The 144179-nt window shown below is 40.0% G+C and overlaps 5 protein-coding genes across 16 annotated transcripts in view; 2 read left to right on the top strand and 3 right to left on the bottom strand.

Moving 5' to 3' along the window:
• Positions 1-2265, bottom strand: part of CMBL (carboxymethylenebutenolidase homolog) — a 6899-nt gene extending 4634 nt beyond the window's left edge. Inside the window, exons 1-2 of the mRNA XM_064661412.1 lie at positions 2129-2265; positions 181-403 (exon numbers count right to left, since the gene is read on the bottom strand). Coding sequence (XP_064517482.1) covers positions 181-395 — 215 coding nt within the window. The 5' untranslated portion in view covers positions 396-403; positions 2129-2265. The remainder of the gene's footprint in view (positions 1-180; positions 404-2128) is intronic.
• A 15935-nt stretch (positions 2266-18200) lies between these two features.
• Positions 18201-23252, bottom strand: LOC135417286 (carboxymethylenebutenolidase homolog). Its single transcript, XM_064661181.1, has 5 exons — positions 22953-23252; positions 22202-22309; positions 20186-20328; positions 19693-19784; positions 18201-18536 (listed from the first exon to the last, which is right to left on the bottom strand). The coding sequence occupies exons 1-5, from the start codon at positions 23156-23158 to the stop codon at positions 18357-18359; spliced, it is 729 nt and encodes a 242-aa protein (XP_064517251.1). The 5' UTR covers positions 23159-23252; the 3' UTR covers positions 18201-18356.
• A 20306-nt stretch (positions 23253-43558) lies between these two features.
• MARCHF6 (membrane associated ring-CH-type finger 6) lies at positions 43559-86606 on the top strand. 4 transcript variants are annotated; one of them, XM_064661282.1, is made up of 26 exons: positions 43559-43703; positions 48456-48552; positions 49389-49462; positions 56871-57014; positions 58421-58493; positions 60468-60636; positions 61978-62170; positions 62444-62505; positions 64463-64495; positions 65540-65591; positions 68736-68794; positions 69321-69401; positions 69973-70041; positions 70159-70233; positions 71059-71193; positions 71683-71802; positions 73928-74028; positions 74744-74881; positions 76621-76822; positions 78193-78262; positions 79463-79659; positions 81038-81172; positions 83209-83298; positions 83736-83868; positions 84801-84936; positions 86489-86606. In XM_064661282.1, exons 1-26 carry the CDS (start codon positions 43685-43687, stop codon positions 86577-86579), a joined length of 2748 nt encoding a protein of 915 aa, XP_064517352.1. In that variant the 5' UTR covers positions 43559-43684; the 3' UTR covers positions 86580-86606. The 4 variants fall into 4 exon arrangements, with proteins under 4 accessions (XP_064517352.1, XP_064517369.1, XP_064517343.1 ...); XM_064661299.1 differs by having other exon boundaries at positions 79478-79659; XM_064661273.1 differs by having other exon boundaries at positions 43598-43703; positions 48453-48552.
• Positions 86607-87604: 998 nt separating this feature from the next.
• On the top strand, positions 87605-106671 carry ROPN1L (rhophilin associated tail protein 1 like). Of its 8 annotated transcripts, none has more exons than XM_064661399.1 (7): positions 87605-89376; positions 96598-96755; positions 98694-98817; positions 98989-99150; positions 101534-101709; positions 103588-103674; positions 105614-106671. In XM_064661399.1, exons 1-6 carry the CDS (start codon positions 89362-89364, stop codon positions 103649-103651), a joined length of 699 nt encoding a protein of 232 aa, XP_064517469.1. In that variant the 5' UTR covers positions 87605-89361; the 3' UTR covers positions 103652-103674; positions 105614-106671. The 8 variants fall into 8 exon arrangements, with proteins under 8 accessions (XP_064517469.1, XP_064517462.1, XP_064517404.1 ...); XM_064661340.1 differs by lacking the exons at positions 87605-89376; positions 103588-103674; positions 105614-106671 and adding exons at positions 94492-94560; positions 95628-95665; positions 102296-102470; XM_064661350.1 differs by lacking the exons at positions 87605-89376; positions 103588-103674; positions 105614-106671 and adding exons at positions 94749-94821; positions 95628-95665; positions 102296-102470.
• On the bottom strand, positions 105303-113453 carry SNRNP48 (small nuclear ribonucleoprotein U11/U12 subunit 48). Of its 2 annotated transcripts, none has more exons than XM_064661321.1 (9): positions 113365-113453; positions 113174-113287; positions 113015-113075; positions 112421-112495; positions 109575-109763; positions 108558-108679; positions 107996-108111; positions 106515-106676; positions 105303-105580 (listed from the first exon to the last, which is right to left on the bottom strand). In XM_064661321.1, exons 1-9 carry the CDS (start codon positions 113401-113403, stop codon positions 105541-105543), a joined length of 918 nt encoding a protein of 305 aa, XP_064517391.1. In that variant the 5' UTR covers positions 113404-113453; the 3' UTR covers positions 105303-105540. The 2 variants fall into 2 exon arrangements, with proteins under 2 accessions (XP_064517391.1, XP_064517384.1); XM_064661314.1 differs by having other exon boundaries at positions 106515-106679; positions 113365-113452.
• Between the last annotated feature and the right edge of the window lie 30726 nt (positions 113454-144179).

Raw genomic sequence — 144179 nt, forward strand, 5'->3', positions numbered from 1 at the left:
GTAGGACTACTGAACTCCTTTAGACGTTTTTCCACTGTTTTAATGGGAAAGTTGCTAGAGAAAGGTGTAGGGAAAGTCTATGAAATTATTAGTGTTTGTGGGTTTATATGAGAACAGAAAATAGTAGCTCAACAAACTTTCTTATTAAAAAGACACTTTGAAAACAGTAATATTTCTTACATGTATCCATTAGTTGTTAGCATATCAGCTATGTATCTGGTGTTCGGGAGTTCCCATCCAAATATATCATGAATCACAATCACGGCTTTGTCTGTGCTGGCAGATGGTTTGCAAACGTATGCCTTGATGTGCTCAACTTGTACCTCCTGCCCACGGCCTCCATAGTCAAACCTGTCTCCAATATCACATGGACAGGGCCTTGATTCATTAGCCATGTGTGATACTGAGGAACAAAAAATATTCAGTTATGAATACCAAAGCATACCACATCGAAAAAGTTCAAAAGACAGTGGTATCATAAACTGTTCAATTTTTTAATCATTACAGTAATATACTGAACATGCTCAATACTGTTTGATCTAAAATGCAGTATTAGTCAATAAACCCACTGGAGTGTTTTTTACAAATAAGAATCTTGTTAGAGTTACTTATGAACTCTTCAGGAGGGACCAGGTACATAACTAGGAGTTCCATGCCCTACAGTAAGTAATGTGATAAAAATAAAGTTATGAGCAAGCAGTCAGGCAACCATCACGAATTATTTACTTAGTGATAAAAGTCCTTTTTACAGTTCTTTCACTCTTCACCATGTGTATTTCCTGTCAGGAATGTATAACTTTCTTTAGTATACTCTGCGAAGGCTTAATACAAGACTTAGCATTTTGAAGGAAAAAAAAACCCAGCTACTGTGTAGGAAGATATAATTACACTCAGACTAAATATTTTCCTCCAGAGAGTTAAAATATTCCATAGCTGACTTTTTCAATGTCAATAAATCCTTTTTCTAAATAGCTTTAGCCTCAGATGTTGCAGACTTCTGAAAAAGGATACATAGGAGAGGTGCCAAGAAAAATATACCAGCAAAAGTCAGAGTATAATATTATATTTATTTAATATTAAATAAAGAACACATTCAAACTCCAAGATAGGGGAAAAAATCCTTAAGTGGAGCCAAAGTTTTTATCAAACAGGTAATAGAGTGGTATGGTTAATTTTTTTCAAACTATTGCTTAAATGAAAATAAACAATTCACAAAGGTCAAAAAGTGCCAGCTGAATCTAACACGGATGTATGTAGCTCCTTGGACTCAAGTTAATGATTTCTTGCCATCAACCTTAGGTTAACAAAGTGAGTGAACTTACCTGAATAACTTCATTGAATATGCACAGAGCATCTCCAAATGATTAAAGAACATGGAAAGAATTTAGGTAAAGCTTTATGTAAACTCTCTACAGATAAATTGTTTGTACTACCAAAGAAAACTTTGTTAGTACAGAAACAGGGATGTTCAAACTTGACTGTGCCAAACGTACTCACAGAGAGAAACAGGAAAAGGAAGTTACTGAACCATTCCTGGATGAGTGGGACTTAAATAATTGTGGCATTGAAGGGACAGTTTTAGGAAAACAAACAAACAAACAGTCTGGCAGTCAGAAGAATTGCACAGATTTCCAGAGACCAAGGTCTTCTGAATTTGCAGACTTTAAAATTCAGAATATCTCAAACAATATTACCAGAGCTAGAGTGCAGATCCTGTGAGATTTCACTTAAGCATTTATTTGAAGATCAAACAATAACTAGTTTTCAGAGACTTGAATCTACAACCACAAAAATATAAATATATTGCTGTGTGGCACTTTCATTTTCAATACACTCTCCTGAGTCTTCCTGCTGAGAGGTCTTCCCCGCCTCTTCAGAGAAAATAAAAGATTTCTGAATCATCATCTAAAAAAAAAAAAAAAACAAACAAAACAAACAAAACAAAAACCAGGAAAAAAGTAGCCTCCAGTTGCATTTAAATGAGCTCGCACTCCTTAAAAAAGCACGCAGATAAAATGAAAATCCCCCAAACATGCTGAGTCAGATCTCAGTACGCACTTGTTCTACATTTCTCAGAAGAAAAAGCAGTGAGAGCTTAAAGAAAACCAACAACAAACTCCACACATACCTGCAGCACAGCAAGCGTGCGAGACAGTAGACGCAAGATGCCGGAGCTCAGCGTGGATGAATGGGATTCCAAAAGAAAGCGCTAACGCACAAAATCAAAGGGTGAGTGCAAAGATCCTGTTTCTTTAAGTCAGGGTTACATAAGCCTTTATCTTGGTGTCTCCCGCAGTGACGAAGTCCACTCTTTTTAACGCCGTTTTCGCCGCGAGTGTAGGCGGGCTGTGCTGCCGCGGGGAGCGCTGCTGTAGCTGCGTACCAAGCCTTCTTTTTCACTTACACAAAATGGTATTAAGCATGACTTAGCTGAGCAATCCATCTAGAAAAAACCGTGTTTACGTTATTTTTTGGGTTGGTTCGATTTGCTTTTTGGTTATTTGTTTGTTTGTTTTTTTAAGGCTGTTTCTTTGCTTTTAAAGGTTGGGGAATTATTAGTTTTGACCATTACATTGGCATTATCAGTTCTTTAGACTATTCATACTTGGGTAAAAAACATATTTAAAGTCATCAGCAAGGTGAGCAAAGTAGAGACACCATTTCAAAGCTTATATAGCACAGAAAAAATATTTACTATTTTCAGAGTGAATTAAGCAGCATGTAAGAAAGTAACAGCTTTGTAGACTGCTGTACAATGTGTTTAAAATATTGGTCCTATCACACACTTATCCTATCACAGAACATTTTATACATTTTTTTCTTTTTGAATTAAAGTCTCTAACTGTATCCCCCACATTCTTCTGATTTTCTTTTTATGGGATTATTAGAATTATTCTTTAAAGAGCTTTAACTAAATATATTAGCAATCCAAAACTCACTGTTTCCTCAGAGACACGTCTAAAAAGTAGACTAAATGCATATTACTCCACTACACTTCTGTCTTACAATTTAGTCTTCATATAGAAGCTGTTTTCTCGTATTCTAAATAACTTTGCTAGTGCTGTTTGTTTGCAATCCCTAAAATGAAGTCAAACAAATGAAAAAAGCCTACCCAAGAATTGCAGAGCAAAGTCATAAGGCTCAAAACCAAATGTTTTTGGTTTGGGTTTTTGGCTTTTCCCACTTGTGTACTACAGATTATAGGACACAAGTTGCTTAGATACTCCATAGCAACTTTAAAGAACAGTAGCCAAATAAATGAGACAAAAATTGGGAATTTGCATCATTCCTAGAAAAGACAAATTACAGCAATGCTTGCAGAACCTTCTCTCTGCTAGAGCTGTTTAAGCTCATTTCCACTTTCTTAGTCATGTGGCTCTAGAAATAATTCTTTATACATAAGATTATTACCCTTCAATATTAACATTAAACTTTAGAAATTAAACTTCTTTTAATTTGGTTTCCTGTTGTTTCATGTTCCTTTATAGGCAATCCATGCTGTTTTTTCAATTGAAAGTCAAATCTTAATTCAACACATCCATGATCTCTGGACATGCAGTTGGCTGCACTTCATATTGTAAACACATGCCTCTTTTGGATCTCATATGTCCAGCTCTTACTTAGTGACTTACGGTTTTATCAAGAAGATTTGGTTGTACTTGTAGTAGCTCACAGCTGCCCTTTCACTTCAAACAAATGCTGCATCTCAGTTTGGTTTGGTTTTGTTTTTTTTTTTGCTTAGTCACGGTGTTAGTATTACAGCACACATGCCATTCCAGCATTTATGAATGACTGCTCTTCTCTAAATAGATGTCCTGATTGTCCTCTAGCACATTAGCTTACCTTCTAATGCTCATGGAACATCAATAATGTGGAGTTATAAAGGTTAGACACTGGGATAATTAAGGTACCATAAACTTCTAGACCTCTACATTCTTCTCCTGGAAAAGATGTGTTATGACAGCTGTATCACCCAGATAACAGCTGTATTAATATATTACATTAGATGATATCATATGAAAAACAACAGTTAATCAGCAGCTGCAGACCAGAATTCTCTGAAGACCTCCCCATGGGAAAGATGGTGGGGAGGGGGGAGGATATTAGCAGCATGTAAAGGAGGAAAACACACATGGGAAAAAGCACACAAAATTAAAATCCAATGAAGAGAGATAAGGTTCATTAATACTGTTGAGACACACCACAACATATATTTCTCTGACAGTATATTTAATTTGAAAGACTGTCACTAGCAAAATTAAGACTTCCCTAAATTACATTTTCTCCCCATTAAATTCTATACAGTCTTCATCAGTAGCACTGATAAGGTGAAAAGAGATGTACAATCATTTTTGGTTTTCTTATAACTTTAGAGGTACCAGCACCTGGTGAAGACAGGAGACACCTGGTTTCAAACTAACAATCAGAAACCTTTCATCCCATGAGGCAAAATTAAGCAGTGTAAGTCACCGTCACAAGATACGCTAGATAGCAGCAGATCAAGAAAGTTTAAAGAGGGACTGGCAAATCCTCAGAGGTTTGGTCCACCAGTGGCCATTGGACACAATGCTCCAGTGGGAATATCCAGCTCAGGAATCCCCTGAAGGGCAGGTTGCCAGGATGTTTCACAAGAGAGGATATTTCCTACACAGTCACTGCTGGCCACAGATGGAGGCTGGGTGCTGAGGTGGATGCAATCTTGAGCTGATGCAACACAGAGAATTTTGTTTCATATCATTGCTGGGAAAAGTAGGTAACAAGATATAATTATACAGAACTATGCAACATTTCTCCTTTAGGCAATAGCCATGGTTGGAAGCCCCACATTAAATGCCTTGTCTGCAGATTGCATTGTACATTTCAATTCCTAACCTGACCAGGAAAGCATCTATAGAGTTTCACAGAGCCACAGGTAATCTGAGAAAGTAGTATACCATCTGAATAACCTTAGCTACAAATTTTGAAACAAGATATGACCCCTTACATCACCTGTTAAATACACATCTGCCACCAGGGTATGAGTCAAAAAATCCTCATTTCTCAAAATGAGCTTTGCCAAACAATCTATTTGTGTCCCTAAATTTTCAACGTGTGATTTATGTGGAACTTAGACAAACAGTGGCCATAATACACAAACAGATTAATTTACCATTAGTCTAACTTATTTCAAACATTAAGGTAAATCTCAAGGAACTGGAGGATATTTCAAAGCATATTAAAACATGTCACCAACTTTTGCGGTAAGGTTCTAGACAATTTGTTACAATATAAGGGCAGGTCTTGCAATCTGCAAAGATATGGACAGAACAGCAGTATTTCCTATATGTAAAATCTATGACAATGCTAGATACACTATAACTGAAAAAAAAAGCCTCTTAAAAACACCTACGGATGTGGTTTGTTGTATCCTACATGGTTTATATGTTCCTAGGACCAATAGAAAGCTGTCATACAACAAAACTCCCCAAGCAGATTACTGTAAATCAGCAGTGGGGTTTTGATAAAAGTTTTTAACTTGTGTTTAGTAGCCATACTTTTACAAAAGAAAGAGACTTAAGAAAAAAAATAATCTAGATTTCATTCTTAGCCCTTCTATGTCTAGCTCCGTTTTCCTGCTTGTTTTTTTGATCTTCAAACATTATTATGAGGCCGAATTTTTACTCACAATTCAGAATGGAAATTTAAACATGCAGAAATCAAAAATTATGGTTATTAGCATACTCAGTGAAGGGGAATGAAGTCATATCTTTCAGCAAAAATGAAAAATGTAGGGTTCAGGAGACTGGATAGATCATCAGAATCTTTGATTACACTCTGTTCCTGGGTGAAGTTCTAGCTCTGCAGCACGCAGAGGAGTAGTAAACAGGAAAAAGGAAGCTAAATCGGGAAGGTAACCAAAGAACAACATGTATGTCTGTCCAGACCTAAAATAAAGACATGGCTGCTATGACCCATTCTGAAAATAGGAACGAATATCCTCACCGCTATTTTCTTCGATTAATACCCTTCCAGTTCTGATGAAAATATCTCTCTTCATCAGCTAACAGCCTCATTTGAAGAAATAATGCTAGATCAAGTACTTAAGCTACACAACATGCATATGCACAATGTTTACCTCCTTTTATTTACCTACCATAGAGAGATACACCAGCCTTTAATTCCCAGTGTGGCATCATCAGGTGATGTACAGAAACACCACCCCAGCAAAAACCAATGATCCCTAATTTCTTTGCACCACACTGTTCCTTTAGATATTTCAGGACAGCATCTGCTTCTCTAGAACATATAATTAAATGCAAATCAAGCAATCATAGTAAAACCAGTATTTGAAATATGAAAAGAAAATATAGAGATGCATATAAGTGTCCCCACATCATGCTGCAACTATATTTTCTTTCACAAACTTCATATAAATTATTATTTCAGGTAAACCTTAGGGGTTACTAATCTGAAATCATCAGAGAGAGAAAAAAAATAGAAACCAATAGAATTCAATAAAAAAGGAATACAAATAATATATAACAAAGGAAACATAAGGGGATAGAAAGTAGATGATTGATTACACACTATATAAGAGTTAAAAAAAGCTTAACGTTCTCTGAGAAGCTGGATAAATTTTTGCTTAATAAATGTTGATTAAAAAGTAATAAAAACCTCTCTGGGGAATACTATTTATTAGCTAGTCAAAATGCTGACAATAACTGAAGTTAGTATTTCTTGCAGGGAAGTCAATGTAAAAAACATGATAGATGTTTTCAGATTTTACAGTGTAGCCTGAAATACTTTTTGGCTAGATGCTGAGTTCTGAAAATACTCATTTACCCCTGAAGCATCTGTCACCATGCAGAGACAGTAAAAAGAAAGTTGAGGTGGGAGAGAGGTAGCATTTAAGGCTTTTGTATCACCTCAAGGCTGTGTTTTCAGACCTGTTTCCTCCCCCCTTGGTCATGCAAGCTATATATGCCATCAGTAAACCAGCTTCACAAATAGCACATTATCTGCCAATGCACAAATGCATACAGAAGCAAAGTAACTGCCAAAAAATTCTTTCCTCACTGCAGCTGACACTTGAAACGTGTGAATTGCCTGTAAGAAATGCTAGACAGTGCCCAACCCTGCCTTCCCATTGCAGCAGAGAGGGGACAGATTCCAAACTAGAAGGGTTTCTACAACAACTGAGCCCTCTGAGACAGGAACTCTCTGGAAATGATTCAGTTATGTCTCCCATAATCTTCTCACCAAATACCTAAGCCCAGCAACCTTCGACATAGCTAGTCCCAACAGCCCAAGACATTTGCTATCCCAGGAAGTTTAGTTTTGTCTCTAGTTAGTCTGACTCCTTCTCCATGTTTTCTTGTCAATAGCTTTCCTCTGTGTTATTAAGGCAGCAAAGCCTGCTAGTGACAGGTCTTTGCTGATAAATGCTGGGGCAGTGTTGCACATGGGAGGGGAAGATGTGATACTCCTCTTGGCTCCTATCATCGCATTCCCTAGGGAGCCACTGGCTCTCATTGCTCTGGGATGCTGCAGCCATCAGTTGCATGATGGGCAACTACTCTGACACAATCAAAAACTCTTTTCTTCTTTCCATACAACATCTTAAAGGATCGGTCTGTTACACTTGGCAAGACACCAGATGAGAATTGTGCTTTCTCATGGCTTGTGTTACCGGGCACTTTTAAACAAAGCTTTTTGAAGCAAAGGAAGCAACTTGCAGTCTATGTTTCCAACACTGGATGACAAAACTCATCACTAAGCCACTACTAAGAGACTTGTCCTTGAAGGAGGGCAATGAAGATAGTGAAGGGCTTTGACAGGAAGCCATATGAGGAGCGGCTGAGGTCACTTGGTCCGTTCAGTTTGGAGAAGAGGAGACTGAAGAGAGACGTCATTGCAATCTACAACTTCCTTGTGAGGGGAAGAGGAGGGAAAGGCACTGATCTCTTCTCTGTGGTGACCAGTGACAGGACCTGAGGGAATGGCCTGAAGTTGTGTCAGGGGTGGTTTAAGCTGGATATTAGAAAAAGATTCTTCACACTGTAGCACTAAGTCTGATGAGAAACTTGTTTGAACATGTTTTAGGATGGCTCTTTGTGGTCCCTTTGTAAACACATGTTTCTTCTTCCCAACACCCCCCACAGCAACTGTTATCTCCCATGCAGGAATGTCCTGGGAAAGGTGTCCTGAGGTGTCCCATTGGTCCTTGTTAACCCCTTCCTGTGATTGGGTGTTCCTGTAAGCCCCTTGAGACTTCTAATTGGTTAACCTGTGATTCTCCCTAACCCTATAAATGTGACATCCCCAACAATAAACACTCTCTTGCCTCCTCTCCACGCCCGGTGTGCTGTCTCTGTGCCTGCCATGGGGCCACGTGGGTGGTGGGGGGAGGGGGGAGCACCTCTCCCCTCCAGGCTCGGGGCCTGAAAAACCCTGTCGCTGGAGTTCCCTTTCCCTATCCCTCAAGACGTCGGAATGGTTCTTCAGATGGAGAAGGAACCACAACTGGGCTCCCCCACGTTGAGGGTGGGGAAAGGGATCCAGAACTGGTGCCCCGTGTGAGGAAACGAATTTACTGAACTCTTCTATGAAGATAGGTGATTCCTAAGGCGCAGATGCGACATCTGTGTTCCCCGACGCCCCGAAGTCTTCCCCAATATGGCCTGAAGTTGTGTCAGGGGTGGTTTAAGCTGGATATTAGAAAAAGATTCTTCACACAGAGGGTGATTGAGCACTGGAACAGGCTCCTCAGGGACATGATCACAGCACCAAGCCTGTCTGAGTTCAAGAAGCATTTGGACAATACTCTCAGGCATATGCTGTGACTCTAGAGATGGTCCTGTGCAGAGAAGGGGGTTGGACTCGATGATCCTTGTGGGTCCCTTCCAACTCAACATATTCTGTGAATCTGTGATTCTATTCAAAGCAAAATAAAAGGTCGCTAATTCAATCTCACTTCTAAGGAGTCATTAAAAAAGGCCACCTTTGCTGGTAGATTAGCTGCGTCCAACCTCAAAAAAAACAAAACCAAAAAACAACAAACAAACACAAAAAAGAATTTAAAAAAAAAAAAAAACACGGAAAAAAAGGCAGTCTCTAACAGCAGCAGGCAATGTGATATCCAGCTCCCTGACATGTTTTTTTTTTTTTCATGGCATCTCAAGCTTTCAGCCAGTCACCAAACATAGACCACTCATCAGAAGACTTCTAAACTTCTCTTCCTGAAAAAAGTCACACACACGCAGACACACACATACACACAAAACATAACATTGAATGAATTAATCAAACACTGAGATTTTTTTTTGGCCCTTCCTAGCATGGAAGGTTTCTATCCAGTCATAATTTTGATTTCTTTTTCCTAAGTAATGTTTTTAAATACCATTGTTACCTCTTCTACAGATACCTATGAGTGTCAGAAAGCATTGATAGATATCTATATATTCTTTTTTTTCAATGCCTAAACCACAAAATACATTTTGTGATACAAATCTGGAAAATATTAATACTTTTATCCCTACTATTTACCGGTTTTGAGAACATAATTTGAAACTGTACACAGTAAAACAATAGACTGTCTTATAAAAGATGAAGTAACTAGGTCCTGATTACAAAAATTTTAATTTTGCATACAACATATACCATTTAACATAAATGCATCATTAAAGGGTTCCATGTAAATAAAGACAATTACATAAAATAGATGTTTACTACAGAGCACTCACTTATGAGCTAGAAAAAAAACTCAGAAAGACATCTGATAGACTGAGATCAGCAAAAAACAAGCAAAGGGAAACTCTGTGGGAAGAAAGGGAGGAGTGTTTTACTGATTTGGTGACTGGAAAAAGGGAAGTACAGGAAGAGTCCACTCAGTACTGCAGAGTTCCTGCATCACGAGGGTGCCCAAACCCTGGCTCAAGATGACCTCAGCTGAAATGTGTTGTGTGACCAGCAGCACAGTTGTGGTGGCTGATTCAGTAATGAATAGTAGAGTTTTTTCATGCAGAAGGAAAAAAGTAGGGACTCCATCACATGATGGCAGAGGCTGCCATCACTAGGTCACCACCAGATGTTGCTGTGTGTTCTCCCAAGACCGACCCATAGGGAAGCAATGGGATCCCTGGGAAATAACAATCATCTTTCACTTATTAAACGTCTTTGGCTCTCTCCCTCCTCAGACACACCTTGTATATGATAATGATCATGGTGAAATGACTGGATTGGTTTGGCCTAAATCAGACCAAAACATGTTGCAAGCATTTATTATTTTTTTAACTTGTTTGATCATTTCTATCATTTCTGTGGGGAAACAAAAACAATAAGCCCAAACCAAAAACCAACAGTGACATCCACAGTGTAGTGTGTTTGGAAATGTATGGGCAAAACTGTGCTGCCTTTGGATAACTACCTGTCAGAAACACACACACTGCTTTGAAAATGAACCTTCTCGAGCCCACAAAGAACAGGTTCTTTCCCATTCAAACTGATCTAATAAGAAACTACAAGCCATCAGTCTTCACATGGTCTCTGAAATACATCTATCTCCTCACCTCATACTGCACTAGGAAAAAATCCAGCTATTTTCCTCTCAGTAGACATCAGTGCACCAGTTCAGAAGTGTCGTGAAGCAATCAGGCAAGACATATATGACTTCATTCAGACACTACTACCTGAAAACTCTCAGTTCTCCTCCTGTCTAGAGCAATGGATACACCAGTCTTCTCCCTTGACCACTGCAGTACTGGCAGTATAGGCGGAGGGAAAGAAAGTATTACAAAAAGAAGTGTGACACGGCATGAATCACTGAGAAAAATTACAAGTAAGGTAATGTGGATAAAGACCAATTCATCAGACACTGAGTACTTTTGACAGAGCAGACTGTCAATGTAACAAAGCAGCATAGTGTTGTACCAGTGATTTGCAAGTATCCTGCACAGCATGAAAAGTGTGTGTCCATTCTCATGTTGAGAATGTTTGCATTTGGTCACAAGACAAACATACTTCCAAACATGGAGCAGAATAGGGGATATCAAGTCCTCAGAAAGACAGTAGCAAGCAGCATGCTATAGACCAATTAATTGTTCCAGTGTATCAGAAAATCCAAATGTTCACAAAGGTAGCATTCTTATCTTCAGAGACACAGAGCTCCTTTCAGTTCCACAGATAGATCTCAGCCACATGGCAACTGTTTGCTGACATTTGATTTCCTTCATTCTCCATAGACTTGAGGGAATTAAAGGCACTATCTCTCCAAACTAGACCGCTACAGAATCACATGGAGGTTTGCTTTTTGAAACTGCAGGCCAGCTCAAACCCTATATTAAGGTTTATAAAGTATAAAGCAAATGGAGTACCTTGCAGCATATCCAGTTTTTGCAAGATGTTGCTGCATTTTGGAATTTAACTGTTGCAGGGTATCAAAAATGAATGTGAAACATTTGCACGGGGGGGGAAAAGGAGATTGTATTTAATACCCCATGTGTATTTCTGCAGATGACAATTTTTTTAAATCCCATAATATAATTCAGCTTGAATAACTGTTTATTTTAAAAAGACTAAAATAGAATAAACACTTATGTTTCAGAACATACTATTTTTAAAAGCTGTCTCACATTGCTAGGAAAATTATCAGAATCACTTTTTACTGCATCATGTATTCTACACATACTACATGTGCGGTCACTTCTTCTGTAAACAAAAGAGAGTGAGAGAAGCATGCTGTACTCTGCAACATTCCACAGCAATGTTCCTTTTTGGTTTAGTATTATGGAAATATATTGTTCAAACTGCCCTTGTAATAGTTTCCTCTCGTGTATGAGAATAACAGTTAGGCTAGAAACCATAAAGAGGGAGATTTCTTGGAGAAGAAAAGATTTCTTTCATGTATCCATTAGTTGTTATCATATCAGCCATGTATCTGGCATTTGGGTGTTGCCGTCCAAGCATATCATGAATCACAGTCAGGGCTTTGCCAGTGCTGGCAGGTGGTTTGCAAACATATGCCTTGATGTGCTCAACTTGTACTTCCTGCCCACAACCCTCATAGTCAAACCTGTCTCCAATACCGTGTGGGCCATCATTAGCCATCTAGGAATATGCAGGAAAGCAAAAATGAAAACCAGTTGTTATTTGAAGTAACAACTGTGATTATGAATCATTATCTTCATGCAATCCCCCCAGTCCCCTCCAGACACCTAACACCCACTTGGTAGTGCAAGGTTGGAAGAGAAACTGCAGGTGTTTATTGTAAATAGGCTGTTGACACATTCATTCCAAAAGTATTCATGAATTTCTGGTTAGTCAGCGCAACCCATGAGCGTGGAAAGGCCAGAAGAAGGGGTTATGTCAGTCTACCATTCCTAGCTTTGTGCCTGGAGCAATCCAGCATGTGATAACTACATTTCCATGAGAGTCCTCTCACACTGTGTTACATAACTATTCCTCTCATGTGGTCTTACAGTTCCTCCTCATAGGCAGACACCTTGTAACCTCTTGCTGTTTCTCCTGGGAGACAACACTGTCAGCATGGTGCTTTTCTGACCACTGTTCCCCTAAAGTTTTCTTTCTGTATGTCCCCTTTCCCTTCATCCTTAGGGAATCCAAAGCCGTGCTGCCTACATGCACTTTGCTGGTCCCTTGTATCCACTGTTACGTACAATACTTTTCCAGGGAGCCCATCATTAATTGGTATCTCTAAAGGTTCTAATAAACCAACTCAAAGAAGGTAAATCAGCAGGTTTCCCTGCAAGTTACCTACTATGTAATCTGAACTGAGAGTGGTTAGAAGAACAGAGAGATATACCACTGTCGTGCATGTAACACACCCTCATACATCACAGATACGTAACTTCTCTAGAGGTGTATATTTTAAATGACAAACTGGAAACTATTCCATTTCTTCTCAAGTGAAGGAGGTTTTCTGAAGAGTATGCGACCTAAGAGGTCTTCTCACAAGAGTCCCTCAAGTTCAGTATAATTTCTTGTTCCTTTCAACAGGAGACAGGACACTGTACCACCTTTTTAAACCAAACTAATATTTGGTGTCCCCTTCTCTTTCCTCTCCACAGGTAGTAGATGGTCATATACAGAGCATTTTTTCTATCCTAGTCTGAGAAGCCATTTAACCTCACTCTGCTCCCACTCTTAACTGATCAAAATGAAACTGTTTGCTTATTAACATGAACTGGTCTCTTTTCCCATGTAAGTGTATGCACTGGAACAATATTCCTTGGTCTGGCTGGTCCCCTCACTAAAGTGAAATGCAGAACGATGGCAATAAAAATCGAATGCACTCTTCGATGCTTAACTGGTTTTTGTTAGGAATATATTTTAACCATTTATCCCTTTCTAGATATTCTAACTAATTCAAATAGATGTCAAATAAAACCTTTAATACACTTCCAGCACTCTCTCCCCTCTTCAATTTCTCTGCTACATTGTAACACAGTAAATGGTATTAAAAACAGTTTCAAGACGTCATCTATCACACAAACCCTCTCTATAAAATAAAACCAAATGGCAAAACAATTTGGGTAAGACCCAGTTTAGGCAGAGTCTGATCTGTGGACTTCTAACACTGCCAACCACAGCACAAAAGCATGTGTGCTGCTCTCTCACCCAGAGTGGTGAGCCTGGGGCAACAGGATCAACACAGAAATAGGTCGCAAGATCCAAAACAGCTCTAGTTTGGAACACTTCTGTGCCTTCTCCTTCATCCATTTATTTATTTTTCCTGCTGCTCATCAGCCCTTGTCCAGTTTCTTCTGTAGCACGTCTTCAAGGTGGCAACTCCCCATTTTCTCTTCCAGAAAGCTCTGATCCTCAATCATAGAAGTGCCAGACACAAAAATGGAAAAAACGGTCTCCACAATACTCCATACTGTAGTAGAGGCTTCTCCTACCTCTAGTGAGCACTGGCGATGCTTGGATGGCAGGAGTTCAGATTTACTAGTTACTATTTACTAGCTATTGAATACTACTTGTTCAGTGATAAATATTTGGACTTCCCCTCTCAACTGAGTTTTAGTTTGCTGAGTCATTTTAAAGTGATTTTGCACTATTTGGTCAATCAATTTTAACAGAGAATTGCAAGGAAATTAACTCAGCGTTTTGGAACTAATACTATTTGCCATGATTAAAATTCATTTAAACAGCTTAATATAACTCTATTTATACTTGCTTATATAAGAAAAAAAGATCTTACAATGAGTAAGCACAAACAGAATACCTCTGGGGTAAAATTTACGTCATCCTTCTTTCAACTCACTGGCTTGTCAAGTTCTAATGATATCTTAAGGCAATTCGATTTTGCTGTGTACAGGAGATAAATTGATAAATATTCAGTAGAGCCAAATAAAATGCAGGGTGTGGCAGTGTTTTATGACAACAAGTGTTTTCTCTGAATAACTCCTAGGGAGGAGGTGACATTCCACCTTTTATCACAACCCGGCGAGCAACCTTGTTGCTCGCAGAGACAGCATTGAAGAGCTTTGCTTGCTACAGCTTCTCACTTACTAGGAAGCCAGGTTTCCTTTGACACTGGTGTACCTTTACTGCAGGATTTGACAGGGACCATTCAGAGTGTTGATTACTGTAATTAGAGCCAAAATACCCAGAAGTCTTCATGCGAATCAAGGAGAGGGGCCCCATCTTGTGGACATTTCCTGGAGTGAGTATGGTCTGGCTGTGAAGCTGTTGACCACAGTGCTGTTTATGCAGTGCTGGAAGAGTAGCTGTGATAGCCAGCTGCACCAGCATCTCATCTAAACTAGTTATGTCTGGGCTGAGAAGTCAGGGGTTATGTTAAAAATCTGCCTCATTCCCTCTCTCAAGGCAAACAATCCTCCCATTTCTGCAGGTGTGAAGAATCCTGCCTCAATGCAGGTTTAGAAACCTGAAGGGAAGTTTTACCTACTTCCTGCAAACCCCTTGCCTGCACACTGAAGAGAGGGAACGAATGCTGAGTGCAAGGGGAGGTGATCTGAGATGAGGTCAGGGCATCCACCACGGTCAAACAACCAAGCCCAGGAACAATTTATCGGGGGCTCCGGAAGCAATGGCACACATGGCCACATGCTGTGAGCAGCAGGAGAGCCTGGATGCCCAGAAAGGCTAGAGACACCCTGTGCCAACTCTAATGACCAAGGGCTGAGTACATTTGGAGAAGAATACAGGCAGGCTTTCACATCTCTTCTATAAAAGTTGTTTACACAACCTGCAGCTGCATCCCACACATACTATCCCACACCTACAACCTGGCTCCTTAGCTTCACCTAAGGAGGCTCCCAACTGAACACTTATTTTTAAGAACCTGTGTAGTGTTTGAGAAAACAGATAGGAAAAAGCTGTTGTACATGCAGTGTGTGTTTCTAGCCCACTTCAAACAACTGGCATTTTTCACTGCAGGACAAGCTACAGCAGACACTTGCTTTCAAAGTTCCCTTGAATTCCTATTTTCATGATTACATGCTTGCCCCTTGTCTCATGTATGACATGATGTATGGTGCTGCTTTCACAAACCCATGATACTTGGATAATTTTTCTGAGGTCATGCAGGCAGAGGAGTGGTGCCAAGGGCCTGAAGCTCTCCTTGGACTATGTGGGATTGGGACCTGGATGTCTGGCTGCACAAGATACAGCTAATGACCTGGTACAGCCATCTGGGGACATGGGCTAACAGAGACTTGTACAGAAAACACCTGGTCAGATTGGCATGGGGATTTTGGAGATTAGAGGATGTTTGAGGTCGAAGGCACACCTGGAAGTCACCTTGTCCAATCTCCTACCATGGATCAGGACAAGATCACAACACTCAAAGCTTCACTCACCCTAAAGGGTTTTTAAACTCCCCGAAGAGGGAGATTCTGCCACTTCTATTGGCAGGTTACTCCAGAGCATGGTAGTGTGTCGCTGATAATGTCGGAACGGCCAAAGCGACACAGATATCAGACGTAGTCCAGGTGTAAGATGATCAGAAAGCTGTTTATTGCTCTCAAGTGTTTCTTTTATACTCTTTGTACACTATCGTGCCACAACACAATTGGTCAAAAGTCTCAAGCATAAAAAACTGTAGACACTGCACACACTCTTATTGGTGACACTGAAGACACTGTCCATGCTGTGACATGCTATTGGTGACACTATACACATTTTGATTGGTGACCTTTGGTCTGGGCTGCATTATGTTTGTTCCATCCAGCATTACAGTAAATATTTCCTAAAAGTTGTTTACATTCTTCGTCACTAATTGCCAGGCTGCTGACAGGTTCTCTGTCAACCCCGACAGTAGTGAAACATCTTCCCCTCCTCGGAGCTCCACGTTTCTCCAAACTCCTGCTGCTTCCTCGCCTTTCCCTATGCCCTTCCGCCCTTCCAACACGAGACCGCCTTCACCACCACCGTTGAGGGAGAAGGCGGGGGCAGCACCCCAGCCCAGCCTCGCCCCACTCCCGCTTCCCAGTGGCTTTCTCGTCAAGTCAGGCCCCGCGGCTGCCGGGATCTGGGGCGGGAAGAGCTCTCTGCAGCAGTCGGTGCCTGCCCGCAGGTAACTCTCTCCCACTGGACACAAAGCGCCCTGTGCTCCCGGTACACGCGGGTGCTGGGGGTGCGGCCCCGGCCTCCTGCGGGACAGGTGAGGGCTGCAGGTGAGAATGATGGTGGTCCTGGATCGGTAGCACTTCTGCATTTCCCCCCCCGGTGCCGCCTGAAACCTGGTCTAGAGTTGTAAAGCACATCCAGGGAAGTATTAAAAAAAAGTATCTAAACCAAAACCAAAACACACATACTTTTCATTTATTCTTCTTGGTGTCAGAGGAAACTCATTTCAGCAGGTCACTGCGTGGAGCAGGACGCTGAGTTGCAGAGCATGGGGCTGCTGCTGACGGCTTTGCAGATGCACATCACCCCAGCAAGAAGGCCAGGCACCAAGATACCCGTGTGCTCCCAAATGGCATCTCCCTTGGCTCTGACACAACACTTGTGTTTTCCATTTCAAGTTTCACTCTCTCTGGCTATGGAACATCCTCTGTCACCATGTCCATAGCCATGCCTCCATCAACACGGCTGCCCAGAAGATGAAGACAGACATGCTGACTGGGCACACAGACACTGCCTGGCACAGCTGAGAGCTGAGCAACAAGCAGTGTGTACAGTGCCTCATGGCTTCTCTCCTCACAGCAGTACTGTTTACATACTCAGTCTGTTGAGGGATGTAGACAACCACCATGCCGAGACCATACAGTTACACTGATAGGATAGCAGTGTGTGAAACTGCCAGACATGCCTGATACCAAAGGGAAAATTGTATTAATGTAGATGGCTAGCCTTAATTTATGGGAACATGAACAAGGCAACAGGATGAGAAGCTGTTGTAGACAATAAAAAGGGACATGGGTTCCTTAGAGAATCTCTGAGTAAACACTAGTTGCCAAGTCATTACTAAGGCAATTTAAAAAAAAAAAAAAAAAAGCACAGCAGGTCAACAAAACTGAAGCCAGTGTGGTAAGAGTTAATGGGCATGCTTATTTTTGTTTATGCATTATGTAGCTGGAAGGATGTAAAGGTGATAAAGAACAAGGGATATAATGTGAAGCAAACAATATAACCAGGACTGAGTGGGGGTACCTGTTTGTCAGCCCTGATCACCACAGTTTGAACCAGGACAACAAATCCACTGTTTCCACAGGTTCATAGAATAGCATACAGAATAGAACATGCTGAGTTGAAAGGGACCCATCAGGATTAGGGACTAGTTATATTTTTCCTTGACATTCATGAAGAAATACTAGAAGTACCCTTCTTAATATTGCCAAGGTAATACTTGGAGAGCGCCACCTAACAACATCATTCCTTCCTAACTCTTTAATATAGCCAAGTGTTTGTTTCACACATGGGAAATTCTGCCCAGGATAGCAGTGTAACTGAGACAAATGCTTTGTAGATAATAAAAGAAAATGTCTGTATGCAAAACCAGGGTGCTTGCGTGTTAACACCTATGGCCACCAATCATCATACCAAAACAAAGCCTGAAATTACTCAAGTACATTGAAATTACTCAAGTCATGCTCACTGTCAAAGACAAGTGGATAAACAGTATCATTACTATCAAGGTCATAATGCAAAATAATTAAGCAAATAGGAAGCAAGGTAAATTCAAACAATTTTTAATGCCTAATCATTCATTAGTCCAACTTTGATTTCAAAATCTTCTGTAAATATTGTAAAAAATAATTTAAAACTATAAATTAAAATGTACCTATTTTAGTTTGTGACAACTTTCAACATACTTTTTCTTTGACTGTTTTCTTCTCTCAATTAAATCACTCACTGATCTTGAAGCCTATCAATCCCTTCTGCTATTGTCAAACAAACATTTTGATCCAATCAATCATATCCTTTCTAGCTTCTTCAATATAAGGTTTATCATCAGGTTTCATATCTTCCGGCTTCAGTTGTGCAAAACCATGAACTTGTCCAGGATAAACTTTAATTTTATATGGAACTTTACAATACTGTTTCAACTTCTCCTCCAATAAGAAGACCTGTAAAAGAAAGTGGTTTTCCATTACATTGTCGTTTCTCGTAGAAAAAAACCTCTTTGGGATGTAAGACTGAAAGTATTGGTGAGTCTAAGAACCTCAACAGTTACAGCAAAGATGGTCTGGTAAATCTCATTGTCACAAATGAACTGGTGCATTTCTATTCAGATTCTTAGGCCTGTCATCTATACATCTAAGCTCTGATCTTAAGAGAACATATTCCATAAACCTCAGTGACCATCAGTCCAAAACATTTTGATAGGCTTAGTAACAGAGTTTAAGAAAACACAGAGGGTTGTTTTTTTTTAGTTTGCTTTACAAAAAGACACTGTTCCTGCACAATCTTTTGGTAATAAGTACATGCAAAGTACTAATCACATGTTTATGTACACATATACATCTGCAGACACGTTCTTGTGCTTATTTGTATTAAAAAGTTAGAAAATAGGAGAATGAACACTTATTTTGCCTCAAAAACTTAATTCTGCCCATTGTGTAGACTAGAGAGATTTCTGTAATTTATTTCATGTTCTTTCTTTTTTTTTTTTATCCTTGTCACTGAAGAAAAAGAATTTATTCACAGAAGAGGGCACCAGTTTCCTACACATGTATTTATCCAGCCTCTTAGATATGCTTATGGTAGGGGTTATATCAGAACATAGATGGCGGCCAAGAGTCAAAAGAGAGTCCACAAATTGTTATCATCTCAGTTAAAATCCACACCCGGTCTTCCCATACAGTTCATTTTTTTCTTCTTATGCCAAAAGCAATTGGTCATTGGCCCCCATCATCAGAAAGTTTAGTTACTAAGCTGAAATTACTTTTTTTTTTCTCCTAGTACCTTAACTACCTGATTTCTCATCCACAGCAGTAGTATCTCAAGGTTTTGAGATGCTCGGCTCATACCAGTTGGATCTCCCTGTCCAGTTTCACACTTTGCTTATCTAGCCATTTGGAGATTGATGATTTGTCTTTACTGCACTTCTCACCTCAAAAAAGAAGCTTTGAATAACCTAAGCAAGATATATGGGAAGCTGAAATACAAACAAAACAATCTAGACTGTCTAATTTTTTGTATCTGAAAATGGTTTCTAAAAAGGATTTTTGTGTGGGATAAATGAATTATCAGAAAAGTAGTATTTCCAGTACAAAAGTTTACCTGATCCAAAGAAATGGTGTGGTCTTTCTCACCAAAAATGAAAAATGTCGGATTTAGTAAATTGTATCTTTCTTCAGAGTCTCTAATTATTCCTATAATGTTTTGAGAAACAGTCTGTTAGTGAGGTTAACAGTCTTGCAAGATAAATGGCAAATTAAAAAACAAAGTTGCTATTAAGGTTTACTCATTAGGTACACTACTTAGATCAATACAGTTTATATTTGGATGAACAAAAAGCATTTGGAAAATATATTTTGTTGCTCTCCAAGCACTAAAATAAGATTAGAAAATTTTTGTGCAAAAGAAAACAATTTTTTTCTTGTCTACAGTATTAAAATTTTTATACAAATATAGCATATTGCTGAAATAACCATAATTAAAATCTGCAACTCACCTGTGAGTTTTTACAGAAATTGCTACAAAGCAATAACTACAGTTACAAGCTATGCATAGTCATGAGAACCCAAGTAAGTTTTCATGTGTTCTACACTACCATAGAGGGACACCCCAGCGGTTAATTGAGGATTTTTCAGCATCAAGTGGTGTACTGCCATTCCACCCCAGGAAAACCCAACGATACCAATCTTCTTTGCACCGCATTGTTCCTTTAGATACTTCAAGACAACATCAGCTTCCCTAAGACATATAAACAAAAGTAAACTAAGGACTCTATTGCAGAAGCAATATTTGACAATTTAAGAAGAAAATCACAAGAGTTACATGATATTGTTTTCTGTGCTGCACCTCCAATCATTTAATACAGGGATTACTTTAAAAAATCACATTTCAGCCTAGAACAGCATCTTCTATTATTAAATGAGAGTTAACATCTCTGGTCCTAGTTTAGGGAAGTACAGGTGTAGGTACTTAAATACTTACCTGAATTGTCACCTGCTCCTGTGTTTTCAAAATTAGCAAATTTTTAATTGAACCACTTTGTCTAGGAGAGGACAACTAAAGACAAGACATATCTGGAAGCAGAACAACATCTTGCATTATGGACTGTAGGAATAGATAAGCTTCACTGTACTATCTCTACAGAATCCACCTATTTAGATAAAGATTTATCCTGACTATGTCATTCCTGTTGCATGAGTTAATACTAAAATATCCTACCAAGCCCACATGCAACAATGTTACACTAAAGTAGCAATTACTCAAAAGTACACTGTCAGTATCTATAATGTTTAAAAAAACAAGTTTTACATGAAGTATAATGAAAAAAAAATGAAAATTATTTTCAACGCAGACAAAAGCAAGTCAATTTTTTTTAAAAATTCCTGACTTCTTAAGCCTCAATAGTTTAATCTTCTTCGTTATCTACAGAGTTTGAAATAAAGTTTAAATGCAGATTGCATAAACTAATAACTATATTTTCAAATAGTAGGTATATCATCACAGGTTTGGTTAGGCTGACCAAAAAAAAAAACATTATGAGAGTGACATGAAGAGGAGATTGTGCCCTAGGCCTGTGGCCAGGCTTTTTCAGATTTGGCTTGTATGGAAGGGTACTAAGAAAGTCATGGGTGTGTTGGATTCCAAGTTTTCTGGCAGAGCAATGGATCCAAACCGGAGGGGACCCTCAAAAGTGAATACTGAAAAGACAGCACAGGCATGACCTGAGATCTCCATTTTTTATGGCAGTGCCCACATATCTGCTCACTCTTTGGAGTAGAATTTTTTTATAGTAGTTAGTCATTTGCCTTTTCAAAAACATCTGACACAGCTTCTGCAACTATATTGTCAAAAACATAAGTGAGAGATATTGAAGTCAGGCTGTCACTGCTGGGATGTCTGGAATGGGTCAGAAGAATACTTGTGCCTTACAAGGTGGTAGGTGAGTAAAAGGATGTCACTGCCTACTGTCATCTTCTGAAGTTTTGAGCTGTGGTGATAGATGTTGAAGAAAGCAATGTCTCCCCGTAACTCAGAGAAGCCTTGTTACAGGCACTGCTAGGCTGTACAGACAGTGGTCCCTCTATTTCACACAGAGAAAAACAGTATAGTTGATCAGATGCATCTTGGGTTTTGGGCAATCTTGCAAAATTTTGTGTAGTGCTGCTCAGGAGAATATCATCTGTACCTATCATAATCTACAAGCCAGAAAGCAAGATGGGCAAGTGACAGCCAGCAGATAACATCAGCAATTATAGAAGTGTTTTTCTTGTTATCTTGAGGAACTGGGGGCAGAATCAGCACTTGTGGATGAGAGTGCTGGGTATTTCATAGCTTGTGAAACACTGGGAGGCTGTGTGGCCAGTATAACATAGTTAGAAAAGGGCCCAGGAAAACAAGATGGGGACAACAAGCAGAGTGATGGGCAGAGCAGATGATTCTTTTCAAATCCCAGCCAAGACAGTGCCTGGACTCACAGAAGAATCACCCAGAATTAGCAATTGTGTTTGTGCAGCCAGCTTGCCCTTCTGTGAGTTGCCATTCTAACATTTCATACAAATTCCCCTTGTTTGCTGGATGCTTTTTAAAGTTCTAGTATAAATACGTATCTTACTTGTCTACTTTCATAGGATCGTGATGTTTCATCCAGTCAGCAAAGTCAGCCCAGTGATCAGTAGATTTCCAGGGTTCTGTTCCCTTGAAGAAGTCTGGGCAGATGGCTCTGTGTGAGACACAGAATGAATTCAATTTTCATATCCAGTTGGGGAGAATCTGTGAATGTCTAAATGTCTCCTAATGTCTTCCACTCCAGAGTGCACTTCTACATGGCTACTATCTGAATTATGTTTTACTCATACTTTTCTGACAATCAGCAGAGCTAAAAGTATATGTCTTTGTATGGAAAAAACCCACCAAACCACGAATAAATGCTCATTGTTTCCTTAGACACACTTAATGCAAAAGTAAAGGAAGTAAGCTACCCTCTTCATTCTATATAAACACATATATACCTCTTTACTATTAAAAGATAAAGCAAATGTTCAAAAGGTTTGGTTCTGAAAAGCTTATACAACTGAAAATAGATACCAGCATTTATCTTTTGATCACCTACACTGCTACATAAGCACAAACACTGGCATTTCATGACGCCTTGTGGCTTTGTGCTCAGGTAGCCACTTAATGGGTCAGTTTTAGTAGCTTTGGTGGCTTTGTGGAAATGTTTTGTCCCTCTCCTTTTTTATTCACTCAGCCTGAAAAGGCATGGTTGCCCTATGCCTATGCAAAACATCACATGCCATGCCTAGCTTTGGGCCTGGTGATCTATTAATGCATTTAAGAGGAAGACAGGAAAGAAAGTTGCTTACAAATATCCATGACCGGCAATCAAATCGACTATGTATCTAATATCTGGGAACTGCCATCCAAATACATCATGAACCACAATCACAGCTTTGTCCGTGAAAAAAGACGGTCTACAAACATATGCCTTAAGGTACTCAATTTGTACTTCATGTCCAAGGCACCCATAGTGAGATCTGTCTCCAGTATTATATAGAAAAGGATCAGCCATTTGAAAACCTGGAAAAAAAAAAAGACAGCAAGAAAGTAAAACAAATTTGTTAAAACAAATAATTAAGGGCAAATAAAGGCAAACACGATCTGCAGAAAGTAGTTTAGTAGCTTCTGTAAATAACATTGACATCCTTGTCTGAAAGGAGAAAGTAAAAAAAAGCAAAAGTAATGTTCCAGTGCAGAATGGCTCCTAGTCCATTGTGTGTTATTAAGCTGAGAATGAAGAGAAATACCAAAATCAGAGTTATAAAATAACTTACAAATAAACTCTGCATGTTGGTCTTGATAATCATGTCATGTTTGTTCTGCTCCCATGTGGCTCTGTCAGCACTGGTGGGATGCTGTACAGCTTCAGATGTCACTCTCTCCCCAGGCATGGGGCCATTGTGGGGACTCCATGTGTGTTTCTCTGAATTTTTTGTAAGGACCACAGCACTCAACTGCTACATTAAAGTATAGTGCTCAGTGCTTCTCTCAGTGCTGGTGCCTGCTAGCTAACCTGTGCTTCTGTAGCAGCATCACAGCTGGTCCGGGAGCAGATGTATTGGATGCAGTTATGGAAGAACTGCAGTATGGATTTGATATGAACTAGATTCCCATGTGTTGGGCCTCTATGCCCTTGAAAGGGATTGCGAGAAAACAAGCATATATGCAAAGCTCATTCAGAATATGTGAGAGCATTTGGTTTTTTCCCTTCTCCAAAAGTAGCAATTACGGACAATGAACCAGTAGATGTGCTAGACAGATTAAAGTCAAAAGCTGTTCTGACTCTCTGTGTCAGGACCTTGGAATGGACTCTGTGCAAAAAGTAGATTGTGATCCTGTAATTAAAACTGGTGTTACAATGCCTCTATACAAGGTATCCAATTAAGTCTGCAGGGCCAATGTTAATAGTAGCATTTCCTAGTCATGTACTGACTTTGAAACTGTCCTTGGGGATGCAGTACACATGCTTATACATTATGGCTATCTCTGCTTCATCATTTCTACATCAGCCTATTATATGGTTTTGGGTTGTAACATGTACTTCATAAAACTATCTAGTCTTCATGGAAGTACAGCAAATTCTGTTAAAAATGTATGCCTTCCTCAGCTCTCCATTAACTACAATAGCAGAGGGCTAGATTTCACAGTCTAATGGGAAATTTTGCCAAGGCATTACAGACACATTTGGAACCATGGTGCAGACAGACTGAAGAACAGAGAACTGATGCCAAAGAGACTTACTGCTTTCTTATGCCTTACACAGCACTTCCCAGTTTGCGTGATTCACACAGGCTCAATAACAGCATCCAGATTTTATGTTCATTTAGACTGCTTTATACCCAAGACAATCAGCCTTCCCAATGTATAGTCCAGAGACACTGGTCTTCCCCATCCTCTCCCAACCCTGGGGCTGCTGTCACCAGATCTGGCAGGGCCAGCACTGAGTCTGAGCAAATACACTTGGCTGCAACCATAACCCCTGGCTGATAGCGTGGTGTAGAGATACAGGAACTGGGCAGACGTGGCTTTCCTGCTAGAATTAAGCTGCTTCAGGTATAGCCATTAGGTGGATCATCTCTCATCATGAGTAATCCCCTGCGCTGATATCTGACAACCGATTACATGTGTTAATTTTCTCCCACCTTTCTCAACGTCTGAATGTCAAGGCTGGTGCTAAAAAGCATGAAGCAGCCTGATCTTCAGGACTAATACCTCCACTGTTTTGGCATCATCTGAAAGAGGAAGTTGTAACACACATGGGGGAGTATCTCCCAGTTTAAGGCAGCTATAATGCTTGAAATGCCTGAAAATGCTTGAGAGAGAGGTCTGATCATGCAAAAATACTTCCTACCTCTCTTTTTATAACCTAAGATGAATGAGCTTGTTGAAGTGCAAGAGGCTGCCTGGAGAAACCACAGGCACACCCAAAGATAGCTAACACTACTGGCTTCTGAGATGGCAGCCACAGGCTTACTCCACTGAGGTCTTTTGTTCAGAAGGGCACAACCCGTGATATCCCCTTCAAGGAAGTAGTGTTTAGGAGGCATTAAGCATATAAGGTACTTGTGAAACAGCCTATTCCCTATCTATTGGTTGCTTCTCAGAAACCATTTCTTTGGCCTGTATTGACTGAGGCCCAGCCAGCTGGCTCTCCTCCAGACACCAGGCTGCAGAGAACGTTAGTAAATAGTCAACCACACCTGAACTGCTTAGAAGTTTGATGGGATCCTGTTCAGTCAGAAGCTTTATTTGCTCCCGCCTGCTTTGTCCCACGCAATGTGGCGTGGCAAAGCAAAAAGCCAGGATATTTCCTACCTATCCTGTCTCACCTCATTCCCTCTTCCCATCAATTCCAGCTACTACACTTTTCCTTTTCCTGCTTTCCCCATGGCACCGTTCCAAGCAGGCAGCATCCTGACTTTATGCCCCGCGCCTCATCACTGAACTCCAGCACAGAGGAGATGCAGGGCCTGGTGGGAACAGGGGGAAAACTGACTGCTGGTAACAGAGAAAAAAAGACAGATTGATGAATCTGATGTCATCCTACTGCTCCTTAAGGGTCTTTTTGTAGCTTCTCCTTCTCAACAATGGTCCTGCTCTTCCTCAGGTGTCTTGATACCATTCAGCTTTTGTGCAAATAACATAAAAAACAAAGGAAATTATTTACACAAGGCAAAGGTGGGCTCCTTTGGGTAGTAGAACAGACACAAACTACTATATTTCTAGGGAGCAACTAATTACATGGTTAAATTCTGCTGAGTCTTAATTTTCAATATGAAAAAACAAATCCCTATTTGGAAAATGAGGTTAAAAATCTTTTTAAAAACAATCAGGTTAAACAGAGGCAAAGATATTTCTCAGGATAATCTCCACTTCTCAGAAGGTGAGTATGAGCACATGATCTCATGGCACTGTGCTGTTTGGCAGAACTTTGGACAATGATGCCAAGATGTGACATCTCTGCCCTTTTCCTGAGTCGAGTGATAACATTCTAATCTACAGCAGTATTTTATTTCAATGCTAAGTGCTCAATGGACCAAAAAAAGAAAAGAATGGAAATTCATTACCATAAGGGCAAAAAAAATTATTATAGTCCTTTGATGTGAACTTGCTACTGATGAACATAAATTACCTGTGTCCTCAGAACTATCACTGTGCCACAGCTTGTAGCAAGGACTCAAAGTTAAATCCAGTCTTTCCCAAAGTTGACAGCCTTTATCTTTACCTTATCCACCCCTTGCTACTAGTCTTTGTGCAATTTTTTTACTAAAACCAAAGTAATAGTATCTCCAAAGGAGTGGGTTTTGCTGAATTTTTCATGCCTTTTCAAAGAGCTATATCTTATTGCTTAACAATTTCAGATTTTCCCATTCAGCACAGGTAAAAGTAATTATCCTTTTCTTCTTCCAACTCAGTCTGTATGGACTGGTTTGCCATCACATACCTGGAGTACAGGATCCTGTTTTAGCCCAGCTTGCTTCTTCCGCTCAGTGAGACACCACCTAGATTTCTCTAAACACAAAAAGAAGAAAACCAGCTCTGCTGACAGTTTTGCTCCTAGTGCTGCCCATCCAGTTTCCAGGTGCACTTCAACTCTTCTGCAGACTTTGGGATTGGGAAGTGAGGAGGAGAGACTTAGCACAAGAGTCATCCTGAACGGAAGGGGTGGAGACAGATCATGCAGAGAGGCAGGGTGCAACAGGCTTCACATCAGTTGCCTTTACTATCTTTTATTTATTTATTATTTAAGGAGTTTAGGCAGAAAGATGAACCCAAACACTGCACTACAGTATTATGTGTGTGGTGCAGCCTTTTCAGACACTGCAGACATTTTAGACCTCAGCATTTATAACTGAGGTACTCAGCACCACTGATACATTTGCTGATGCATTTTCTTGAAGAATATTCATGTAATTTTATTGTCAATAATAAATGCCCTTAATGGGATTTGAGCTGAATTAAGATGAATCTGTTCCAGCAAACTTGCATCATAAAAAACTTAAGTCTCCCTAGCACACAGATTAAACATATTACAACCACACCCACAAGTATTCCCAACAAGTTGAAAAGTGTTCCAAGTTATTTTTGATTAGACTTGCTTTCAACAAGTGAAAAAGATTTGAGTCTGTAGTGGCTCGTTGAAATTTTCCATTCCTATTTCCATAATGACATTGTATGCAAGGAACATCAGCTTAGCCCTCAGGCTGAAGTATACTATAGCTTTCATTTTCTCTGTGTGTGTACGTGGTTTGACTGTGTGTGCATGTTGGGGGTTGGGAATGAGAAAGACAAAAGAACTCAAAGAAAATGACAATATAATTTCAAGTCAAAGATCAATAAGGAAATTTTGATTCTTACTGTATACGACAAACAAGTCCCACAGTCGTCTGCTAGACGTGACTCAGCAGTACCTGGTGTGGTAGTGACCACTGTAATCTATGACCATCTGTTAAAGAGGTGAAGGATGGATTCAGTTCACCAAACTTCAGGTATTTACACTGATGATGTCTACATGTCAGCAAGGTGTCTACACTCCCACAGTCATCATCAGGATTTAGGGTATGATTCACACTCCATGAGTGCCTTCTTTCAAATGAAATAGTCTCCTAGATGCCACCAGCTGTGTTGATCATGGAGTTTAATGGCAGTCGACCCACCTAGAGCAGGTGGAGATTCCTGTGCTGAGCACATAATCACCCAGGCACAATAAGTCCCACCTCTGTGTGCTGTGGAAGCTGCACACAACATAAAATTTAAATTTCTCATGACCAGGAAGAGGGTGTTTGTCCTGTCATACCTGTCAGTAGCTTTGCAGATCAGGATTGTACAAGAAACTATTAAAAAGATTGCTTATGTTGCAAGGGAGGGAGGGGGAAACTTCACAGAAAAGATCAAGTTTATACTTTGATATTAATGGCATCTTGCTTGAGTTTGTCTAACCCCATCTGGGTGGCTATGCTATACTCAGTTCCACGAGACTAAACTATTGTTTTCCTACCTCGTCCCCACAGAACTTTGGTCTGTCCAAGATGCATTTCCCATGGAACAGATTGGGCCAGCAGAAACATACATCTGATCCCACATGCATCTTACAACTGTAAACTCTGTCTTGGTGCCCAGCCTTGGGGGTGGTTAGAGTGAAAGGAGAGCAAAGGACTCACTCTGCTGTAATGCAAGCCTTTGCCTGCACACTGTGATTATGTTTGACTGTAAACCCTCTATCATTTGCATCTCCCATACATGAAGAGATGGTTTTTGTCCCTGAAAGATACAATCACCTCTGTAATAGACTCGGGATTATGGTGGTCATTGCATCCATACATTTCCTACAGTCTCAAGGAATTTATACATTTAATTTTTTATGCTTGCTTTGAACACCTCTATCTTTAGGATTAAAAAAAAAAAAAAAAGGAGACAAAAAAGGATTAGAATGAGCACAATATATTCATTTGTTCAAACACACAGTGGTGAAATTTCTACTTGACCTGAAATACACAGCTGGTTTTTGGTTGGTTTTGTTTCTTTTTTTTCTTGAAGTTTTGCACCCACACTTCTCTTTTGCACCCACACTGCTCTTCCTGGTTTTATGAAAAGTGTGTGGAATAAAACCCCAAAGTAAATCCTCACAGCTTTGGCTGCAATTTTAGCTTTATGCTAATACAAGAAACAAGACCCTAGGACACGCAAGCCTGCTGTCCCAAGGCAAAATAGAAAGGTATTCCCTCCTAGACAACTACTGACAGATAAAAACCCAGAAAGGCAAGTCCTCTGGTGGCATTTAGTGCAGAAGCAAGAGAGTCGGACGGAGAAACTAATGAACAGGCTTAAACATGCTTACGGTACAGTATTTAGAGTGCTGCTGGTAATAATAGACTCATCAGAAAGTTGAAATCATTACAAAACTTACGTTGTGAAAAACCTGTTCAAAGCATCTAGAATGAGTGATGCTCTGCTTGCAGCCTAGAAGCTGCAGATGAGGCAAGAGGGACAGCAGGGCTCCCCTCTCCTCCTGTGCAGTACCTGCCAGCAATAGCAGCCTTGTTAAGGGGCTACCTCTGCTGAAGATACCTTGTGAGGAACTGGTGGAGAGGCTCTCAGGAAGGGCCAGAGGACAGTCGTGGTGGGATGGGGTCAGTACAGTGCAGCTCTACAAGGCCAGCTGTAATGCCATAGGGGGCTCTGAACCATCCTCTGCTTTGATAGCCAGAAGATTCCTTTGGGATTTGGGCCTCTTCAAGAGGGGAGCATAGCTGTTTCCTCTCACACAACTTCACCGAAAAGAGAGCCGCCTTAGTGGGCTTGTAATTTGGAGCTTGGTTTGGTGCTTTTTTTTTTCCTGTATGTTATCCCGATTCCTTTTCCTGCATCCAGTAAAAGGCTGCATACCTGAAGTTATCTACTGAGTCATCACTTGGGAGGGAAGAAATATATTATAACAAATCTGACTTAATATTTCATGTTTCTGGCTTGGGTCCCTAGTCAGTGTTGAATGAAGACCCTTGGAAATCAGGCCAGCTCTTCTTATTGCAAGTCAAGGCTTGGCAGGAGGTTTACATGTACAGATACTTTCCCTGTCATCAGTGAAAACTACTCTCACACTTATGATTTTGTTCTTTACCATCTACCTAGCATGGTACTCTAGAGTTTGTGGCTCCCTTTGCCTGGAGCATTACAAAAATTCTCCAAGGAATCCTCTGATCTGATTAGTTGTGAACTGTATCCCCGCTCTTTCCCATGCTTTCATGTGTCTAAGCAGAAAGGCTCCGAAGTCTGTCCTCTGTGGGAGTAACCTTATCTGCTTCATCTGATGCCTCACCGGCAGGCATGGCCATGTTCCCCGCACTGATCAGAGCACCCGCTGCTCCTCACAGGGCACCAGGACCCAGGCCAGGGCGATTGCTGCTTCTTCACTATAAAATTTTTGCATCTCTCACCATGCTTCCACTCCCTTGTGATTTTATTAGCTGCTGAAAAACAAGAGACTCAGTTTGTCATCATCCCTCCCATTTTGGCCATCTCCCCCTTGCATCCTCCCCTTCTCCTGGCTTTCCACTTCACTCCATTTCTGGAAGTTATTTGAAGCCACTGGCATCAACTGGTTTCTGGTTATCCCTTCTAATATCCCTCTGAATGTTCTGGGGTTTTCTGGAGGGGATCAGGTCTTAGAGCATACAAGTACTTATCTGCCTAAAATCCAAAGTATGGCTTTGACCACAGGGGCAGGAGGATGATCTGCAAATTATAGTTTTCAATAGGTATGTTTGCTTGTTGGCAACATAGAACTGGTTGACCCAATAGCTTCTGGGTTTCTCATGTCTGGATTGGATTAATTTTTATCTAAAAATAAATTGCATTATTCTCAAATTTCCTATTTCTGCTGAAAGAGCCTGTGGGATTTCAGAGGGTGTGCTTTGTGAACTTTATTGAAAAAGGGTGGAGTATAACTTTAATTATGCCAAAGCAATAACAGGAAAACTATTCTAATATTGTGGGTGACATGCAAAGAGGCATATTAAAATTACCTAACACTGCCTAGGTGTTTCTAGGTTATTCAGTAGCTCGTCACCTTAGTAACAAACACTTTTAATGGAATTTCAGTAAAAGCAAATGATTCCAAATAATAATGAATATTAATAGCTATATATAGGGAAATAACAATGGCTCCAAAATAGGCATCCCAGATTAAAGGCATCCCAGCATCAGTTTTTCCCTGAACACTATATATGCAGACACGAGAAAGACAACAGAATCAAGAGTATTTTTGCATGGACTAAGAGCTGATTTCCTTCACTAAAAAACTGAACACCTATTTTGTGTATGATTTAAGAATATGTCTATTGGTTTTTCTTACCAAATATTTTGTCTTCTTCTCTAAAAAAAAAAATCCAGAAATTACTAAAACATACCTCTTTTTTTCTTTCAGTTATCCACCATTCATATTATTACTTTCAAGGATGAATTCATTCCATAGATTCAGTCATTGAAACTGAATCTTGTATGCAGAATTTTCCCCATAAAATATTGATTTAAAAATATATATATATTTGGTCTGTTTTCTCCAGGGCATAATTCTTTTTTAATTCTTCTTTTTTTTTTCTCTGTTTCTTTGTTTGGTATATGCTGTCTCATACAAAACTCATCTAATGCTTATTTTATATTTCAGGAACTTTCTGGGATGAATCAACTAGAAGGAGGTAATTTTGTTTGCTTGTAATTTGGGCCATGTTTGCACTGAGATGTAAGCACTATTTCAGTCTTCAGTACATATAGGTTGCCCTGGGCAAAAGGCTGCACCCTGTGTCCATAGAATTTATCCCACTTTTCAGAAGAGGCAGCTTCCATGAGTAGAAATCTGACTTCTCCTCTGTAAACTCCCAGTGTGCGCTTGAACACTTTGATTTGGCTGAGATTTTCCAAAATATCCTTTTTAAAGCCAAGAGGACCCCAAATTTTCCACTTACATATGATTCCCCAACAGGTTATACATCTTCTAGATGAACATTTAGGAGTTTTTTTCCCTAACTGGAAAAAGGGGAACTGTTTACTACTATCAGTGATTACTGAATAAATCTGGCAAAAATTACTATACTAAATCAGTGTTTTAAACTCCAAAACTTTATACAGAGTGTCAGGAAGAAAAACTTTTACCCATGTTTGCTCAACTTTAAAAGTCCTATTTTGCAAATATGCCTATGCATTAGTAATCTTGGACTGTACCCAGGCAGCTTTGGACTGTATCCCACAAAGTAATACAGACGCCCAAGTGCAACATCAAAGCAATAAGTTTAAGGAAAGTATATATAAGAGCTTCTAATTATATAACAAGACAATTACCATACATAAATCAATTTGGAGCAATCAAGGGACTTTATTAAATATGTTTGCAGAGAGCACCTGTCTTACTCTTTTTCTAAAACTAAATAATGAGCTTTGGCATAGCAGAAAAAAAATTTACATTTTACAGTAATCCTGCAGTTGAGTCTGTGCTGGGAGTAAGTGCATGTATCCTACAGTCCGTGCCAGTTGAAAAGAAATGAGTTTCCAAGAGTCATTGAGCTGGAGTAAACACATAATAGAGCATGTCAGAAGACCAAAGGGGTCCAGACAGAGAAGAGGCCAGTCGCCCGAGTGAATCCTGCCCACCACTGCCCAGGGCAGGCACAGGCAGACCCACAGGCAACGTGCATTTCGTGTGGAAGGGAATGCTTGGGCCAGGCAGGCCAACAAGACTGCAGTCACTGCCCACTCTGTCAGGTTCAGAGAGGATGTCTGCTTCATGTGGCATCAAACATCATGGTGTGGAAGAGATTATCTCCCCTTGCCCTCCCAGTTCAAACTTTTGCAAGTGCTGTTTATGCTGAAGCAGCTGTGCCAAGAGTGAACTCCAAAGCTCGCTCTTCCACAGCTCATTTGTGAACTAGCAAGTTTCAGACTGGAAGTTTCACCAAGGAAAAAGCATGAGCTTAAGCAGGAAACTGCAAGGCCTGGCCAGATTTACTCTAAAGGGCTGACATTAGCACTTCCAGAGATGACAATTTCCAGCATTGCTGCTTCCTTCTGGTCTGAAACAAATGGACCTCAGTTTCCTAATAGACTGACAATGGGATCTCAGAGAGCTGAGAAGTTGTAGGCCATGAGATTAAATGCTTAGGACCATCTTATTCAGTCCTTCACATGGTTGGTCTCTAAGGAGCTCTGATTTCCCTTTATTTCCCAGGAAGCTGCAGAGATGATAGCCCATCTGTACTAGACACAGCAGCTACCATAAGGCAGGTCCCTTCCAGAGATCCATCTTGAGCTGGAGCTCAGGCCTCAAGACAAGCTCATCCGTTCATTACAGCCTGTTCTCCCGGTTTAGGAGGAAAAAACTGCCCAAACCTGAAACCCCATGCTAGAATCAAATTCCCAGTCACCCACCTCTTCAGAGACCAGCAGTCTGGACCACAGATTATAAGCTTCCCCAGATCTCCTGACTTGATCTCAGCCTGGGGTGCTGAGATCCTTTTTTTGTTGAGTGAAATCACCACTTGCTTCTACCAAGCCAGACCTCAGTGAGTTTCTTTTCTTCATGTATAAATCTTTTCATAAGCCCAGATATAAATGATGAAAAAGTTCTCCAGGGTGTGTATCATCTTCTGGCTTATTTTCTGGATAGAGAGGGAGAGAAAAAAGAGAAATTAGCAATCTTCTCTGCAGAAGGAATTCACAGTGTGTGTCTACCATCACATACTCTTTCTCATGAGAAAATAATAGACTGACATTAATGGGAAGCATTTGTCTGAATGCCCATACAAAAGACAAAATTCAGATATAAAGGAGACAGGAATAATGTTGTGGAGGGAAGTTTTGGATAGGCTGGTTCTCAAAGAAGGACCTTGGAGTTTCTATCCAAGACATATGTCCTCAGTGTGGCCTTGAAGATTTGACATAAATATGCTGGGAGAGAGATCCATGCTCAAGCTACTGCTCCACCATGCTCATTCGTGCAGAAACTGCCACTCCCACATGGCTACTGCTTACCCTCTATCTTCTCTGGGAGACCCTGCCTTTGTGCAGCCACTTCTGTTTTCATGTGAGCCACAACCAGAAACCTGATTCCTCTTATTCCAAGACTGTTAGCTACTCCAACACTTCCTCTCTGGTTTTAAGTAGAAATTGGTGCCTGCTGCAGATCTCTTCCCCTGAAATTTCTTCAAAAGTGTCATGAAAACTGAATTGTAATTATGTGGATTTTTCTGATGATATGCATTTATTCTAAAAAAACCCCCACATCTAGCTAATCTCAGTTCCTCAGAATTAAAATCCATAGTTTAGCAGAGCAAAACCATTTCTGTATATTACGCAGAAATTGTGATAAGTTCTTTCCTGTGAGAAAAGATATAAATGCCAATATTTTCAAACTTAAATCTCTGAGTGCTAAACAAATTCCCAGGGACAACTACATAGCATGAATTGAGAGCAAACAGTTAAGCATGAAGCAGAAGAACAGCAATGAAACTGCACATTCCTCAGTGAACTTGTGAATTATGCAAACAGAAAGTCAGAAATTAAGCAGGCTCCTGCCCTGGTATAGTAATTAAGGCTCTTGTTTACCTCTCAAAATGCTGTTAAAACCTAGGTTTGTTAAGAGGCCTGTTTTATGTTTCCCGCTTTGATGGGATAAAAAGATTTTGTGAAGTTGGGGAAGCAACTGGCTTCCCTAAATTCAAACTAGATCCTGTGTGTTTCACCTGAGTACGCTTCAGAGTAATTTTTTGTGTGTTTATGTTCATCTTTCAGGCAGCTGAACTACTGGCAGTCCTGGAAACCTCCCAGAGAATCTGCAAATTTCTTTAAAAGGCTTTTAGGAATTCTTCATATTCTTGAGGTATGGTATCTTCTGAAGAAACTCTTCTTTCTGTGTTCTCCCAATAGCAGTTGAAAATCAATGATTATAAACCCCTCGTCACACTTGTAACTTTCTTTTCTCTTGTACTAAATGTCTCTCGATTAAATGGCTTTCTCTTTATCTTAAATGCAAATTTTATGCAGAAGAAAATATATTTTTTCTGATTTTTGCTATGAAACTAAGAAATATAGAGAGTTTTGCAGTTTGTTATCTCCATCTCAAACATGATTGAGAGGCTGAAGAAGAAGCCAAGTTCAAGCCAAGCTGAGAAGAGCCAAGTCAGTACAGGTATGAGTCCTACAATAGACAATATTTTCCCAAAGCCCCACTCACTTTATTCCCTGGATTCCAGAAGGAACTTTCATTAGTCCATGAGCACACCACTAAATACGTATGGCAATTTTCTAAGTACAATGGATCCAGGTGGGTGAGCATTTATAACTTTTGGTTTCCAACTTTCATTAAAATATGGTCATATTAAATAACTGAAAATGAGTAGGCAAAGAATCTCATTGTCCATGATTATATGTGATACTAAAGTGCAGAACATTAGCAAATACCTCTGAGAAACTGACAGACAGCAACTGGAATATAGCAGGTAGGGAAACTGCAAGGAAAAAATAAATGAAAAAGTCACTGAACCGTAATTACATTTTAGCAAATGGTTTGTTCCTCTGCATATTATAAATATGGGTTTTCAAAACCAGAAAGAGGTCTTTATTGCTTTTCTTCTCTGTGTCTTTTGGAGAAAATTTAAATTCAACATTTTTTTTTGGTTGTGACAGCTTATCCGAAATTGATCCAATATCCAAGCAGAAAACTAAGCACAAGTTCTTTCTGTACAGATTGTCAATTCACCTACATTCACAAATCCCCATTGATCAGATGAACTAGAGAGCTCTGGTCACCTCTCTTGGCCTCTTGGAATTCCCCCTGCTATTGCAAGGTAAAGGCTGCTGGTGAGAACACATCAATTCACACATGCACACTGCTCAGTAGAGCTGTGCTGACATGCTGCCAAGCCATCTCCCATCCTTTATGGCCAGGCTCACACAACAGGCTCCTCATGTGAGACCATTTGGTGTGTCAGTGCTGAAACACTCCCACACCCATCCCTACCCCCTACCTCCTTCCTGGTGGGGAGCTAAAGCCAGTCTCTTTCCTCTTGGCTTCAGACTGCTTGATACTGTCAACAGGACATTTTAGCTGTTAGCATTTTGCCCAGAATTTCCCAGATTTAGAGCTCAGAATGTCATTGGGGTGACAGTGACCTCTTCCTGGATCCTCTTCAATAAGGCAAGGGGCATATTCTTCCCCACATCACTCTGAACAGAGGGACAAGGGCCAGTCCCTTGTGCAGAAGCTGGGACTGGTCCCCGGTGGGGCTCAAGGAGTGCAGCACTTCCTGCAGCTGACTGGGGACAGAAACCATCAGCCACTGGCACATCGCCCCAGTGCTTGTGGTGGAAGCCCAAAGTTCCCACATTTTTCTGCCCAACCACCTCCAGTCCCAGCTGAGCATAGTGGATGACTGACCCCAGCACAAGGGATTCTGGTAGTCATGGGATATGATCTGGGGATTATTCTAGTGAAGATATGGCAGCCTGAGGCAAGACAGAAGATTGGCAGCCCCTTGTGACTCAGTCATTCAGCTGCCACCAGTACTGGCAAGGTGCAGGGCAGCTGTGCAGGATGCTGCTTCAAATGTTGAAGGCTTCAGACACCTGGAAATGTACTGGGGCTCCTCAGATAAAAGTCTTTCTTCATAAGGTAGCAGCATTCAAGGCAAACAGTATCCCAACATCAGCAGCTGCTCATTTCATGGTCCATCAAACTGGCTGATGACCCCAAATGGGTGCAAACCACCATGATCCCTGCCTGGCTGGCCACTGCAGACCACAGAGATGCTCCATCTCCTCTGCCACCTTCTCAGTGCCGCCTCCTGGGCCTGGAGCAGAGGTGCCCTCTGGTGGCACACATGGAGCTCTGACACCTCTCTGGATCAGTCCATGCTCCTGCTCCTGGTCTCCGGGTCTCTGTTGCCATGAGGCTCTTTCACTGCACGTTCCATAATCTTCCTGTAGGCTGAGATTAGGCTGGCTGATGTGTAGTTCCCTGGATTCTCTTCTTTTGTCTTGAAGATAATTGTGACACATCCCTTTCCCCTGTTTTCAAGGATCTCTCCCTATTATAATTTTTTTTTTACTTCATAGACTCCTAGAATGGTTTGGGTTAGAAGACCATCTAGTTCCAGCCCCCCTGCCATGGGCAAGGACACATACCACTAGAACAGATTGTTCAGAGCCCCATCCAGCCTGGCCCTGAACAATTCCAGGGATGGAGCATCTGCAACTTCTCTGGGCAACTTCTTCTAGTCTCTCTCCTAGCCCCTCTCAGTCACCTGTATGCACACCCCTCCTGACTTGCCATACTCATCTTGACCATGCTATTGGCCACAATCCTTTCCACCATGCATCTGTCCAGCTCCTAGCTGTTCTTCCTGAACTCTTGCATGGTAGTATCCATGTCAAGAGAAGAAACTCTATTTGTCAGGCTTCAGTTTACCCCCATTAGGAGTGAATTTGAGGGAGAAAGAGAATTGTACGTGAGCCTTTGCTTTCCTTGAAGCTACTGTGAGATTCAGGCCTCCTGGAAAACTCCCTGCCTTTTACTGTATAAAATTCTTCTCTGCTCTTCTATAGAAGCAGGATCAGGAACTTGGCTCAGGGGGACCAGGATTGTGTAAGGAAAGCAGAGACAATGCAACCCCTCAAGAACCTATAAATAATTTGAAGACTGCTTATTTCCTTCCTGTAGAAGAGCAGTAGGATAAAAGGGAAAAGGAGGAGTGAAAATAAACTTGGGGATCCACAGAAAAGCAAAAGACGACAACCAAATTTGCCAATCCTGAATATGAAAGTCCTGACTGGAAAATTTAGTCCAAGCCATCTCTGCTCTCAGGGTTCAGATGGTAGTGAACCAGCAAATACAGGCTCTCAGAAGACTCTTCCATCTTAAACAGGGATAAACTAGATACTAACTTTTAAAATAGGAACTTTCCCAGATTTCTCCATTGAAAAGGACAGATTCCAAACAAGCTTGTTCTCAGAATCTCATGAACGGGCATGCTGAGCTGAGCTGCTTAAATAGTCTTCAGACACTCTGAAGACAAGGCCATGAAAAAGAAATACCATGTACTGCCAATTCTGTGTGTATCATCATGTTTGTGACATAGGTCTTTAGGACCTTTAAACAGGCTGAAGCCCTGGCAGAGGCCCATCTTACATCATGACTGCATTAAAAAATTAGTGTAATGAAATTTTTAATTGATCCACAAAGAACAGTGAAGAAAATATAGCTTTTGAGTAATAAATGAGTGACATTCCATGTCAGTCATCCAACTGAAAATCTACTTTAGTGAGCCAAGCATTTTGCTTAGACATCAAAAGCATTTAAGTGGTTTCTTCACTGTATTCTCTGACCCTGCATTGAAGGCAGTACACCCAGCAAATAATTATTGCCACAGCGAAACAAGCAAAAGCTGCGGGTTATGCCCAGATTCACATTGTGCAAGCTACAGTGAAATAGAAGTTAGTAGAGAAATCAGACAACCTCATAAAACAGAGGTCATTGACTCTGAACAACCTGTAATAACTCTGACCTTTAGATCATAGCTCACTTTCCCCTATTTCCTGTTGCTGCAAACATTTGACAAAAAGTAATGACAAATCATTAGAACTCTAAGGCCTTCTGTACTTCTTTCCTAGTCAGTGCAGCAGAAGCAGAGGTAGTAACACAGATGTTGTTACATAAAGTACCTGTATAGTGGCTATGTGGATCACTCTCCCCAACAAACACATTCTGGTTTTTGGCAACACTCATGGTTTTAAATGAAGTAGAAATGAACCCTGCCCCGAGAAGCTCAATTTAATTTGATTGGCAGTCATAACCTTCAATAACATCTGGAAGGTCAAGATAAAGGTTTCTGGCAAAAAAAGATTGTTCCTGTTAATACTGAGGATAATCCCTAATTGCTGTCATGTGTAAGGATGTTTTCATGGATTTTTAAAGACACAAGAGCCAACATGTCCTCAGAAGCACTTACAAGCAGTCACTTGACAATAGTAACGTTTCACATCACACCCTCTATTACCAAGGAGAACAAGGTTCTAGAAGTATGAAAAAAACATATCATTCTAATCTAATGATACAAATATCTAACTGTCCAAAAGGTTCACTTGGAGATGATGAAAGTCTTCTAGGTAAAGAACCATACGCTTCAAAGGATATTACAGTTTTAGGAATGAGATATTCCAGAAGACAAATACACCCTGTTGTTGTTGTTCTGAATGCAGAAGTCCTCCATCAAGTAACTGCAGCCACAAAGCTCTAAATCCTCAGTAGATTAATAACAGCCACTGGCTCCATTCTCAGCATGACAGCGGGATCCAAGCCAAGTTGGTAGGGTCTATGTTTTAAACAGAAAATCCACTGTAACTAATACATATGAAAAGATCCCTGCTGCATTTAAGAAATGTATTTTGGTGATGCGCATTCTGCAGATCTTGAGAAAAGCCATGAAGTTCTGCAAATACTTCTTTACTGCATTGAAATTATATGTGTCAATCATCCAAGTATCACCAAGCTTCTTGAAATCTAGATATGTACAAACAGCCTTGATTGTCTTCTCAGTCAGACTTATAAACCAGTAAGTTCTCTGATAGTATTAGACCTCACCTCTCACTTAAAATACTAGTGGGTACAGTTTCTTTTTTGGTTGAAATATTAATAATCCTTAGAACAAACCCCAGTGTATAGTCAAGCATCTCCTCAGAAACAGTTTTTAAAATAAGCAGGTCTGGAGCTTATATCATGTTTGTGTCTGATGGTGCTGAGCCATTACATGCATCCCTAAATTTATATTCAGTGCAGTAATGCTACACATTTTATAGCACACAGTAGGTGCACAGAACATGAGTCACAAGTCACATTTTCATTCAGGAGGTTTGATTCCTCTGGTAGCTGTTATTCATAGCCCAGGTTTGGTAAGAAGCGAACACCATCTGAAAGGAAACACGCTGGTCAGTACTTCGTGTTCTGAGGCTTCAGAGTCAGTATTTAGAGCCAGTACAGCAGCCTGGGCCATCCTCCTGGTGCAGGGGTAAATGTTATTGCACACACAGTACATGCGAGACTACTTCTCTCCATCTTCATGCCAAGAACCTGCTGCCACAGCAGCTGCCTGCTGGTTAAGGATGGTTCATGAGCTGTCATGGCAAAGCAGCCAGTGGTCAGGAAGCATGTCCTCTAAAGGCCCTGCAGTGCATAGGGAAAACCCAGGCTAACAGTGGCTTTCGCCATGTTTTTGTAGTCTGCAGACCTCTGTGCTTTCTAATTGTGTCAGGCTAATTTTCTGCGGGATGTACTTTGTGCTACATGAGTGCCTGCTCTAACAGTTTTTCTCCTGCCATGGAAGCTCTAGGCCTCCCTGGCAGTGGTGCATCATTTAGCAACCAGACAAATGTTCACTCCAAATACTGCCTGATTATTCAAGATAAGCTGACATCCATTTGGTTTTCCTTAAGATAACCCATTATGTTTTCCACATTTCTCTGCAAGTTGCTATTCATAACCAGCTGAACCCATTTTGCAGTGAGAGCAAGGTGAACAGCTGAGGGAAAAAACTAGGACAACACTGAAAAAAACCCCAAACAACCAATTAAGAAACTAAATGTGTTTTGAAATGTTCATCTAAATAAAAACTGAAAAGCAGCATCTTTTGTTGTTTGGCTTTTTCAATACTTCGAACTTTCAAAATAATACTAAAAATATAAGGGAATCACTTTTATGAAGCCATTTTAAAATGTGAAGAAAGATTGAAATGTCATAGTACAAAAGGTGGGTAGCTTTAATTTTGCAATATTTATTTTGTATTCTTTTAAGAGAACTTTTGAATTAAAATGCATTATGTAAGCATATAAATGTTACAAAACCAAAACATTTTATCAAAATAAAACCACATTCAAAAGAATCTTGTCTTTTTTCCACTCTTCCTATCCACGGTAAATATGCCTTTCCTTTTGCCATAACTTTCTGTGATTTGGGTTTACATCTATAACTGTCTTCGGTTTCCACCTGTAAAATTACCATATTTCCTCCATTATCCATATAATAACTTAAAAGGAGCAGAGATTTTTTTTCCCCAGTATATTTGTTCAGTGCCTTTTGTCATGAATTCCTGACCTTGTTGAGAGTCTGAAGCTGATAACAACCTTCCAACATATTTCTCTGTACCAAAAATAAGGGCCAATTAAGCCATGGGTATTTCTTATGCAAATAACACCTAACATATTACTAAATAGATGAGGATTAATAATATGTTCACCAAAACTACCAAGAAGGTTGAGACAGATTTCATTTAATTTAACTTACAGTAAAATACTATATTTTTTTGTGTGTTTAAATTATAATGGCCTGCCTTCAACTCACATTTACTGGTAAGCTATTTTGTAGCCCATATGAAACACTGAGTAAGAACAAAATGTTGGGATTAATTCTGAATGCTGAGAAGATGGTAGATATGTAATGATTTTTAGGTAATTTAAATGGCTGAATAGACAGATACAGACAGGAATGAAATCATTGACTGGCAACATACAGCGGCTCCTTTCAAAAGCTTTCACCTAATTTAAAGAGGCTTAACATGAGAGACCAAAACTGGAGAATTACATACATTAATCTTGTCATGGCCTTTTGAATGTGAATTACAATTTAGAGTCTTCTATATGACATTTAATTTATATTTATTGCAGCAGAGTAACAATAAAGTAACTAATAATGGTTACATTTCTAGGAAATAAAGAGTGGGAATTACAAATGTACATGGAAACTAAAGTGTCCCATTTCTTTGCTTTTTCATCTGTTTTTTCCATCAATTTTTCCTTGTTCAGACAAAATTAATATTACAGCATTTCTCATATCCTCAGTACTATGCTGGCACTTTTTTAATAGGCCAAGATAATTTGTTGACATAAAAATGATCCTATTTTTAAAATAAAAGGATTTTTTTTTTTAAGTTATAGGTGGGCATTTTTCCACCTTGCCTTTCTGAGAGGGAGGACACAGAAGAGCTGGGTATGGTAGCATAGCTTACATGTGTTTTATTGCAGGAATTTCCTGCAATTATACAGCTAGTGGAGAGCCACATAAAACCTTCACTTTTTCCTTAATTTTTTTTGCTTGCACAGGCCAGCATCATATACTCCACTAGGCTGAAGGAGATAATCTTGAAGGTACTAACGTGATTACAGTTTAGGAAAATAGAGTTATACAATTGCAGCGTGGGCATGTGCCATCTCTGCACTCCAAGTCCAGACTTGAACTACCATCCACTCTGCTGCTGACCTGATGGCCAAAGGCTTAATGCAAAGGATTTAATGACTGGCTGGATACAAAGGGTCATATGGTAAAGAGAGCTGAAAGTTGCTATGACTTGTTAATCAATTAGAGGGGTTAAAACATCTGCCACAATGGAAACCTAAACTAATACATGCATACATTTCATCAGTATAGAATTCCTCTTTATCCTGAATGTTTTAGATTGTTTTCTTCCTTAACAATGTTCCTGCCAGCTCACCAGAGACTGACCTACAACCTTCTGTGCACATGGAAGAGTACAAAGTTTTAATGCATGCTGCCTCAGCTATTTAGGCCAGCAAGACCTGAAAACATAAATGATTAAGCTAAGAGAGATTTTGTGCTTTACTGAACTGTTTATTAGTTCTCTGGGAAAGTTCTGGCTGTGAAAGGCGAGCTGGGATTTGAAGAAGAACACAGGTAACCACTTGCCCCTGAGGAAGAGGAGGATAAGGAGGGCTGTTTCTAGGGCTGCTTACACATTCCTGATCCCTGGAACACTGACTGTCCCAAAAGCCTGGTTGACTTCATCCAGGAAGGCAGTGTTTCTCTTTGACCTTGGAGTAGAATCCAGAACCAATTCTGGCTACATTTTGTCTGACTCCCATGCTCTTCCCCGCTACGGCTGCTGCCCTTAGCATGGACCCAGCTGCCGGCCACCCTGTCCCACCACCCTGATTCCACTTCTGCCCACAGCGGCAGGGCCGGGAGCTGACAGAGGTTCAAGACCAAATGCCAGGTCCTTTACTTTGATCACAATAACCCCATGCAGTGCTACAGGCTGGGGGCACAGTGACTGGAAAGCTGCCCAGCAGAAAAGGACCTTGGGATGCTGATCAACAGAGACTGAACAGGAGGCAGCAGTGTGGCCAGGTGGGCAAGAAGGCGAATGGCACCCTGGCTTGTATCAGAAAGAGTGTGACCAGCAAAACCAGGGCAGTGATACTTCCCCTGTACTTGGCACTGATGGGGCTGCACCTCGAATGCTGTGTCCAGTTCTGGGGCCTTCAATTCAAGAATTGAGGTTGAGGTGCTGGACCAGGTCTGGAAAAGGGCAACGAAGCTGGTGAAGGGTCTGGAGTACAATTCTGATGAGGAGCAGCTGAGGGAGCTGGAGTTGTTTAGCTTGGAGAAGAGGAGGCTCGAGGGGGACCTTATCGCTCTCCAAACTCCCTGAAAGGAGGTTGTAGCCAGGTGGGGGTCGGCCTCTTCTCCCAGGCAACAAGAAACAGGATGAGAGCACACAGTCTTAAGCTGTGCCAGGGGAGGTTCAGGTTGGACATTAGGAAGAATGTCTTCACAGTGAGTAGGCGTTGGGGTGGGCTGCCTAGGGAGGTGGTGGAGTCACCGACCCTGGAGCTGTTTAAGGAAAGACTGGACGTGGCACTCGGAGACACGGTCTCGTTGACAAGGTGGTGTTCGGTCATCGGTCGGACCCGATGATCTCAGAGGTCTTTTCCAACCTAATTGACTCCGTGATTCCGTGATTCAGAGCGGGTCAGTCCCGCGACGATGGGGCTGCCCGAGGGCCGGTGCGGCCCGGCCCGGCCCGGCCCGGCCCCGCTCCGGCCCCGCTCCCGGGCCTCCCGCTGTCCCCGCGGCCGGCAGGGGGTGCGCGCGGCGGGCGGGCGCGGCGCTCTGTCCCCACCGGCGCCGCCGGTCCGTCCGCTCCGCGCGGCCCCGCCCCCCGCGCTCACACCACCCGCCCGCCCGGCGCTGCGTCAGCCCGGCAAGATGGAGACCGCCGAGGAAGGTATCGCGATCGCCCGGTGCCGCGACCCCCCGGGCGGGGGCTCTGCCGGGGCAGCCTCCCTCCAAGGGCGGAGGGCCGGGGCAGGGAGGGCGTCGCTGGGCCCGCTGGGCGGGCGGGGGGGCTGTCAGCGCCCGAGGGGGTTTTCGCGTCCCGGGGCTGCAGGTGCCCGGGCCCCGCTCCCCGCCGGGCCGGGCCCGCGGGGTTCGGTTCGGGCCGGGCCGGGCCGGGCCGGGCCAGGGGAGCCAGTGCGTGAGGCGGCGCGCGCGGCGCCCCTTACATAATACCGGGGATCGCGGGGGGAGGGAAGGGGAGGCGGTGCTGTGGGAACACCGGGAGCGGGGCTGGGATGGGCCGCACCGGGGCACCTGGACACCGGGGCCCGCCGGAGGCTGCGGTTTTGCTCGGGGAAAGTGGGGGCTGGGGGGCGTAAAGCGGCGGCAGGCGGGGTGCGCACGCTGGGGCGGGGAGCGCACTGCCCCGAGCCCCCTCCGGGCCGCCGAGCCTGTCCCACCCTGCCTGTAACCCAGCGGAGCTTAAATGTGCGCTCTCGGCCGCATAGCGATAGCAGCTGCTGCTCCTTGTGCAAGGTTAACTTTGTTGTGTGTGCTGGAAAATCTGTTCGAAAAAATTGAAATATGCAGGAGCTGGCGTGTTTCTCTGTCTCTTTTACGGTAGACTGATACATAGTAAGTTCTTTTTAAAAAAGAAGCTGTCAAAGAGATCACGGTCATGTTTTTTGGGGGGTTGGGGTTTTTTTTTTAAATGTGTAGTTTCTATTTTTAAGGGGTTTTCCATTTTTAAGGGCTTTACTTGAGATCAAATGTGGATATGTTTTGTCAGCACTTTTGCTCTGCTCGGATAATCACAGAAATCGTTAGGGTTGGAAGGGACCTCTGGAAATAATCTACTCCAACTCCCCTGCCAAGGCTGGGTCACCTAGAGCAGGTTACACAGGAACGCCTCCAGGTGCGTTTTGAATGTCTCCAGAGAGTGAGAGGGAGTACAATGAGGGACTACTTAGTTCAGGATGATACTGGAGAACTTCCATAAAGCAGGACCTCATATTGTAGCACAAACAAAAATAAATAAAGGATGTGTGTTGTGCTGTGTTTATTGCAGTATTAGAGCTTTGTTTGTCATCTTAAGCAATAGGGACAAACACATATTGCAGTAGCAAGGCAGTTCCAAGGAAAGCGTTTTGTGTCTTGGCTTTTGTTGCTTTGGCATCATTTTGAATGTAGCTTTTTGTCTGGTGTCACTTGATTTTCCAGCTTGAGAGGATTAAAAAGAAAAAAAAAAGGTAGAAAAACATGAAACACTGGACGGAATAAGACAGCACCTTTGTAGTAATGTCCCTTGGAATGTGCTGTAGACATCTTTAATACTCATGAACACTGATGGTTTATCAAAATATTAGTGGCTTTAAAATCTAACATTTAAAACTGCTTGCTGCAACTCTGTAGAGCAATAGTCACACTGATGAAATTAACAAAGTGAACTGATCACTTGGCCAGAAAACTTGGATTTCCACAGTCTTGGAAGTGGATACTGAGAAACAACCAGCCGATTTTCCACAACTCCAGCAGTTGGTAAATCTGTCTCAGTGGAGTTAATTCAAACAGCATAGTTGATAATTTGTTAGAGGCTGTTACCAGTGGTAGACTTTGATCATACCTGACTTAAGTAGGTGAACAGCAAGACCAGGAAGAGAAAGAAAAGCGAGTTGTTAGTTACATCTTAAAGCATTGTCTTCTTTAACTAAACTTTTGTGTTAAACTCTACACTTAGAATTTGGACTTTTCTGAGGTTTTTTTATGTATAAACACACGTACATATGCAGGCTTAGATATTATATTGTGGTCTTGCCAATGTTACCTTCAAAAGCTCTGTGTAGTAGTGCGAAAGTAACTCGTCTATATACTCACTTTCCATAAATACCACTAGAATGTTACAACTTCTTCTACAGTTTCAAACCTCAGTTCCCGCTATTAGACCTTCATGCCGCTTGCCAGAACGCCAAAGAGGCTTCCCAAGGTTAGAAAGCTTTAAACACCACCAGCAGCAGCAAAGACTCTGTTAGTGCCTTAAGGAAGAGAAAATCCATGCTCTAATAATGTGTGCCTCAGCTTCTGCTACACAGTGTCAGATGGACTTTCCTAGCTATTGATAGTCTGATAACAATATTGTGGTCATTGTGGTACTGATGGGTTTCGTGCTTGACTGAATTGTCTTGTGGAGTTAGCAAACTGAACTGGATGGTGAGAGGTCAGATAAGAGGCAGTTTAGGGTCATAATGTCAGACCTAAGTGGGAGCTACTTCACCTCAGGATGAATCTAAGAGTTGCTTCTCTGTAGCACTCAAAAGCACCAGATACCATGTTTTGCTGATGAGAGGTAATTCTGGTTCTTTCTAGTTAAATCAGTTTGTTGCTAAATAAAATAATCTTCACTTTTCAGTATTCCAGTGTTGAAATTCAGAGAGGTGATAGGCATAGACTCAGGGGGAACAGGAAGGAACTGTATTAGTCAAGGTCATTTTTTCCAAGACACGTGCATGAAGAACAGGATGCAAAGTGTGTGTACACATAGAAAAATAGTGACTATTGCACGGTGGAATTCCCTCTGAACACAGCAGAGGTCATAAGGTGCATAGTTTTACATGTTGACCCTCAGTGGGGTTTATTGATTTGAAGCTATTGGCTACTTAACAGCCCAGACCAATACACTCATAATATGTTAATTTGGAGTTATAAAACAAGTAGAAATATCTCAAAATTCTCATAGCCTTTGAAAAAATAAAATTCAGGTTTAACTTATTTTAGTAAACTGACAAAGGCAATCCTTTCTCAAATACAGAATTAATTTGCTTTCAGTAATGCAAATTATGTTTTTTCCCAACAGTTTTCAGAATAAGTGAACAGTTGGCTGTGAGAGTCAACAGGCCATTAATGAGCAGATTCAGAGAGCAATGGGCATCTTTCAGGGAACAGCGTACTTTTAACTTGTTTTCATGCCAGAGAGTATCCTTAAAGCATTGGTTTCACATTCTGTCTCCTGTGCTGGTCGTAGCGCTCGTCCGATGCTTTGTGAGGCCAATCTAGTGTACAAAGTTGTCAACTTGCTGTAATGGAACAGCTCTGTTGGAAAGAATGCAGGAGGAGGTGGGCATGCCACAGCGAGTGGGTAGAGCTCGCCTGTCAGCTGAAGAGACCTGTCCTGTGCAGCCATCTGGAAATGCTCTTTGTGGTAAAAGAATCATTTGTTAGGTGAAGTAGTAGTTCTGGTCATTCTTATCAGCAGAGAAACCAGGGACTCTTGATGTTTGCAGTGATAAGTTGTTGCTCAATACGGCTGTGACAGAAGTGCTCTTTATGTCTCTTTGTGGCATCACTGATGTGATATTGAATACCTCTTTCTGTTAGTTGTAGGTTTTTGTGCTTCATGAGTGAATTCAATCAAATATCACTTTTATAGATAGGAAATTGTGTGGGGTTTTTTCCTTTTGAATCACTTAAATTCTTATGCTTTATGTGTAGAAACTGTTCTAATACTGCGTAAACTATGTTTATGGTCATATTGTGACCTCTTTATTAGAAAAAAATAATTTAATTTTTGGTATCTTTTGGAACTTTATGTAGAAAAGCATTAACCTTTGAAGATTTTGACCAAGAACAAAGATAGGTGACTCAGACTTGAAATTGCATATTTGCAGTATTCCTACATCAGTACTTTCAGTTAGTATTTTTCTGACAATGATCTCTGGTATGTATGTGTTATACTCTTGCAGGTTTGTGGGGCGGTGGTTGATACAGAAATAATCAACAAAAGAGAAAATCCTAAGCTATAAAAATGGGCATTTTATGTTCATTTCCTGAATAGAAATAAAGGGAGGAGTAAAGGGAAGATACCATGAATCTATCGATAAGCAGATAAAATACTTGATTTTTATTTCTATTTAATCATGTGGCTGACTGAATGGTATTAAAATAAATATGTGTTCTTTAGAGGGAGGGATTTACGCTCAATTCTTTGTCCACAAAACATCTCGCAACCTGTAGTTGTAAGAAAACATCAAAAATAGGGAATAAGGAAGGTGCAGGACCTATTGAAATGTTACAGTAATTATGAAATAGAAAATGTCTTTTCTCTTGTGACTAGACCGTAGACTGCTAAATGGTTGGCTTTATTCAACTTAGGTAGCAAACTCACAAAATACCTATGTCTATTATGATGGGTTTTTTTCCTTTTAATCAAGAGCACCAAAGAAACATCCACGTTAGGTTCAATAGTAGCAAATGACTTATATAAGTAATTGTTGGACATTATTAAATCTCTTCTGCTAAGCGTATGTTTAACTTGTTCAAAATTCAGATTGAATTTTTCTGTTTCTAAGTCTCCACTTTCAGGAAGATTATCCTTAACGGTTTGTATGTTGTTTTAACAATAACTTTTTAGGCAAAAAAACACCTCCTCCTGTAGTTTAACGGTGTCTGTTCTCTGGAAATCTTGAAAATATTGTAAGACGTGTCTTGAGTTTTTATAACGTGATCAAGCGAGTAACATTCTTGTTTTTTCTGTTCATCTCTTGGTATTTGTCTTGCGTCTGATGAAATCTGTCTTTCATTCTCTTCCAGTTTATTCTGTCTTCATTTTGCTACATGGCAAAGTTTCTAGAATGTAATTGTATAATTTGTCTTGTACATTTGAGTTCTTTAAGCAGTAGTGTAATAAGCTTTCTGTCCTTGTCAGCAGATATATGCAGAGTCTGTCGGTCTGAAGGAACTCCTGAGAAACCCCTCTATCATCCATGTGTGTGTACTGGCAGTATTAAATTTATTCATCAGGAATGGTGAGTTCTGTGCCTGTAGCTTTCTTAACTTTTTTTTTCAAATTAAAATACAATAGCATGTTTCTAAAAACACTACTTGCAGAGTCTTCAGGTTAACTAGTAAGAAAAATCCAATTTTCAGTGGAAATGTGTTAGGGGGTTTGATGTTTTTTACGTAATGATTCATTACAATTCACAAAAAATTATTAATTATATACGGAAAGAAAGTAGTGATAAATGCTTGTGTTTGGGACTACAGTTCTGATCATATGTCAGCTTTATGAAAACTAAGCAGAAAAATTAGTATGTTGGGGCATTTTCTGCCCATTTATAGCTGTGAATAAAAACAACATCTAAAATCATAGCAAGAAATAAAAATACCCTAGGACTTTTTAGTGGTTTGAGGTGTGTGTTTTATCAGGAAGTGCTGAAATGAAAACTCTAGTTCTAGTCTATAGCACACATTTCCTTTTGATGGTATTTTAGTAGCCATTCTTTCACAAATACAACAGTTCTAAATCTTAGCTGTGTGCATCTATATGTCATATCTAGAAGTATTGATAAGAACTGGTGTCACTAATGGGTGTCCATGCCAGAATATCTGCTTTGATCAATAATGTACTTAAAGAATTTACTTTATCAATGATGTAAATTATGTATGTCAGCTTACCTTTTTTTACTTTTTCAAACTTCCTTGATTGCCTAAATGGATTTAATGAACGTGCTAATTTATGTCCTGCTTGACAGTACCAATATCCTGACTTATGTTTGAAAACAGAGAATTGGTGTTTTCCTTAGTGGAGGGATAGGGCAGAGAGATATATAACATGTGTTAATATGATCACTTTTTATTGCAGCTTAGTTCAGTGGCTTAAACACAGCAGAAAAGAATACTGTGAATTATGTAAGCACAGATTTGCTTTCACACCAAGTAAGTATGTTTTACTGCTCCTATTTTTCAGAATTTCTTTTTCTTTTAGTATGTATGAAGTGATTACTTTTTCGTTCAGGATGATAGATCAAAACTTGTGTTTTAACTTCTGTATTCTTGTTTGAATTTCAGTTCTTATGCATATTATTGCATACTGTGTGAAATGTTTAAATAATGGATAATTTGGTTCTTTCATAATCTTGCGTGAGACATAAAAGAAGTATTATTCTGTACCTTTTCTGACAGCCTCAGTCCCATTCTTTTGTTGCCAGCATTACAGAGTATGGCATGTTTTCAGCTTCATTGATAAATTTGAGTGTTTGCAAGCCTGAATGGTAAAGTGAAACCACAGCAAAATATGAATTTGAACACCGGTTTTCAGCTACCTTTCAATGATGTACCTGAAACACTCCCTCTTGACTTCGATCAGTTTCAGGTCAAATGACACTGACAGATAATGCAAAGTCTGATTATTCCCCTTCCCTTTCAGTCAAGATACAGGAACTACCCAGTATTACATTGCCTTTTATGTTAGATACAGCTAAATAGGTTAGGCAACTTATGATGAAGAATTACTGTATCTTTACATAGTTCTCAGAGGCTTCTTAATTACATTTTAACTGATTGTAGTAGAAATAGGTGAGGTCCTTTGGCTTGGTGGCAGGCTAGGCTTTTTATTTAGTATTACCAACTTACTGCCTGTTGAGCAGGTAGTGGGTTTTATGCTACATTTTTCTCTTTACATTTACCTGTGCTGATTTATTCCTTACAATTGCTGAACTCAGTTCTTCATGTTGAAGATAAGTAATTTATTTTTTTTTAAACTGATGAGTATCCTCACTGTAGAAGCTGTCTTGAGCTGGGAAAGATGATGGTTTGACTGTTTCAGGTGTGTACTACAATAAAAATCAAAGCTCCTTTTCAGGGTAGCTGGTCACTCATCCCATCTCCTGCTTCCTTCTCACGTTTTTTTGTGACTTTTGTTTTTTGTTTTTTTCCCTACTAGTTTTGTACTTTGGTAGAGAAAACTGAGGCTAAGGTGGTTTAGTTCATGTATCTTCTTTTCCAAAAATCCCATGGTCTGCCATCCTTCTATATGTTGAAACTCAGTATTTTGCATTTCTGCTAACCATTAATTAAGCACATTAGACCAGCAGTGAAATGTGCAATGTTAAGTCTGTCTTATGAGGATAATAGCATATTTTATGTTGAAATGCTTCAGGTTATTATTTTTAAATACTACAGAGACCTGTAGAAGGAATGTAAGACAGAGATCATCTGTTTGCAGGTTTTATTTATTAAACATTTTTATAAAGGTATTACATTGATTCTTTCTGGAAGCTCTGCAAATTAACAGTGATCCCCAGTTATTAGCCACTTTCAAAATTGCATTCTGCTACCAGGTTCTCTACAGAATTTAGTGTGCAAGACCAGAAAATGGCATTTCGGTGATTTATTAGTTGTTAAGAAGAAAGAAGACTTTCTAGCTTTGTATAGAAAAACCAAAACAAAAACCAAAACAGACCACAAAGGTGTATAGTGTTTTCCTTGGGATATAGGAAAAACGTAGATGAGTCGTTCTAATGAAATACACTTTATACGCGTGTTGCTATTGATAAGAGAAAGCTTAGTCACTGCCCTTATCAACAGAGGTGTTCCTGCAGAAGCTAATCCTTGACTGACACAGCTGTTAGCAGCACAGCCTGTAATGTAATTGTAGGTTACAGATGTGAGAAAACATAGTTGAGTTACTGTGGCTTAACAATTTACCATTTATCGTAGGAGCTTTGACGTTGATAGTAAGTGAACCTCTTTCTTCCTCATGCAATAGAGTGCTTCCTCCACATTCAGCCTCTAGGAAAGGGCTCCTTATCCTCCTGTCACACACTTGCCACTCCCCTGACTGAGCAGCCTGAGCTGATAATGTGTTCTTCTTGGCTTTCCACATTGCAGTGTGCTGCACACGGTGATAGCAACATGTCAGGTCCCCTGCACAGATTCCTCCTGCCCTCTCTACCCAGAGTGTCTTGTTTCATTGTTTCCTTGCAGCCAATGTTTGTGCAGTTACAGTTTCCTTAGTTTGTCTTACCCCTTTCTTTGAGACATAATAGGGCTTTCCAGTCTGGAAGCTGGATCTGCCTGTGGGAGCTGGGAAAGAGTCACAGGTGCTGGAGAGAATGATAAGGCAGAAAGGGGATTGATGTATATGCCAGTCATGGCAAGCAAAGTTGGATCTGGCCTATAACCATGCCAGGTGTAACCATGCCACTTTCAGATAAATTAATTCACCACGAGATGTGGTCAAACAAACACATGTATGTAGTTAATATCTGTGCTTCAACATACAGGCACTAAGTTGAGAATAATAGTGCAGGAATACCAACAACTCCTCTGTTATTGAGCTTGGTTTGCTTGTTAAGGCTGTCATTCTGTCAAAAATGATCCCTTGCTAAGTGTAACTTTTGTGTATGAAGTATTCATAAACTATTTTGAGTGCATTTATTCTTTAAGTTGTGATTTCTTTAGTACCTGAACTGCTAGTTTAGTTATTGTTTGGAAGGAAGGAAAAAGGAGAAGGTTTAACTTGCATCTTGGCAGGACTACAAAGGAATGGATTTTTCTTTTGAATAATAGCATCATTCTCTAAATGTGTTTAGTCATGTAGGCAAATGACTCGATTTTCAAATGAATGCTTTAAAGCTAAGTTTTTTATGTTTTAAATTTAATTCCTTTTCTGCAGTTCTTCAACTTATGAATTAATACAACTATTAAAAATAAAAAATAGCTTTGGACATTTTTTAATTATGTCAAGGTGGTTGTTCATTTTTAAATCTTAAGTTTTCTTTCTGAGTTTTTAAAGGGCAACTGCTATGTATTCTTTCCCTCCCCACATGTGCTCTCCTTTGTCATGTGCAAGGATGCACTTTTATTGATGTTACACTAAACATTCATAAGCACTGACCCATGAAAGAAGGTACGGCTGTATTTCTCAAGAAAATACAGTTTTCAAAACTTCTCCTTTCTGTAGAAGGTAACCTTAACATAAATATTGTCAAAAATACAAATATGGAAGCAGACTAACCTGATCTTTAGCTAGAGATTGGGATGGGTTCATTTCTCTGCTTCCGGTGCAGCTGCATTGCTGGTAAGTGATTGATACAATGTCACAAGCTTAGTTAATACAAAGATTGTAAAAATTAAGGAAGTCCTATGGGCAGGGTGTTCTTCCATTTATGAATTATTATAACCTGACATAAGCTTTTGATTTGTGCATGCAAAGTTACTAATTGAAGGCTTGAATGCACTAGGACCTCACTATTTTTATTGTTCCAGTCCTGGTTTGTTACTGTTCTTCCTTTCTTGTTGTTTGCTGCCTTTGTTCACCTGTAGCTGTTAATATGAAAATTTGTTGGATCAGGAGCACAAATGATTCATGGTTTCCTGTGAATCATTTGGATTGATTGAGCTCCTAAGCTAGCCTACAGCACATTCAGATTCTCCATATTCAATACTTAAGGTTGGGGTTTTTTCAATTAACTCATTAATTTTTAATTAATCCAAGCCTTGATATTTTCTGATCATCTTAAAACCTTCCAGATGAGACTAGCATAGCTATCTTAATGGGAAAGAGTTCATGGTTCGTAAATTTTAAGGTAAAGAAAAAGGAGTATCACTCTGACATAATTCAATATTCAATTATATATTTGTAAGCAACTTGTGCAAAAAACATCACTTAATAATTGCATGTTTTCATAGGAACACTTTGAAACTTTTTGATCTTCAATTTTTTCTTAATCTTTAAGAACTTTGTAATTATGCTGAGTGACCCATTTTGTTGGGTTTATCCATTATCATGTAATTAGGATTTTATTGAAGGATATAATGGGCTGATTTTTTTTTCCTGTTCATTTTGGCAAACTTTAACACAGTAGTCCATAGCTTTAGCTTTTCTGGAAAGTAATTTGGAAAAACAAACTTCTGAAACAAAATACTATATTCTGGCACAGAATTCAGTGTGTCTTCTGCCAGTTCCAGGGTGCAGAGTATACACACAGTGGAGATTTATATGAATCAATTCATGTGTTTGTTAGACCTGTGGCTTGCATGAGAAGGGGTGGAGTTTTATCCTTTTACCTTAGCAATCCAGAGCAAAGTCTGCATATGTCTCAAGGGTGTAAAACACAGAAACATAGAATAGTTTGGGTTGGAAGGGTCTCTTGAAGATCATCTAGTCCAACTTAAAGAATAACTCACAAGCCCTGTTTTACCAAACCCATGCTTTAACCCGTGAGCTATTAAATTAATGATTCTTACTTATGAGTTATATGGTGTTATTTCATGCTCAGTGCACAAGAATGACTGCAGTGGCATATAAATTGCTTGCAAGTGTAATAGTAAATAGAAAATCTATGGGTAAGAGGACTGTAAGTGTGGAGATTCTGTGAAGTAGGCTAAATGGCAGTTTTTCCTACGTCGTTTGTGTCAGTGCAATAGCAGATTTTTGTCATGCTATCTGCTTTGGAGAAGTAAAATCAATATTTGTATTCCTGGAAAAGTTAGGCTTACAGGAGGGGAAGGAAGGGTGGAGCAAAACACCACCTCCTGAAAGTAGCCAGATACCCAAATTTAGTATTCACAGCTTCAATAACAGCTCCATAGGTGCTACCTGAGTATCCAAAAAGCTTTCTAGTAGTTTTTCTGTGGCCTGTACAGTTCAAAGAAGTCGAACTAGACCTATGAAAAGCTCAGCCAAAGTCTGTTTGAATTTCATGCTGTAATAAAAAAACCTCTATTGTTTTAATTGGTCTCTAGTAGAAAGATTTTTATTTGGAGAAACTCTGGTAAATAATGCAGAAAATTGGTTTCCCAAACTGAGTTAGGAAGGATTAGTGGGATAGGAATTAAGGGATGGAGGAAGGATGAGGAGGACAAGTTGAAAGGGAGTGAATGGTATGTATACTGTGGGTCAAAGTCTCAGGCCTCAAAGTGGTAGTGTGGAGTGGATAAAAGGAATGTGGAGAGAAAATGGCAGTAGATGACAGACACAAGTGGGGGGATTAGCAATGGAAATCACTGACAGCAGGCTTCAGTGCTGCAGTGTGCTTGCACACCAGGGTTCCTGTCATGCTAGGAATTCTTGCATTTCACCCACCAGAATGTTGTAGGACGTAGAAGGGCTTTATCTTATAGAAGGGCTTTATCTTATCATCATGGTCTAAAGCTTCTAGTGGTGGAAGCTTTATATATTTTGAGGTATGATGCACAGGAAAAACAACATTCTTCCCCATCCCTACTCCCACCTCCTGAAATCATAAAAAATCATCAAATTATTAAAATGTGGGTGATATAGCTTGTTTTCTGAGTAGTAGCTACATTGTGCTTTTATTTGAATGCTCAGTTGTAATCCTAGAGCCATTAGAAAAGTGAGTATGTAGAACTGCTAACATTTATAGCCACTTTACTGAGTTAGGATGACCATCCTTTTTTACAGTTCCCTGTGTGAGTGATCAGTAATTCCTGAAAGAAGCATTTTCTTTTTTTAATTTCAAGCCCAAGTTAATGTTTTCCGTGTAATGCTTGTTGCAGTTCCAAAGGGTTGATCAAAATACGTTTTTTGAAAATCAGAAAGATTTCAAAGTATCTGGTGAGTTGTCTTGATTGGTACCATAAATATGTAACAGATACACTGTAAGTAAATATTCTTTTGCACCCTTAACAAAGGTTTCTTGTCTCCTATGGCAGATATTTTCCAGAATGTTTGTTCAGTGTGAACTTGAGAGATCATTAGTAAGACTTCAGTTGGCATTTTCTATGGTACCAAATTGTGCGCTAAATCTGTTTCAGGAACAAGAAAATTGTAAATTGGTAGGCAGTGTCAAAATATGTTTGTGTCCTGCTTTCAATTTCCTGCTAAGTTGTCACAGGTACACTTCCCTAGTGTTATATTATTAGTCCTTTCTTTCATGATTCCCAGTTCCTTGCCAGCTACCTGGTGAATAAGGAGCTTTGAAATTTAAAACGAGTTATTATTTGTCTGAGGGTTACTCTTTTATTGTTACTTTGTGTCAAATACAATCCACATCTTGTTGAAATGCACCAGTCTCTCCCCATTCTTTGAGTACTTCTGCCAGTTGATACTGCTTTTCCCTGTTCCTGAGTTCTCTTTACAATACAGAAACTTAGGGGTAGCCCTGGAGAGAAAAGAAGAATTTCTTTCTCCTGTAGAGGCTTCTTCACTGAGACTAGTAAAAGGATGATTAGGAACGTAGGAAAAGGGGATGCAAGTAGACAGCAGAAAGCAGTATTTCTTCGACTCTTAAAGGATTGCCCATGAGCGGGAAGGAAAACTTTTTTTCTGTTTGTTCTTATAAAAATTGAGTTTCCATATGTAGTTAGAAGTTTATGAGATTTTAAAAAATAGTCCATTATGTTAAAGTCTTCAAGTGCAGGTGTTTCCAACATAACAGACATCCAGGCAGCAACGTCTTTGTGCAGCTCCCAACTGTAGTTTATCTTTTTTTTTTATTCAGATCTGTTACTGATAGTGTGCATTACCAATTCTTGGTATACGTATGTGTGTAGAAACTAAGAAAATGTAATTAAATTGTTAGGTGTCTTCTAATTGTTTGCAAAAGAAGAAACTTCATCACCGTTTTTCTTGGCTTTTGCGTAGGGATGGGCTTATGCAATATACATGTTGAATTTAAAAAGTCAAGACAATTTACTATTATGAAAATATCTATACAGGGTGAGAGATTTGCGTTTTGCTCTGTAATAGTAATGTTCTGAGAAGAAATCTTGCATGGTACGAAATAGATACCTGTTGAAAGTAAAAGTCATTATGTGTAAATTTCAATCTATGTAGATACTTATTTAACTCCCTTCAATTTTCCCCTCTGTGTTCTGCTTTTATTTTTCAGGAGTTTTTTTGTGTGTGTGCTGTTGGATAGCAAATGGAATCTAAATTATCTAGCACAAACAAATGGACAGCTTGCAAAATTGCAAATTGCTCTTGTTCCTTGTGCTCTTTCCATGAACTACGTTTATAAATAATAGGCAGAGGTATCTTTGAAGTAGTGTTGGGTGGGAGGGCTACTGCATTTAGAATCTGCTTTTTCATAAGCTTATTTTGAGGTAGTCGGAGTTTACAGTTGATAAATAGAGCTATTAAGGAAACTTTTCTTAAGTCAAAAGCTAGCATGGAATTTATTAATTTTCCCATTCCAGTAAACTGTAACATTGTGAAATTTTTTTGTTCTTCGTTTGGAGTCATCTCTTGAGAGTCTGTAAAATATTCTTATTGCTCTGGAAAGCTTTTGTCAGATACAAATATTTTGCAGTTGGCAACACCTTTACATAAATGCTTCCTTAAAGGACAAACAGTTTCATAAGTGCCTTTTCTACACAGTTTATTCCCCAGATATGCCTTCACGGCTTCCAATCCAAGACATCTTTGCTGGACTGGTTACAAGTATTGGCACAGCAATACGATACTGGTTTCATTATACACTTGTGGCCTTTGCATGGTTGGGAGTAGTACCTCTTACTGCATGTAAGTATTAATTTTTTGTCCATAATACTCTTGTACACAGGGCAATAGACCACTTTCTGCAACAAAGTTTTGTGAGGCCATTATTGGTTTATTAAAAAAAAAATCGAAGACATTATTTCACTTATTTTCACTCATTTCTACCTATTTGACTCTTAAGCCAGTAATGCAATGCAGGAAGGTGTTAAGACACAGGAAAAAATGCATGAAAGGGCTTTTAAATTTCTTATTCCAATAAAATGCCTCTTTTCAAGTATCTTTAAAATCTACATGGAAGTTTTTATTTGATGCCAATTATTAATATTAGGATAGAAGAATTGTCCTGTTCTTTCTAATCATCTATAAATGAAAGTGCAGTATTTATCTTTTTCTATGTAAAGTAAAATTCCTTAGCCAAATTACTTAGTAAAACTCTTTAAAAATGTAAACAAAGTCATTAAGTAGTAAAGGAATTTAACAGAAAGGAGAGTGCACATTTAAATTACTGTAGTATCCATTTTGAAATTCACTTTCCAAATATGGATGGAAAGAGAACTATTGATGTTTCAACAAGCTAAAAATATAGAGAAGATGGAGAAAGGTAAAAGGGATGTAGTGTTCAGTCAAGGAAATGGTTGAAAGTGCATCTTTACAAACCATAATATACCCACTGAACAAAAGAGCAGGGAGTAGATGCATCTCCCCAGACAGCTTCTCAGTATTTTCTGTGCTTTTATTTGTAGCTGGCACAGGCCTAGTTTGAGAATAGCACAATACTTGCATCACCTAATTTTCTGAAGCAGACTATATACACTGATAGCCTACTTCTTAAGTTTATGTGACCAAAGAATCATAGTAAGAAGCTAACATTAACTAGCATCAAGTATTAATCCATAAAACAGTTATTTAAAACAGATAATGAAATGGTGATGATCCATGCTGTATGATATAATACCAGAAGGTTATACAGGTTCAAAATATGATTGAACAAATTAAGGGGGGGAAAAAAGTCTGTCACGGATTAATTAGCAATGAGATATTATGGCACAGGAACTGAGCTGCTTTGCATGAATCATATGAGAATGTACTGAGGAAGTATTGCTGCAAGTATATTTAACCTATTTCAATATTCTTCCTTAGACTTCCCTTAGTGTGACCATGCTGGAGACAGGTCTAGATAAATCTTGGGTCTAACCTAGTATAGCAATTCTTACACTTTGAATATACACTTTTCAAGAATATGCAGCTAAAATAAATACAGCTTTGTTCCACTGGTTGTATCTGGTCTTGGGTTCTGTTCATTCTCTGAAAGTTGAGATTTTCTGCTTTGCCATAAATTTAGTTGGACATGAGGTGAAACGGGTACCTGTGGTCCAAATGAGGCTATAACCGAAATCAGATTTATACCAAGCTTCTGTTTATTCACGCAGGTCGTATCTACAAGTGCTTGTTTACTGGCTCTGTGAGCTCACTACTGACACTGCCATTAGATATTCTGTCAACGTAAGTACCTAAACAGTTTGATACAAAGAACTGTTTTAGTAAGATTGCCCTGAAAATGGTTGCTTTGGAACTTGGTGTCCTTTTCTTCCAGTTATGCTTGTTACCTTCTGCCATCTTACCCAAGCAAGTGCCCGTTAGTTACCCTTTGCATAACAAAATATATAGCCAACAGCATTACAGTAGAAATCATTTCACTTTGAAGTTCCGTTATTCAGGATTTTTAGAGCTTGAAAGCTCACTTTACAAAGTGGGCCCTGGGTAATGGAGATTTGTATTTGATGTAAAGAAAACTTATGCTGCAAAATTACACATAATTAGAAAGATTTATGTCCTACAGTTTCAATCAGATGCCACGTAGTAGAATAGTAATAAATGTGTTGCTAATGTCACATTCTGTTTTCTTTGTTGCATTTTTATACTTTGAATTTAATTTTATCCATTCTGTCTCTTACACGATAGGGATTATTTTTTATCAGATTTTCTTCTAGCTGATACTTGGATTTTTAGTTCTTCAGTCACCATCTGCTGTTACATATTGTCTTTGTCCTTTTAAAATCAATTTTACTTAAATAATCAGTAAACACCAAACAATAGAATTTCAGGCTGGTTCTTATTTTTTCGTTATCTCGAACATGAAGAACTGAAACTCAGTTTGGGTAGAGTCAGTTGCACAGCAAGCAAATTTTGATTGAGTGTTCTATGCGGTTCAGCTAAGTCATCTCAGTTGAGCTGTTTGATTTGAGATCTCAGGTCACGTTACATTTAATTTTTACTAGTGGAGAGAGATGCGTGCTTTGGTCTAATAAGCGTATTTTTCCTGTTAAGTCTGTAGTGTAGATTCTGGTTTTATTTTTCTGAGAAGAATCTGAAACAAATGAACTTGAACACCTCTTCTTTTGTCTGTTACAGACTAGGGAGAAAATAAAGGACTCAAGCATTTGTCAGATTTTAATGGCCTGTGAAACTGTGCTTTGACATTTATTTCTTTGACAGAGACAATTTCAGTAGCCTCTTTTCATTGTGAGTTTCATGTCCCCATGGTATTCACTGTGCTGTGCAGGCACAAGTGTGTGGCTGCAAGGAGAACCAGACTGATGCTTCTTTGGGCATGGTGGAGTACTGGTGTGGCATGTTTCTTACCTATTATTAAAGAGCATACTATAGTTTTCTGAGTAAATTCTCTGTAGTCAAGTAGTTCAAGGGTGGAAACAAGTGGGAGGAGGTACCTGAAATTAGGGATGAGGATTGCTTAAGTGCCTCTCGTGTCATGAAACCCTAGTTTCAGTTGGCTGGCTGAACTTAGTTTTGCTGCTGCTTTACAGTTATGTATGACCTGATAGATTAGGGTTTTTAAAGTACAGAGATAATATCTAGGGTAAAATACTATCTGAAATGTAGAAAAGTTGAAGGGAAACCCTGCAGTTCCATTTTTCTGGTTAGGGTAGCTCAGCAGATAAAATGCTTCAGTGGACTGGATATAATGCACCTAGCTATTTAAAAAATCCTTTTACTGTATCAAACCATTTACCTAGCAACTATTGTCACTATTTAGTAGCTTTGCTATTCTTAAAGATTGTTTTTCCTGAGCTACTCTTGAAAATTTTCTTCATATTTGGTCAGATCCTGTTTTGGAAGAATATTTACTACAGTATTAATTTCACAAACCAAACCAGAGGGAAATAAAACCTTTTCCAAATTAGTGTGTATCCTGGCACTTTAAACCATTTGTACACATGTACACACAGCCTTCCTAAAATAAGCCTTCTTTGAACAGATTTTTTAAAATTAAATTAAAATTATGTCTAGATACTTTCTTCACCTAGACACATAAATAAATTCAGCTTTTTGCACAAATGCCAGTTTATTTGTTAATTTGGACTAGTAGGATCTGTTTGTGACGGTTAACAATGACTTGAGTTTAGTTTTACTAGCAAAATATTTTTGTCATTAATGCTTTATTCTTTTCTTTAACAGGGAGAACTTACTGGCTGACTGTTTGCAGGGCTGTTTTGTGGTAACATGCACTCTGTGTGCATTTATCAGCCTTGTTTGGTTACGTGAACAGATCGTCCACGGAGGAGCACCACAGTGGTTGGAACAAAATCAACAACAGCCACTCAATGGTGTTGGTCAACAAAATGAGGTAAAACTTAACTGCTCAGTAGTTCATGATAAATTTAGAAAATGTGATTTTGTGATTTAATAAATTACCAGAACCCAGTGATGTTGTTTTACTGGATGGTGTCTTTATTTGTTCATTAGCAGAAGTTGAACATGTGTTTCTGTATAAACATAGTGACACCACTGTTATGTTTTTGAGGTTGTTTGTTTTGTATAACATTGTTTAGGGTCTTATGTCTCTATCTTCACCCATTTTTTAAGATAATTTTGTGCATATAAAGCTGAATTCTCAGGCATAGTGAATGAAGAATCAGCTTGCTGTTATTTTGTCTTTTTCTTAAGTATTTCAGTAGTCTGTGAGTTAACAACTCACTCTTCTCAAACCAGTTGGAAGTTTTGTTGAAACCACTGAAGTTGGAGCTTCTCTGCCCTCCCTCAGCCCCAACACACACATGCACCTCTTTAGTTCTTACAGAAGCCTCTTGATGGGAGAAGAGATGATATAAGCAATATGTGCACATAGGAAGGAAATAGTTCCCAATTTTGTTTTCTTTTAATAAATGTCAGGTTTTTTAAAGACAGAGGTAGAAATTCTTATTTTGCTGAGTGGCTCGCTTGGCCTCAAATTATCATCTTCCAAATATAATGATAGTTTTCATAAGATGAAGAGAGTTCCCCTCTATTGAGCACTGGTGAGACCATATCTGGAGTGTTGTATCCAGTTCTAGGCTCCCCCAGTACAGGAGAGCCATGGACATACTGGAGTGAGTGCAGTGAAGACCCAACAAAAATTATGAAAGGACTGCAGCATCTGACATATGATGAGGGGCTGAGAGAGTTGGAATTCTTCAGCCTGGAGATGAGAAGGCTCAGGGACCTTACTAGTCTATTAGTATAAATGCCTGATGGGAGGGTGTAAAGAAGACAGAGTTGTTTTGGTAGTGTTGAGTGACAGGACATTAGGCAGTAGGCTCAAATTCAAATACAGGAAATTCCATTCAGACAAAAAAAATGTAGGTTTTTAACTGTGATCAACTGCAGGAAAAAGCTGGTCAAAGAGGTTGTAAAGTTTCCACCTCTGAAGTTACTCAAAAACCAAGAGGAAACAGCACTGCTCAGCCTGCTGTAGCTGAGCCTGCTTTCAGTTGTGTTGACTACGTGATCTCTAGAGGTCCTTTCCTACCTCAGCTACTCTGAAGAAATTTGAATGTTTCTTTTCCTTTTTTTAAAGGTTTAATGGTCCCAAATGTAATGCTTGTCTATTATTGACATTTTTTAAACTATTCAATTTCATATACATACAGGATATAAGTATGGAGAGAGGATGATGAGTTTAACGGAATGCTAAATCCTGTTTCTGCAGGCTCAGGCTGTTGTAAATGGAGGTGTTGAAAATGCTGTGCTTGACCAACCTGCTAACCCAGCTGCTGAGAATGTAGTTGTAGGAGAGAACCCTGAAATTCAGGAAGAACAAGTAGATGAAGAGGAGGAGGATAATGAAGATGAAGAAGATGCTGTAGTAGAAGATGCAGCAGATGCAAACAATGGAGCACAAGGTAACAGGTGACTCAAAACAGTAATGTTCTAGTTCTTATTAAATGTAATTAGACCCTTGAATATAGAACTATCATAATTCAAGGAAGCTATGTAAATTCCCACTCTTGCAAATTTCGAGTGCTGAAGCATTTTCTTGCTGAAAAGCTAGCAGCAATTATAAGATGAATATTATGCACTCAAGTCTTTTTGTTCATTTAAAACATATCATGGAATGGTTGCGTGTTGTTTTGAGTGAGTCTTAACAGCTGTAAAAATGGCCATTGTCTCCTCAGATGACATGAACTGGAATGCTTTGGAATGGGATCGAGCAGCAGAAGAGCTTACTTGGGAGCGAGTGAGTAAGAATAATTTTCTTGAACTTAATAATTCAGACTCATACTTGAAATTATTTGTAATGCTGTGTTAAAATGCATTTGGGACAGATTTGGATATCATTCCCTCAGTAAGAGCCTTTAGTTACCTAAAAAAGGTAACTAAAGGTAACAAGGTTATCTGTTAACTATCAAAAAAGGCATTTCTTTGATTTCAAATGTAGTAGCAGCTTAAAACATGTTTTAGCACAGACTTTTCTGAAGTCAACTTAGTCAGGTTTAGAAATTAATTGCAGCTTGTTTTGAGAATGCTGTGCCAGATTAGGAATGCACAGGTGTTGCATTATGTATTGTTTAATACTTCATTTTTGTATTTGTGGAAACAATAGACTAAAGGAGTGAAATGGAAATTTAATTTGTGAAAAACAAATGTGTTTCTTTAAAAATGATGGAGCATTTTAGTGTAACATGGCTTCTGTTTTGTTTATGGATCACAAATTCTGTAATTAGAGCATGAGATGCATATGCACTGTAGTCATAGAGTAGACTCAAGAACTAGGTTTGTGTGACTGGTCTAGAAGTAGCCAACACCTGAGTTCAAAGCTCACCACATGCAGCAAAATCTGCTTGAAGGTAGATACAGCAGCTTCATGATACTTACCAGTGTCACTGGTGCCTGAGGCAGAAGACATAAAACTACTCACTGTGTTCCTAGGCTGTGGTATAATTGTTGCCTCAACTGCAGAGTAGGATAAATATAGTTTTCATCACAAGTGACAGGTCTTGATCTTTGTTTTGTATCGACTGAAAGCTTCTTAATGTGTTTTAAGAGATATTTCACGATAAAGGAATTTCATGATATGGATTCAGGTACCTGAATCATTCTATGGTTTATTTGAAGATGAAAGAGTTACATTTCTGAACCCAATTTATGTGCTGGGAAGTGTTGATGTACTCCTAATTGAAAATATTCTGTTGCCTCTCCAGGAATATAGAAATCAGTTTCCACATACTCTCATAACCATTTCCAGTATAATGTGCAGTATAGGCAATAAATGTGCATTTGGCATTTAGTATTAGAATTGGGGTAGGCTTTTTTCTCTTATTTCATCTTGTGAAAATAGCATGCAGGTTTTCTGAATTTTCAAAAATATTTGCATCTTGGTTTACTTGTAAAATATGTGCAGCGCTTGCATCTTGGAACTTAGTGCAAAATCCTCATACAAAAATAAGAGCCTTGAACCTGGAACTTTGCAGCAGTAATTGTGGAGTACGAGTGTCTGGATCGAAATAGTAAGATACTCTTGAAGTGGGGGGGAAAGGAGATTTCTTTTTTAATAGATGCTTTATTTTTGGCTGTTCTGTGGATGCTTCCCAAAGCAGCTGTGCAGAGTGATGAAGGATTTGTTTCCTGTCTTCCCAAGCCGTAGAACAATTTTGTTCTAAACTTAAAAAAATATAGTGTAGCAAATGTTCTCATTACAGGTTGCTTTAATACATAAAAAGTAAAATATTAACTTACTTTTCTCAGTGCAACATAAACTGATACTTTGCAACAAGGAAGCAACAAAAAATTTGCTTTTGTGTTTTAATATTGAGTTGATTAAACATGTATTTAAATAGCAGTTCAATCACTAAAATATTTTGTAAATACAAAATCTTTGTCAGAGTTTTCAAAGTCTTGGAGAGAAGTAGCCTATAAATTATTTGATTCTGTGTTTGCTTTGAAGTATTTAAATACTTGAGTGTTAAGATGTTCCACACATATATCACTGCCTTTGATCAACTGAGTTTACTGTGTTGAATGAGAACTTAGTTTCTATCTTTAAGAATTTATGTCCTGGTTCTGTTGGTTGAGCAATAAAAAAAGCTTTTTGACTGTATTGGACATTAAAGGTTGGTATGAAAGAGGCTTATTTTAGATGCAGGTTGCTTAATGTTTCTGATGAGTCAGTAACATAAACATTCTAATCTTCACAGATGCTTGGACTTGATGGATCTCTGGTTTTTTTAGTAAGTACAATCCCGCATTTCAAGAATTTCTATAGAAGGCTTTTTTAGTATCTTTTTTTTTTTAAGTACATCATTGTATTTGAGGTTCCTATTTTCATATCATATATTTCTTTAAAGAGGGTTTCATATGATGTCATAATCGAGCAAATGGGGTTTTTAGGAGTTTCACAGAGTACAGTTGTGAGTGTAATTTTTAAAAGACATAGATAACTTTGGATCATGTACTCCACTGTAAATAAAAGCTAGATCCTTTTAAAAAGCATACTTTGAAAATACTTACCTGTTCTAACCTTACATTTTGCTCTTTATGTTACAGTTAAAATAGTGTTCTCATTTAGATGTCTTTTATTTGCCCTGGTACCACCAGAACACCACGAATGAATTTATAGTGTAGACTAGATTTTAAAATATAAGATCTTCAGTTATGTTTCTTGACTTTGTTTTTTTCATCGAAGTCTCATAACTTTAATGGCTTAGGTTTACAATTATGTTATCAGTGATTGACCATAAAATTAATATCAAAAGAAGTAAAACTCCAGTGTTCTTATGGCTTAGGTCACATCTTAGCTAAAAGTAATATTAAAACAATAGAGACATGCTGTCATTTCTAGAGTCAGAGCTGCCAGTTTTGTCAATGCATTTGTTGTGATAAAGACTAATTGTTAAAAGTTCAGATGAACCTTTTCTTATTTATGAAACAAATATCCACACACATTTCATGTAATTCTTTTTAAAGGTGGAACTGTAATGATTTTAAAATAAAAGCTTATTTTTACAAAGTAAGAGTTTTGAAGCAAATGTAAGTGTGCATATCTAGGCAAATGTCCATGAATGTAAACAGGTGCTTTCATAATCTGTCCTGCATGTTTTAGTCTTTCTGTTAGAGCAAATTTCTTGGCTCTAACTGGAGATATATAAGTTCTGATAATAACAGGCAGCTGAAATAAGTTTAGATACAAAAGTTAAGTTGCTTGTTTAAATGACTGATACTTATGTACTGTTTCCTTGTCATCTTCCTTCCTCTTTCTCCAATACTTCTTGCAGGAACATGTCTTTTGGGTGGTGTCTTTAAATACATTGTTCATACTCGTGTTTGGTAAGTATCATTTGCTCTTAGATTTTAAAAAGATCCTTTGTGAAGTGTAATGCAGGTTAATTTTAAGGCTGTTCTGTCAGAATAAATGAAGATGTGACATCTAAAAATGGAACCACAAATGAACTGGGAATATGAATAATAAATATTTATTGTTTTCTAGTTTTTTAATTTTAAATTTCTTTAAGTGAATAGGTTTAAATAGGAAATCTACTAAAAACTTAACTATGTCAACCAAAGCACAGAAAATAATATTTGTTTGTAATACTTTTAAATTAAAGGAGAAATCTCATGGAATTTAATTTATGAGCAAATGCAATACTTTGAGGAATGGCTAGGATATTTTTTTTCTCCTTATAGTTTTCACTAGATATAGTTACATCACTTTTTACATCAAGAATCCATTTTTGGAGCTCAGTATTGGGAGGGAGGGAGGTGCACAAGAATGTAGCTGACTGTAGAGTTGTCAAATATGCTTCCATTTTGTGTCCGAAATTGCTACAGGACATCTTTCCTTAGTTCATACAACTTAGACTGACTTACATTTTAGAAAATAATAAATTCTAATCAGTGGCACATTTTACTCCATTTTCCTTGCTCCTTCCTGTAGATGCTGAAGCTGAGCTGTAGCTTTAAATCTTTGCAAGACTCTTTCTATTTCTAGTACAAGATAGGAATATTTTTGTGTTCCGATTCCACGTATAGTTAGTGCTAGGAAAATTTCTTAGACATAAACTTCTCACAGGTTTAAAAAAAAAAAGTTAAAAATGCCCAAACTGTAGGTATATACCTCTCAGTCATTTGAACCCTAAAAGGGTAAAATACCTGCCTTATTGATATAAGCACCTCTTGAGAGTTTCTGAAATTTCTCTGCCTTTGGATTATGGTGCTCAAGCTCATTAGTGTTGTTAATTCTACAACTGTGTGTAGAAGCAGCATCATTTTAGTGACAAGATGGAGCATTTTATATATTTGAAGAGATACCAGATAAAAATGCCACAAAATTTTACTTGCTCTGAATGATCAGTTTAGAAAGGAATTTATGTTGCTTTGGGTATTTTCAGTAGTCTTTCTTGGCAGAAGGGTTTGAGGTTGAAGAACTGAAGTCATACTCTAGATAAGAAATTTTTGCTGGCAAAGTAAAGCTCACCACACTGAACCGGTGATTTGAGCATCTAGATACTGAAATGAATCACCAGATCAAAAAAAAAAAAAAAAAATTAGTGTCTTGTATGTTTAATTCACAAGACACTATAACTGTTCTAATAAGAGTTGGAAAATACTTGAGTTATTTCTTTCTGAGAATTATTCTATTTTGATCTGTAGTTATCAGAAGTTAATTGAGGTTTTTTAGCTGCTATAAAATGTAGGCTTTTTTGGTAAGTAGATAATAACCATGAAACTTCTAAATCACAGATTAAGATTCAATAATAAGTGTCATATAGATGTGTTTTCAGTAGCTCTAAGTGTGCTTTGCCAAGTGGGAAACTAACAAATAGAGAAGAGAAGGGAATGACTTTCCCAAGCAAGCTGGAGGTCTGGGAATTTAATATGTGCCTCTCAAGCCTATTTTTAGTATCTTTCCCATTAAGTAATACTGCTTAATTTACAACCGCCAAATCTCTGGTTATTTGTAATTACAGTACTGGTGAGTTCAAATGTCACAGGGGGTACTTTCTAGAAGATAGAAGGAAAGCATTTTGGAACCTTAATTACTGGTCCAGAAATTCTCCTTGGACAAATTAATTCATTTCAACTTAATTAATATTTTCTGTAGCTCATCTCAGTACTCACAGAGGAGTTTGTACTGCTTTATGCTTTCTTCTGTAAAGGGATATATGAGAAATTCACTTTTAAATCAAGTTATTTAAAAAACATAAACTGTGCACTGTATTCTCATGAAACACTGTCAAAAATACAACTTTTAAGTCATTAGTCTGGTATAGGAGTTGTGAGTGTGATCTTTTTCATCTCACTTTTCTTTCACTTGTTCTTACTGACTGGGGAGAGCTCAACTCTTCCCTTTATCATTTTACCTTATTTATCTTTTTTATCTTATTTTATCTTATTATTTTGCTCTTCTCAGTAGCTGCTTATTTCTCCAAAATGTTCTGATCATTGATTAGGGTAATATGTGTCCTGCTAAGTCTTCTCCTAGTAGATTTTTGTTGTTGTTGTTGTTCCTGTTTGCTTTTATTTTGTTTTTTTTTTAACATATTGGTCATATGGAAATGAGGATGAGAGAGAAAATCATCAGACTTTTCATTTAAGGGAACATTTAGTCTACAGTAGTTCTCAGAGTGAAAATAAAAGGTGAAAGTACAAGCTTGCCATTACTGCAGCCCCTTTCCTTTATGTTGCTTCCCTCTACTCCTGAAAAAAAAAAAATAGACGTTGAATTCTGTAGTCATTCATAGCTTGGTTAGAAGACCACAAAGTGAGCTAAAACAACTACTTGATTTTGTTTCAAACACACGAGTGTCTGAAAATGGGGAAAGTGTTCTGGTTTTTAACGCATTCCCCCTGAAACCTCAGAATTGTCAAGAGAGTTCTCAGGAATTATGACAGTTCTCAGTGCATTAATTCAAAGTAAAAGTTGCTCCTCATCCCTTCACTGGAGTGTCATCTTTCTCCGTTTCCTCTTCCCTTTCCAGGGCTTGCATTTTTCACAGTATTCTTAAGAATTAAAGCATTAGAACTGAAGCCTTGCTAAAGCAAGTCCCATCTGTCCATGAAGATGTAAAATGGCTGCTTAAGTCTTTTAGTGCATGGAATAGAATGAATATGCAGAACAGGTTCCTACAGCAGTCTGAGACAGATACCACCCTAGTGCATGAGACAGAGAAATTGAATTAATTTATGCACTGCAAGATGAACTAAGAAGGAAAAGACTGTCCTCTAATTCTGTGTAGTTTTATATTGTTTTTAGTCTTTCCATGTGAATTCGGATATGATTTTTCAGTGTTTGTAAAATTATAAAAATCTAACACTTGCAAATATTTGCACAGAAAGTAATTTTTTTTAGGTGTTTTCATAAAGTTGACAAGAAGTAGAATTATTACCAAGTTACGATACACATCGTGCAAATAAGGCTCCATTTAGCAGTTTTCATGGCCTTTGTTTCTTCTTTCTGCTTACATTATACAGCATTTTGTCCATACCACATTGGTCACTTCTCCATTGTTGGCCTGGGCTTTGAGGAATATGTGAGTACTGTCCTTTAATTTCAAAATGAAAAAAACTTGCCACTGTTTATTTAATCACAATATTCTTGTAGCATTTTTCAGCTGTTATTTGCAAAAGTAACTTGGACTATGTCTCATTTTCAGTCCTTAAATTATCAGTCCTTTTTGAATCTATGATTAAAAATGTTACTCATTCTTTCCCACTTCTTCCATTATTTACATTTAAAGTGAGGTTTCCTACTTTACAAAAAATGCATAGGTATTGGGGTTTTTTAACAACCTCTTCTTCCTTGTGTACATTTTTAATTTGTGTACTGAGTAATTTTCATAGTGGATGATAACAAATAGGGAAAGCGAAGGGGGTGGTGAGGTAGTGTAAGGTGACACTTCTTGTTGCATATGTGTATGAAACAAATATGTAAAAACTAGAGAAACTTGTCATTCTTAATGAATATTTTAAAAGTGAAATCTATCTTGGTTACATAAAAGAGAGATGTAATCTTTTAAGAGACTGGTAAACTTTCCCCTTTTTCCCTCTTCCCTCCAGGTTCAAGCATCTCACTTCGAAGGCCTGATTACAACTATAGTCGGATATGTTCTGCTAGCAGTGACTCTAATTGTTTGTCATGTATCCTTTTGTCAGTAGTTACCTGGTTCAGATTTACATGTAAATGATTTTTCTGGCTGTGTTTTGAGGAGGCACAGGCATGATGCAGGTGCAATTAATTTAACATTTTGCTCTGCTCTTTTGGTGAAATTAGAAGAAAAAAATGTAATACGCATCCAGCTTTTCTTAGAAAATATGAGAATTTGTTTCAGACTGCATGGAAAAGAAAGCTACTATTTAAAGTAGGTCTTCAGTTTTGAAACTTGCTTATTCATGGCAGATGTTTTCAAAGGAAACTGTTTATTTCTTGAGAACTTTTGGATGCTTAATTTAAGAAGTGTGGTGTTATTATTATATATTTATTTATTTATTTTAGGTACATGTTTGGGGGTGTTACTCAGCACACTAGATAGTGACTTCCGGAGTCATAGCCAATTTTGAAAATACAACCCTGATAAATTATATACTTCGTATTTCACTTTTGTCTTTTATAAAATTTCCTGTTGCTAAAAGCCATGTAATACAGTGTTTCATATTAATTAGGCTGTTCTAAAATATTTTTCAGTATTATTTTCTTGACAAAAGTATTCAGGGCTTGGCAGCACTTGTTAAGTTCCAGCGATCACGTCGTTTATTAGGAGTTTGCTATATTGTTGTCAAGGTAATCCTAATTTCTTTTCTGTGGGGCAAAAAACCCTCTTAATTTGAGCTTACGTTATCATTTTCTTAGCAACTTCTGTTAAACTAGTGAGATGTTCTTTTCTCTATTTTCCTAAAGGTTTCCTTGTTAGTGGTGGTTGAAATTGGTGTATTTCCTCTCATCTGTGGCTGGTGGCTGGATATATGTTCCTTGGTAAGAAAAGAAATAAATGGGATAAAACCTTTTTTTTAACACTGTTTATATTTGAAGCAAAAAAAACAGTTCTGATGAGAAGAGAGTTGTTCAATATGAGTTTGACAACACTTTTCTGTTTTTATAAACATTATTTCCACAGGGAAAGGGATTTTTAGGTACTGCCTGATGCTAATTTTGTTTTTCTTTATGTTCCTAAATACAAATTAACATGCTGTTACTAAAATAATAAGAATATAATCTTTTTTACTGCAGTTACAAGACCACTGTGGTAATTAGCTTACTTATAGGCAAACTTGTGAAATGAAGAAATGCCTTTATGTAGCCACCTCATGTGAAATGGTAATGACTTCATATTTTAAGTTATCCAGTCCCTTTTTGTTTTGAACAAGAGACATGCTGTGTTTGCTTGGAATTGAGAAGGACAGTTTTTCTATCCTGAAAAAAAATTGAGTGCTTAATTTCAAATGGAGAAAATTAATTTCTTGCAGCCTTAATAGAAGTAGAATTTTACTTAAGGGAGTATTTGCTTCCATCACACTGCTGCTTTGTTTGAACTGATTTATAACTTTTATAGGGTCTGTTACAGTTGACTTCTTTCTTCTTTCTGTTGGAAGAAATAAATTGATCAGAAATCGATCTTTATTTACTGTTCTTATTGTAAATTTCCTTTTTTTTCCTAATTAAATGCTATAGTTATTTATTTGTTAACACCAGGCAGACATTTAAATTTGTTTAGTACTATATATGAACTAGGGTAAACAAAGTGAGTAATTGTGGATGTTTGCCAAACTCATTCAGATTTGTTTACTACTTACCTTCTAGGAGATGTTCGATGCCACTCTGAAAGACAGAGAATTGAGCTTTCAGTCTGCTCCAGGTACCACAATGTTTCTGCACTGGTTAGTTGGAATGGTTTATGTCTTCTATTTTGCATCCTTCATTCTTTTACTGAGAGAGGTAAGTCTGTAAGAACAAGAGTGGTATGTAACATATTTAGAGGCTTGCGTGTTGAACAATTAAATCTTTCACATGTGGGTATTGTTGCTACTGTGTTTTGTGTGTATATTGAATTTCAGCCTTTGGTTGAAAGGGCCATGCTGGTACTTTACTGCAGTGGAAAATTATGATTTAAAGTATATTTTGCTTAGAGATTTTTAGTTTACAAAGAATCCTTAAACCTGAGTGTTGCCTTCAAATTAATCTAAATGTTTTAATTGTTTAAGGTTGGTCAGTACTTGAAAATTAAACTTGTATTTGGTTATTTCTTCTCTTCTTCTCTATGATGATACTTCCTTTGTTCTATTTCTGTGCCACTTGGTTGAATCTTATTCAACAAATATCCCTATTATGTTAAAACTTATTTGCTGCAGGAGTGGTATTCAAAATGAAAAACAAAGTATTTTCAAAAATTTCTCTTTGTATATTGTTTTCTATTTCCTACTTCAGGTATTGAGACCTGGTGTCCTATGGTTTCTCAGGAATTTGAATGATCCAGACTTCAATCCTGTGCAGGAAATGATTCACTTGCCCATCTATAGACATCTCAGGAGGTTTATCTTATCAGTGGTAAGGACTTTTGTCAAGATTTCTTTACTTGGAAAGAAAATTACCTATGTTGGCTCCCATATATGGTACTTTGTATTTAAGGAAAAAAGACTTTCACCATGAAGGTGAATTGATACTGGAACAGGTTGCCAACAGAATCTACGTCTTTTGATACTCAAAACTGAACTGGATAGGGTTCTGAGCAACCTCATGTAACTGGGTCTGCTCAGAGCAGAGTTCTGAGGGGTTAGGGAGGGTTGATTGAACTCTAAAGGTCCCTTACAAAACAAATCTTTCTGTGATATCTTCTTATGCAAAATCACAGAAAATGTTTGTATATTCAGACAACAAATGTTTATTATCATGGATATTGTAAATCATGTAATGCTTTCATGATGCCTTCAGTTATTGCAGTAACATCGTGTGTCTAGTTCAGCTAAAATAGTTCAGCTAAGGGGAAAGTAATTTTCAAGTTTAATTTTACATTGGATTCTGCTGATCTAGCCAATGGTGTCTGTTTCCAGATTATCATTGTAAGATATTAAAAGCAATGCAAATTTTTTCCCCTCTGCTTGTTTGGTTGAAGTTTGCCAAGCACGCAATAAAGAAAGGGTCTCAGACTGTCTTTGACGTAAATATCACATCAACTGTGAAAACTGACACACCGGAAACATTCTTTGATGTACTCTGTTATTACACCTGAGGTGCTTGGAGCAGTGAAAGCTCAGAGAGAGAGTTTCTATTCAAGAACCCTTCAGCACGTCAGAGGAGCTGACCTGTCCACCTTTCAGAGCATTTTCTTCTTGGATAATCATAATTCCTCATCTGCCTAAAACTTTGTGTCACAGCAGGTGACCCAAAGACAAGCAAAGATCTGCTTGTTACTAATGATCTGAGATATGTTTTCACACTGTTGGAACAGACAGTTACTTGAACTTCACCTTTTGATTTGCTTAGCTAATGAATTCAGAACTTCTACTAGCCTCATATTAGAATGTGAGACCCAGAATGGTAATCATTTACACTTTTCATTTCAAAGAATAAGTCACACCTTTCACGTTTTGTTTCTTTTTCAATATTTTTAAGAAATGTCTTGTGTAGAACATTAAATATTAATTTTCAAGGAGAAAGAGATTTAATTTTTCTGTTCTACATAGTTAAACACTTTTTTTTTTTTTTTTTACATTTTTAGTTCTCTAGTGGTGCATTTATATGAAATGTAAGAATGTGTTTAAAATGTACTTAATTTTTCATCTGGTTCCTTAAGGAAATGTGATTTATAAAAGTGCATGGTCTTCATGCACCTGATTCACCTACTTAGGTTTTGGTCTTTCAGTCAGCTTAAAATGTGAGAAAATAGAAACTGAAACATCTTTTGATGCTTCAACAAGTTGCTTGAAAAGTCAGTTGCTTAGAAAAGAGAGGAATACAAAATTAGTAATCCTGGTGTTGGGGAACAGCGAAGAAAGAAGAATTGTCTGACACTGCTCTGTCAGCAGGCCAGTCAATGCTTATTCGGTCACAGTCCTCTTTGGTGAGAGCATTGTAGGGTACGGGCAAATGTTCTTCTGCACTTTGAATTAGCAGCTGAAACAGTGTTGCCAACACAGGCCTGTTGGCTTCCGCTAGACAGTGCTTGCATGATATCAAGGCAGGCCTTTTCTTTTTCCTGCTCTGCCCCACTCCCTCACCCCTCCAGTGAATAAGCTGTGGTTCCAGGGTATACTCTGAGTAGTTGACCCAAACTGACCAAAGGAATACCATATGACGTCATGCTCAGCAGTAAAAGCTGTGGGAAAGGAGGAAGGGGGGGCATTCATGGTTATGGTGTTTGACTTCATGAGTTCCCAGGAAGCTGCTAATTGTCTGTCTGCTGATGAGAAATAGAGACTGAATTCCTCTTATTGTTTTGCTTGTAGGCACAGCTTTTGCTCTCTGTATTAAACAGTCATTATCTCAGTCTTGCCTTCCTTCTGTTTTGCCTTCCCCTTCAGCAGGGAAAGGGCAATGAGTGAGCAGCTGGGTAGGTACTGGGCTGTTAGCCAGGGCTAACCCACTACACAGGGAACGTGTCACAGAGATGGGTGGGGAGCTAGATTTGGTTGTTTCTACTGTGTGGGCTAACTTGTTCACTTTCTTGTTGCAGATTGTCTTTGGATCAATTGTACTGTTAATGCTCTGGCTTCCTATACGCATTATTAAATATCTCCTGCCTAACTTTCTTCCATATAATGTTATGCTCTACAGGTAAGCATTTATTTTTTAAAAGTTGTGTTTCTTCAGTCTTCCTATAACTAGAAAAAGTGCATTTGTGCTCTTTGAGCATTAATGGGACTTTTTTTTGCTATGTTATTTTGTTTTCAATTAATCTAATATTCATTGTTCTAGGGAAGTTAAAAGGTAAAGGACATGGCTACATCATACAGTTTGTCAAGTGAAAAGCTACTAACAAAAATTAAAGGCATTTTGTATTACTTCCCTAATGATAACTCTTTGGGGGTTTATGTCCTCAAAACATTTACCCTTTCAAGTTTTTGATAGTGAAGTTGCTTTCATGTTTGTTTTTTTTAACACACTCGTTCCTGATTATCATTACTACAAGAATGAAAGAATGTCTGTAACTGGATTTGTTTTTGATGATAGCAGGTTTTTTCTGTTTCTAAATAATAATTGAAACAGTGATGATAGAAGCAAATAAAAGAGCAAACTGTATTCTCGGATATAATCTTTCTCAATGTTTTTTCTTAAATTTCTTATACACCTAAATGTCTAAATACTCATGAACACCTAATCTCTGCCTAGGGTAGTATATAAGGAAAAATGTATGGAAAAAACTTAAGAATTCTTCCTGTTGGCATCCAATATATTTTTGTATTGTGGTGGTGTTAATATGATTCAGTGTAAAAGATTGCTATCAGAATGTTCCTTATGTTTGGCTTTCTATTCTTCCCATTGTTTCTAGTGATGCTCCAGTAAGTGAACTTTCCTTAGAGCTCCTTCTGCTTCAGGTGGTGCTTCCAGCTTTGCTAGAGCAAGGACATACAAGACAGTGGTTGAAAGGTCTTGTACGAGCATGGACTGTTACTGCTGGATACTTGCTGTAAGTACAGAGATCCAGAATCAGCTACAACCATGTGTCCAGTTTGGCCTTCAAACACAAAAGCACTGTGCTTTCAAGAAAGTTATCCCAACAGGTAGCTTTAATAGCTCTTTTACAGATAATGATGTGATGGAAAACTTCTATAGTGATTTCTTCTGATCAGTATTTGTACCGACTTCTGGACTTGTCTTTGACAAGTAATTCTTTTAGTACACTATTACAGTATTTGCTTAGTGAAAAAAATCTGTAGAAGTATGACTAATATCTTGTTAACTTTCTATTACTTGAAAAGAATGAAGAGATAAGTGTCAGCAGAGCACTTCAATGAGTCATGTAAAATTCACGTGCACTTCCTGCACTTCTTATTATAAGAAGGAAAAAAATAAAGAAAAATTATTTAGAACATTAAGCTGAAAAAGTGAACAACTTTAAATCAGGGATGTTAAAGTTGAAAGTTCAGTCTCTAAAAAAGGAGAAAGGAAAAACTGTATCTTCATCAGATAAAGTGGATTATTATACTGCTAGGCAGAGTTCTAGCACTTGAAATTATTTTTTAGTTCATCTGTTGTTTGCCAAATTAGTCAAGAAAAAAATAAAGTTGATTTTCTTTTTTCCTGTATACCTTTCAGTTTTACTTCAAAGTATATTGGCATTTTCCCACTATGTCTTGCTGAGTGTTGCACTACTAGGATCAAGGTTTATTCTTTGCTAAGTTATGTCTGAGAAACTGAGTGAATGAATGAAAGACTTTTTTCTTCACTGCAATCCAAAATATTTATTTTAGCTTTTCATAAAGAAACTCTCCTCACCCCCTGTTCTCTTTGCATTTTGAAGGGTTTATTTTTTTCTATTAATTTTTCCACATTTTGATGGTGTTTAAGGATGATGCAACAAGAGAATTTTGGAGACAATGATAAAAATGGCTTTTCTTTCTCCGGTGTTGCAGCTGTTTAGAACAGTTGTGAATTATCTCTTCAGCAATTTTAGCTGAGCAAAGATGAAAATCTTCTTTGTTTTTCTCAAAAAGCAAACTACTGTGAAAATGTTTTCATTGCCAATAGAATATCTGCATGCATCTTACTCTGCTAAAGCTGAGGAGAATTAACTTCTAAATGTTCATATTGGGTTTGGGTCTTTTTTAATCGAATTCAAATTTTGCTAATGATATATGTGGGAAACATCAACAGAAAGTTTTTTAAATAGATTGATTCTTTTAGGATTGATGTTCTTAGAAAGTTGTGACCAGGTCTGGAGCCATTTAGAATCTTTTTGAAAGACTCTGCCTGCTTCTGTACTTTTGAAAGCATGTCTATAGCAATGATCTGCTGTTCTCGTACAGTTTAGGTTTGAAGGCGATTGTTTCCAATAGAGCTTGGTAACAGTAAAATAAAAGCTGTCAGTAGAGCTGTGTGTTTTCATGAACTGAAATAGCAATGCAATTTTCCTTTCATAAACACAGCCACTGCAATACCAGGTGATGTTTTTAAAGCAATCAAACAGATAAGTGATCTTTTCTTGTGACTGTGTTCCAACTGTTCTAATCTACATCCCCTAGCATTTTCCTTCTAAATTCTGTGAGTATGATGACATCGAGTACATTATCAGAAAAAGGCTTATTTTACTTTATGAAAATCCTGTGTAAGTTTTGTACAGCTTGTATGCATTCTGAGTAGGCCTATGTTTCTATAAGTTTCTCATTCGTATCAAACAGGACAAAACTGAAATTTTGATTGTTACAGGGATCTTCATTCTTACTTACTTGGTGACCAGGAAGAGAATGAAAACAATGCAAATCAGCAACCTAACAACCAGCATGCTCGCAATAATAATGCCATTCCAGTTGTGGGAGAAGGTCTTCATGCAGCCCATCAAGCCATACTTCAACAAGGAGGACCTGTGGGTTTCCAGCCTTATCGTAGGCCTTTAAAATTCCCACTCAGGGTAGGTATATCGAACACATAAAGAGGATAGAAAATGAAATTGGAAGAATATGGTATTTTTTTTGTAAGAAAGACTTGGCCCACGTTATCAGAAGTCAAGTGGTGGGTCGTGTTGTGTTTTGTATGGTTTGCATCTTTCTAAAAAGTAGACTTACAGTTATTCTCACATAAAGCTTTTTTCAGCTTGTCATTTCTATGATTTTACTTATAGATCCCATATATGTTGTCTATTATCTCTTAGTTTACATCTTGTTTTCTTCACGATTAGTAATGGAGAGAAATACAATAAGCCCCATTAAACAGGTAGTTCAGGAGTGCCTCTAACAAGGCATGGCTTTCAAGGGGGCATACTTTGGTCTTGTAACTGAAGTGTATTTTAAACTCTTTGGCTTTATTAAGAAATTAAATGGAGAATTTCTGTTTCATTTGCATCTATATTAAACACAGAAGTGTTATAGTACTTAAAAGTTCTAAATCCCTAAAATTAGAAAGGAAATGTTGTTGGCAAATACTTAAGTTTCTAGAATAATATACAGGTCAAACTAGATAATTATTTTGTTGTTATCAGAACTCTGAATTAATCAAATATGACCTTCCAACACAGCTCACTTACTGTGAGAATGGAAGCAATGGCTAACAGCGTGACACTGTGGTAGTGCTTCTGAAATTTCCTTCCCTTATACCCAAAAGTCCTATCAAGGAAAATATATGTTACAGATTTAACTTTCTCTCAGTTATCTGTTAGGATAAGGTGTTAGCTTTCCCATAGTAGGCTTGCTTGTTGTGTGTCTTTGATGATTAATGAAGCAGAGCTGCATAGCAGATGGTGCTTGAGACATATTTAAAGAAGTCAAGTAGATGATAATTCTCCGATAAGATGTAAACCTGACTAAAGAGTGACCAGCTTCACTGTCATCTTCTGGTCACATAAACCTGAGGACATCTGGAAGAACTTTCTCAGCAAGGTTTTTCACAGAAAACCACTGTCTTGCTCATCTGGCATACAGAGCTAGAAACCTTTCAGGATTAATTGAAAGTTGTGCTGGTCAGTGCAGAAATGAAGAGATGATTTTTTTTTAATGTAATCTAAGGAGAACTTCAGTCATTCTGGATTCAAATGTTAATTTTTACTCTTGGGACAGCTGATGCAAACTCTTAGAAAGAAATGCACAACACTGTAGGTGCTCTGCATGTACTGTGGGTAGGTTTCTCACTGCTGATTTATTTATACAGTAAATATTAGTTGGTATTTGAATATTTTAGTTCAGCTGCCTTTCTAGGATGATGTATCTTTTATGTGGATTTTTTTTGCTTTGGTTAAGTAACTTTCTTATGAACTTTTTCTCCTTTTTATTTTTTTCCCTCTTTCAGATATTTCTTTTGATTGTTTTCATGTGCATAACATTACTGATTGCTAGTCTTATCTGCCTTACCTTACCAGGTGAGTCTATTACTGTAAAACTGTGATTAAAAGCAACTCTGCGTGTTGCTGTGCTCAGCAATGGCAGATGTTTTGAAACCATTGTTTAAAGTTAAAAGGAGAAAACATGGAAAATTGTCTCATTTTTAATGGTACATCATCAAGTTGTAATAATCTAAAAACCTAAATGATAGTGATAGTACTTGTATTTAAATGACAGAGATTGCCATTCCCATTGTTTTGTTGTAGAATAATTTTCCTTTAACAACATAGCTCCAAGTGCTGAGACAATCTCATTAGTATTGAGAGAAAAAAGAAACTTAAAATCTTGCACCTGCTTTACTGTTTAGAGAAGGAAAATATGTCATTTGTTACCAGGTCTTCTAATTTCTTTACTTAAATATTCTGAAGGTGTCATTATTGAGTCCTGCAAGGAGCAGGGAGTTGGACTTGATGATCCTTATGGGTCCCTTCCAGCTTCAGATATTCTGACCTTGACATGTCACTAAGAGATTTTGGGAAGTGGCATGTATATCACTTTAGAAATGTATGAATAAGTACTTTAATCAAATCAAAAGGATAAGACGTGTAAACTCATTTGAATTTTATAACCTGGCTGGTGTAATACCATGTGATTTATACCTCCTTGTATTAATGATCCTAAAATCAATAATGTATTGAGATCAGAGTTACAAATTTTGTGATTGTTTTAATAGTAGTACATAAAATAATTCCTCTGAAATACTGGTAAATGGAGACACTATTAAGAAATGAATGGTAGCAAATGAGTCTCCCATTTTTGTCATAAAGCTTCAGAAGCCTCATCAATGAGTCTTAAAAAATTATGTGAGGCAGTGAAATAATCCAAATATAGCTCATACAATTTAAGTTCAAGCTTATGCACTAATGCCTTTGCAGTTCTGAAGATTAGTGTTTAGGCTCTGAATAGTGCTGTATTCAATGATTTGTTTCGCTGTAGTTCGGGTCACATTGCTGTCATAACGAAATTTTAAGGGGAAAAAATTTCTACATATGTATTTGGCATAATTTCTGAAACTATTTACATAGTGCTTCACACATTTCTGCATTATGGGTATAGTACTAAAATACTGTTTTATTGTGAACAATATTTGTGCATTCATATTTAACAATAAATTTAATAAATGTTTTTTAATAGGCATCCTTCCCTAATACATCAGAAAGCATTACTCTGTTTAACAGTGCTTATGTTTTCAGTGTTTGCTGGCCGATGGTTAATGTCATTTTGGACGGGGACTGCCAAAATCCATGAACTGTACACAGCTGCTTGTGGTCTTTATGTCTGTTGGCTAACTATCCGAGCAGTGACAGTACTGGTTGCCTGGATGCCACAAGGTCGGAGAGTGATTTTTCAGAAGGTCAAGGAATGGTCTCTCATGGTGAGTCTCAAGAAAAATTTCTACCGAGTGATTCAAAAAGTAGGTAATGAAACTTGTTGTTTCATTTTTGCTTACAAATTTTACTCTATAATGTTCACTGCATTTTCCTTTTCAGACGATTTCAAAGCTTTTGCAGCTTCCCTTCCTGTTGCATAGGCTAACTATTTTTGGAAGCCATTTAGCACGATGTTAAGCAATCAGTGTAAATAAGTGTGTGTGTATATATATGTTTATATATATGTGCATATTTTTGTTTTCCTTTAAAAGGGAATATGTGGCATTATATTATTCCAAATGTTACGTGTTCTCAGAGACATTTACATGTTCACATATACCTCGAAGCTTAACTATTATTTGTTTCGTAATATGGCATTATCAAATGGAAAAAAAACTAGTAAAGCTGATAGATGATGATGAACATGTCTCTACAATGCAGCTTGATGCATATTTTCAGAAAGATCTTCATCATTTGTCGAATCTTATGTTGTTCAACTTAATATTTTTAAAGAAAATATCTGTTATTAGGAGGAGTTCTGATTCTCACCATGAAAGAAAATTTATACCCCAGATTTTTATCTTGGTTTTGATTTTGAGGATTTCTATTGTGCATTTCTTGCCTAAGCGAAGTGTAGTTAGTTTAAACATTCATAGCATGAATGATCTCTTGTTATGGATATGTTTATGTGCTTATTGAACTATTACAGACAGAAGAGCAGTGTAAGTGTGTATTTCATGTACTATACCACATTTCCCAAATATCCATCATTTTGATTTAGGGAATCTTAAGCTTCTTTAAGAAAATTCAGAGCCAAAATATAGTGCTTTACTTGTTCTTTGTCCCTTCTCCTTATCATGCTAATTAAGTCAGATTAGTTTTATATGATGCATGTAAAGTAAGAGAATTCTAGAATAAAGAAAGATTCAAGCATGGTGTTCTGCATTTATCATTTTTAAGTCAAATATTCCATAATGACTGAATATTTAATGTTTGGTTTTCTCTGGAGAAAAAAAAACCGGCAGTTTTGGAAAAATTGTTCTCCAATTTTCCAACATACTGGAATACGTGATACGATGAAGTGCCATTGGGTGGTATTCCCTACTGATAACAGTCAAAGGTTATTTTATGGTTTAGAATTATATGGACACTAGTAGGCACAGTCATGTGTTGTTTTTTTTTTTTGGAGGGGGTATGGAATAGGACCCAATCTTGAAAAATTACATTGCAAAACTACATATGTAATAAAAATTATTTCTAGGTCTGCGTAAGTTTGGGGTTTTTCTGCCAGAGCTATGTGTTTGTGTAGCTTAAGTTACATTTTAAGCTTAAACAAAGAATCCTCTGGTAAATATATTAATTAAATGTCTTGGGGCTTTTTAGATAATGAAGACATTAATAGTGGCTATACTGCTAGCTGGTGTGGTTCCACTTTTGCTTGGACTTCTCTTTGAACTGGTCATCGTTGCACCTTTAAGAGTTCCTTTGGATCAAACACCTCTCTTCTATCCTTGGCAGGTGAGTTGCTCCCATTCCTTTGCTGCTCTTGATGTAAGGAGTTATGAGCGTTCTTGTTTCATGTTGATTCGATGCCTCAGAGCATTTTCTATAAATATGTTTCTGTGTGGCAGAGAAAAGGCAGCCAGGTTTGGATATGAGGATTATTTGAACCAAAAGGATATGGTGAGGAATTCAGAGTATGAAAAGCTAAACTGTTGTGAGATGACATCAGACGATCTTTGCATTTCAGTGGCCAGCTAGACACTTTATCCAGTAGCATCATTGTAAAGTTATGTAGGAAGTTAGTATAGCTGTATGTATGTATGCACATACTCTGTCTGATCTTTCTGGATAGCTTTCTGCATACAGTTATGCAGCAGGAGGTTCAGCTGATCGTTTTTTCCTTACAAGGCTTTAATTCAGTAATGATGCCCACTATAAATGGCATTTTTATATGCTTTAGAGTCATGCTGGTTTTGGGTTGAGATGTCAAATCGTTAATACAAGATTTTGAGGTAGTCATGTTTTGTTATTCTTCACTCAAGTCTCACAGGCAGTGCAAATTTCTTTTTCTTCAATCCAGAAGACAGGATCGAGTGATGAATGTTTCCATCATATAGGCTGAATTATGAAAGAACTCATAAATCAGACACCCAACTGAGGGAACCATAACTCAAGACATCTAGAATGCATTTACTAAGTAACAAGGAAGTGTTCAGGGATAGTGACTTTGTAAGCTGCCCACAGACAAGCTTTTGTTTACTTTCGGTATCCAAATGTTTGAAAGCCATAATACAGAGAAGAATTTAATTATTCCATTATTTTAAAATACAAGTATATTTTTGAGGTATCCGAATAGATGACTAATAAGTCAAGGCATCATATAATTGCAGTGATAGATGATCTTGATTTCCAAACAGTTTGGGAAAGAATTTGCAATGCTAGATATTCTAAAAATTCTTGATTTTTGCATGTTAGTTCTTTAGAAGTTTTAAATACAGTATACTGAAAAATTTTATTTTCATGTGGCAGAGCTTCCTCAAAATAATGGATTAGAGGGATTTGAGACTTGTTCTAAATTAACAAGAAGCTATTGAAATTGAGAATAATTTCCATTTTTCACAAAAGAGAACAAAGTTATACAAAGGTTACAGCCTTAAGTAAACATGAATCAACTTTAATACTGATTTTTTTTGTAACAATTTTTTTAAATTTTTGAAAATAGATGTGAACAAAAGCACTCTTTAAATAATTGGTTAAAGAAATGTATTTCCTTAGCAGTTTAAGAAAAGGATGATTAGTCTATGATATCTTAAGTCTTACCAGTTCTGTAGCTGTTTATTGTAGCTTTTCAGCCTATATTTTGCGTTCTATTTTTGGTGGCTCTTATTGAAAATCTTACACATATCTGTAATCCAGAAAGGATTGACTCATGATGTAAAGTTTAGTAGAAGCCAGTAGTTAGATTATGTTCTTTTAATTCCATACCATAATAATTGCAGTTTATGTTAAAATATAAATTTTCTTCTAAGTAGTATGATGTTTTCTCATGAAGAGTGTTGCTTTGCTTTGTTTAGCTTTTCTCACATCAGAGAGGGTTTTGTGAATGACTAAAATTTAAAAGAACAGAAAAAACTCCTTTCCTGAAGTGTGTGAACATCTTTGCATCTTGTTTCTATTCTTTTTTTAGAGGAATCAAAATAACATCCTTCTAGGTACATGTTACCAGTGTTAACTATTCTGTTCCAGAATGATAGTCTGTTGCTTTATGTAAGTGTAATGCTTTTGTTTTGTATTTGCTTTTGGTTTAATAGTAGTACTGATTTTCCTTGTTCCAGGGAGCTAATTTGACAGACGTCAGTTAAGCTTGAGAACATCCTTTTTTCCATAGGAGTTTGCAGATGATGTCACCCTTTTTAAGCAATGTCCTATGTAAATAGAAAAGTAATTATATTTTCATTTATAAGTAAGATTAACAAGATGCTTGAAAAGCTTTTGGTTGTCTAGCTTTTTAAAGATATGTTAATGCTAACAGTCCATTTTTACAAAATTAGGACTGGGCTCTTGGAGTTCTGCATGCCAAAATAATTGCTGCCATAACGCTGATGGGTCCTCAGTGGTGGCTGAAAACTGTTATTGAACAGGTAGGGAAAATCTGTCCATGTGAATTTTTCTGTATAATACATTTTCAATGTTTTTTGAATGTGTGTATCAGAAAACAGAATTACATTTGTAGTAATGGAGTAATTGAGTAAAATTCACCCACAAAAACGCTGTCTGTCTATAGCTCTATTAAATGATCTTTCAACTGGTTTCTTGCATTCCTGCAACTGAATCACAACACTATTCCTGATTAAGTTAGTCTCTTGGGCACTGTTTAAATGATTTCCTGGAACACTCACGATGCAGATTGGCGGAGAGCTTTTTCTTGTTTAACTGCGGCCATCACTGCTTTCTTCAAGTTGGGAACACCCATGTTCTTTCATAAGGAGAATTGTGCCAAACCTTTTGATTATTAGTGTAAGTGCAAAGCAAGGCTTTCACGATTGATCCCTTCTACTTCTAACTTGTTCCTTTTTAGGTATACGCAAACGGGATTCGTAACATTGACTTACACTTCATCATCCGTAAACTGGCAGCACCCGTAATCTCTGTTCTGTTACTCTCGCTGTGTGTGCCGTACATCATAGCTTCTGGTGTTGTACCTTTACTAGGTATGTATACATTCAGAATACCTGTTTATCATCTGATGGTTTATAGCAGTGTAAATATATTTGTGGAAATAACACTCCAAGCTCTATGTTATTTAAAAAAAACCCAAACAAGCAAGCAAACAAACAAACAAAAAAACCTCACCAAAAAACCCCCTCTATTCTGCCAACAAATGTAAATGCTAAAGGATTGCTGTGTCGTCCTAAAGTGTGGCATTTTTTTGAGAAATGCAATACATTATTCTGACTAGCTACACCAGGAGTATGGGACTGAATAATATCTAACAGCAAAAATATAGGTATCTAGCTGGCTTGAGAAAGGAATAATTAATTCATTTCTTCTTTGGACAATCAACCTTTAATTTTAGTCTCTCTGGGAGCTATACTGAGCTGAGGCCATCTTTTTCTGACTTGTCAGATTCTAAACAAAGCTTAGAACAGGTGAAAATACTGGGTTTGTTTCGAGATTTTGATAGTATTAGAATAAAATGTAAATTTTAAACATAGAGGTGTTTGGTTTTTTTTTAAGACTCTCCTGTCTGAGCTTTTCCATCAACAGTTGTCTTTTGGTAGTTAGTTTTGATGTTAACAATATGTTAAAGAAGTCCCATTTTATTCTCCGATCTCACTTGACTTCTATTGCAACTTTTTCCTGATACGAGGTATACAGAAGCAAAAGAACTTATAAGCCCTTTTCTTTGTTTACTGTGGATTTTCACTGTGCTAATGGAAAACTTTCCACTTCAGTGCTTCAGATTAAAAAGAACAGCAGCTGTCATGTTGAAACTGTGGGATAAATGGACGTGTAATTTATTTCACAGCCGTTCTACTGAAGTTACAGTATAACAAAAAGTCTAGAAGCAGGTAGAGAAGCAAAAATATGTGAGTTGCTTCAGCAATGTTAGATCATGTAAGGGTTTTGTCTTCTTTTGTAGGGGTTACCGCTGAAATGCAAAACCTAGTCCAGCGACGGATTTACCCTTTCCTGCTTATGGTGGTGGTTTTGATGGGAATTCTATCCTTCCAAGTCCGCCAGTTCAAGCGCCTTTATGAACATATTAAAAATGACAAGTGAGTATATAGTGTGGGTTTTTTAATTTTTCCACTTTAAATTGTGATAACTTCAGATTGAATTCAGGTATTGTAGATACTTGTGACGTAAAGGGATTTTAGGAAGTTTTCTAGACAAATGGCTCATTGAGACAGACCTAAACTGTTCTTGGCAAATGTTTTATTTATGGTTCAGGTAGACAAACACAGGAATAGACTGTCTTTATAAGTGGAAGACACTCTTCCATGTCTAACATGAATGTGTTTTACCACAAATGAAGCTGATTGCTTGTTTGTCTCCTGCTGTGTAGTCTTGAAGAACTAGTGATTGTTATGATTATGATACACCTGGAAGTAAAATCATGTCACAATCTGCTTCTTATAAAACCATTTCTTCAACCTTTTCTGCATAACTGTTTTTCATACTCATTACTCAAATTAACCTGTTAAAGAATGTTTGGTTGATTTGATAGAGTTTGTCCTTACCAAATTTTGTATGTTTTTTTGATTTTTTTTTCAGTAATTATTAGTCTGTATTACTCAGACAACGAGTTTGTACAACAGGAAGTAAGCAAATATAGTCATGCCAGTCAGTAGAGATTTGTGGTTTAGAAATACACCTAATTAAATCTTTCATATAACAAATTCTAAAAGCATATACAAGTTTTTATGAAATTCTAGAATGTACAAAAAATATATGATGGTTGTTGTTTATGGTTCCGTGACAAAAGGAGAGATGGTGAAAAAGTTTCTAAAGGAAATGATAAGTTTTAGGGGAAGAATTCATAGGAGCGTATGGCTCTTCTACATGAAGAACCAGCAATTAAATATGAAGCATATGAGAGGAATTTAGGTGGCAAAAAGTAGGAGTGTGAATCAATGACCTACAGAAGTAAGGAACAATGTAAAAAGTACAAAAACTGCTGAGCTGATGAGATGGTATAATGTTGAAACAGAATTTAAATAAAGGAATCTCGCACCCCTTAAGCTTGACATGGAGTAGCATTAGGATATTTTCTTTCCCTTTAAGAAAGATAAAGCTGCAGCAAAAGTTCTTTCTTTGCAATATTTACTTTTTTTCAACCAGGAGCTGAGCCTTGCTTAGCTTTACTGAGTGCATGTTCTGCATTGTCACAGATTCTTTTTTGAACTTAGAAGAACCTCATTAGCCCTTTCATTTCGTTTTATATCAGAGTTGTTTTTCCAGTGTCAAACAGACACTGCAAAGATGCTCTCAAAAGTATCCAGCAAAGGGCCTGGGTATATAAATACTGCAAACACACTCCTTATATTTCATATCTTCATGCAGTTTGTATATGTCTGAATTGTATGACTACCAAAGTTAGGCCTGTAAATACAAACCTATAATGCCTGTATTCCATTACAAGGTGCCTGAATGTTGAGAAAAAAGATGAGGGTGGTTAAAGTCCATTAAGGAGGGGAAGGTATTGCTTATAGAATAATGTTTACTGAAATGAGAAAGCTACTTCTGCAGAAAAGGAGATAGAGTGGATTGTGTTACAAAATGCTGTTAATTTGTGTTAATTTCTCACTGTTTTTCCTGTAATCCCAGGTACCTTGTTGGACAACGACTTGTGAATTATGAACGGAAGTCTGGTAAACCAGGCACATCAACAACTCCACCTCAATCTTCACAAGAATAGATGGTCATATTAAACATCTTGACCTTCCCTTTGCCTTTACATGTCCTTTTTTCATAGACTCTTCTCATCTTTGGATATCTCTCCCAATAATACTCTCAGCAGTGTTTTGGCTTCTGTTAGCAGCATCCAGATAGCAGTTAAGGCTTTGTTCCTTATCTGCATTTTCTGATGTTATAAATGCTGTCTGAGATCTGTATATGTGTAAATAGAAGTATCCTGACACCCTAAAACCTTGGATTAAAAAGAATGTGCATTGTACATCTTTAAAAAGTATATTAATTTATTAAATCTAGTTGTCACTTTATTTTGGACTGCTGTTCTGTTGACAATGTGCCACAAAGCAATAGTGCGAAGAGGCAAGATGTTTTTATAAAATTTGGAGCTTACTTTATGGTGTTCATAACAGATCCTATTGTAGTAATACAGTATGATTTTTCATGAGTGGAAAGGCCACAGAGAATATCAAAAGTAAATAACTGTCTTACAGTCAGCAATGAAGTGGCTGTGGTGAGAACATAATGAACTATGTATCTTGCTGTCCAGTCTTTTTTATTATTTTGTATAACACCAAAGCTGTTGTACATTTTTCTATTGCCTGATTGTTTTTCATGTGTCAGAGTTTGTAATATTGTACAGTTGCTGTTAAATCAAGAAAATATTTCCTCTTCTGAGAATTCAGATGTACTTGTTGAGGCTCAGCTGGATTTTTCTGTTTGGTTGAAGGGGTGGGTGTTGGCTTTGGGATCAGGATTTTGTGAATTGAAACAGTAAATAAAAATTTACTAAGTCTAGGTGTTGGAAGCATTTAAAGGTATCAAGGAAAATTAGATAGGTTCACAACTTAAATTGTAGCCAATTTCTTATCAATAATAGAATTTTTCAGGACCTCAAGAAAAGGGATGAACATTAACTGATGTGCTTGCACAGCACAAGGAGCATAGTGTAAGCAACATCCTGACCTGGTCCTTAGTTAAAGAGCTTGAAATCTTTTTTCTGTAAGTTACCAAAGTTAAAAATTGTAGTATGAATTTTATATTGCACAATTACTTTAAAAAAAACCAAACCCAACCAAAAAAAAATTCTCTCAGAATTGGTCACTGTGAATTTTTATGGGAATAATATTGAAGGAAGTGATTTATCATGTACCATTTATTTCCTGAGGGGCAGGGAAATACATATGCTATTAAGCAGGCAAGGAAGAGTTAGCAGATATCTTTGCAAGAGCACAGTCAAACAAGAGCCACCAAATCAAGTCTGTGTTATTTCTATATGTAGATAGAGTTCTTTTGCAGTAATGTTTGGGGGGGCTTATGTAGATAAAGAAAATACATAACAGTATCACAAAGCTTTAAGTAGCATCAAATCACATGCTTAGATTGCAGTATCTTTCCTAGACCAATGTGGGAAATGTGAATATCCATTGCAGTAAGGAGAACATCAATGGAACATTTTAATTGCTATTCATTACACTCTTCTTCAGTATTCTGTACTTAACCATGTGTGTATATAATTAATACTTGAGAATCTGGCAAGTGCTTTGAAAGTGTCATCTCCTTCTATTGATGTTGCACCTCTGACCTGCCATTGTTTTGAGCTAATATGGTCCAGGCTGTGATGGTGGTAGTTCATTTTTTTGGTGTCTGGACTCGTGTTCTAAGGCAGCGAGAACAAGCCAAATGCATCTGAATCTAGTGGCAGGAGGACTGGGCTGTCACTATCAGATTCATACTATTTTACAGAATTACTGTTGTACTGATGGTTTTGAACCATAAATACTACCTTTTGGAGTGATTTATTAGGAAATTTCCAGTGAAATGAAATCAGAAAAATAGCCTAAATATTTTTCTTTCATTCACTGTTGCTTACTTAATGCCAAATTGAGTATATATTCACCCCATATATTTTTGATGTGCATATATATTGCATTTGACTATTTACAGTGGTGTACATTGTGGGACAAATATATTTTCACAATAATAAATTCACTGATAACATACATTCTTACTTATGCCAAGATTCCATCTTTGACATACCTTTCACAAACAGTTCCAAAATGGGCTTGTCACTCAAATATTGCAAGCACTACTGTGCATCATGGAGAATTTACAGTAGTGTGGTACTTGTAACTTTGTGTTTTTATCCAGACAAATTGGTCTTAATATTAAAATTTATTAAGAAAAAGCCTTTGTGCTGTTTCTTACCACTGTTATTTCACAAGAAAAAAGAGAATCAGGCCAGTCATGCAATGTGATCTGTAGCTGTTTTGATGTAGCTTACATTATCTGTATTCTCTCTTTGTTACGGAGAACTGGTTTCAAATGCAACTGTTATGCTGGCAGGCATGAAGTTTGTTTCCAAAACTGTCCATTGTGGACTTCAGAAAAATCTCATCTCCTTACCTCCTTATTTTTACACGTTTTGGGAAAGAATATGGAGGTTGTATAGAACAAGAATTAAATAACAGTACTTTTTTATTGTTTTAAATTTCAATGGTTTGCCTTATTGTGCCCTGAGTAGTCCTCTGGCATAGAAACATGATAGTAAGCATGTAAGTTAAGTGGCTGTTACTGAGACAGCTGATGAGATCTGTACCAGTGGCTTCCATCTGCGCTAGAGTAATACAGCATGCTGTGGGCTTATATTACTCTTCAAGTGGAAAAGACTCTGTGTTTGTGTGTGTTTGTGTGTGTGTGTGTGTGTTTGTGTGTGTGTGTGTGTGTGTGTGTGTGCACGCGCGCATGCGCGCTCTTTTACCCCAGTTCGGGCTGACCTTGGATCTTGAATGGAGGGGTTGGAGGTATGTACTGGCTTAATTGTATCCCCTTTGTGGTGTTGAGAATCTAATGCTGTTGTTAGTTCCACAGACCTTCATCCAAGAACTGTCAAGATGGCTCTGTAGCTATCTTTTGCATTCTGAAAGAATTTAATTGCAGCATGGCTTTGACTGTTTTTACACAGATTATTTTATATTGATTAAAAATAGTTAAAACTCTGCATCCCTTCTCTGTCTCCCCCTTTTCTGCTGGGTGAAGCTGAAGTTACTTGGTTTTGTTTGAGGGCCCTCTGGTACCTGTAACTGCTTTCAGTCCATAATTTCCTTGGCGAGATGCCAGCTCTAACACAATTACAGCACTCACATCACTTTTCAGCTGAGTGTATTAATTCTTTCCTTGCCTCTCCCTAAGACTGAGTCAAGATCATCATAAAAGTCTGCACAGCAGTCCCATTATTCTGCAGAGAACTCTGTAAAAAATACCTTACAGCGCACAAATGGGTGGTTTGTTGATTTCACTGCCTGGCATGCTGATCAGTGTCGTTTTGTTTCCTTGGACTTCACTGTTCGTTATTTTACATATAGATTGGAAGTTCTTTGTGGCAGGGTCAGTGTTCTTGTTCTGCTTGCCTTGGGAATGGCAATGGAATTGCCTGGGCAATGAGTGAGGCTCTTAGCAGAAATGATTATGCAGATAATAAAAACATTAAACAAGGAACTGAATCTTGGTAGTATAATGAAGTTCAGGATGCAAAATAAAGGAAGTTGTCTTCTGAAACAGATAAGAAACAACTTTTACAAAGCATAAAAGTAAGTTAGAGCTCTCTTGTATTTCTTAATTAGATTAATTGAAACTAAAGTTAGCAACAATTTTATTTATGGTTATTCCACAAGCTATGCTTCTGGTATTAATTTCTTCATTTAGAAGTCACCATAAATTGAGAAACAATATGCTGAAATCAAAGTTACTCAGTAATGGAAAATTTTAAAAGATTGTATTTCCAAAGGTCAAATACCAATCCAAAATAAACTAAATGTTTTAAATTCAGGATAGTACTGAGGGATGGAGGAAGGGCAAGATTATTTCACAACTCTGAACATCAGTTTTGCTGCTCATCTACTTACCTGCAGTTATCTCTTGCCTATTGAGTAGAGGCCAACGCCAAAGCTGCATAGGCATTTCCCACCCACCCCCCCAGAAGAGATGTCAAACATCTGGAGTTGTCTGATATCCGGTGGGGGAGAAGGGGGTGGTACTTAACATTACTTGTCTGATTCATCACAAAATCACTTGGCTTTCGAGGGCCATTTGTGTTCCTGGAAAGTAAGACTAGAGAGAACAGAATTCCTTGTTGCTTATAGAAGTAGAGAACACTGCAAAGCTAATTTATTTATACTGGATAGAATTTCTGTATTAGAACCCAAATAGTGCCGAGCAGCACTGGTTTGCCATGTTCAGCAGGTGCAAATTGCATAAGTGGCCTGCTGAAGTCCAATAAGGAATGTGCTGAATCTAAAAATACTGTGGATTAGAATGGAGTGTACATAGGTGTCGTGGTTTAGGAATGGAATTCTCCAATTTATTGTTGCCATTGAAACCACTCCACGCACTGCTCAGCACTGCTCGCTTACTACCCCCTCCCCTTTCTCTCCTGCAACGGGCTGGAGAGGAGAATTGGAGGCACAAAAGGTAAACCTCCCGGGTCCTAGCTGTGCCCCCTCCTGGCTACTGCAAAAATTAACCCTGTCTTGGCCGGAACCAGGGATATTTTGACTAGTTGTGAGCAGGAGGCACGGAAGCAGGAAGCAGCAGCAGGATTTCTAAGCCGAAATTCGGCAATGGTGCTGTAAAAGAACAATTACGTTCATGGATATACTTTTAAATGCTCTTTGTATAAGAGTAATGGGTAAAATGCACGGGAGGGAAGTACTCCCTCTCTACTCAGTGTATAGCAAGAATCTGAGTTGCTCCTTTTGCTGAAGTTACACTTATGTTTTTATTGCCTATATCTTCATAGAGTTTGATCAACCTTTTCTTAACAGAAACTAGGCCTTACTTCCTTTATAGCTTTGTGCCAAGATTCTCAACCGGACCCATCAGTGTCCTTCTCACTATGCCTCTGAGAGTTTTGGGGTTTTTTTTCTTTTTGTTCCTTGTTGAAAGGGTTTTGTTGACCCCACAGCCACGGTACTGATCTGTGTAATCCTGAGTTTCCTTAAACAACCTTGCATTAATCTGCAGATAATTAACATCTCTCCTCACACCACTAACCCTCAAAACTGAAGCATCCCTCCCTCACCTACCTCTTGATCTTGTTTTTACTTACCAATTATCTCGGAGGTTATTCCACTCTTTGTTATGCTGGTTTGGCCTTCCTTTTACATCCATGAGTTACAATGATCTTTAAGTAGATGTTTTAGTGTAATTACATGTGAAAAGCGTACTACTTTTAGCTAAAAATGAGTTCCCAAAAGTATAAATGACTTCCTAAAAGGAATACCATCCCAGTATGCCAAACTTAAGCCAACATGTGTAATTATGCATTCTTTCTGCACCATTAACACAGGACTAATGAGTAGAAAATCTGCAGTATATCCGGTACTGCTTATAAGTCAGGAGGCTGCAGGGTAAGGATGGTCATAACTCATGTACCTCCAGGGTTTTTTTGCAGTCCCCTCCATACCATCCTGTTTCATCCCATCCATCCTCCCCCTGTAGTTAAATATATGATGGTTGGGGTCAAAAAATAAAGGAGAGCAGTGCCCATGCTCCTTTTTCTGCGAAGAGCAAGGACTGTATTGCCTAGAGTTTTGCTTATTACTTGATGCAGTGTGTCTTGTTAATTTTTGTTACATGTAAGCATTTATACAAAGATTAATTTGGCCATGCCTTTATAGATTAAGCATGTTCTGGAGCAGCATGTGATTAATTGGTAACCTATTTTCCAGTTATTTTTCACTTTTATATGGAAGTTTTAGCCTTTGGCTTTTTCCACTGGTTTGCAATTCATATAAAATAACATGTTTGAAAAATACGGAGTTTTTCTTTAAATACTCACAGGAAAAATTCCACCTACATGCTACTGTTTCCCATAATACAGTATGGCAGCTTTATGCATGATTTCACTGCACTGAACCAAATCACTGGAAGAACTGAGAATATGACATTTACTTTTTGAGCATTTTTGGGATAGTTCCAAGTGTGTCCAAGAACTGCAGATGACAGAGAATATGAAATTTTTGCTGTTTATCTGTTATCCCTAGACACCTTGGAAAAACTGCATTGTGAAATGATCTTAATTTAATTCCACTGTGTAAACTCCTGCAGGATAATGTTTGCTGCATGTTTTTCTTTGTCCTGCATGGCCTTACATGTTCATCAGTGGGGACATAATGTGGATTAAAAAGGGCTTGCTCCAAATAAGATTGTGTGCTTCTGCAGTAACTGTTTGGCCTGTTTCAAGCACAGAGCACCCAAGTCTCTTTGGAGCAATGGCTTCTGAAGGCTTTCTGAAGCGAATAATCCTATTACCAAGTTAATTTGAGTGCTCGAGCTACTTACAGCCCATGTTAGAAGGAACGGGAGGGGCATTGCTTTATAACCAAGAGATGCACTAGTGTCTTTACAGAGGATGCCATTCAGGTTATCTCCGGTGCTGTCTTTTTGTGCAGTGGAAATAGGTCTCGTAGCTGGCAACCAAGACTTGGAGGCAGACAGGGCACTGAATCCTTGGAGTTCTGAAGTGGTGGGAGAACCCATGCTGCCTTGTGGGGCCATATTTGGAGCAGTGGGTGCTGAGAAGCAGCTGGCACTGGACATGCTGCTCTCCCTGGTGGCAGACCTTCTGTGGTCCTGCTGTCTGGAATGTTCGGGACTGTGGCGGCTGCCCAGCAGAAGTTGCTTGTGGCTGAGCTGCCCTTGAAAGTGGCAGCTACTGCAAGTAACGGGAATTTTAGGGGATACGTTGCTCTATGTCTACTTTTCAGCTCATTCAGCATTTGTTCACATCTCATCCAAGCTGGGAAAAGAAGTTTAAAAGTGCTAAAGGCAGGATGGACATGCCACCCTAACTCTGCTCACCTGGCAGTGCATCCTCGTGGCCATGGGGCATGCAGGGATTAGTGGGCTGCAGGGAGCCCAGGCATCCAGGGACCAGCCATCCCACTATGGGCTCTGCCAGTGATGCGGTACTAAAGTGTTCACAGAATCAATTAGGTTGGAAAAGGCCTCTGATATCATTGAGTCCAACCTATGACCGAACACCACCCTGCCAACTAGACCATGGCACTAAGTGCCACGTCCAGTCTTTCCTTAAACACCTCCAGGGATGGTGACTCCACCATCTCCCTGGGCAGCCCATTCCAACATCTAATCACCATTTCTCTGAAGAAATTCTTCCTCATGTCCAACCTGAATGTCCCCTGGCACAGCTTTAAGACCATGTCCTCTCATCCTGTCACTGGTTGCCTGGGAGAAGAGACCAACCCCCACCTGGCTACAACCCCGTTTTGGGTAGTTTTTAGGGAGCAGTAATGTCACCCCAGGCTAAACAACCCCAGCTCCCTCAACCACTCCTCCTAGGACATGCACTCCAGAATCCTGAATTGAGGGCCCAGAACTGAACACAGTATTCAAGGTGTGGCCTAACCAGTGCTGAGTACAGGGGAAGAATCACTTCCTCAGTCCTGCTGGCCATACTATTTCTGATACAGGCCAGGATGCCACTGGCCTTCTTGGCCACCTGGGCACACTGCTGCCTTGAGTTCAGTCGCTGTTGACCAGCACCTCCAGGTCCTTTTCTGCTGGGCAGCTTTCCAGTCACTCTGCCCCCACCCCAGCCCGTAGCACTGCACGGGGTTTCTGTGGCCAAAGCGTAGGACCTGACACTTGGTCACTGGTCATTGTTCTTGGCCCAGTGATCCAGCCTGCCCAGGTCCCTCTGCAGACCCTTCCTACCCTCCAGCAGATCAACACTCCGACCCAACTCGGTGTCATCTGCGAATTTGCTAAAGGTAGACATCATCCATGTCTCGTGTCTTTTCACAAGTTTGAACAAATCAGGGGATGCTCTTGCACTTTAAACCGCGGAGGCACCAACCCTCTCTCCCCGCCCGGCCCCCGCCTTCCCCCGCTCAGCTCCCCGGCCTCCCGCCCGCCCCGGCCGCTCCCCCGCGTTGCCCGGGCAGCGGGGCCGCGGAGCGGGGCAGGTGAGGGGCCGTGCCCGGGCCTCCCCCGAGCCCCGGGGCAGCACCGGCGGGGCGGGGGGAGCAGTCCCGGACGGCTCGGCCGGGGCCGCCATCGCCGCGGCGGTGCCCGGGGGCGGGGTTGGGCTCCCGGCGCTCTCCGAACGCCTCCTCCGGCGCTCCCTCCCCGCAGCTCGGGGCTGGGGGGCGGTGGGCCCCGCGGCGCGGCCGGGCCGGCCTGCTTGCGGCTGCTTGTCAGCCTTGAACTGCTGGGGCTGGTTTTGAGTGCGTGAAAGGAAAAAACATTAGAAAATAAGAGCTAATAGGGGGTGAAAGACATGAGCTGAGCTTTGTGTTTAGCAAGAGTAACCCCTGCCGTGCGCTGATGGTGAAGGGGTGCAGAGGCTGCCTGAGCTGGCTGTGTGTATATGTACAGGAGGTTCCCTCTGAACATAAGTAAACCCTTTTTCACTGTAAGGATGACTGAGCACTGGCACAGGTTGCCCAGGGAAGTGTGGAGTCTCCATCCTTAGACATGTTCAAAACCCACCTGGACATGGTTCTTGGCAGTCTGATCGTAGGTGGCCCAACTTGAGGAGGGGGTCTGACCAGGTAACCTCTAAGAGGTCCCTGCCAACCTCAACCCTTCTGTGAGACTATGATTAATGGCTTACTGTAGAAAAGCAGCTCTTGCTTTTCTTTGCTTCCTTTTTTTTTTTTCTCCCTGATTTTGTTTTTACTCTTTTATTTTACTGTTTCCCAAGGGGGCATACACATGCACATGTATTCCTTCCTCTAGTTTTTTCTGTTATCCTGAAATCCTCAAATTTTTGCGTTCAGCTTCAATTCCTTGGTTAGAACTGTGTTTTTGAATCATTACTGAATGTGTGTGACCAATAAGGTAATTAAATGCACTCTCTGAAGTCTATCCCTGAATTCAAATTTGCTGCGTTGGAGTGGTGAAGATGCTGTGCTCTACCTGCATTTCTCCAGAAATAAAGTTCTAAGTATGGTTTGATCCTCAAAGGAGCCTTGGGTCACAGCAGTCCCATTCCTCCATCAGTGACTTTTAATTTTTTTTTCCAATGCAGGAAAATTCACATGATAGGGAGAGAAAGCCACATGCCAGGTAGTCTTATTTTTATCTTAAACATTAAAATAATGTAAAGGGATAGAGGATGCTGTTATGTTGATTCCTTTCTTGATGCTGTTGCTTTCATTGCTCTTCTCCTCTGCAAATAACCAATATGTTTTCAGTTCTTGTTGCCAAATCAACTTAAATAGGGTATAGTTTGTTCTCGAAATGATGAGGACGGTACTCAGATTTCCCACCAAATGTGCCCCATTTCAATGGGAGAAGTGCCACACAATAACCTATCTCTTTCCCTTCTTTTGGATCCTGGGTGACAGAATTCCTTGCAACAAATGAGTTACATCCTGAATGAGACAAACATACCTGTAGAACTGTATGAGCAAAGTGCAGTGTGTGGTTGCAGCACACGTGAATGTTTTGTTCATTGCTGTAGTTTTTTTGTGTGAAGTCTACCAGGAGCACAAATTAGTAACTTTTTTCTACAACATTTTTGGAGTACGTAAACACAGTAGAAACTTGGTCATCTGCATACTCTGGATTCTGTACAAAAATGACAAGATTCTCCTCGGTGCGCAGTAGTGAGTTGCCAGCATAGCTAGCTTTCACACTGGCATGTGTGATGTGACTTGTCTGTACTGCCTGTTTTACAAATTTGTATTGTGGTAGGTTTGAGGAGAAAAATCCGTTTAAAACTAAAGATACTCGTTAAAGTAGTAGTTCTCCTCATCCAGAGCTGTGGTTGGTGTCCAAGCTCCAGTGTTTTACTTGGTGTTGCCACCAAATTAAAGTATTTTAGAGAAATGCGGTGCTCCTCTGACAGACGCAGACCCTTCTAAGTCTGTCACCTCTCCAGTAGCCCCAGCTGTCAGGTAGGACAGGAGGGAGTTTGGGGATGAGCACTGTTCACCCACAAGTGCACACACACATTCACGTTCTGTATCTGTGAACTGCTGTTTTATTTCTTTCAGGTCCTTGTGCCTGAACAGAAACCGACCATGCCTCTTCCAGAAACCATGTTTTGTGCTCAGCAGATCAAAATCCCCCCAGAGCTACCTGACATTCTGAAGCAATTTACTAAAGCTGCTATTAGGACTCAACCTCATGATGTTTTGCAGTGGGCAGCTGCGTAAGTATGATGTTCAAAGAACAATAGGGAGCTATACATGGGGACCCACAGAATCTCACTGCTCCTGTTTACTATACAGTGGAGCTGACTTTGAATATTACATCAACATGTATATTCCATACACACTGCTTTGTATTAATGTGGTATGAGAGCCTTTTAAAAAATAGTGTAGTACTTGATTTATTTTCTGCTTCCTTGAGGCTTAGGATTGGCTTATTCCTGGAATAGTTTGATTTCTATCCAAGAAAATGCATCTTAATTTGTTTTTGTTATTACTTTTTCCATCTCAAGGACCAAACCTTTTTAATTTGGTTTGGTTTTTTTCCTCTCATATGAGATTTAATTCTTGAAATTTAAAGGCAACCTAGAAAATAACCTTCTAATTCTTAAGCTTGTTAGGTTTCTTCTTTTCTTTTCTGGGAAAAGTGCCTGAAAAGTTGCAACTTTTAAATGATAATCCATGTAATAAATCTCTCACTAAAATGTTGATTTAAGATGTTTAAATGTTTCTTCTTTAACTTCTATTTTTTTTTCTTTTACCTCATCTGTGCACTATAATTTTTTCCTGTCCTATGGTTTGTGTGGGCAAGCTCTTGAAAGATATCTGTGAGATGTTCTCAGCTGGAGGGATTGGAAAACATCTATACTCTGTACATGAGGGAGGGGAGGCTATTAACAAAGCCAGACTGGGGGGGTCTGGCTTGTCCATAAAAAATGAAAGAATCTGAAGCTGAATTGCTACAGCTCCAGTGTCAGAGAAAGGCATTGGGACAATCTTAAAATGGCATGACATTTCTTAGGAACATGATGGAGGGGGGGTGCAGCGTACCTCTGGGTGATGGAAGTGCAGTGAGCTTGTCCCAGCTGTGTCAGAAGCAGCAGTCACCAGGTAGCTGGAGCTTGCTGGGACATGGAGCTGGTGAGAGAAGGGGCAGTGTGGCACTGCCATGGCCACACCACCAGCCAGACCCCAACCTCTGCCTAGAGAGGAGCCCCCACAGAGGAGTAGGCAGCTGCTGCTGATCACGCACCTCTCTGGTGAGCAGAGCAAGATCTGTGCCTGGGAGCCACACAAGGCAGAGCAAGGCTGTGGGTTCACATGTGCTGCCAGTGTTGTAGGCTTGTCCTTGTGAATAATCGGATGGGGAAATGGATCAGGCTGAAAAGTAGCCCAGGTGTTGTATCTACGTACATACCATGCATCTATTTCTACCCAGTCACACCAATGCAGTGCTGCTTGCTGTGCATTTTGGCAAGTGTTTGCACAGCCTGGTGAGTGACCAGGGCAGATGAGGCAGGATGAGTGGAGAAACTCCTAAATTAGACCCATCACTACCTGAATGAAAACTGAGTTTTCCTTGCACAGTTCAGATTGCTGGCCAGTTATAGCAGAGGTGGTTCCTGTTGAGGATGTGTCAGCCTTATAATCAAAAGAATGTGCATCTAATGCCCTTTCTGCTCTATTCCTAAATTTTATTTTGGAGCGGACAGAAATAGTAGAAATATTGATGAGAGAGTTGCAGCATTTTGGGTAGTGTTTGAGGGGAATGTTAAACAGATGAGCAGTCAAGTGCTCCTCAATCAAATGGGAAAAACCTGCGTTTTGTTTGGAAGTGCACTGTGATGTTAATAAATCACTCTCTGCCTTTGCCGAGAAGAACTGAGTGTATCACGCACAAAATAAGTTCAATATCTTAAGAATTATTAGAATGTCATAAAAAGGAGCATGTAAAATCTAAAGATTGTGGTTTCTGCTAGAAAGAAAGATGCCATCTGAGCATGGGGAGATGGGAATTGTGTGCGTGGGCAGCTTGCTGAGTGCTGCTGCTCCTGCTCAGGAGCTTGTGTGTTCTTTCACTGACCTGTAAGAGCATTAACTTCTGTGCAGTTTGTAATGGCCTTTGGCATTGAGGTGTGTTGCTCTTCCCATTCACTCAGGTATTTTTCAGCCTTGTCAAAGGGGGAGCCCCTTCCTGTGAAGGAGAGGATTGAAATTCCTTCAGCAACAGGGGAAATAGAAGGTGGTTTGACTCCTGGACTCCTCAAAGTCTTGCACAAAAAGGTACAAACTGGCCTTTATCAAATGCATAATGCTACTGAGGAATGCTGATGTGTTGGAGATGGTTGGGTAGACTGACCTTCAAGTGTTTGATGTATTTTGGGGAACTACTCTGTTCTTTGATTCATTCTGGTTTTCAGAGTTCTTACTATGGTACCATGATTTCGTTTAAAGCTTTCTCCCAAAGGCACGATAACTGTTACAGAGCTAAAGGAAAAATGGAAGCACTTGTGTTTGCCAGAAGAGCAGCTGAAATCTATCCTGCAACTGGACAATTTTGGCGAGGAGGTGGAATGGATGAAGATTCTGGCACTTGGGTGCAGCGTGCTCGGTGGGGTATGTTCACAACAGGAGCTCTTGTATCTAAACACAGATGGTTGTCTGTGATCATATATAAGGTCATAGAACAATTACTGCAAATGGATTTGGAAAATGGTGATTGCTGTTGCAGCAGCTGGCAAAGTGGCTTGCATGTTTACTTCTGTTCTCCATCAGATTTTAGTTGGGGGAACTTAAACAGAAAGATGGCTAAGTCCTCAGTTGACTGGGATGGCAGTAGAAGAGCAAGAATGTCTGCAGAGAGCTTGTACCATGAGAGAGAGGATGATAGAGGAATGATGCTGATGGCATCAGTGTAAATGTCCGCGGAGGAGAACTGGAGGGAGAAATTAAAGCACCAATTTTTAATTGATTGTGTAGTCAATTAAATTTTCACGGCAGCAGTTAATGTTACTAAATTTACATTTAGTTCTTTTAAAGTCAGGAATAATATCTCAGAAGAGCATTTCAACAGAATGGAAGACTATAAAATGCACTAAGCTGATGTTCTTATAAACTATAATACTTTTAGTGATTTCTACAGTATGGAAGAAGAGGTATTAAAAAGAAAATACATACAAAATAATATTTTGAGATTGTTGCAATATCTGGAAACCCTGAATGTTGAGCTGGCCTGGCAATGCAATTGTGTGTGTATATATCTATTTATATTTACTTATTTCAACTGTGTATTTCTTCATTCCAATCTTCTTCCTGACATGATCTTGTAGTTCGGGCTCTTTTCTTCATTTAAAAATAGTAACAGCAACATTACTTATCTAGAAAAAAGCAACCAACCAAACAAAAAAATGGAGTAATGGAAGCATCATTCTAATGGAGCTAGACAGACTAAATTTACATCCATGTCATCATTCTTTTGGATATTAAGTGAACGATTTGATTTCAGTACTATGTAACGAAACCTAGACTTCATTTTCCTAAACCATAGAGGAAGACGCACACAAGAAATTTAAATTCACTTCCTGCAGGTGTAAATTGTGGTCGTAGTTGAACAGAGTCTCAGCTGAAATACAAGATTAGAGAAGTGTGAACTTCTTAAGAGCACCAGTTTGAAGTATCTTTTTATAAACTAAACACCGATGTGTTTTTACAGCCTTGAGGAAATGACCACACAGGTAGCCTGTTAAATAGGCTTTCAGGGGTGCCAAAATGGATGTGAATAATTTTGCTGTGTTGTGAGAGAGAGACACAGTGGCAGGAAGGGCAGTAGAGAGGTAGCAAAATGCAGAAGGTAAACTCTGCCATCAATAGAGGCAGCTGCCTCTCCTTCCACAGAGAGGCCTCCCAGGGGATGAAATACATTAAGTAAAACTGTTAAAGGATTATAAAATTACACTTCTCTGGCCTGTGTTCTAGATCTTAAACAGATATTGCATTTATTTTAGGTATTGCTAGTCTAGTGTTAGAAAATACTATCTTTTTACGTAGTCATTTCATTGCTTGTTAATGAAAAGGTAAGGGTGAGTTTTGAAAATGTTACAGCAAAAAATATTAACACTTGTGTTAAAAAAGGCCTGAGTGGTTTTGAGGGTTTTTTTGGTGGTTTTTTTTGGTTTCGTGTGTGCATTTGTTTGTTTATTTCTTTCTTTAATGGCATCCAACCAGTCTTTGACTGAATGTAACTTGGTGCCTAATTTTTCCACATTTTTCCCCATATAGCTCAGCATGAAGAGGGCACTGGATTATCAACACCATATTAAATAAAGGATTTTTTCAAAGTAGATTTGGAAAATAATTTGTGGCATGGGGTTTTTTAAGGTAACTAGGATGTTATTGCCCTTTGACTGAACTGAAATGTTCTTTAAATGCTTTTTGCCTCAATGTTTTTTCTACTAACTACTAAAATAGAACTTGCATACAGATAGAGGAAACAGTAATATCAGCTAAAATATTATCTAAAAATTATATAATATAATGTCAGAATAAAAATCACCAAACTCATGTTCATTTTCTGGGGTTTGTAGATTTATCTGTCTTAACTGCTGCTGAAAATTCGTTTAGAACCATTGAGATAATAAATATACACATACACACACATATGTCTATCACTAGATATAATGATGTTCAAGCTCTCACAGTAGCAGAGCAGAGCAATTTGGCCATGTTGGAGATAGGGATCATATTACCCCATGCAATCTTTAAACATCACAGGATTCTGGTATATTTTGCTACTGTCTCTAATAGAACTTCATTATTGTTTCTACCGTTGGACCTGCACTGGAGTGTAACTTTGGGGTTTAAAGCTAGATAATGATGATAGCACCTTCATCTCATTTACCCTCACTTTTAGTGGCTAACAGTGTGGATTTTTTTGTAGTATGCAAAGGATGTTCATGGCTCTGATGCTTCTCCTCTCGTTTCTTGACTTAACCCCCTGCAGTCCTTACTGAGTTCAATGAAACATGCCTGCGAAATCTTAACAAGCGAGCCAGAAGGTGGAGCAGCTCCGATTCCCTTTGAAACATTCTCGTTCCTTTATTTGTATTTGGCCAGTATTGATGGAGAGATACCAGAGGATGAAACTGAAGCATTCCTCCACAAAATTAAGGAAGAAGCGTAAGTAGAAATCTGTGCATGGAATTTTAATGTATTAGTCACCTCTGGGTTCTCCATAAACCTTTAATTTCAGGTGAATACTCTGTCTTCAGACATGGCATAGCCATGATGACAAAAATAACTGTTGACTAAGATTATATCAAAAGTGTACATAGTTATTTTTTGTCAGCTTCATTGTTTGAACTGTTAAAAGATAAATTGTTATTTATCCATCTTTCTCTGAAATACTGAAGTCGCTGTCTGGTGGTATAATTTTCCCTGTAGGATGCAATTAGATACAGGCATTTATCAGCTGTATATTACTGGTTCTGGAACCAGCAGCATCTTATGGGCTGCTGTTTTGATTTAATATAGGTCATAAACCAGAGAGAGAGAGATTGGCAGTTCTCTTATTTTATCCATAGTCACACATGGGTCACACAAAATGCACTTTAACCGATTTAAAAAGATCCATAGCAGGCTTGCCCTCTTTGCGTACAGACGCTTACTCTTCCTACTGTCTATCTGGAACTGGTCTTTCTGTGCCTGGTGGGCTGACCCTGGATGAATGCCAGCTGCCCTCCAAAGCTGTCATTCCCCTTCTCAGCTGGACAGAGAAGAGAAAATATATGGAAGGCTTCTGGGTCAAGGTACAGGCAAGGAGACATCACTCACCAGTTATTGTCACAGGCAAAACAGACTCAACTTGGAGAATTCAGTTTCATTTATTACCAATCAAATCAGAGCAGGATAATAAGAAATAAAAATGAATCTTAAAACACCTTCCCCCAGTCTTTCCCTTCTTCTTCCTCAAATTCACTCCCCATTTTCTCTCCCATCCAGCACTTCAGTGGCACAGAGGGATGGAGAATGGGGACTGTGGTCAGTTCATTACACATTGCCTCTGTTCCTTCCTCCTCGGAGGGAGGACTTCTCACAGACCTCCCCTGCTCCAGTGTGGGGTCCTCCCATGGGAGACAGTCCTCCAGGAACTTCTCCAACTTGAATCCTTCCCATGGGATGCAGGTCTTCACAAACTGCTCTAGCATAGGGTCCCTTTCATGGGGTGCAGTCCTTCAGGAACAGGCTGCTGTAGTGTGGGTCCCTCATGGGGCACAAGTTTGGCAAACCTTCTGCAGTGTGGGCTCTTTTCTCCATGGCGACACAGATCCTGCCAGGAGCCCACTCCAGTGTGAGCTTCCCATGGGGTCACAGTCTCCCTCAGGCATCCACCTGCTCTGGTGTGTCCTCTATGGGCAGCAGGTGGATGTCTGCTCCCCCATGGACCTCCATGGGCTGCAGGGACAGTTGCCTCTCCATGATCTGAGCCACAGGCTGCAGGGGAATCTCTGCTCCAGTGCCTGGATCACCTCCTTCTCCTCCTTCCTCACTGGCCTTGGTGTCTGCAGGGCTGTTGCTCTCGCATATTCCCACTCCTCTCTTCTCCAGCTGCAGTTGCAGTTTTTTTCCTCCCCTTCTTAAACACGTTCCCCCAGATGCACTACCACCGTTGCTGTTGAGCTCAGCCGTGGCCAGTAGCAGGTCCATCTTGAAGCCAGCTGGCATTGGCTCGAACAGGGGAGAAGTCTCTGTCAGAAGCTCACAGAAGCCACCACTGTAGTTCCTGCCTCCACCTCCCCCAAAAAACCCCTTGCCACACAAACCCAGTACACTTAAGATTGCTATCAGTTCCAAGTACATGGGAGCTCCGAAACACGAGCTGCAGAAATGACCTGTTTCATCATTAGCTACCAGACTGACAATTTTTAGTAAGAACCACTTTTTAATCACACCACTTTTGTTTGCAATTCATATAACCCTAAATTGTATCTTGTCCAACACACTAGGATTTACCATGTTAAAGTGCCATTCTAAAACATTTGGTTTATTCCTTTCTAGGGACAAACAATCTGGCATGGTGCTGATCAGACACTTTCTGCCACCGACCTTCATATTTTATTAATCAACCCTACTGTTCAGTATGAGGTGAGAGGGGAAAAAAAAAGGAATAAATAAGTTCAAGAAAATAATTTGTGTTCAAAGTACCATAATTTGCACATTTCAGTACAACACGATCCTCTTCTCTCGCATTTCCTTTTCTTTGTCCCACTCTTGAAATGGCCCCACAGGGGATGTTAATTGAATACATGGTTATACTGTTCTCCTGCCTCTCAAATACTGATGCTCACACCTAGGGACCATCCCTTCACTTACCTGCTTATACTGAGCAAAAGTTATTTTGTTACGGATCTTCCTACCAATAGTTTGTAAGCGATTGTAAGAAAAGTAAAATACAAGAATTAAATTTAGAGAAGACTGGACAGTTATAATTGAAGTGTTTCTCATTATGCTTCTGGTAGCACTGACTTTGACTCTTACATACATACAGCTGTTTTTTTGATTACCTTGTTTGCCTGAACAGCCTTTACTTAAATAAACTGTTTTACCAAGCCCTACTGAAAGAGAACTTAATGGGAACCCCATGGCTGAGCTGCTAAACAAAACCACCTCAAGATCTGCAATTGTTCCGTATTGTTTTCCCTCTAATTAGGACCCTTTCAGAACTTAGATATCTTTTTTCATTCTTAGATGAACTTGTCTAATTAAGAATCTGTTTTAGAATATGTCCTGTTTTCTAACATGAAAAGCTACTGCATTGGTCATGTAGGGCAAGGAATGCCTGACACAGGGTTGTTTGGTTTTGAGTTGAACTGCTGTATAGAAGCCTAAACCCATCAGAACTAGACCATGTATTTAGTGACAGATAATTACACTTAATTGCAGAAACAGCTGAGGTATGAAACAGGATATTAGTGGCTACAATAAAACCAGAGAGATTCCTTTTGATTGAGAAGGCCAAAACCAGGAGCACATGGACTGCCCTCTCCCGGCACCTTGATCAAACAGAAAAAAAATTGTAGGAAAGATGGATCTGCAAGCTTGTTTTTTATAGTTGCTGACTTCCTTGAGGCAAGAAGCTTGGCTCCTCGTGACTGACCTTGCTGAAGTAGAGTGTGTGAGGAATTAACAGAACCACACATCATTAATATATATGTTAATATATGTATGCATGGCTTAAGTCTGTTTTATCAACTTCTATCACTACCATTTGTAGAGTCCACAGGATGGGAACACCTCCTAGTTATTGCTGGAAGGAAATGGATATGCCCCTGGTGTTTGAATACGGTACTCAGCAATATTTCAAGTGTCCTTGGTGCCTCCCCACTAGTTTCTGTGGAGAGCTATATTCTCATCATCTTTGCCAGAATGCATTGATCCAAAATTTCTTTGAGTATGAGCTTGGGAACAGTAACTTTCATGTTATTGCCAGTTTACCACTAGCTGCAGTTGAAGAACAGTTTAGCCTGTTGAAGAACTCTGAAATATGCCCTCTGGTACATGCTGTAATTAGGCGTAAGTACTGTCTGCCTGGAACAGTGTTCCCAGAGTGTTAGGTAGGAGGGGAGCTCTCTTCATGCTTTTTCTGTTTGTAACTGATCCTGGACTCCAGGGATTAGCTCTGTTCTGTATCCACTATGGGCCAGGAAGGCCAATTAGTACGGCCTCTCACAGATTTTATTTTTCAGTCTTGTCAGACTAAACTCAAATACGTGAAAAGTCAATATAATTTATTAAAAGATGCGTGAATGTTACAGATTTACACATTTTCTGCTCTATATACTGCTTCCACTCTGGCAAACCTTAACACTTTTTTGTCTCAAAGCACAGCTATGATGCAATACCAGTATCATGTACACAGCGTTACTGTCCTCAGCACAACAGCAGTAGCAACAGTTCTTGTGCAAGTAATTTTTTGAACAGCTGACAAACAAAATAATCAGGTTCTTGTTTCTACTTTCTTCTTTTATGCCTGTGATACTTGTCTTCATCCCTGAAACAAAAACGCAAACATTGTGGGGCTCAGAGTCTGAAGGGAAAAAAAACAACTTGTAAAATGGTAAGCTCTCATTAAATGTAGTCATGTCCTCTGCTAATGAAAGAAAGTAAGCTACTTTAAGACAGTTTTATTCCCATGTTGCTTTAATCAAAGCCTTGTCATGCAGTGCAGAGAGGCAGTTAGTTTAGGATGAACGACATCACAGTGTAATGAAGCCAGCTTTGATAGAAGCAATCATAGCCATCCATGCACTTATCTAAAAGCATTTACTCATACATGCTAGGGACGGTGCAGCATTTCTTCTGCACAACAGCCCGAGTCTTTGCTTAAACATAGGTCCTACACACCTACGGTCCTGTAAATATATCCTTGTTGATGGTATTAGAAGGTGTGGCCTAGATTTGTTTTCTTTTGCTTAAAAATATGTCCAGAAATACTGAAGAGCAACAGCAGTTTTGAAGCACCTACCATAGAAAAGCTAGTCAACTCACTGTGTTTGTATGTGTATGCACATTAGTGAAACAAATAATCCTACTTACTAAGTTCCAGTGCGAACTAGAGCAGAAATTAGCATTAGACATGACAAGCACACTTAGCTGTGGATGAGGGACATACTGTCCCATTTAACCATGTTGATGGAGTAAAATAGTCTGTTACAGTAGTGAATTAGTCCTGCAACACACTGTTGGAAGTGCCACCTTTCAGATGTGAGATTTCAGATTCTGAAGTCTGGATCACAGTTTGTGGTCTCACAGTATGTTTTGTTTAGTGTTAGTAGCCTCATGCACTGACTTGACATACGGCACATGAGGTTAACCTAGCTTGTTTACTGGACTAGACTTCTTGTTCTCTGCACAAAATTCTCACAGACAGTGGTTGTGGCTGCCTGATTCAGAAGCAGGAGTCAGCTGTCCCTATTTATGCTCACCTCTCTCTTTTTCTGCGAGAGTCTCTGTCTTTGCCTCTTTCGCGACTCCTTCTTCGTTTACTTGGACTCCTGCTGGTGTCTCTCCTGTGTCTTGTGCATTCAGTATCCTTACTGCTTTCCCCAGATTGCCGTGAGTCCACTGAAGCTGACCGCCTGTCTTCCCTTCTGAAAAAAGGTTATCGATTGTAGTCAATAAAATAGTTTCAGAGTTGCTTTTGGTTTCAGTACCAGTTTTGTAATATAATGACCTACTAACGATGTAAGACAGAGGACATATCTTTTATTAAGCCTCTCTCTCTCCCTTGGAAATACCATACCTCCCAAAAGAAGCCCTAAGTCTATGCTTTTATATGTCCACATCTCAGCACATGATTTAATTCAGGTATTTTCTTACAAACACTACCCCTCAGTCTTAACACGTCTGCTTATGAAACGAGGCAGTTGAAGGGGTTCACTCTGTTTTGCTTTAAATCCTGAACTATTCAACTACCTGCCTTAAGCTGCTACCTACAGCTGGAGAACCCAGCAGGCCCAATTTTAGAGAGTCACAGTATCGTTAGCGTTGGAAGGGACCTCTGGAGATCATCCAGTCAACCGCCCTGCCAAGGCAGGGTAAGCTAGAGCAAGTTATGCAGGAACACATCTAGGTGGGTTTTGAGTGTCTCCAGAGAAGGAGACTCCATAACTTCCCTGGGCAGCCTGTTCCAGTGCTCTGACTACCCATTAACCTTCATTTTAATGCTGGGAACAGAGTGTCACCTTTTAGTTTGTTTCAAAAACATTCTCATCTCAAAGATCTGCTGAAGAGGCACAAACAAATACGCTATCACTAGGCCATAATTTCATTTTTATTTCACTGACAAATGTTTGCAAGAGTGTACAGTGTTGCTTGACACAGGAAGAAATACGAATAGATAAAACTCTCCCAGTTAGCACAGCAGCATTCACAGTGATAAGAACTGTAAAGGCTTCTCATATTTAGTATGTTATGGAAACCTTTACTCTGAGGTATAATATATCTACCACAGCATTTCCTGTCATGTGGTGTGGAAAGGGAAGAAATTGTGTACTTTTATTTCCAAGTGTCCTTCTGTACCCATCATCATCATGGCTAGGCTTCGCAAACGAATATTTGGGAAGGGCTCTACCCACGTTTGTTGCAAGCGTGTTGCCTTCTGTACCCACCTACTACATATATACACACTTGAATACAGAGGGAGCATTATTCATTTCCCAGCTCCACCTGTTCCCCTGAATCACCTGCAACTTACCTACTTACCCCTGAAAGAAAAATACTTGTTAATTTTTCCCCATCCTTCCTCCAGGCAGAGTTTCTCAAGCAAGACTTACTAGAATTAGTATAAAATAAACTGTGTGTGTCTCAGACAAGGCTGGTATGTGCTATTAGAAGAAGGTGATAAGACAAAATTACAGGCTTCAGTCTGCTGACATGCCTGAAGAATCTGTCAGCTGTGGCATACCTTCCTGAAGATTTCAACTTCCCTCCTTCACATATCTCTGCATTATCCAACCTGTTCTCCTCCTGCCACTGATTGCTGAGTTCTTCCATATGCACACCAATCACATCCCGAATCACCTGGAGATTAAGATACATTAAAAACAAACATGTCACGGTAGTGGTCTCAACTAGCAACTAGACAGAAAGTGAACATCTCAAAAAAAAAAAAAACCAACACCCAAAAATCTTCCCCAAACCCTATATGTCAAATGTCTGAATGGAAAGTCTTATTTGCAGAAACATGTTTCTGTATAAATTTAAATAGCACCATTTTATAATAGTCAACTATATCTTGCTGGCATTTTCACATTCAGAACTTGGCAGTTAGGAATGCTCCTGTTATTTGTAGCTTGCTGCAGCAAACAAAATCCAAAAATATTCCTCTATATTTGCAACAACAATAAAGCAGTGTACAAGAAGTGGAGAGAGACACATATTCTTTGTCTTTAAAAGAGTATATAATTGTTTATGCTGATATATAATGAGCACTTTTGTGCAAAAAAGCCTTTATTTTCAGATCTCACCTCAGTGTAAGACTTCTTTGTTATATGAACATTCTTAGCCCTGTATGACTGCCGCCGCCTTTTGTAATCTCGCATTTCAGCCAGAATTTCAAGATGGGACTTTGGACCTTTCTGACTATCATCTAGCAAAAAATTGGAAGTAAAACAAATGGTCATTAGCAGGACCTTAGCATGTCTGATACTTTCAAGAATATAAAATATATTGTGTTCTTTCTGAAGTTTCTCCAGCATTTAGTAACTATTGTGAATTTAGCACAAGCTTCCTCTCCAACCTTCATGCTAGCTATTTACATGACTAAAAAGCCACCAAGCAAATACTGTTACGTGATCTCAGTCTCCTAACCATGATCCAAACCAATATAATGGGCTTGCAATTTGGTCAAACACCTACTAAATAAGGGTCATGTTTTCCAACCCAGTATTACAATAAAAGCCAAAGATCGCAAAAGCCAGACTCTGAAAAACATTTACCCGTGTAGAGGACAAGCACTGTCTCCTACCTCCCAGGCACAGCAGGGACTATGAAGTGACATAGATGCTTATGCTGCATAGGTGGTTACAAACTGGCATGACTCAACAGGGATGAGAGGCCTTGGTCCAATACACCCATTTGCATAGTGCTCAAGAGCTCCACTTGGATGACTGCCAACCTTTCCCATTCAGCTTTTACTCTTAAGTGATCTTTAATCTCGTCATCTCTTATAGCAAATACTGTTCTGAGCTTCACAGTAAGTTGGCAACATTATACAACCCAAAGTCTGTTGCAGCAAGGACAGAAGATCCATCCACTGAGAGACACGTGTGCCAAGAGGAGAGCAATGAGGCTTTCCCAGAAGGAAAATATCATAAAGGACACCAAACTAGTGTTTTCTGATGCCAGGTCTTTGCTGTGGCTTTTAAGAACAGTATGCTTTCCACAAGAAAAACAGCACAGCCAATTTTGTTTGGCTTTCAACAAAACTCATCTAACTAGACAAACTGAAAGTCATAAGTTCAACAACAGATTGTTCTTCAAACCTTGGGTGATTTTCGCTGCTAAATCCACAAAGAGATCACTATCATTTTCCATTATTTGGGATCTAGACCTCTGTTTCTTTGTTTCCTCAACAACATAATCATAAAGAGCGAGGCGATCAGCTTGAGTGAGGTCACAGGTAAACCGCTTGTGATTTTGAGGAACTTCTACAGGCAGCAATGAGTAAGATCCTGCAGGTTGGACAGAGAGCTGTTATTAGTAAAATAGCATAATTATACAGGAAAACACTGAGAAGCTCAACAAACAACGCTGTGATCACCAATGCTGTTTTCATCCTTCCCCTATGTATCTGTAAGAAATTTCAACCTTCTTAATTTGAAAGGATAAAAAATTGCTCAAAGGAAAAAGAGAGGCCCAAATCTCTCCCAAGGCCCACACAAGCTTTATAACCCCTCGACTGCTTACACACATACATATACCATAAAGGAATCATAGTAGATCAGATCAAATTGATACTCTGTATTGTCCCAGCTCTTGGCTTACAAGCTAAAGCAAGAGAGGCTGCAGCTCTAACTTGTGGGCTTATTTTACTCATAAAATGTTGTGTAAAGTACTAGCTGCAAAATACCTGTTCTGACAACAAGGATGGAAGGTTCTAGGAGACTAGATAACTGACCACTGTGCAAATCAGTCTCATTCACACTGTTACCTTCTCTACAGAGCTTTTATAATAGACTGCCACAGGGATTTATAGCTTAAAGGGCAACAAAGGCACTTTCAAAGTGCTCCAGATTGGTTCAGATACCTAACTTTAAAGTTATGGAAACAAATGCACTGCCTGCACACTCCTCTTTCCCTGAACTATCAGCCCAGTACTCACTTTTCCCATTCCCCAGTTAAAACACATATCTCTCCAAACAAATAAATCCATTCTTAATCCGTTGCAACAGCAGCAAAGTGACTTCCCTAAAGATACAGGGTGCAATATTCTAGGATATTACCTGCAAAAAAGCATTTTATTTGAAAACATTCAAATTTCCAGCAACCACTGACTGACCTCCATAATCCTGCTCCCCACAACACAACTTTCTCCCTGCAAGGCACAATCCCGTAACCTCCAGGCAGACAGAAAGAGCCAACACATAAGACGGGATGTTTGCAGGAGCTTTTACAACAGCAAAGCTAGTGCTTCTCTACATTATTCAGGTCTTAAGGGAAGCTGGGCAATCTTTCACATTCTGCTTTCACTAAAGACACCAAAGAAGATGAAGAGGAGCCACAATAACTCTACAAACAAACCTAAAATACAAGATTTCATCATTACTATACTTGGAGCCTAAACCAAAACTGTTCTAATATGAAAAAATGGATTTAAACACAAAAAACTAGAATTCTGTTCTCAAAATGCACTGTTCTTACAGAGTCATGGAAGTCCATAAAAATGCCCTGATAGTTACATGCTTGTGATTTTACAAGAATTTCATGACTTTTGATTAGGACCAGTTTTCCTGTTCTACAATATAGCTATGCTAATATTATAATTTGGATTAGAATTAAAAAAACCCAAACAAACCAAAGAAAGATAATTACTTTCTTTGATCCTGTTGGTCAAAAGGAAATTTACAATAAAAAATTATTTTAATTTGTTTTCATTGCCAAAGACTTTAAATTGAGCAAACAATTCCAAGTCAGGAATCTTATAGCGCATCAAGGTACCACAATAAAAACCAACCCAATACAGTTTCAGCATTACTCTTGGAGAAAGGCAAGCTTGCAGGGAAAACTGGACAGCGAACACTGGCATCTAGTGGCTCACTGGTGTATCTTTGCAATGAACTACTTCACAGAGGGCCTATCTGTTCTCTAGTTGGATGCGCTTGTGTCAAATTAATGAGCTACCATTTCCCTCCAGAGGAAATGCACCTGGCATACTCCAAATACAGTGCCCATCTCATGAAAGCTCCTTCCCAAGCAACTGTCCATTAAGCCTCCATTTGCTTTGCCAGAGAAACGAAGACAAGATGAAAAACAATGCCCGAGCAAGTGCTGCTGTATTTCACTGACAAGAAAGTTGAACAAATGCACTTTTCCTTCTGCACGTATATGCTTAACAAACTAAAGTCTACAGAGAGTAAATGCTGTATCTTTCAGGTGTTGCAGTAATTTCTCAACCATACACTGCAGCTCCACAGTTTTCTGTAGACAGCCTTACTTCTCTGCTTTGTCTTGGTCTGAACTCTTGAAGACTCTCTCAGCCTTAAACTGGTCCCCAGGCTGGTCACAAAACCCACCAAAAAATAAAACATAAAGGAACTAATGAGCCTGGAGGGGTGGCAAAGGACAACATCACATTTCCAGATGTGTCAGTGTAGTTCTTATACAACTTCTTAGGACAGTCTTGAAACAGTCCAACATAGTAATACACATGTTGTTTGCTTTGTGATCTGAGGAGCAGTCAGATCTGTGGACAAGCCCACACGGCTCACATCTAGCAATTAATCCCTAAACAAAATGTTACATGAAGAACAAGGCTGGAGACACCATTAAAAGAGTTTAGGCCACAAGAAACAGAAGTAAAGGCAGGCAGAAAGTAAAATGTAGGTAGTGGGATGGGAGCAAAGGACTAATCCTTTAAGAAACTTCTGAGTTTTGCAGTGTTGATTTTACAGTCCTGAAGATAGCTAGAGGTGTGAGCACAACAGACTCAAATTCTCTTTATCTAGGTGCCCAAGTATAGAAAGCATTTATCCTCCAAGGTGTACAAGGGAAGGAGTATTAAAATTAAATAAAATGAAATTCCTCACAGCAGTTCATAGTGGAATGAAGGAAGCTGCAAGGAGGGACACAAGAGCAGCTCTCATTGTCTCAGTATCTGCTTACTACTTACCTTCACTGTAGCCTGTGCCTTCCTTGGCACTTTGAGCTCTAGCCTGCTTAACAATGTGAAACTGTAGATCTTTATCTGCAGGCAGAGAAAAAAAAATCATAGAACTTTTACATCAAGTTCTTCAGTATTTGGATCACATCAGTCTTTATTCCCCATAACCTCTATCACGAGAGCTACGGTATAGTACAGAATATCATAGTTTTACTGATGTATAAGGGAATATCTGAATTAAAAATACAATTTTGATGTATTCCATATTTGAAATGAGGAGAGGAAAAAAAAGGGGAAAAAAAGAAGCATTTCTGGACTACAGGGATATGGAGTAGAATTACACAGTGATAGAAGCATAAAAAGGATAAATTAAGGCAAATAACAAATAACCATTTGAGAAAATAAACCTACTGATGGGAACACTCAGGGTTTTCAGGAGGCCTTGGAGAGCTTTCAGCAGACAAGGCAGCGGGATGTGCTACCGTGAGGGCCTCTGCCCCATGGGGTTTCCCTGGTCCCTCATGCTCATTGCCCTCCCAGGATCCCCCCTCACCCCTAGCTGTGTGTGACGCCCCGCCAGGCGAAGCCCCCGCGGGCGCTCACCCATGGCGACGGTGGGAATCTTCGCCTTTTCGTAGAAGAAGCTGGAGTCGTACATCTCGGCCTGCGGGACCAAAGGGCTCGGTCAAGGCCAGCCGGGCAGGCGGCACTCCAGGGCAGCAGCGCCAGCCCCGCGTCCGCCTTCCCAAGCCGGGCTCCCACCTCCTCCTCGGCGGAGTATCCCATCTTGCGGAGCCGGCAGGACGCCGCGTGCCTCTCCAGCGACGCGCGGGGGACGCGGTGATGGGCGTCGTAGGGGCACAGCATCCACTCCACCTGCCGACGGGACACAGGTCAGGTCAGGTCAGGTCAGCCCCGCACCGCCACCCCCCGCCGCGCCCCCGCCGCCTTACGGAATCTCCCCCGAGCCACAGGGCGCTGGGCGCCGCCATCGCTGCGCCGGGCGGGGCGGCCCCGTGACCGCGGCGGGGGCGGAGCCGGCGCTACGTTCGCCGAGGGCGCTCCTGGTACAGGGGACAGGGAGCAGGGGAGCTGCTTTTTGCTGTCGCGGGGTGGCGGCGGGAAGCCCGAGGAAGAGCCGGGGCGGAGGAGCCCGGGGGAGCCCGGGCCCCTCAAGACTTGAACAGGGTTTTTGTTTTTGTTTTGTTATTGTTATTCGGTAACAAATTGTTATTCAGTAGCTAGTAGCTGAACAGTTATGATGAAGCAGTTGCACTGTGAGCATCATATGCTTGGCTAGTCTTTTGTTTTAAGGAAGAGGGAAGACCATCCCAAGGTGGATGGGCTGTATGGACCACCAGGAGCGAAGCCAGCAGGACTGAGCAGGAAGTGCGGGAATGGCAATTCCGGCAGTGGGCGATCGCGACCGCCGGCTCGCTGGCTGTGTGCTCAGAACGGACCCCAGACTCAAACGGAGGGAAAATCTGCGCCCGCAGACTAATTGGCACGGGAAGCGAGAGATGTAACTCGCAAAGTGGGGGTTGATTGGTAATTAGTAGAAAAGTTACGTAATTTGCAACCAGTGAGTGCTGATGCGCCTGTTTGTTTTAAAAATTTATAAATAACGTAAAGTCTTGATGATCGGTGAGCCAGCCGTCCGTAGGTTACCACCCATCTCCCTGCTGGAATAAAACGCAGGAGAGGTGTGTGCACTGGCACCGGGACGACACGCCCGCCTCACCCCGGGCGGGCGCCGCCTGCCAGCGGGAGGGCGAACCGGGGCCCGGGAGGAGCCGCGCTCGGCCCCCCGAAATGGCGCTCCGGGGCCTCGGCCTCTATCCGAGGGGTAGCCTGGGCAGCCGGCTTTCTTTTCACGACACCCAGGCCTGACGCGCACCCCGGCTTTAGCAAGGTTTTCTCTCCCGAGCGCCGGTCGTGCCCAGTTGGGCGCCCCAGAGCACCCAGAGCGCCGCCCCTCTGGGATAGCGGCGGGGCAGGAGGAGCATTGGCCCCTCCCGACGCCATCGAGCCTCCCGATGCCCGAGTCCCTCCTGCAACACGACAGAATGCCGTGCTAGACGGAGGCTCCTCCAGCAGCCTCCTGCCTCAGGCTACGTGCGGGCATCCCTAAGGAGCAGGCTGTGCAGTGCAGAACCAGGATTTGTTTCTCCCTTTGTGGAGCACAGGGGTGGTGTCGGTGTGGGGGAGCTGCGTGGCTGCTGCGGACCCCAGGGACCCTGCCCATTACTTGGCTGTAATTCTGAGAGCATTTTCCCTAGAGGCTGAGGGAGCATTAGGAGTTATAAAACTGTAACGTAGGAAGCTGAAAGAAGGACTATCTTAAGGAATAAATTTCTCATGATTGACGTTTGTGCTTGCCTATTTTTGTCGTCTATGAGCAAAGCACATATGCCTAGAAGGAAGAGTGGGTCTATCAAGGCAGGGTGAGGGAGAGGCAGCATGACAGATGTAACTGCCAGAATGACTCTGTACATCTGCTTTCTTTAGCAGATTACAGCCCTTTCTCTCCAGTACAGTGAATTTGAGACTGAGTTGGGATTTTAGCCCTTTGAGAGATTTGCTGTCTCTAGCTTTGTCTTCCTGAGGATCTTTAACTTCACGTGATAGAGGATGCTTGTAGTGAAGACTTCCCAGCTGCCCTTGCAGCATGTTTGCCCTACTGGGGTACCCTTGCTAACATTAGCATATTTTATCAAAAGAGTAATAAGAACAGCTCTGCAAAATTGTTCTGATTATCTTAACTGGAAAATACTGTTTCTTTCAAAATTATGAAAGTCAGGCTCAGCAAAGTATCCAAGCAGATTTTTTTTTTAAGAGTAAAGGTTAAACAACAATTTGATTTTGCTTACTTATAAATTAAATTGATAAAAATCGAAATAGATGTTTTTCTCTGCTAAACAACAATGTTTTCAATTATTCAAAATTACCACAGTCTTTCAACTACCAGCTACCAACAGTCTTTCCCAGCTGGTTATCTGCAGTCTGTGGCATACCCTCTTCTCCTGCACCCTAGCCCTGTGGTGGCTGCAGCCCAACAGTCTTGCCATCAAACAACATAGTTAATAATGTAAGTTTATCACATCTCAGTCTCCATGGTCCCTTCTGAGACGGAGAAAGGAAGCTCCACATCTGCATTTCCCCAGGCATGACTGCTGCCTGGCTGCAGCTTCCCAGAATGGGGGTGCTTGAGCATGACTAGCCCCTTTGCAGAGCTGCAATGCTGAGCAAGCCAGTAGTCTGGTCTTTTTGTAGATGCTTTTTCTGGACAATATTGATCTCTAGCGAAAGTTGCTGGAAACCGGCTCCAAATACCCTCACAGTGCAGCAGGACAGTCTTGAACTGTGGGAAAAGCAGAAGGTACAACAGGGAATTAGTTTATACATTATGCCAACATAAAAACCATACTGTACTCCTGGAGAACTCCTTAAACATACCACCTTGTGCCCTTCTACCAGTGGTATTTATATTGCTAGATACTCCAACTGTTGGCACATCAGGAACCAGCTAACTTAGGACCATACCCAGGGGCAGGTACCTTAATGCAGGTTGAGTGATCCCATCCCAACAAAGCCCCCAAGAGTGCCAGGTTGAAACCATTCTAAAATCACAGTGGTCTTAAGGTCCAAACCTTCTAATGGGTATGCAACAGGAGTAGGAGGCTCATCCTGAGCAACAAAACCCTTCCCCACATGGCTGACACAGGGAGAAACATCCCTCACCCATGGCTTGTGTTTGTTTTTTCCTTCGCTGATAACAAAATCTTGCAGGCTTATTTATTTAGAAGTATATTGATTCCTTGAATAAAATCATTTTTTCTCTAACACGGAAGAAAGACATTTCTCATATTTAGCATTGCTTCTATTAGATGCAAAACACTACTTGTAGTGTTGTACTTGTATTGTGTTCACAGCTCCCCCTGGAAATGAGGGAAAAAATGTGAAAGCTCAAATTATTTACTTTTTAAAACATGCCTCTGGTAAAGAGAAATCAAATAAGATTTATAACAGCTTTTTCAATCCTTACCACATTCAGCATGAAGATTTCTGAACGGCGAAAGGGCCAGGGAGCAAGGGAAAGCAAGCTGAAGGAAGAGGTGAAACTATCCAAAAGCCAAAATGGAAGGAGCCTGGATGGCTTACGGCCTGAGACAGCCCATGCAGGCCTGGCAGGTAGAAAAGACAGCTTTTGACCTGCAACTGTGACAGATTTTTGCTGATTCCACATCAACATTTGGTGAAGTTGCAACCAAAATCTCTGCATCTTTGCAAAGGGTATGGAGTAAGCAGCCAGCACCTGGAAGTCCACAATCTGTCCTGCAACAGGGAATTGCTCTCCCAGGGCATATGCCATGCAGAAACTGCCTCATCCCTAGGGTAGCTTAAACTGCAACTGCTTCGTTGACTCATTGGACTGCAGGAACAGGGGATGTTGAATAGGGAAATGAAGGGTCCCAGCACTCTGGTGGTAAGATCGACTGTATCATCCGAGAGCAGCTCTGGTAGTTTGCCTTTCTAGTGATGCCACCTCTTCTCCCTGTGGTTTTCTTTTAAAAGTATGCTATTGATGTGCAATTGATGTCTGCTTGAAATTAAGAGATAAGAATGTTCTTATCACTTACCTGCTTGCTGTTTCTGTGGGTCAGTCTTCTTGGAGAGTCTCTACAGCTCTGTGCTTGACGTGAGGCTGGGAAACGTGTCCCAGCCAGGAGCTTGGCTGTTGTCTTACTTTCTTGCTCAGCAGGGAGCTCCCGTGCTGCCCAGAGCCCCATGTCACGCTGTGAGCTGCTGTGTTCCGCTGACCGGGGTTGCAAAGCCTCCACCAGGGTCAGCCAGCTGATGCCAATGAAGAGGCAGCCTCACATCGGGCATAATCGTATAAATACGCACCCCTTCTGGCAATACCAACATGTACTCTGGGCTGCACATAGCCTCAGGTGGCAGCCCCAAAGGGATTGCCATGAGGGCAGGTGTAGCAGGTTTGGGAGAGACATGAGGAAGGCTGGAGTGGGGCTTCCTTTGTCAATTCCTAAAACAGGATTTTAAATGAAGGTGCTGTCTGTGTTCAGTATGAATGATCACTTACCAGTGACGCTCTCTAGGAAGGTCTGAGAGCATGGTCTCAGTGTCCCATGAGCAGAGGATAGCAGACACACAGTAACATGTGGCTGCCTTCAAAAATATGTGCTTTACTGCCACTGCTTCATTTTCCACAGTAACAGGTCCCCAGAGCAAGAGCCAATGAATTAAGTGTTTGTTAATGTGTTCTGTGGCTGAAAGGTATTACCCAAATTACATTCTGTGAATGCTTCAGTACATCTAAGGCTGCAGCAGTAGCTGAATGCTGCTCCCTGTGTTGCTGTCCCAGCTTTCTACCAGGCCTTTGCCCCTGCCTGCTGTGCATTAATAGGATTATATTTCCTGAGCACAGGGAACCAGCACAGCTGATCACCTGCAAAACATCAGCTGGAGTGACCTATCCCCTTCCCGTCCACCCAACCCTTTGCTAGTGGAACACATGGAAGTGCCTTCCAGGGAGGGACACCATCCCTCCCTTTGTGCCACCAGCAACCTCTGAAGCACCTCACACCACCAGGTGAGCCAGCTGAGTCCCAGCCCTACGTCACCGCATTGTGGCAGATGAACTGCCACACAAGGCAAGGTAACAGGGGGGTGAAACAGCACAGACCTTACAGTGCTCTCAGCACTTAAACCACTTTGAAAGCTTTAGAGCAACACAGAAGCCATGTGTCAAGTGCATGTTTCAGCTAGTGCTAAAGTTCCCCTTGCATTTGTCATATGGGCATGTCTTAAGTTTGCCTCATTTTGTGCTGGTACAGGGAACTTAAGTTCTTCTGTTGGGGGCCTTGAGTATCCCCCAAGGGGGATCCTTGGCATGTGGCCAACAACTGATGTCCAGACACATGGATCAAGCTGCCTGCTTGTGCTGTATCTGCAGACTTATGCAGCCCCAGGGGTCGCTTGGAAAATATGGCCAGTTGTGTTCAGCACTATTAATGCAGCGAATAATGATAGCTGTCCCTAGGTGTTGCCATTTCTTCTGATAAGCTTGTATAAAACAAGAAATATTACTTTTACCTGAAGCAAAATTTAAAGGAAGTTCACAGGAAGAAGAAAGTTATGACAATTTACTTGGAAACGAGTCAGCAGATAAAAGGACAGGCCAGGTGTTATAACAAGCTTAATATTCTGGGTGTGGATTTGCAAGTGCTGCCTACAAGCATCCTTCCTCTTGCAAGAGGATTAGCACAGGGGATTACAGAGAATCTTTGAAGAGATTGGCGTATGCTCAGATGGTCACACACTCGGGCTTCCCAAGCACGTGGGGGCAGGGTAAAAGAGAAAGCAAGTGCAGGGGAGAAGCGGAGATCCCACTCAATAATTGCCAATAGGGAAAATGTATGGTGGCTTTAGCTCTCATAGGGACTCATAATTCAAGATCACTGTATTTGCTGAGCTCATCAGTGATGGGATTTCATCAGCACAAGTTCTTGTACCCCAGTGTTATTGCATTTGGAAGCTCAAGCTCTGGTCTGAGACACTAAACAAAAGTGCTTCTTGCTTGTGGTCAGAAATTGCCCTCAAGCACTTGTGAATGCCTGAATTACAATGTCAAATTCCACCTCTTGGCCAGTTTCTCTTGACTTAGCAAGTTTGCAGTTCAATACTGCACTCACTACAGGCAGTGTGGTGTACACATCTCTCTGTTCCCTGGTGCAAACTTCTTTCCATCCTCTGTTACTTCTTTGCAGGCTTTCCCCCATTTCCTCTCCAGTCAGGCTTGTAGTTTTGCAGTCATCCCCACCCAAAATGTCAGAAGCTACACAATCCCACGTCTGACTGTTCAACAATACCCAAAACTTTCCCTGAAAACTGTTTTGCTCAGCGTGGCATTATGTTTGCAGATCTGAACCATCCCCTAGCACAGGCTTTGTCTCTCGCAAGGCACAGCCTTGCAAAGCAAGCAGTGACCTGACTAGTGAAAAGGAAAAGCACCCACCCTCACCCACTTCACCAGATGCATCTTCCATCCCAGAGCACATAGCACCCCAGCAGGCGCTTCCCTGCAAGTGTGCTTGAAGAATTAGGTTATTTTCTTCAAATGGTTGTTTATTCCACTTTCCAGACACTTAGGCAGAACTTTGCATGTGCTGTTTTTCATGCCTGTCAAATGTACTGTGCAGTGAAGTGTCTCGCCTCAGATCTATCTCTCGCCCACTACAGCAGAAGCAATATAGAAGCACTAATAGGACATATCTTAAGGCAAACAGCTCCATTCACATCAGCAAAAAGCTGTTGGCAAAGCCAAAGCATGTCAATAATCAATCCAGAGTCCATCTAATACATGCACACAGTCTGTTTTAAAACGACATTGTTTAAGCTGCAAACTCAAATGTAGAAAAAGCCAGATTTGTTGCTGAGGGTCCACATGCAGTGCTGATGCCTCTCACGCCTGCAGCACACATGGAGAGCAATGCCTTGGTGAGTGAGCAGCAGATCGTACCTGTACATTTTGTATAAGGCAATGCCCAGGCAGAATGAGCTGAATTTAGATGTCACACACATGGCCGTGAATTACAAAACTCTCTGTAGGGCTGCCGGTCACCCAGATTACTCTGGTCTATTCCTGTCTCCATCAGCAGAGTCTTAACGAGTATGGCCATGATTAGAAACAGGATAAGCAAGAGCCTACTGCTGAAAGGGCTCCCTCTGAGAATTTCCGTGTCTGCCTCTGGGGAATTTGGAGCTGTTTTGCAAGCTGTACCTTACATCCCAAACCCGTCCTGCTAAAGTGAGAGGAAGGATATTTACACATCTTACAGTAATGGAGATGCAGCCAGGGAATTCAGAATACCTCAACTCAGCCTTGCCTTTCATAGTCTGTAGGTGGCTACACAGGAAACCAGATGAGGAGACAGGTAGAAACACTGATTTAGCAGATACTTGTGCAAAGTATAGTGGCATCGTCGCTGCTCTTCGAGTTCCTCACTCAGTATTGGAAAAAAAGCAACTGCTACTCTGTATCACTGAAAACTGCAAGATCCTGCAAACCAGGCTTTATTTTTTGGTTGCAGACATAAACCCCAGAGCTGAAGATTCAGGATCCCATTCCCTGATACCTGGGCTTCCCCCTGGCTCCTCAGAGGGTTGCTCTGGTGCCAACGCCTAGGCAGCAGCTGCAGGGTGGGATACAAAGAGCTGCCTGGCTACCTCCTATCTCCTCAGCTTGAGATCTGCAGGGGCAGCAGTGCAGGAAGTTGTAAACACATGGTTACTAAAAAAAGCATTTAGCTGCGACTGCTCTTGCCCACAGAAAACAAGCCTGATTAGCTGTGTCGGTGCATTTGTTTTACCACACGACCCAGCAGTGCAGCAGCATGCTTCGGGTGGCACCTGGGGTTTGTCACTGCTCACGGCCTGGTCACGCTGATAAATGAGAAGGCCATCACCAGTTTATCGCAGTAAGCGATACTTGGCATAAGCACCAAATGCCAGTCGATCCTTTCTTAGAAATCCCAGCTACCCATGGCAGCAGCAAAGCTAAAAAGTGTCAGGTACCAACTCTGCTCCCGGAAAGGGGCAAAGTCTCCCCGGGCAGGAGGCGGTGATACTCGCAAGGCACCTGGGGAGGGTCTCACGAGGAAGCAGTTTCTGTGAAACAGAGAGAGAAAAAGGGCAGCGGGAGGCTTTGGAAGCGCTTCCCTTGCCACGGCCCGACACCAGGTGGGGCTACAGGAACCGCAGCGAAGCCCCGCTCACCGGCCACCGGCACCTGGAACACCGAGGGCTCCAGGTTCCCAAACAAACGTCCACGGCTTTTCCTTGTATGTGCATCCACACCTGCTGCAGGCAGCGATACGGAATCTTACGCCTCGCTGCCTCGGAAAGGCACAGCAACACGGACGCAGTGATATTTCAGTAATGAGACGGTTGCACAAACCCTTCCCTTAGCAGCTCCTAGAGCAGACTGGTGTCTCTAACATCACCAGGGGAAGCCCTCACACTCCTCCCATCATAAACCTGGAGCACGTCCTTCACCCTGCCTTTTCCCCATTTTATTTTGGGGTTTTCTTCCCCAACGCTGCAAGGGACCCTGGGAACCTTCCCTACCCCACCGGCAGCTCAATTTTCTCTCTCATTCTCCACCATCCGGAGGGCCACGCACAGGCTCCAGGACAGCAGAGGCCAGGGCTGTAGTCCAGCTGCAAGAGTCTGGGCAGGGGAGACAGATCAACTCTCCTAGGCCCTCTGCCAAGGCACTCCCCAGCAGCCCAAGCCATGCAGTGCCCTGCTCCCAGCCAAAATGGAAATGCTTCCAGGCTGACATTTGCATTTTACCTGCATTTTTCCTCTCTGGGGCTATGAAATAGAGATAAAAGAAGATTTCAACTAGAGAAGCTCGTGCCAGACTCAGACTAAAGGCACCACAAGATAGGCAGAACAACTGCAGCAGTAACACGCCATGAGCAATTCTGCAAAAACCCTGTTTCCTGCAACCAGTGAGTGGACTTTGAGCTTTGAAAATTTACATTGCAAATTAGCATTGCTCCTATGCTTATCAATGGTCTAGCCTATTGCAACACTGTTGGGGGCAATACGGATGATACTAGAACTTGTCGGCTGTACCTTGATTGCCACCCCGCCTGCTCAGTTTGAAACGAGAATTGTTTAAAGTCCTGAGGATTTCACAGGACACTGTTCATTGTGACAAAATGACAATGGATGCGAGGCAAGGTTCCTTCAAGCTTGACATTGCCCTTCTGTTTCTGAACTATTGCTTCTAAAAATCTTCCCCACAACAGCAATTCCCCCGTCCAGCATTCTCCAACTCTTGCTCAGAGCCTGAAATTATTAAAAAAAACCCAAACCACAACACAATTTCCAGAAGCAAAACAGGCCTCCAGGTTCATCTGTCTAGAGATATTTTCAAGAGGCTCCTAGGAATTTTCTAATATCTCTCCATTTCCCCTATACTTCTCCAGCCTCGTTCATGACCTGTACAAGTTGGAAGCCAGAAATTTTTAAATTAAAGAGAAAATCCCCAAGGAAGTGGGATAGATTTTTAAATATTACACACACATATATAATGTATATTTATAAATTATATATTATTTATGTATAGATTTAAAAGGTCAACAGTGTTTATATATACATATGTATTATGAATATATGCACATGTATTCATAAAAGGTCAGCAGTATGAGTAAAGAAAATCTCAATATTTTTAGCACTTTTTTTCTATTCCTTGTTCTATTTTTAGATGTTTTCACTACCTTATTCTGCAGGTTTTATAGGCTTACCTGCGGAAATGTACCATCTTTGGAGAAAATCCCTCCCTTTTTCCACCAAGCTTGGTAAATTCAACAACAATTTTCATCATGGGATGTTTTCCATCTACTTGAGGGGGAAGGGTGGGCATTGGGGCAGGGACAACACACACACACACACACACACACACACACACAACACAAGTGCAGATTAGAGTATGATTTTCTCCAAACTGCCCTAATTGAAAATGAACTAAAGGGCCTGTGAGAGAAAGAAAAAAAAGTGAGGTGGATAACAGATGGTCCCACAGTCAGGGGAAGCTATGAAATGAGCTCAACTGGACTAAGCTATTAGAAGCTTCCAAACAAATGGGCAAAAATAGCTGCTGCTAAATACTGGAATCATTAACAAATACCAATCTGCCTGTAAATGAGACAATATTTCTACTAAAAGCAAGACTAAATAGTACAACCTCCTTATTCTGCATATTTGCCATCAGTGCCTTTATGAAATGCATGCATTGCTGTTCAAGCAGCAATAATAAACTTCTATAACATACTACTTTGATCTGTCAGCACAGATGTGAAACCAAGAAATGCTCGATTTATCCTTCCTACTAGAAGATAGGAAAATCTGGTTACAGTTAATCTGACTTGTATTCCCTTATTGACACCTCGTCTAAAGATTAAGGCCCTGATCCAGCAAAGCAGCAAATGCACACTTAGCTTCAAGAAGACCTGACTCTGTAGTTCCAGTGACTTCAAATCAAAGGGAAGAGACACATGGTGGCAGCACATGCTGGAGAACATCTGGGTGCAGCCCACCAAATCCTCATGTTCCGAGATCCTTGGGAGAGCTTTGGGCTGCGTGGGCAACCAGGAATAAAACCAGGGCTTAACTATGACTGATTGTGTTGGAGAACAAACTTTTGGATTTTGGATGAAGTTTGTAGTCACTACTTTTCCATCCTACAGAAAATGTAGGACAGTCAGTGCAACATATCAAGTCTGGAATTCTCCTCTTATTGAATATTTTACCAGTTTCTCAAGGATATGAGGTTACTGTGACCATATTCAGTATATCACTGTTTTACCTCCTTCCCACAAATATACCAGAGGCAGAAATTGAAGTTGAGAAATTGGAGGAACAGACAGCAAAAAAATGAGGCTGAAATTTTGTCAAGACAAGTACAAAGCACTACCCTTGGGCAGGAATAATCAATTTCATGAGTACAAATCAGGACCAAATAGCTAGGAAATGTTGGAGAACAGCTTCTGGGGATTACAGTGGACCATGAACTGAACACAAACCTGTGACAGACTGCTGTGCAACGAGGTGAGCACTATGCAGGACCATGTAAATGGGAGACTAGTAAGCAAGATCTCCAGGTAATCCTGCAAGGACTTCTTATGTTCTATTGAGCATTTGCAAGGGCCCTGCTGGAGATACATGCGTAGATTGCAATGTCTTTCAAAAATGAAAGGGATCTGGAATAAACTGAAGTCAGAGAGGCTGTGAAAACCCCGGCTAGAAGCTTGTAAATACAGTTTAGCTCAGTACTAAGCTAACATCAGTAATGTGCCCAGGCAGATGACATCCTGGAATTCATGTTACTTCTCTGGTGACCAACCAGCAGGTTGAGAGGACAGCAAGGCTTCATGCACTCGAGCTATACATGCAAGCCCTTGCTTTTAGCTGGTGGTCATAGCACAGTATCTTTGTACTTCTGTGTTTGAGCTTCAGAAAACAGTGTTATCCAGGTAACTAGCATCATCATGCTTGTGATAAGGGAGGGGTCAGAGAATGCCTTAAGTGCAAGAGAAAAATCCCTAGAGAGGAAGAAAAAGTACAGTGGCAGTAAATGTCTTGTAGAAATCTGGGAGCAGCATCAGGGAATAAATTTATGTGGAAGAAAAAGGAATGCTTTAAATCACTTAGGTGGTTTGTTTTGGTTTTTTTACATGGAAAGCATGCTTGTGGTGGACCACTGTGTGTTCTCCTTTCTGTTTCACACTGTGATTTGTGGACAAAAAGGAAGATCACTGTGCTACTCCTCTATGCAGGCATTGATGGCAGGGGTCTTTCCTGTGTTCTCCTGTGACAGGTTTCCTTGCTCCTTCGCAAAATACCACAGGTAAAATGCAAAGAGGCAGCAACATGGATTAGCTAATGAGATTATGCTCTTGGTTTCCTTAATGGAGAAGGGTCATGGGAGATCAGGGGCATGCTGGTCTGACCATGCGTTGCTAAAGACAGACTTCCACAAAACCAACAAAATAGTTTCTTAACAACATGCCACCCAAGTCCCTCATAGACACGCTTAGCTTTACCCTTCTAATCTTGGTAGCAGGAAGGAAAATCTGATTGCATTTAACCTTGCTTGAGAAATGGAGAGCAAAGCCGGAGAGCCATCAGGGTATGCTGAAGGTAGTGATGCAGCTGGGCAGCAGAGATGGGTTGAGAATTCAGTTTGACCTGACTGGGACTCCTCTGGGGCGCATTGCTTCAGGTGCAGGTAGATTACACCTCCCTTTGCAGCTGTGAGTAAAACCACCATGAGTATTCGTAAAGAAAGCACACTTCTTCAGTTCTTGCTCAACTCTAATCACCAACATAGTCAATAAATATCCGTATCACTTTTGCAAATGAGTCAGATTCTTCATTACATACTGAGTTACTGTCACTCCTCCCCTGCTGCCGGTCACAGAACAGCACTTTGTCTGTCTCACACTGAAGAGGAGATATTTTGGTAGAAAATATGAGACTTGGCAAGCACCACTGCTATTGCGCACATCAGGGTGGACTGGCTTGTGGTAAGGAGAAAAGCAGACAGAGGAGGAGGCAAAATATTACACAGTACATGTAGTACTCAGATCTTCTCTTCTATATATGTAGCAGTACAAATAACTTCCAAGTTAAGAAAGAGAGAAAAAGTCAATGTGCAAATAAGAGGGAAAAAAATTCTTTCATATATACATGCATAGAAAAAATGACATATGACATATCACCATGTAGTACAAAGTAAATTGTAGTAGATAGATTTTTTCAGAGGAAACAGATTGGTATTATACCACTGGTCATGTTGGAAGGTAAACTTGCCCTAGAATAATTGATTATCTCACCTGTAAATAGCACAAAGGCTAATACAAAGAATTTTTGTTCTTTTTAAGATGCGATAGCCAGTATGATGGCTTTTTCTAAATTGCTGCTTTAGTGGTTTAGCTATTTCAAAATACGTTCAACTATTTTGCTATCTTGTATTAAAGCTCCTTATTTCCCAGCTGGAAATAAAGCAGATTGTGGGCTGAGCCAGCTGGCAGATGGACAGAGAGGAAGAACTGCCATCTCTCAACAGGCTACACCCGCACTTGCTGGGGAATTGGTTTCCTCAAAGGACAGCCCCAATTTAGGTTAGCTGGCAGCAACTCAGTTTTAAAGAAGTCTTATGATACCTAATATTAAAAAAAAAAATAAAATCAGAGTCCAGGGCTCTGAGATGTATTGCTACATCTCACCTTTAGAGCAGCAAAAACCCCTACAATATATAATAGATCACCAAATACTGTCACAAATGAAGACACTATTTTTCCCTCCTCATGTTTCATATTTTTACATCACATTCAGAAGTAATGGAAAATACCACACAGCTCATTTTCATTTTTTGCACAATACCTGCACAGTGGAAATACCAGTTATTCCAGTCCAGCTTTTTGAGCGGGAGAAAGGATGTCCAGGAACTCTCTTTTAAAAGAGTAAGAAAAGAACTAGACAGAGTGAACTTTTGAGTGATGAAAGATGGAGATTCCTAAGGGCTATTTTAATTGGTGCTATCTACAACAGCAGCAACAAATAGGGCTTATTATTATACACAGCTGGGAAAGCAAGTTTTTTGTGCATGTGTGCTGTGTATCCCAAAATACACAAGAAAGTGTTCATGGTTCTCGTGGGACTAGGCAGCACAGTTTTCACACAGGCAGCAAAACAAAGGAGTGACCTGGAGGACCACAAGGGTGAGTCACAAACACCACTGCTGAGCAGGGATTTTGGTTTCAGCTGCCATTGAAAGCCCTGAAAGACACCAGGCTCACTCTCTATGTCCCTGTGTCAAACTGGGGTGACAGTCCAGAGAGGGGCAATTGCAAATCTAAAAATAGACAAAATGTCAGATCACTCATGGCAAAATTCTACTGCCACTGACCTGGCACCATAAGAGAATGCAGAGTGCTGTGCCTCCATCAACATTAGCCACTATGAACAAACAAAATTCATAACTCCCCTTAGACACTGATCCTGCAGTAATGTTGGTGCAACTAAATTGTGATAATTATTTGCTAATGACAATTTTTAGACTACTAGTAAGATTAATGTTTTAGGGGCTTCTATCTGTCTAGTCAGAGGGCAAAAACTACAGGCACTTTTGTTGAGTTGCTCATTTCTCTGTACTCAGAGAAATTGGTGGCTGTAAATAACCATTTTCATATTAAAGGAAAGGCACAGTATATCCCAGAGACCTTCTGGGATTTCTGGAGACTCATCACAACACATTCACTTGGCAATCACAGAGAGTTGTGGGAGGTGCCCTACACTGCCCTACTCTTCCTGAAGTGAAGGCTCCCTCAACTTCACAGGAAAATAAGACATATTAGCTAAATTAAAAAAAATGAGCACTGGGTCCTCTCAGGCAATTTTCAGTTCTGCTCTAGGAAGACCATAGGCTGTGACTGACTGCTCCCATGCACCTGATTGCATTGGCAATGCATACAGATTAAGAAATATATTCATATACTGCAAATTATAGGACTAGAACCTTAGACATTAAATCCTCCAGGACAGGAGGCCCCTTTTAGCAGGAGTTATATACATAATAAAAGCTGTATGCATATTATAATAATGGTCTACTATGCCTACTCATTATTATTGATGATCATATTATAGTATTATGAACAATTTACTTTATGTCTGAATTTCCCCAGAAAGCATCTGGGTTGTTGAACTCACTACAAAGTTTTCCTTTGCCATTGTAACCCATGGCACAAATATAGAACGCTGAAAAAACAAAACACTGGCATACTTGGTTCTCTTATTAAAAGGCACTTTCTTAGGGGGAGGTTAATTATTTAACAAGCAATTTAATTCACCTCATCAACCCACTCTGCTTGGTCTTTCTTCTGCAGATGGCTGCTCTGGGCTGTTGTGCCTGCTCCCAAACTGCCAGCTCCACACAGCCTCAGTATCCACAGCATCTGGAGCCATGGTTGTCCCCCACACGGTCCCAGCCACAGCCCTGCAAAGTTACTGCATGGTCCCCAGCACATCACTCACCCAAAGAGCTCCCAAGCATTGGACAGGTGTGAGTGGGGGACCACTGGGGGACCACAGTCTGGATACAGCCACATGGGTTTGGGCGGTGGGAGGGAAGAAATGTATGCATGCACACTGCCATCTCAGTTCAGCTTAGAAAACAGGACTTGACCTGCTTTAGTGACTTCACAGATGTTGCTTGTGGTTCTCAGTGCACAACAGCATGCCCTCCTTTCACCTTGTCATGTTTGAGCACACTACTACCCTGAATGGAGACCTCAGCTTCCCAAATGTCCAGACCTGGGACACAAGCTTACATTTAGGCACGCATTTTGAACCCAAGCACAGAATAAAAGGATGGATTAGGTAAATGACTACATTTCAAAGGAAAACCTGTGGTTTGAAACAGGTAAGTATTGAGATTCCCAGGAGCAATTAATATCCAAGCTGGACATAAATGCGTTTTTCTATCCAATGCACTGTATTCTATTACTAAACACATTGTAAAAATTATTGAAAGGAAAAGATGCTTTAAACAGCCATTATGGGCTGTTAAGCATACTTTAACAAGACAGCATTATGCCTAAAAGACAACCAGAGTCCTATGAAAGAATCAAGGGAGAAATTAACAGCATCAGAAAGAAAACTTGCTGCTGTGGAAATTGGTCGTTAGCAATATGGCAGTGCTGCAGCAGTTCAGCCAAACAGTCCAATTTGACTGTCAGCCTGCTGGTTGTGACCAGTTTCAGGATGAGGCTGATTGTAATAATTCATTTTTTTTTTCTTAACAGTATAGGTTAAATCCTTATCGCTCTTAATATCTGTAAAGAAATAGCCTATCTTGAATAGTAAAAATAAATTGTTACAATGTTTCTTTAAGGTGAACCTATACATTAGTTATATTTTCAATATTATCCTAATTTAAATCTTATATATTGTTTTTAGCTAAAAGCATATTAACTGCATCTGATCAGAACATTTGTTCAAGCTTAGTAAAAAACAAGAGGGCTTGATTAAAGTATTTCAGCAAGTACTTATTAATCAGAAACTTCATGTCAATTGTTTTAATAAATCAAAAAATCAGGAGAAATGGAGATTCACTGATTAGCTTATTAGAAGCATTCAAACCTTGTCTGCTTCTGTTCTAAAACCTTTGCTTTGTTATATTAAAGAATTTCTTGGCTCCTGATGCAGCCATTTTCTCAAGGAACTTTCAGGAAAGGAGGGCTTGTAGCTAGTGGATAGGTCTTATCTGTATTTCTAAACAGAACAAATATGTTGTGTGACCTGGAAGACTCATTATGCCACAAGTTGTTTCACTTTCCTCAAAGAAACTGCATAGGTTGTATTTACTCTTGGAACTATTTCATCAATACTTGTAAACAAAAGAAATCCTCAGTAGAAGACTCAAGCACTATTTCTCTTCTCTTTAGCAAAATTTTGGAGCATAATAATATGAAGTAAAATTTAAAACAGAATTTTATAATTTTGCTTCTGGATCAAGTATATTTTTCTAACATAGCTCCATTTCCTGAGATGCTGAGCCCAGATGTCAGTCCCAAATTAAAGTAAATTCACTGTACTACTGACAATATGGCCACCTATTTTTAGGATGAGTGTGTGCACAGCCAGCACTCTAAGTTAGCCATGCAATGTAACCTCCTTTCCAACTGCTGAATTAATTAAAATTACATTTGTAACTCCTAAGATGGAGTTCATCTCTCTTCTAACAAAGATCAAAACCACTAGGGCTGCTGAGTGGCTGCCCATTTGATGCAGTGTGGCTGTCTATAACACATTACATATGAGGCTACACCTTTGGGTTAGTCTCTCAGCTTGTGCCATAATCAGGCAAAGGTTTTTTAAATACTCTGAAGACTGTTTTTCAGACATATTCTGTACTCTCTGTACAATTAGTGGGCTCAGACAGCTCCATCTGTAATGAGCGTATTCTCATTATTGTTTCAAGGTAGCACTCTGAAAATTTATTTTTCTGATGCAGTGAAAAATTTGAAGTGAAGTCAAAATGTGAAATATCACAGCAAACTTTAATACATTTCTAGTCTTGCCATCAGAAAGCCCTGTGGCAGTAACAAGAAGAATCACAGAAGGGTTGAGATTGAAAGGGACTGCTGAAGATAATCTCATCCAACCTTCCCCCACCATAATCAAGACAGGGTAAGATAGATCCAGCTGCCCAGGACCATTTTCAGGCAGCTTTTGAATATCTCCAGGAACTCCAGCACCACTCTGGGCAACCTATGCCAGCACTCAGCCACCCTCATAGTTAAAGTATGTTTCCTGATCTTCAGAGAGAATCTCCTGTGTTTCAGTTTGTGGCCTTTGCCTCTGACCCTCTCACTAGGCACCATTGAAAAGTGTCCAACTTCATCTTCCTAGCACCCTTCCTTCAGGTATTTATGTAAATATATTAATAAGATCATCCCTGAGCTGTCTTATCTCCAGGCTGAAGAGTCCCAGTTCACTCAGCCTTTCCTCTTTTATAAGAGATACTCTAGCCCATCATCTTTGCAGCTGGACATTACCTGGATTGTCTCCAATATTCCTGTGTCTCTTCTCTTTTGTACTTAGGAGCCCAAGACCAACAGTGTTCTAGATGTGGCCTCATCAGTGCTGAGCAGAGGGGAAGAATCATCTCCCTTGACCTGCAGAGGATAGTGGTCAGAGGGCTGGAGGTGTTTCAACACTCCCTCCACAGTATCCCCAGTCATGGGACAGGTAGCAGACCTTTCTAGATAAAGGTTAGATCAACAGATGGGTGCCTCTGTCCCCTGCAGCACGTTCACATAGACTCACCATTTCTTCCTGGTGGTCTTGCATGGTTTAGGGTCAGGTGGATCAGATCGTTTGCTTGAAGGCATATCTGACTCCTCTACAGCTTTGAGGACAGTGAATGCATTTCTCAGTTGTAAGCCCTCAGGTGGGGCAGAAGCCTTTTTCTCAGTGCTAGAAGTCATGAACTTCCATCCTTCCCATTCTCCAGTAACTGCACTTAACCTCAGTATTAGTGCTGGACACTGCCTGGTTCTCTGCTGCAGTTGGGGTCTAGGGTTGTCCACACATTGCGTCTCAGAAAAAACCTCATCTATCTTTCTTTTTGTCACCTCTGATGCTGCACAACCTCCTCACTTCCACCTGTAACCCGTCCATTTGGCAGCATAGTTCTTCCAAGATGGCACACATCTGGGAGGACAGCAGGCCACCACTCGGGCATCTGAGCAAATCTTCAGGTACTCCCTGCAGCCCAGGACTTGGAAGGCTTCATCTGCTATCTAGAACTCAGTCTACATGAAGCCACTCTAACAACTGTTAGGCAGTCTGCCCTAAACACATCACTACCATAAGTGAGGCTGTCACAACAATACAAACACAACCAAGGCTCCCTGTCTTATGCTCTGCTGCAGAAACTGCTGCCTCTGGGAGCTGTGCTTTGAGCCAGGGCTCTTATATAGTCCTTTCCTGAGCACTGGCTGAAGGCTGTCTTATCCACCCAAATAACAGGCAGCTGCCACAAAGGTTACAACCTCTCTGGGTCAAGGGCAGCTGATCATGCTCGTTAAAAGATGCTAGAGCTTCCTTGAGCCCACACTTGGTGGCTTTCCTTCCTTTATTTTTGCCTGGTAGCAGCAGGCACCCTCCAGTTTCTCAGAGGGTTCCAGGTGTACCCAATGATCCTGGACCTTGTCCCTAGGAGGTCCAGAAGCTCCTGAAGCAGAATGCAGGGACTGTTGGCTACATCCAAGTATGCATTTAATCTGTGAGAATAACCTTCAAATTTATTATGTCTATATATGTAAATGTATTTTTATATGTATATATGTGTGAGTCTAATATATATATATGCACAAATTTCAGGCCCCCTTTGTATTTGAGATGTAATCAGCCTAAATCACTGATTGATCTCCCTGATATGTTTGACTGCTCATCATCAGAGCTGGGCATAAACATTTCTGGAGAGCATGTTTGAGCTCTCATTATGTTGAGGACCCAAAAGATGGCTGAGTATGCAGTAGGTGAAAGTCTAGGGAGTTTAAGCATAGAGGCATCAGAATAGCTGTGTGGCATCAGGCCAGTGGTCCATCTGAAAGTGTCCTATACCAAACACCTAGGTACTTTCCCAGCCTCCAGAGGTCTGTGCAGCAGAGAGAGACTCCCTAACTCCCTTAAAACCCCTCTGCCAAACCATAGATTCAGGCTGGGATGTTAGGATTTAGTCACAAATTCCGTTTCTTTGACCATGTGAATTACTCAGGGTTTACTGACAGCCATTAAAACCAAGTGAGTTAAATAGCTCTAAAAGAGCTATCCTTAGGGTATTTAATTAAAAATAGACTCCTGACCAAAGGAATTTCATCAGATTATCTTTCAAGAAAGCATTACTGTGAAAGAACATAATTGCTTGGGAAAGACTTATCCCATAGCGTGTTCTTCTATTAGAAAAACCATTGCCCTTCACATTCCAGGTGTTCTGCCAAGAAACAAAGGACCATAGCTGTGTGTATGTGGGTTTTTTTCCTCTGTGTAGTGTTTTAAGATTATTTGACAAGTATTTTCAAAAAACCTTTTTTTCACTTCTTCATGGGAGGCTGTGATGACCAGGTTAATACGGAATCATCAGTACTGAATTTGGAAAACAGAGTTGAAAAAAGACTCATTGTTTATACATGTCAGCATTTGTTTGATTTTTATTATGCTTACTTAACTAAAACATGTAAAGGACACCATGGAGAAATCCTATCGTCGTTAGAATCCAATTAAACAAAATTCTGTTGGTAGAAACACCATGTACTGGGTTTGCATGGCAAGGTTTTGGTGATAGTGCAGGAAAGGGGGATCCTACAGGAATGGCTTCTGTGAGCTTCTGCGAGAAGCTTCCTCCATGTCCAACAGAGCCAATGCCAGCCAGCTCCAAGATGGACCCACTGCTGGCCCAGACCAAGCCCACCAATGACAGTGGTAGCATCTCTGGGGTAATTAGTTAAACAGGGTAAGGTGGGAAACCCTTGTGCAACAGCAGCCAGAGAAAGGAGCGGGAATATGTGAGAGAAACAGCCCTGCAAACACCAAGGTCAGTGAGGAAGGAGGGGAAGGAGGTGCTCCAGTTGCTGAGGCAGAGATCCCCCTGCAGCCAGTGATGCAGCCCATGGTGAGGCAGCTGTGCCCCTGCAGCCCATGGATTTCCATGGGGGAGCAGAGATCCACCTGCAGCCCATAAAGGATCCCATGCCAGAATAGGTGGATGCCTGAAGGAGGGCCCAGTGGGAAGCCCGTGGTGGATCAAGGTCCTTGCAGGGCCTGTGGAGGCATGGAGACGAGAGCTCACACTGGAGCAGGTTTGCTGGTAGGACTTGTGACCCTGTGGGGGACCCATGCAGGCACAGCTTGTTCCTGACATGTTCCTGGGGGACTGCACCCCATGTAACAGAGCCATGCTGGGCCAGGGAAAGAGTGTGAAGAGTCCTTCCCCTGCGGAGAAAGGAGTGGCAGAGACAAGATGTGATGAACTGACTGCACCTTTTCTTTTTTGGTGCACCTTTTCTGCTTCCACACACAGGTTTCAGTCTGTTGCTTGAAGGGATACAAGTACTTTGGAAGGGTCATGGATTACTGCTCCTCTGAGGTCTTCTGCAAACTCCCTAGTGTCAGATTAGTACCATCCCCAGCCCCTCTTCATAAGAGGCTCTCCAGCTGAGACAGAGAAGATCCTGAGAGGGCATGAAGGACATGAGAATGCTGAGGCTAAGCTCTTCCTCTGCTACTCAAGGCAGGACACTCGTAGCAAAGGAGCACAAATGCCGGAGGATTCAGAAAAAGAAGCAGGTAGCGGGACCATGAGTCACTTACCTCTTTTTGGCTGGAACTAGGGACTAGAGCACAAGTTTTACAAGGAGCAGCTGAGGGAGCTGGGGTTTTTTAGTCTAGAAGTAAGAAGAAACCTTATCACTCTCTACAACTGCCTGAAAGGAGGTTGTAGCCAGATGGGAGGCAGCCTCTTCTCCCAAGTAACAAGTGACAGGATAAGAAGAAATGGCCTCAAGTTGCACCAGGGGAGGTTTAGATTGGACATTAGGAAAAAATGTATTCACAGATAGGGTGGTCGGCATTGCAACAGGCTGCCCAGGGTAGTGCTTAAATCACCATCCCTGGAAATGTCCAAAAAATGTGTAAATGTGGTGCTTGGAGACATGTTTTAGTGGTGGACTTTGAAGTGCTGGGTTAACAGTTGGACTCAATCTTAGAGCTCTCTTCCAGCCTAAATGATTCTGTGGAAAAAATTCTATGTGTACCTAGACTACTAATTAACATACAGTTTATTAATACTCCTGAAGCCTATTTAAACTGTGCATGCTCTAGAATTGTTTAGGGTTTTTTTTTTTAATCTAAGTAGCTAATTAGAGGAAAGACCATGTTACACCAGCATTCCAGAGACTGCATTACTTTTATTTGGAGCACAATTCAGGGCAAATTGTCTCCTTTTCATACCAAGTGCTATCCACCAGGCTTCACCTCCTTATGCCATAAGTTCTACTACTGCAGATGAATAGTTCAAGTTATGGGAAGACTTGCCTTTCCTCCAAAGTTTTTCAACTGCTGTACATTTGTTGAACAGTTAAAGAGAAAAATCAGGCGACTAGGTTTAGACAAGAAGGGAAAAGCATTTTAAAGAAAGACCAACAAGTGCTGTACTGACCTCTCCACTGATCCAACCTGTCTGTATCAGCATCTAAACACAAACTTGCCCTTTCTTTGCATTGGTGTCAGCCTAATAAAAGTCATGGTTTTTCTTATTTGTTCTGCAACAACTTTCTTTTTGATTAAATGATAAAGAAAAAACCCCAACAATCAATCAAAAGCAGAACTCAAAAAACATCCCTGTTACTTGTTTGCCAAAAAATTCTGTAAGGCTGTGTCTTTTATAAATCACACAACTCTTACATGAAGAATTGGGTTACCACCTGGATTTCAAAAGAAATGCCTTTCCATTTCCTCTGACCCACCTCCTCAATTTTTACTGTCTCTTCCACTTTCTCTGCCTATGGAAGCTGAGTCATGGGTCACAGTCCCTGGACTAATGAGCTGTTCTGTCACCTCTATTACTGCCTTATTTTCCAATGAAAACCGATGTAACTTTTCAAAGTGGTAAAAGGAATCAGAAACCCTATTGAACAGGAGAGCATTTTAACATCCTGGGGAACATGCCATTTGAGATGATATGACAGACAAATAATTAACATCTGTGGAGCATGGAAAGCACAGATCCTATGCACTAAAGCCTTGCACAGATGTCAGATACTTAGTTTTTTACATCCCTTGGCTCTTAGTGCGTTTTATTATGTTGAGCCCTCTAATGACACTACTCTGAGACCAATGGGATATCAGGACTAACACAGGCTCACCTTAAAACAGCCTGTGCAGAGAAGAAACAAGATGTCAAAACCTTGGAATTACAGTGTGCCAAAAGACACCACACATTGTGTAACAGCAAACCCCTCCAGTCAGGCAGAGACTGACCTTTTCAGAAGAAAGAGGTCAATACACATTCATTGGAAGAAAACAATTAAGGTGGAGTATTTAAAATCACGTCCCTGTCCTAAAATGCTGCTCACATTCAGAGTTGTGCCTTAACTGCCCTGCTGGTAGGAGGACAGATACCTGGGTACAGGTTCACAATACTCCTGAAGTGGTCTATGCCCACAAGTCCTAATCTGATTCATAAGCAATTTAGATATTTTGAGATATTTTCCTCTCACTCTGTGGGAGCACTTTTTGCTGTCTTTCTATCCCAAAAGCACTGAATACTGACACAGAAGCAGTCAACCTGTCTGGGTGCTGTGATAAAGATGTACAACTGTTACAATAAGCACACTCTGCTTCTTCTCCAGAGAGCATATGGTGGGTAGCAGTGTTACCAGACCCCCCTCCAGTATACATCAGTAGATGTGGGTTCAGCTAGGTTACATTAACCTTGGCTTTATCCATCACCATCACTTGAGTCACAGCACAATTGTTATCCAATACTTGTTGTGACCTTCTTTCTCCTGGAAAGAGATTTTAACTTTTTTAGCTGGCCCGTTGGCTCGTATAATTCTGTAAGGGTCTGGAATAATACATTCTTCACTAGATTTGTCATATAGTAACCTCAAAAACATTGCATCAGATCTATGTCAATTTTTTTCAGTTTTTGCCCCCATACAGTGCATTTGGGTAAACTCTGTCTTTTATCATTCGGTATTTGACAATGGTAACTTTATATACCACACTGAAAAGGAAACATTCGGTTTACTCCATATATAACAAATATCCCAGAGAATTATTCTTTGATTAAGCATTAGGAAAGACAGTAATGAAAAATCTTGTTTCACAGGGCAGCCAATTACACTTGCTGGGGATGACACCTTAAAGAGTAATGTAAACAAATACAGTAATGCAGTAATTCCCCTCAAGATATGCCATGTGCAATTCTGTAGTGAACCAAGTCAGCTAAGACCCTCTTGGCCAAAATGTTGTTAGTGACATTAAGAAAATGCCAGTGCTTGCTGATTTATGCAAAGTCCAGGGACTCTTTGGAACTAGAAAAAATGCTGCCTATAAATTTTAAGTCCAACAAAAATGCAGTTTCATATACTTTTTACAAGTAATTTTGTCATTCCCACATTTTAGCCTAAAACAAATAAACAAAACTTCATTATTTCACACCTGATTCAGCAACTGAACTAAGAATATAACTGTTTACACAGGAACAACAGATTTCACACTACAAGATTGCTAGAAGATTAAAAAAATTACCTTTTAAAAAAAATTAAATTCCATGTGCCTGTACAGGCACACCAATCTTACTTTTTCTTCCTTATTCCTTGTGGGAACTCACAGTTCCATGTATAACCTGTATTACTTTTTCTCCTCACCCTTAAACAAAACCCGAATGGTTCAGACCAACAGCAGTGTCCAAATAACTTGTGCAAGAAATACGTAATTATCCTTCTTTTGTGCCATTGAGGTTTGCAGCATCAGCAGAGCTGTAATATTCAAACCAACTGCTAACAAGGTAGGTAGGGGGTTTGTTCCTTAATTTAGGGTGCAGTACCTATATCTGGGCCAGGTGTAGGATCCATCTAATACTGTTGGTGGAAAGCAGTCACACTTATTCTCCACTGACTTCCTCTACAAGACTCCACTGACTACAGCTGGAGCCCATACAACTGTCACAAGGTGCCCTTGTGGATACAGAGCATCCCACCTCCCTCTCAGCAGCTGTGTCAGAAGGGTACAGGTATGCTGTGGGCCCCGTGTCTACATGTCATGCTAAGCTTCATACAACATGAATTTACAGAGCTCACCAGCATTTAGGTAGCAGACCTGCTCCTATCACAGTGTATAACCTTTTAATGCTGACACAGCCTATGCTGTTTGCTTCCCTTAAGTTAAATAAAAAGTATCCCATCTGCCTCTGCTCTATTATCAATCATGTGTAGCCACAAGCAATCTAGAAAGTTTTTCCACACCTGTCATCGGAGCTGATTTGTGTGTGCTGTGTGGCAGTAGCAGAAATGCCAGAGATGCCCTGCCCTCACTAAAACATGTGTATTTGCAAGCAGAGAAAGTTGAACCTCAAAGCAAATTCCCAAGTCTTTAAATTCCTGCTCTAGCCTTGACTCCCAGATCCAATTTAGCAGATTTCACTAGGTCATGCACAGCACCATGCTGTTTCAGGGCTGGAGTAATTCAGCCCTGCACCTCCTGGTTCTGACTGGCAAAGGTGTGGGCAAGCCACAGGACAAGCAAGACTGCAGGCTGCTACATTTGCAGGCTTTGCCACATGAGGGGGAGCAACTCTTTTAGGGATGACAAACTGGTCAAAGCTTTATGCCTCTTTTTGAAATATCTGTGGCTCCTGACCCAATGCTTTTTTTACTCAGTGTTCATTTTATTTCTTTGTGTCTTAATGTCGTAGCTTACTTCTTTCTACTCTACATCCACAGGACTTAGTTATTCCCAGAAATCTTTACTTGCCTCTAAATTGACAACTGGATATCTGACCATACTGCTGCTGCAATTAACCACAGTAGGGACTTGATAGAATATCACTAAACCCCCATCTGACCTCCAAAATCTGTTACACTAGTTGCTAAAACTTTTCCTTATTTTCAAAAAAAAAGTAAAAAAGAATCCTTTTCTGTTCAGTTTCTACAACTCTAAGCAGGGGAACTGCTCTTCTTTTTTGCTTTCAATTTTCTTTGAATGTCATTTACCCATGACTCTGTTAGAAATAAAGTATAGTTTAGACAATTTCTTTTGTCTCTGGTTAATATAAGCAGAATGAATATAATTGAGACGGGAGTTCCAAATCCAACCTGCCTTTCAATTTCTTTCAATTAAGTTTCATTAAAATGACCCCATGTCACTGGTAACATTATGTCAGGTTTATATGCTAAGGAAAGAAGCCAGCTTCAAATGACAATTTTCTACCATATGAAAACAATAACATTTCTGTAACTACTTTACTGAGCATGTATATTATTATTCATAAGATGGAAAATTCTTTATGTCATTCCTGAATAAATAAATGCATTATTCCTGAACAAAACCCTTGGATGCACCCCTTTCTTTGTGCACAATTTTCTTACATTGTTTTGACTTATAATCAATAACTCTCTACATCTTTGTGTTCAAATGAGAGACTATTTTTGGTCCACAGACAGGAATTGCACTTCACTTAATTCTGCTCTAATAATATTTGAAGCATTTAGGGGAGTAGTCATCTTGACAAAAACTACAAATTTGATCCCGTTGTGGTGCGAGGAATTTCTTTCTAGAGATGTCAAAATCATCAAAAGCTGTGTAATTAGTAGCAAATTGATAATTTTTGTTTCTCATGTTGCTTACACTTTAATAAAAATCTTCACAAGAGCTCTCCCTAACACGTTAACAAAAGTTATAGGCAATAAGATTGTATGCATGCAAAATGAGTGATCATTCTATTGTTTTCTCCAGTTTTATCCCCTGAATCCTATTTCCTCTGAATCTTGTGATTTTTCTAATTTTGTTTACTACTATGGTAAATTTTCTCTTTTAATTACTTTCTCTCTACACAGCACAAAGACATTACTGAAAAGCTCAATACAGAGAAGCTTTGCAAGCTATTCTAAGATAAAAACCCTGAAGACGATCCAAAATCCAGTGAAGTCAGTGAAAAACCTCCCTCCCCATGTCCTTTGGAATGGGTCCCAATTGAGGTGCTGCACTTTTGTGCCAGGCTCCCCACTCTCCCCAAGGAAAGCAACAATGATGACCTGGCTCCATCTTTTATTTCTTGCGCAAAGCACTGGAGAAGAGATGGCAGCACCTCAGCTTCTCACTCAAACAGTGCAAACAATGAGGCAAACATGTTTATGCATGAACGTACGTAAGTGCTTATATGCCAGCTCTGTTCTTAGAGACTCTCACTGTAGGAAAATGAGAAAATAAACTACTTAACTGTGCAAGTAATTTCAACTGGAGCCCATTATCCATCTGCTAATACAGTGCAGCCTGAAAGCTTTGCCAATGACAGATTAAGGTCAAACAAATGATCATTCCTATGAGATACACTCCTCTTCCTAAACATATTTTTATTTCATTATGTTGTAAAATGCTGATCAAAGAGCCTATAATAATATTATATTACTATAAATTTCTTTCAGTGAAGCTACAGCAAGTTTTTTAAATAACACTTGGGTCCAGACAAGCCAGACAGTATGTTTAAGACAGAGACTCTGGTCTCAAGAGCTTGCAGGCAAAACACAGAAGAACTACAAAAAAAAAAGAGTGCTGTTGTTTCATCTTACAGGGACAGGACCAAAGCAGAGGGCTTGTGGTAATGGGGCATGAAATAACAATGGGAACTTTAAAGCCTATGCCCAGTGCCAGGGGAGACTGAGATTCCTCCTTGATATACTTAAGCATATTTTTTCCCCAAATTTCAATTTGTGCTGATATGTTTTTGCAGAAGCACTTTTTCTAAAAGATTTTTAAAGATCATCTGTCTTTAAAGATAAAGCTGTTGAGACAGCTTTGAAAATCCTAACCTGCACAGCTGTGCACACACACATAAACTACATGCAACTAAATACAAGGTCTTAGTACAAAAAGTGTTAAACAAATCAAGCTATAGGGACTGCTAGTTCTGCAGCCCAAAATGTAACACATCAGAGACAGATAGGTGATTAGTAGTATTTAATTTTATGACCGCAAGCCTACACAGAGGTAATTCAGGCATGTTTTGGATTCAGCCACAGGTCTTAAGTACTAAATAGATAAGCCTTGTTTACTCAGGCACATTGCTCAAGTGTTTTAAATCTTTGCACAAGCTGTCTCGTCTTTTACCACCGCCCTGACCATGAGAAAAATGCTCTTTCTTCAAAGTCCGACACAGAATATTTAAATTGAGGGTGATAACTCTGACCTCTTTTTTTTTTTTTTAAGAGCATTTTAATATCTACTGATGAGAAATGCTGCCTCGATGCTGGGTACTGTTACATAAACCACAGATGTCTCAGAAATTCTTGTGTAACATAATGGCAGGCGTGGTGCTTGCGTTGCCTCCTCTCCAAGAAGCTGCTTTGCACAGAGGATAAGAGCCTACTTAGCCTGTCCCACAGTAGCTGAGCCCCGACGGTGCCCCATCTGTGCCGCACACAGCACAGGTAGGAAAAACAATAAGATGTCACTGCCTCATTAGGGGCTGCAGCAGAATGCCAAGCACATGATGAATCATGGTTAAAAAAAATGTTTTGAGCTACATTTTTGAAAGGGGGAGTGTAAAAACAGAAGTTTGCTGAAAGTGAAGGCGATCAGGCAGAAATTCAGATTTTTTTAAGTTAGTCCAGAAACTGTTTTACTTCCCATCTCTCTTTAGCTTTCATATTTCCTGGTTAAAAAAAGGATAAAAAAGGAATGGTGGGAGAAATCTGACTTTTATAAGAGAATGGTACACTGTGAAAAAAAATTTAAAAAAAGCTTTTTTGAAGGAAATGAAGCACAGAGTTGTGAGTTTCCACTAACTTAGAGCATATCACTGGAGGTGCTTAGGACCTGAATTTTGCCAGTTCTTAGCAAAGAATTTAAATACATTTATATACCTAACACATGTGCCTATCTACCTTCATATTTCTCTTAAGAATTACTCAGGATACTCTCTCTCTCTACAGCATAGGTATGTTTCAGCTGCAGTAGCAAATTATTAATATTTTTGAAAAAAGGATAGAGGACTTTGAGAAGAAGGAATCAAGGCCCTCTGAAAATCAGAAACACGCAGCTAGTGATCACTAGTCAGCTTGGTTCAAAGGGCTGAAAAATGACACTGCTGGAAAAAAAAGCATTAATCATGATATTTACAGAAAGTCCACTTAAAAAAAAAAAGCAGAGTTTTTTTAACGTTCCAGAACAGCACAATTGTTCTGTTGTTTTTTTTTCCCCTTCTTGAATGTAGTAAATCAAATTAGGGTAAAAAAACCCCAACAAACTCATGGAAGCAGTCTTCTTAAAATCTCAGCAATTTTGCACAAGCATTTAAAACTTGATGAACTTTTAAGTAACAGAACAGGGTTCCTTATAATGGGGAAGTGTTAAGCTGACTTAATTACATCAGAACCCAAGAGACTGAACCTCAGTCAAGGAAAGATGGATATTGATCATGAAGTACAGAAACTCTCTTACAGTCCAGTGCAGGATCTACAGCTAGTAAAACCTGTTGTCCAGTAATGAAAGGCTGCTCGTATGAAATCATTTTGTTATGTCCTTAAACCACATAAGAAGAGATTCTAATACAGCAAATAGAATTAAAAGTAGATGCAGAAAAGTACCCAAGAACTTCTTGGGTTATGGGCTGGATTTCCTGTTATTTCTGAAAGATTATTCTGCCTATGTAGCAGAATAATGGGGTGATACAGTGAGGGACTGAGTGCCCGTTGTACCACTAACATGTAAATATGTGTTCCTCACTGGAGCTGTCAGTCAGGTGTACTTCCAAAATATTGATTCCTAACTGCAAAAATTTCAAATTAGGCAGAGTTTTTACTAATTAATAGCTAAAACGTGAAGTCATTGAAGTACTATTGCACTGTAACCGTCAGTAAGCATCTGGAAAATGGGATCTGTATCCCAGATTGCAGAGGAATTGGCTCAGACAGGTGATGAATTTGAGGACTGCTCCCAGTTTCTGCATCATTTTTTAAGACTGTATGACAGTGGATTAACAGATTTCAAGGAGCGCCACACTGAAACTTTCAAAGATCCCTGTACGTGGCAACATAAATCAACAGATTATCTTCAAAATTATCAGGCATGCAAAATAGCAGACTTACTGTTACTTTTACTCATCTTTCTAGTTTAGAAATGGGATTCACAGATAACAAGATGATTTCAAGAGCTCTGCCTTTCAGCAAAAAATGGGAACATCATGAGACTGTTGGAAACCAAGACGGTTGCTCAGGACCACGGCCTATTCCAATTATTCACAGTGTGTTTTCTCAACAGTATGTATGTTGTTCTCAAAAGCTACTCCCAGTGGATCTCAAAGCATTTCCAAGCACCTTAATGTGTCTTTCAACATCAGCCTTTGCTAAAACTTCCACTGTAACCCTCCAATTGTGTCAGCGGCTGCCCTGGCCATGTGGACCTGGGGGGTAATCCCTATTTCAGAGTCTCTAGCCTGGGCACATTGTCAGTATTGACATGCAGAAGGTAATCGTCCTCATGATCTCCAGGAGGAATGAGGAACCTTTGTTGTCACCATGCCTTGCTTCCCAACCAGACCAGGGGACTACTACCACAGAGATGCGCTCCTGCTCCACATTTGTAATTAGCTCAAATGCTGATGTAATATCTAAATGTAATTTATACAGCACATATCTGTTGGCTTAATGAAAGGTTAAAATTAATTTTCCCTCAAATCCCTGCTGACAGTCCAGGTGTACACTGCCGATAGCCCCTGCCTGGTGTGTTTTGAGCTGCAGTGCTGAGCTGAGGAGGTCTCCTTGCTCAGGAGACCATCCCACCCGCTCTTCCTTCATCCCTGGAGGAAGCAAACACACCCGTTACATGAAACCTGGTGATTCACTGCTGGGGATTTGCACCATCTGCGCTGAGCCGACACACCACCAGACAGAAAGAGAAACACTACCTCTTGCAGCACTGGTGCCAGTGCACTCGGCACACACACCCTAAAATGACTCACTCGAAAACATTTAAATGGGGAAATTATGTGTGAATTGAACTTGGCTCTCACAGGCCTCAGCTCTGTGTTTCTTGCAGTGCTGAAGTGGTTTAAATTGTTATTAATAGATTTGTTTTACCTGCCAAGGGATTTACCAGGCAGAGATAAACAAACTGGGGTGAAGAGCACAGAGGATGCTACTAGAAAGAACCCTGAATCCTGGTAAACATCTGCTGCTGTCACTCCAGGAGAGAAGGAGGATGCTCATAGACCAGCCTGGTGATGTGTCTTCCCCCCCCCCCCCCCCCCATGCATGTGTTTTACTCCTCGTGGTCCCTCCCCCTCACTCAGGCCAGCCCCCAGCCTTCCTCCTCATCCCCAGAGGGATGGTGCTGGCCTCACTCCTCAGTCTCCTGGCTGTGCAATTACCTGGAAAACTCACTCACTCTGCTCATTTTGTGAGTGTCAGGAGCCTTCTGACTGTGCTATTCAAATATTTAGGAGTGCCTTGTGTGGTATAAAACCAGTGATACCTGCTGAAAACATGCATTTGATCCAAGATATATCCATTATCGAAGACTTTGCCCATTTTACACTATTGTATCTTGCTACAGAAGCTGTCCCGGTGGTATCAGCAAAGGATTGCCTCCACAGAAAATATGTGGTTCTTTGTACACATAAAAACAATTGAATGTCTTAAAAATTGCTGTAGCAGTTTCTCATTTAAATTACATTTCTTAGTTCTTAAAAAGGCATTTCATTATCTTTCACAACTACCAGCTAAACCCCCCTTTTTTTTTTACTGAAACCCAGGAGCTGCTTTTGGCTCTAACACACAGAAAGGTTTATAGGTATCACAGTTCCAGAGGTATTTTTAATTTAGCTGACAACAGAAAAGAGGTGCAGCAGAAGGATTTTTAAACTGAATGTCATGTCACTATATTT

This window comes from Pseudopipra pipra, chromosome 1 (assembly GCF_036250125.1).
Source record: "Pseudopipra pipra isolate bDixPip1 chromosome 1, bDixPip1.hap1, whole genome shotgun sequence".
In the NCBI taxonomy this organism is placed as follows: domain Eukaryota; kingdom Metazoa; phylum Chordata; class Aves; order Passeriformes; family Pipridae; genus Pseudopipra; species Pseudopipra pipra.

Bases quoted from the DNA above. Each gene is read 5' to 3' on its own strand.
- LOC135417286 (XM_064661181.1), bottom strand. From the start codon at position 23,158: ATGGCTGATCCTTTTCTATATAATACTGGAGACAGATCTCACTATGGG. The intron at 20,329-22,201 runs GTAAGATACGTA...TATATGTCTTAG, and splicing joins GATCCTATGAAAGTAGACAA to GGAAGCTGATGTTGTCTTGA. The intron at 19,785-20,185 runs GTAGTGTAGAAC...AAAACATTATAG, and splicing joins CGCTGGGGTGTCCCTCTATG to GAATAATTAGAGACTCTGAA.
- MARCHF6 (XM_064661273.1), top strand. The intron at 58,494-60,467 runs GTAAGTACCTAA...TTTCTTTAACAG, and splicing joins CCATTAGATATTCTGTCAAC to GGAGAACTTACTGGCTGACT. The intron at 84,937-86,488 runs GTGAGTATATAG...CTGTAATCCCAG, and splicing joins GAACATATTAAAAATGACAA to GTACCTTGTTGGACAACGAC.
- ROPN1L (XM_064661334.1), top strand. The intron at 96,756-98,693 runs GTAAGTATGATG...CCATTCACTCAG, and splicing joins GTTTTGCAGTGGGCAGCTGC to GTATTTTTCAGCCTTGTCAA. The intron at 98,818-98,988 runs GTACAAACTGGC...TTTCGTTTAAAG, and splicing joins TCAAAGTCTTGCACAAAAAG to CTTTCTCCCAAAGGCACGAT.
- SNRNP48 (XM_064661314.1), bottom strand. From the start codon at position 113,403: ATGGCGGCGCCCAGCGCCCTGTGGCTCGGGGGAGATTCC. The intron at 113,076-113,173 runs GTGGGAGCCCGG...TTGGTCCCGCAG, and splicing joins GATACTCCGCCGAGGAGGAG to GCCGAGATGTACGACTCCAG. The intron at 112,496-113,014 runs GTGAGCGCCCGC...CTCTGCCTGCAG, and splicing joins GATTCCCACCGTCGCCATGG to ATAAAGATCTACAGTTTCAC.